Source organism: Juglans regia, chromosome 3, assembly GCF_001411555.2.
Source record: "Juglans regia cultivar Chandler chromosome 3, Walnut 2.0, whole genome shotgun sequence".
In the NCBI taxonomy this organism is placed as follows: Eukaryota; Viridiplantae; Streptophyta; class Magnoliopsida; order Fagales; family Juglandaceae; genus Juglans; species Juglans regia.
Window position 1 is genome coordinate 13,094,954 of NC_049903.1, and position 144,179 is coordinate 13,239,132.

At 36.2% G+C, this 144,179-nt stretch overlaps 8 protein-coding genes across 29 annotated transcripts; 3 read left to right on the top strand and 5 right to left on the bottom strand.

The window, feature by feature from the left end:
• The first annotated feature begins 2,096 nt into the window (after positions 1-2,096).
• On the top strand, positions 2,097-18,910 carry LOC108998027 (exonuclease 1). 5 transcript variants are annotated; one of them, XM_018974453.2, is made up of 15 exons: positions 2,097-2,517; positions 3,381-3,510; positions 12,155-12,278; positions 12,410-12,547; positions 12,668-12,877; positions 13,125-13,300; positions 13,391-13,463; positions 14,851-14,974; positions 15,476-15,672; positions 15,791-15,845; positions 15,935-16,284; positions 16,372-16,423; positions 17,674-17,893; positions 17,985-18,130; positions 18,433-18,910. In XM_018974453.2, exons 1-14 carry the CDS (start codon positions 2,409-2,411, stop codon positions 18,067-18,069), a joined length of 2,043 nt encoding a protein of 680 aa, XP_018829998.1. In that variant the 5' UTR covers positions 2,097-2,408; the 3' UTR covers positions 18,070-18,130; positions 18,433-18,910. The 5 variants fall into 5 exon arrangements, with proteins under 5 accessions (XP_018829998.1, XP_018829995.1, XP_018830000.1 ...); XM_018974450.2 differs by having other exon boundaries at positions 3,391-3,510; XM_018974455.2 differs by having other exon boundaries at positions 3,391-3,510; positions 16,013-16,284.
• Positions 18,911-32,516: 13,606 nt separating this feature from the next.
• On the bottom strand, positions 32,517-33,590 carry LOC108998048. The gene has a single exon (XM_018974475.2). It carries the CDS (start codon positions 33,279-33,281, stop codon positions 32,886-32,888), a length of 396 nt encoding a protein of 131 aa, XP_018830020.1. The 5' UTR covers positions 33,282-33,590; the 3' UTR covers positions 32,517-32,885.
• A 16,117-nt stretch (positions 33,591-49,707) lies between these two features.
• On the top strand, positions 49,708-56,048 carry LOC108998073 (pentatricopeptide repeat-containing protein At4g18975, chloroplastic). 9 transcript variants are annotated; one of them, XM_035688092.1, is made up of 10 exons: positions 49,721-49,881; positions 50,061-50,118; positions 50,250-50,370; positions 51,851-51,941; positions 52,033-52,134; positions 52,249-52,325; positions 52,545-52,638; positions 52,843-52,986; positions 55,086-55,298; positions 55,472-56,048. In XM_035688092.1, exons 4-10 carry the CDS (start codon positions 51,858-51,860, stop codon positions 55,670-55,672), a joined length of 915 nt encoding a protein of 304 aa, XP_035543985.1. In that variant the 5' UTR covers positions 49,721-49,881; positions 50,061-50,118; positions 50,250-50,370; positions 51,851-51,857; the 3' UTR covers positions 55,673-56,048. The 9 variants fall into 9 exon arrangements, with proteins under 9 accessions (XP_018830068.2, XP_035543982.1, XP_035543986.1 ...); XM_018974523.2 differs by lacking the exon at positions 50,061-50,118 and having other exon boundaries at positions 49,708-49,800; positions 51,800-51,941; XM_035688089.1 differs by lacking the exon at positions 50,061-50,118 and having other exon boundaries at positions 49,708-49,800.
• A 1,629-nt stretch (positions 56,049-57,677) lies between these two features.
• Positions 57,678-62,670, bottom strand: LOC108998030 (subtilisin-like protease SBT5.6). Its single transcript, XM_018974457.2, has 9 exons — positions 62,599-62,670; positions 62,261-62,453; positions 61,941-62,129; positions 61,595-61,706; positions 59,830-60,391; positions 59,484-59,581; positions 59,009-59,366; positions 58,620-58,833; positions 57,678-58,386 (listed from the first exon to the last, which is right to left on the bottom strand). Exons 1-9 carry the CDS (start codon positions 62,668-62,670, stop codon positions 57,848-57,850), a joined length of 2,337 nt encoding a protein of 778 aa, XP_018830002.2. The 3' UTR covers positions 57,678-57,847.
• Positions 62,671-64,228: 1,558 nt separating this feature from the next.
• Positions 64,229-91,748, bottom strand: LOC108998068 (alpha,alpha-trehalose-phosphate synthase [UDP-forming] 1-like). 10 transcript variants are annotated; one of them, XR_004801081.1, is made up of 20 exons: positions 91,436-91,747; positions 90,773-90,952; positions 90,221-90,614; positions 89,941-90,038; positions 89,421-89,809; positions 82,921-83,035; positions 82,641-82,742; positions 81,830-81,980; positions 79,857-79,945; positions 79,034-79,082; positions 78,350-78,450; positions 77,249-77,436; positions 76,418-76,535; positions 67,865-68,038; positions 67,666-67,788; positions 67,471-67,558; positions 67,212-67,342; positions 67,026-67,124; positions 65,128-65,797; positions 64,233-64,976 (listed from the first exon to the last, which is right to left on the bottom strand). XR_004801081.1 is itself a non-coding variant. In XM_018974507.2 (18 exons), exons 2-18 carry the CDS (start codon positions 90,603-90,605, stop codon positions 65,411-65,413), a joined length of 2,787 nt encoding a protein of 928 aa, XP_018830052.1. In that variant the 5' UTR covers positions 90,606-90,626; positions 91,436-91,747; the 3' UTR covers positions 64,987-65,410. The 10 variants fall into 10 exon arrangements, 1 of the variants encoding a protein (XP_018830052.1); XR_004801080.1 differs by having other exon boundaries at positions 90,221-90,626; XR_004801083.1 differs by having other exon boundaries at positions 90,711-90,952.
• Positions 91,749-104,006: 12,258 nt separating this feature from the next.
• On the bottom strand, positions 104,007-107,839 carry LOC108998043 (probable LRR receptor-like serine/threonine-protein kinase At3g47570). Its single transcript, XM_018974471.2, has 4 exons — positions 107,230-107,839; positions 107,059-107,130; positions 104,582-104,692; positions 104,007-104,359 (listed from the first exon to the last, which is right to left on the bottom strand). Exons 1-4 carry the CDS (start codon positions 107,837-107,839, stop codon positions 104,007-104,009), a joined length of 1,146 nt encoding a protein of 381 aa, XP_018830016.2.
• Positions 107,840-116,923: 9,084 nt separating this feature from the next.
• Positions 116,924-118,272, top strand: LOC108998028. The gene is given in 3 exon segments (XM_018974456.2): positions 116,924-117,203; positions 117,206-117,465; positions 117,590-118,272. Coding segments are annotated over 3 exon segments (648 nt in total). The 5' UTR covers positions 116,924-116,989; the 3' UTR covers positions 117,764-118,272.
• Positions 118,273-122,187: 3,915 nt separating this feature from the next.
• On the bottom strand, positions 122,188-127,170 carry LOC108998060 (probable pre-mRNA-splicing factor ATP-dependent RNA helicase DEAH5). Its single transcript, XM_018974492.2, has 2 exons — positions 123,671-127,170; positions 122,188-123,255 (listed from the first exon to the last, which is right to left on the bottom strand). The coding sequence occupies exons 1-2, from the start codon at positions 126,919-126,921 to the stop codon at positions 122,862-122,864; spliced, it is 3,645 nt and encodes a 1,214-aa protein (XP_018830037.1). The 5' UTR covers positions 126,922-127,170; the 3' UTR covers positions 122,188-122,861.
• Positions 127,171-144,179: the final 17,009 nt, after the last annotated feature.

Here is a 144,179-nt window from a genome sequence, read left to right on the forward strand (position 1 = left end):
TGATTGGTGACTCCAATAGGGCCATTATTATTTTGTCTCATTTACTTTTTGCAGATGATATGCTCCTATTCTATTAGGCAGATCGAAACTAGTTGAGGGCATTGAAGGCTTTGTTATTATGCTTTGAAGCAGCGTCAGACTTGAAAGTGAATTTCGACAAGTCAGACTTAGTGCTAGTGGGGAATGTCAATAATACTCGACAGCTAGCTAGTATACTTAGGTGTAAGGTAGCCTCTCTTCCCATTACCTATTTGGGATTGCCTTTGGGGCCTGCTATAAAGGCCTCATCTATTTGGGATTTAGTTATTAAGAAGATATGAAGAAAATTGGAAGGGTGGAATATATTGTATTTGTCGAAGGGTGGTTGGTTGACTCTCATTAAGAGTACATTTTCTAACTTATTTACCTACTTTTTGTCTTTGTTTCAATTGCTTGCCCGTATAGCTGCTTGGATTGAAAAATTGTATTGTGATTTCTTATGGAGTGGAGATAGGGGATGAATTCAAATTTCACCTGGTTAGTTAGGATAAAGTGTGTAGATCAATCTCGTCAGGTGGGTTGAGTATAAAAACTTGAGAACATTCAATCGGACCCTACTTAGAAAGTGGCTATGGAGGTATAACATGGAACGAGAAGCCCTATGGAAACTGGTGGTTGATTGCAAATATGAAAGCTTGTGGGGTGGCTGGTGCATTAAAGAGGTTAATGAGGTCAATGGTGTGTGGGTTTGGAAACACATTAAGCGTGGGTGGAGGGATTTTAATAGCTATTCTAAATTAGTGTTGGAGGGTCCCAAATTAAGTTTTGGAGGGACATTTGGTGTAGGAATGAGGCCTTAAAGGATGCTTTTCCAACTGTTTTTCGAGTGGCCTGTAATCAAGAAGCTTCATTAGAGAATCTCATGCTTCGATCAGGGGACCAAATGCAGTGGAATGTCAATTTTAGTAGAGCGGTGCAAGATTGAAAAGTAAACATCTTTGAGGCTTTTTTTCATGCTATTATATTCTGTGAAGTCGAATAGACAACAAGCCAATAGGCTGTGGTGGACTCTCGCAGGTAAGGGCCTTTTTTCGGTTCGATCATTCTATAAGTCCCTTACCCAAGCATCAAATACTCAGTTTCCATGGAGGATAATTCAGAGGAATAAGGCGCCTTCAAAACCGGTCTTCTTTACATGGACAACAACTTTGGAGAAGATCTTGACTACCGACAACCTGAGGAAGCGCCGAACAATTATACTATATTAGTGTTGCATATGCAAGAGATCAGCTGAGACAGTGGAATGCCTCTTGTTATATTGTGAGACAACTATAGCCTTGTGGGTTGAAGTGTTTAACCGAGCAGAGTTATCCTTTGTAATGTTTACAATTGTGGTTGATCTATTGGCTAACTGGACACTTTCAAGAGGAGTCCAACGAATCAAGGCTATGTAGAAGATGATCCCGATCTTCATTATGTGGTGTATATGGCAAGAGTGCACCAATCGGACTTTCGAAAATAAGGAGCGATCACTAGAAAAATTTAGAACTTTATTTTTCCGTACTTTATTTCTATAGGCCATAGCTTTAGATTTTAATGACATGAATTTACATGACTTTCTAGCTTCCAATACTTCAACCTAGATAGGTCTTATCTCTTCTATACTATTTTGTGTACTTAAACTTCGCCTATCTCTATTAATAATATTATCAATTATTTATCAAAAAGGAAAATGATAAACACACAATACTTTATACAACAATATTTTAAATGAGATGTATTTTTGTAAAATACCTTATAAAACTAACATTATTTTACAAAAGAGAAATGCTTTCGGGACCCAAAAAGTGTCCTGAATGAGTTTTTTTTTTTTTTACTTAGTGATTAATGAAATGTTTTTTAATGATGTTGTGAGTTTTTTTTATTTTTTTGAAAATGTTTATAATGATTAAAAAAATACATAAAAAAAAGAACAATGAAAAAGTGAAATGTGCTTTTCAAGACAACCATTCGGGACATTTTTTCGAGAAGTGTAGTGCTGCTCTTTACAAAAATACCTTTATTCTATAATATATGTTGTGAAAAGTATTGTGTTGGTCACTACTCTATCCAAAAAATAAAAATAAAATGGGGACGAAGAGAGAACAAAGGAAAGAAACGAAACAAAAACGGGCGCCAAACATGGCTGTTCTGGGATTCTTCAAATTCACCGGCTGAAATTTCCCGCCATGCCAATCTTCTCATCTCGGGGTCACAGTCGCTCGAACAGATTTGCTTTATAACTCTCTCTCAATGCTCGGGTACCGGGGGCAATTTTCTCATTAGCTAAACAAAGCACCGGTTCCCTGCTCAAACCTCGTATAGATTGGGAAGCAACATGGGGATTCAGGGGCTTTTGCCGCTACTGAAGTCGATCATGGCCCCAATCCATGTCAAGGAATTGGAGGGCTGTTCTGTTGCGGTCGACACCTATTCTTGGCTACACAAGGGCGCCTTGTCTTGCAGCAGAGAGCTCTGCAAAGGCCTACCCACCACCAGGTATATGTGCCTATATTATACATACATATACGTATATATCGTTACGGTTTCTCTTGTTTTGCTAAATTTGGGATGATGGGGTTTCGTTTATCGGGCATCTGGGATAATGGGTAATGATTTTTTCTTTGCAAGTGTCCAATTCATATATAAAATAGGCTCTTTTGCTTTAGACATTTGTGTATTGTGGACGGACCGAGTTAATTTAATCGGGATGATGGGTCTTTTTTTCTTGGGCATTTGATGCAGTTTTCAATGCCCCATACCTAAAATCATTTCTCGCACTATCTTTCTGTTCTATATGGGTTTGGAGTATGTGCCAAGGGGGTTATAGGGAAATGGGTTTTCTTATAACGGAGCATTTGGTTCAATCTTTTAGTTGTTCTTCGGTGAATTACTTAGAGGTGTAATCAATTATTGCCCTGAACACACGGTGCAAGAAGGCAAGAGGCCTATCATCATTCTCCCCCTTGGGGAGGGGAAAGGTTTATCTTAAACGGCTTTCCAGTTGCTGGAAATTGTGAGAAACTTGAATCAATCAAGGCAGCTACTTGCATTAGGCTGGAGCTGTTTGTTTTTAGAACCCGGACAATAAAAATTATATATTAAATAACAAAGGATATTGTTTTCTACAGTTTCTTGATATTCACTTAGAGGATATCATAATATGATTATTAGATTATATCTATAAATTACTTGACATTAGTTAGTGGTTAAAAAACGAACAAGGTAACAAAGTTGTGCTCCAACATCAAATCAGAGAAATTATCCAAAGTGTGGTTGGAAAGTGATTTTGTAAATTCTAATCAATAGAGGGAACTTGTCACTATAGTTTTGGATGCTTGTTGTATGTAATATGCGTGCAGCATTCTGCAGGCACATTGAATATTGCATGCATAGAGTGAATCTGCTCCGGCATTGTGGCATTAAACCTATTCTTGTATTTGATGGAGGTCTTCTGCCAATGAAGAGTGAACAAGAGAACAAGCGTGCCAGGTATGCTTAGTATCTTTTGAAGTTTCACTTCCAATTGTTTTGCTTAAGTATTCACTGCATGGTTGACTTTACTACTGGACATTACAACAAAGCCTTAACCTAATTGGTTGGGATTGGCTCATTAGTTCTTCAGTTCTTTTTGATTGCTAAGTATCCAACTCTATACCCCTTTTTTTTTTTTTTTTTATGAATAAGAATTTTTGTTGAGACAAGTGGCAAGGCAAAGCCAAGTATACAAGAAGTATACAAAAACTGAACCTAGTTACAAGTCATGAACTAGAAAAAGAAACAAGGAAATCATGGACACTATTTCCATTTAATACGATAGCTGAAGCCCATTGAAATAAGGTATTAAAGAAAAAAACGTCTAAGATAATCCACCGAACGTTTCTTATCTTCAAAACAACTGACAATTCCTCTCATCCCAAATACACCACATAAGGCATAAAGGGATCATATTCCAAACAACACCGATTTGCAAATTATCCCTTAAACCTCTCCAACAAGCGAAAAGATCCACCACCCTCCTAGGCATCACCCAAGTCATTCCACTTCTATTAAACACTTCATAGCATAACGCCCTAGTCACCGCATAATGTAATAATAAATGATCCACCGATTCACCAGCTTTCTTACATAGGAAGTGCCAATCCAAAACAATAAAGCTACGCTTTAGGAGATTGTCCAAGGTCAAGATCTTCCCTAAAGAAGTAGACTAGCCAAAGAATGCCACCTTTGAAGGCACGTTTTCCAAACACTCCTCCAAGGAAAGGAGTGTACCCCATTTGGCCTAGAAAACAACTTGTACAGAGAACGAACCGAAAACTTCTTGTTACCCTAATGCCTCCAAACCATCTTATCACTCGCATCCCGCCTAAGATGTATAGCATACAGTAAGCCAAACAATTCAGAAACAACCTCTATTTCCTAGTCATCAACGACTCTAGAAAATAGAACATTCCAATGTGGTGAATCACTAGAAGAGTCCAAAATCTTAGCCACCGAAGCATTCGGATATTGAGAAATACTAAATAGATCTGGAAAAACAATGCTAAGAACCCTATCACCACACCATGGATTATTCCAAAAAAAATTTTGGAACCATCGCCTACAACAAAAAAACTTGCTTTACAAACTCATCCCATCAATTCCTAATACACTTCCACACCCCCACACCATGAGTGACTCTAACCTCGCTAAACGAACCCCACACACACACACACACACACACACACACACACTCCCATATTTTGAGTCAATCATGGCCCTCCATAAGGATTCGCAATTCTGATGATATGTCCATAACCACTTTCCAAGTAATGCTTTATTGAAGATACTCAGTTTTCTAAACTCCAACCCACCACACGACAAGGGAGTACAAATCTTATCCCAACCGACCAAATGAAACTTAGCTTCCTCCCCTAAACTTCCCCACAAGAGTGATAGCTTCCTCCTTTTGACAAATGCAACCTCTTCCACCCCGCCAACCTTTTTTCTACCTTCTCCAACACTCCATCCCATACCGAATTGGCCTTAAAAGTGGCCACCAAAGGAAATCCAAGATATCTAATCGGCAAAGAGAAAACCTGACAATCCAAAATTCTTGCCAATCTTCTCATATTCTCACCTGGCCCATTGGAACCATTTTAAACTTACCCAAATTAACCTTAAGGTCAGACACAACCTCAAAACAAAGCAAAAATGCTCTAAAAGATTGCAAATGGCCAAGATTAACATCACAAAATAACAAAGTATCGTTAGCAAACAACAGATGAGAAACCATGGTCAAACCATCTTGATGCCTGCCCATTGTAAAACCTGATAACAACCCAGAACCAACCGCTGGAAATGAATGCCTTGTCTCAAGCCACAAAAATTGTTAAAAAACCCTTTAAGAGAACCATTCACTAAAATTGAGAAACGGACAGTCGAAACATAATGTTTGATCCATCCTCACCTCCTCCCCCAAATCCACATCTCCCCAAAAGGTAAAGCAGAAAATTCCAATTAACATGATCATAAGCTTTCTCCATATAATCAAGCTTACTCAAAATACCTGGCTCACCCAATTTCATTCTACTATCCCATGCATTCATTTGCAATTAACACAGAATCCAAAATTTGTCTCCCTTTAACGAACACATTCTAAGATTTTGATACAATCATCTCCATAACATTACTCAAATGATTGGCCAAGACTTTAGAGATGATTTTATAGAACCCATTAACTAGATTAATGGGACAAAAATCCTTTACATGAGAAGCTCTCGCCTGTTTTGGAATAAGTGCAATAAAAGTTGCATTTAGACTTTTTTCAAACTTACCAAAAGGGTACAATTCCTGAAACTCATTCATCACTTCCTCCCTTACAATGTCCCAACAATCCTGAAAAAAAAAACCATGGTTAAACCATCCGGACTGGAAGCTTTGTCTCTAAACATACCTCTAACCACAGAAAGACCTTCATCCTCTTCAAAAGGACATTCAAGCCATTGAGAACTCAAAGGATCAATGGCATCAAATGCTAAGCCATCCAGCTTAGGTCTTCAACCATGCTGCTCCCTAAGAAGCTTCTCATAGCAAAGAGAAACATGCTCATTAATGTTAGACGGATCGGAAAAAACTACACCATCAACCTCAATACACTCAATTGCATTGTTTCTCTGATGAGAGTTTGCTTCCCTATGAAAAAAGTTTGTACATTTATCCCCATCTTTTAACCAAAGAATCCTTGATTTCTTTTTTTTGATAGTCAATAAGAGATTTTATTCCAAGTAAATAGGCATAGCCCTAGTACACATGATGTATACAAGTGAGTACCCCTAAATACAAGCTAAAGAAAGACAGTACTAAAATAAAACATTACAAATATTCCCATCCCTTACAATATTCTTCACCCAAAAACTTAAAGTGCTAAACAAAAAATCCCTAAACTCCCCCATAGAACGTTCATAATCTTCAAAACACCTTCCATTTCTTTCTAGTCATAAGCACCAAAACAAACATAAGGGAATCATCCTCCACACTGCTGCACTGCCTCTACATCCTACTGAACCTTGCCAGCAAGCCAAAAAATCCACCACATGCATAGGCATCATCTAAGCAATGCCTACCCTTGCTAAAATCTCATTCCACAATATTGTTGCCACCCCACAGTGAAGAAAAAGATGGTTAACAAATTTGCCATCCTTCTTACACAAAACACCAATCAACCACAAATAAACCTCTCTTCCTCAAATTCTCCGTGGTTAATATTTTTCCAAGTGACCAACCAACAGAAGAAAGCAATCTTGCTAGGCACCTTTCCCTCCAAATACATTTCGAGGGATAGTCTTTAACTCCTTGACTAATTAATGCCTTAAAAAAGATTTGACAGTAAATCTGGAGTTATTTGTTTGCCACCACAACAGGCTATGCTCTCTATTCTGATCAATTTTCATATCATATAATGATCTTCCCAAAAAATCAGATGCCTTATAAAGAGTCATTGATTTCTGTCTCCATGAAATCTCTTCCATCAAGATCAACTTCTCGAGTTCAGTTCCAACAATTCTTTTTCTCAACACCCCATCCTCCAAAAGAATACTACCCTTGGCCTGACTCTCCAATCCTTGCAATTCCTCAATAAGAGACTCCTTATGTCTATCCACGTTCCCAAAGACTTGCTCATTCTATTCATTTAAATCCTTTTTCAAAGCCTTTAAATTTGTAACCAAAATGAAAGTAGGGGTACCAGAAAATTGATAAGAAGACCACCGTTGTTTGACCATATCTTTGAAACCATTAGTCTTAAGCCTCATATTTTCAAACTTGAAATATCTACGGCTCCCATGAATATCACCACAATCCAAAAGAATAGAAAAATGATCTGAGCAAATACGTGACAAGCACTTTTGGTACATCTCAGGAGAGTGAGACTCCCAACAAGGAGAAACCAAAAACCTGTCCAAATGGGACCAAGTCCTATTATTAGACCATGTAAAAGCACCCCCGCAAGAGGTAAATCAACAAAATCAGCCTAAAAAATGAACTCAGATAACTCTCTCATCGCTGGTGTAAAGCTAGAATCTGTCGACTTCTCACTCGAAAATCGAATGACATTAAAATCTCCACCAATACATCAAGGTACATTCCACCAACTAATTAAACTAGTGAGTTCATCCCACAACAAACTTTTACTACTGTCCACATTAGGGCCATAAATTCCAGCAAAGGCCCACTCGAAACCATCGGCTACACTTCTAAAATGACAAGCCACCGAAAATTCCCCAATACATTCCTCCAAATTTTCCACTACCCTTCTATTTCACATAACCAACACATCACCCGAAGTCCCCTTAGAAGAGAGAAAGGCCCTTACCGCATACGAACAACCCTATAAGCTTCTAATAAGACTTCTATCTACCCAATGCAACTTAGTTTCCTGCAAACAAACAATATCAACCTTCCAGAACCTTAACAAGTTCTTAATACGAAGACGTTTGTTAAGATCGTTTAGTCCCCTGAACATTTCATGATATAATCTTTGGCTTCATAAAAACAAATTAGTCCCCCTACCCTTGGATCTACTATGATCAACACTGCCATCGAATCATAATTAACAAAACATGTTAATCTCTTTAACTCCCTGTCTTGTTTTGAAGCTGATTTTGAAGCTGAAGACCAGCTCGACTCAATATCAATAAGTAAAGCCCAAAATTGCTCTTTAAAACATTCACATGAAATTCTCACACAATCTTGGATTTCTTTTACTTTCCTTAACACCCATTTTGAGGATTTGGAACCCAAATTTGAAAAGGGGCAAGGAATGTAAAGGTACTGGATCAAGCTTGTTGAGACCTTCCCTCCATTGCTGGTCCCAACATTCTGAACAATCCCTATCACCTAAAACCATCTGAAGCTCCTCCCAACACCTTCTATTCCCTGGCCCCTCCTATTCCTCCCCTACGGCTATATAGGAGAAATTCACCATTTTCTAAAATTGCTCTTCACCTTCCTCATCAGGAGACAACATCTGACACATCCATAACCACGTCCACATCCACATCCACATCCACCTCCTTGTTAAAGGCCTCCCCCTGCTCAAGGCTTCCTACCGAAAAAACCACTACTCCTTGCTCCTTACTCCTGACCACCATCATTGCTTTCAAGAAGGGACAGACCATCGCCATCAACCCTAGGCTGTAGTTGTTTAGTAGAATCACCAACAGGTGATTGATCACCATTGGTAGACCCAAACACGACCGATAGAGAGTGTATGGAGGCACCGTCACCTAAACAGGGATCGAAGACTCCCCATAAACCATGGATGGCAGTGGCCCTGACTCTCCTGCACAACAAGTCTTCCCAACCGTAGTTGGAGTGTTGATCCCGAGCTCAGACGTCACCGACAATGAGTTCTGTGTCAGATTTGTCGCGAGAGGAGCGAATGATGTATTCTGGGAGATTGACGAAAAAGAAGCTCCATGGCTCGTTAAAGAAACCACAACAGGCTTAGCCTGCCACTGTAAAGAATTATGGTTCGATTTTGAAGGCCCAACTTTGTCCTTACCTTTTGACAAAAACCCGGTTCCTTTCTATTTAAGCCACCCAAACGGGAAGGCCCATGGGCCTCAGCACCACAACCCTTCTTAAACACCTGATCGGCAACCTTAGAAAAGACTAGGCTGGCGACTTACGACGAGCACACCGGCCCTCCCTACACCGTCCACCCCACAACCATTGATGTTAGAATGAATAGCCGGAAAATGTGTTTGACGCACCAAAACATCTTTGAAAGATTTTGAGCCCCTCACCTTAGCGTTACTTTGATACAACTAGGGGTGTAAAAAAAACTGGTAAACCGGTTGAACCAGACTAAACTGGTGTGATTCGTAACCAATTCTTAAGAAGCAAAACCAGTTCTAAACCAGTCTGGAAACGGTTTTCATATTTTGAAAATTAGTTTGAACCAAATTGGACTAGTATATATATTTTTAATTTTAATTTTTTATATTATATATAAACCATTATTTATATTATATTATATTATATATATTATATGCTAAATTGCTAATTAATATAACATGAAATTTTAATCTTATTATTCATGTCTATTAATCTTATAACATAAAATTAATGTAATATTTAATATAACATAAAATTATCTTAAAAGTTTTAATATAACATTTAATTTATGATATAATACGAATTAGTCTTATATTTTTAATATAACATTTGAATTTTGACATTAACATATTAATTTTAATTTTATAACTTTTTAGCCAAAACTTACAAAATGAGAGATATGGGTCAATCATTTGCTAAATTTTGTTGGAGTATGATTTTGTTTATCCTTAAATCTGGAAAAACAAGACTGGATTGAAATCGAATAAAGCGGAAGTTTTGGTTTCGGTGGTTAATCAGTCCGGTATCGGTTTTTAAATTTTCAAAACCGGTGGATATCGGTTTGGTAGAGCCAAGCAGTTCTTAAGGATAGACACGGAAGATAGATAGGGATCCCGGTACGGTCCCCTGCCCCTGACGAAATGCAAGGTGCAAACCTCTGTCCCTGACAGAGCGCATGGAAGGTGGCCGCACTCACCAACCTGCCATAGGAACGTAGTCTAAGGAGGCCACGTCGCATGAAAGATGACAACGTGGTACCCCGTACGGAAGACAAGCACCTCTGACACGGGATACAGATGACCACCTTGCCAAGTACCATAAAAGTTGAGCACCATGTTAGAATTACGGACTTACAATCTCTCATACACTAAAATTCTCTCTAAGAGCTGGAAACTGATTTAGGCATCAGAGGTGTTTCATCTGTTCCGAGCCCCTACTTTTCTTGTGTTGTAGATGGTTGAGACCGGTGATCGGTGTGCGAAACATGTCGTCAACACGCCCCAGTAAATGAACTAACTTTCCTACTCCTCTCCGAGATTCTAATGGAGCTATCTTCCTCGATAGAGAAAATAGAACTTTTGAATCCACCAACAATCTCTTCGTGAACACCATCTTGAGACTATCGACAATAAACGTTGAAAAATTCAAATAGAACGAAAGAGAGAATTAATTCCGGCGCAGATCGCTGGAACGAGTCATTTCAGAGAGAGGAGAGAGTAAAAAAGTCCTTATTTTATGCTAGTTCCTCTAGATTGTATACTTTTTTTATTTTTTGATAAGTAAGAAACTTTATTGATTGAATGAAACTAGGCACAACCCATGTACACAAGAAGTATACAAAAGAGACACCTAATTACATTCTAGAAAGCTGAAAAGAAAGCAAGAACTCATGAACATTCCCTCCCTTTAATACAATAGCAGCAAACCATTGAATTAAAGAAAATACAAAAAAGTTCCATAATTCCCCCACAGTTCTCTCCTTGTTGAAGCACCTCTTATTACGTTCCATCCATATACACCATAATAGGCACAAAGGAACCATCCTCCACGTCGCTGCCAGTTGAGAGCAATGATGATGCCTATTCCAACATGCTAGAAGTTCCACCACACTCTTAGGCCATGACCCAAGACAACCCAGCTCTACTGAAAATACCCGCCCATAACTCCCTTGCCACCTCACAATGCAAAAAAAGGTGCTCAATCAATTCACCGTTGTTTTTACACATGTAACACCACTCCATCACGATCATCCCGCGTTTCCTTAGATTGTTAGCCGTCAAAATCTTTTCTAAAGCTGCAGTCCAAGTAAAAAATGCAACTTTAGTGGGTACGGGGACTCTCCAAATACCCTTCCAAGGAAACCAAATGGGCTGATGAGCTGCCAGCACTTTGTAGAAAGATTTAACGGAGAATTTTTTGCTCCCCAAATGTTTCCACAGCATCCTATCTCTCCCATTTCCTCCTATCTTCTTGGAATAAAGAAAGCATTCTAGATTGTATACTATTTGGAACTTTTGATTAAATCCTTGTTTGTATAGATTGTCTCTTTTGTCGTTGTGTTTCCGTTTATACAGTGACCCTACATTGTGCAATTCTTTCTAACCTAAACATTCAGCGGTCCAGTTTGGATAAGTTTTAGCTTTTTTAACCTTCGCTTGTCACATTCTTGTATGGGTTTGAATCGCAAAATTAAGCTTTTGATTTTTTTTAAAAAAACTTCTCGCACCTGACATTCCTTCCACTTCTTCTATTAAAAAGTTTCCTTTAGATGTTTCTTTGATCTGCCTCGGAAAGATATAATATGGTTGGAATGAATGACTAGAGCTTCGAAGATTGGGAACCCTCTCTAGATGAACTTAGAAATTTATTTTTCAATTTATTGTTCCTCTAGGCTATAGCTATAGATTTCAATGGACTCAGTTTTCACGGTTTCCCTGTATCTATCTCAAACTCCTAAATTGGTGTCTTCTCTTGCATATGTCATATGTACTTGGGTTATGTCTTTCTCTAAGTATTGATAAAATTTATTTTGCTTATATAACAGGTATAATATGGAGTTTCCCTGCTGTTTGACACTCTGTCTTGTTTTTTTAGTGCTTTCCTTACTAAGACCCAATGGGTTTGAACTTTTGACATCTTTTTAAGACCAGACCAGTAATACTTGACCATCTAAAGGATTGTGCTTAAGATTTTGATCACTGAATGACTGTGTCATCAAACATTGAACTAAAGAAATTTTGCTTACCTACAACTGCAGGGTGAGGAAGGAAAATCTTGCACGTGGTATTGAGCATGAGTCAGATGGAAATTCTGCAGCTGCTTATGAGTGCTACCAGAAAGCTGTTGATATTTCACCTTTGATTGCGCATGAACTAATCCAGGTAGGAAAAGGCTTTTTACAGGACCAGATAAAATTAAATTTCCTGAAGGATCAGATTGTGAATTAGATTTATTTCTACATGATGATTGTTAATGTTATCTCGCCTCCCACTGACACGGTTTCATGTGGAAGGTGTTAAAACAGGAGAATGTGTCTTATATTGTGGCTCCTTATGAGGCAGATGCCCAAATGACCTTCTTGGCCATTGGCAAACAGGTTGAAGCAGTTATTACTGAGGACTCAGATCTTATACCATTTGGTTGTCCTAGAGTGAGTTCAATAAAAGTTAATTGGCTGAATTTTTATTTCATCACAATTTCTGCTATCCTCTAGAAAAATCTTACTCTTTGCTAATTGGCTGGGATGCATGAACTTCTTTCTTAAAACCAGATCATCTTTAAGATGGACAAATTTGGGCAAGGTGTTGAATTTCGATATTCCATGCTACAGCAGAACAAGGAGCTCAGTTTTGCCGGTTTCACGAAGCAGATGCTTCTAGAGATGTGTATTCTGAGTGGATGTGACTACTTGCAGTCATTACCAGGAATGGGCCTGAAAAGGGCTCATGCATTAATCAAGAAGTTCAAAAGTTACGACAGGGTGAGTGTAGGATCAGTGCATTTGATAACTGCATTATGCAAGTGCATGTAAACTGAAGAGAAAGTAAGAAAAAAAGAAACAAAAATTTAGATATACCAAGAACTGCTTTTGTTCTGAGCAGGATGAAGTTATAGTTTTCAATTGGCTTTCAGATTCTTTCACTATCAGAAGAATTGCTTTGCATTCTGTTGGACAATTTTGAATTTATTTTTCTGAAATATTACTAATGGTGATTGGTTCAATACAGGTAATTAAACACTTGAGGTACAGCACTGTTTCTGTCCCTCCATTATATGAAGAATCATTCAAGAAAGCAATATTGACTTTCCAGCATCAACGGGTATATGATCCTGTCAATGAAGATATTGTTCATTTGTCTGACATATCTGATAACAGCAGGGATGATTTGGACTTCCTAGGCCCATATCCTTGACTTAGAGCTCAATTTGTCTAATTCTCCCCACACTGTTCTAATAATTAAAATGCTTGAGATTGTTCCTTGACATGGGACACATTAATAGCAAAACATACAGCGAAAGGCATCGCAGAAGGCAATCTTGATCCATTTACGAAAACTCCAATTCAGGTACATCCTCTCTCTCTCTCTCTCTCATGCGTGCTCCCCCTTTTCAAATGCTGTTGCTTTTGTATTTTTGTAGGATGCTTCAGTTGAACTGCTTTCTCTTGTTTACCATTTAGCCCATGTCAAAAAGGAAAAGGAAAGCTTATGCAGAAAGTCATGCAGAATACAAGAGGAAAATTTTGATTGTAAATTTTCTAATAACTATATATAGTGAGGGATATTTAATCAAACTAGTTACATATATCTATGGATCCATAAAAATGGAAACATATTGCCAATTAATCCACAGTATTTCAGACTTCAGTTGTGACAATACAGATTTTAGGATCACCAAGAAGTAAAAGAGATAATAATAAAATCCAGAAATCACACAAAATACCAAAATATAAATGGTTTGACTTGAAAAACTTACAAACACTGGTGGAGACAATGAGGAAGGAATTTTATTAACCAAAAGATGCAATACAAGATAGTAATAAAAATAACTCATACCAAAGTCCTAATCAGCCAATATCTCACTACACAAGAGAATTTTCATCAAATTAGAACTCCAATACCCTTCACGCGATATACAAAAGCACAAGATTTTTTTTTCTCTACAAGGCTTTGGCTTACAGAATACTGAAGGCCCTCTCTTACCATGTGACTTTCTATATCTTGGTATGCAGCTCTCTCTTCTCAGTTCTGTGCACATTCAATGAGTGGCTAACAGTCATTGTAAAGGAGAGGATAACAATATTCCAAAACTGAATTGAATAAAAAGTCGAACTTTTAGTTGGACTTAGCTTCTACCTGTGAAGGAAGCCAAGCCACTCACAACAATTTCAAACTTAATGACCAGGCTTACTGCTTATGGTAGTTAATTAGAATAAAAATGGAACAATTAGAATGAACAAGTCTTGTTTATGGTAGTTAATTTACTTTTCTTGCTGGTTAAATCTTTGTTTGACTAAAATCTCGGTCATTTTGACGTGAATGACTTTTTTTTTTCATACTGAAATGTTTAGATTGTTGTTATTAAGCACTTGGGTGTTATGAAACTCCTTTTTTTTATTTTCCCCTTTCAATACGAAAATTATGTTAAATATCCAATTAAGTTTCATCTCGCAGCAAATTAATTTCCTTTGTTTTAATTACAATGAAGAGTGTGTTGAACAGTTTCCCAAAATGCACTATACCTGTGGGACGACTAGTTTTATTCATGTAGCAAAGCAGAATAGTGAGACCGTGTCAAGTTAATGCAACACATTTTGATACTTCTGGCCTATTCTGAACTGCATCAGACATGAAAAATAATACTTTTGACTTCAGGGAATTGAACTAATTAATTTTGTTACCTTTTTTTTTTTCGATTTTTCTCCTCACTAATTGTTTAGATTTGAACTAACAGGGAGAGAATGTTACTGCTCCCATGGTGCTTGACAGAACTTCCCAATGTAAACAATTCAATCCTGAAAGAGCGGGTAAAAAGCTAGATTTGCCAGTTCAGAAGAATCTTTTGACCAAGTATTTCTGTATCCTTTGAAGCCTTTGTTCTCATGTTTGATTATTATTCTCTCTCTCTCTCTCTTTTTTTTTTTTTTTTAATTCATGTATCGCATTTTAAAATTTAAAATGCAGTAGTTTCTATTTGTTCATACTTCAGAGCCAAAAAGATGCTAGGAGCATCCCTTGCCATAAAGGATTGCTTTGTATCTTAGCATTTTATGTGGAACCACAATGGATGAACTTTCCAATTTCCTTTACGCATCAACGGCTGATACATCCTGCTGTCGTATATGGAAATTATCTCATTTTTGTGGTCCTATTTTATCCAACAATGATAACTGATTATTGCTTTAGGGGCTAAACAGGTATGTGCATGCCTTTGGTTTATGGCAGGAAAGTGTATGATATTATTGAGGATAGGGTCAAGTAAACTAAATAACTGTTGATAAGTTTATGGCACTGGTGACTGCCACATGTTTCCATCACATTTCATCTTTCTAGTAATATAGTTTTCTTAACACCTGGAGGCTTTGCATCCCTTGAAGCAAAGAGAAAATTCAGAGCTCCTCGGATGTCACCTAATCATCCAAGTCCAGATGATGATTCTTCTTTTATTCCCGAGGAAAATGTCATTGAGGAAGCTGCTGTATGTAAAATGGACTGCTTGCCAGAATCCCCGCTTGACTCCAAAAACACAGGGACTGCCCTTCCTGCAAACTATCTTGTGAGTGCTATGAGAGGAATTGGTGACAAATTCCAGCTGAATATTATGTGATAGTTGGTCACTGAAAGCTTCTTGGGCATTACTTTGATATCAGAATTGGTTTCTCTTTGTTTTTTAGGTAGAAGATAGTTTTGCCACTAAAATTTCAGTGCATTCAGAATCTCCAACCCATGGTAAGGTTATGGTTTCCTCTTAAGATCTACAGATTCAATTATGAGTTCATACTTGATACTCACTTCCTTGTATTTTATGAGCATAAAAGATATGAGCCCTGAGACAAGAAGTCCAGAACAAACTCTACTACAACAACCCAGGTATTCAATTCATAAACCTTGTACAGCATTGCAGAAGGAGCGTGAGTGTAAGAATGTTCCAGATGCAGTTGAGGGCAAAACAAGAACAGAGACAAGGAAGGTTGTGATAAGGAGTTCTTACTTTCAGCATAAGTCAGAAAACCAGTCAAAACCAAATAATGAGCAACAGAAGGCAAAGAATGATGGTGTTGTTGATATACACAAGAATAGCATACCTGAGGATTATTCTTTCAGAAATAACCATGTTATGGATATGGTTAGGAAAAGGAAGAGCTCCTTAAATGACTGCATTAAAAAAGTAGGTCCTCTAACTAGATTCTTTTATTAATATTTTGATAATACCTCATATAATCTTCATATGTTTTATTTGTTCAAACTGCTTCAGGAAGATGTGCAACCCAAGCACAGGCGTGGAGATGTATCCCTTACCGAAAATGGTATGTATCAATGTTAAAAGCTATTAGTTTCTGAGCTATGCTTTACTAAATTAGACATACATGATCAACATTTTTAGGCATGGATGCAAGTACTTGAGCTTATGCTTGTTGTCTTGCTATATGAAATTATCTTTCCCATTAAATAAGTTATTTGATCAATTGATCTGTTTTTAATTGTCATTTCATTCATTTTCATGGTGATGGCTTTGGAACCTTGTCATGGTCTCAAAGTACATTTATCAATGCTGAAATACACATCTATTTAGTTGAACTAAAGGCCATTTGGTATAGCGAACTCCTACATTATCTTAGTAGTCTTTTGTGTGCTGTAATCCTTACAACCCTTGGCTCTAGAAAAGGTGTAAAATGTGGGATTTCTGTTCGAAGTAATTGTTATATAGCCTAATAGTTTCCTTTCCTTGCTTGTGAATGCTTAAGTTACTATGATAGAGACATATCAACTCCTAGAATGGCAATTACCTGTCTATACAGCTAGCATAAGAAATGAGGAATGCATAGATATTTCTGGTATTAATATTGAGATCGTTAGTTTTGACAAAAGCCAAGCAAGTTAATATTGAGATCAACTAGGGTTTAAGATGGTGAATTTCTGCTAATTTCCCAGAGTGATACATGAGGTATATATATATATATATTATGCTAATGAGGCATATTTTATTTTGAAGTGAAGAATTCCATATAAGGAATTAATCACATTTGTATTTTTATTGGTTTTATGAATATGTCAATATCACTTTTGACAAAAAATCACGTTTCTCGGATTTTAGCATTCATTCATTATAAGCTGCCTTGTGTCTTATTTCTTGCTAAGATCTCCATGCATACTGCATTCATAAACTAACAGGAAGTTATTTATAATCAAGAAATATTTTTCATGTGGCCTAATTCAAAAACTTTCACAGATGTAGGTGCATGTGTGCACGAATCTGCACTAGAATTATCTCAAAAGCTAAGATGCTGTTAGAAATGGACTGTTATAAGTAGCATAATTTATCTAAGATTACTCGTATAGATTTATGCCTTTTCCATATTACCTAATGCCTGTCTGTGCCATGCTTTTAACATGTTAGAAAATATATATTGTATAGTTTGTCACTCTGTAAAACTATGCTTCTAGCCGCTTTATTACTCTGGATAACTATGGTCCTAACTTATCCAAAAAAAGAAAAACTATGTTCCTAAACTTTGCAGAACATAACATTGGATATGTTTGTTTTTCTTTACTCTAGGTCACCATGCTCCTGAACTCAGTGCAACATCTTCAGAGACAGTAGCTGAAGAAAAGTTTGGATCCAACATTTCCCATTTAAGCCGATATTCTGAAATAGCTGAGAAATCAATAGAAAGTTTTGTTTCAGTAATAACGTCATTTAGATACACGTCATCTGGTTCTCGAGCAAGTGGTCTCCGTGCTCCTCTAAAAGATGTTCGAAATACTTGTACCAATAGGTAATATACCACAACCCTGATGCTGAAGATTACTGCCCTTCTGGCTTTTACTGTAGCATTATGATCTTTAACTTGGTGTATTTCCCTGTAGGCCTGCTGCTGCTGGCATGGACTTTAGCCAATTTGAATATGTACCAAATAAGCAGAAGGCTGGCTTGGCATCACGTAGAGCCTGAATTCAGATTGTATTTAATCCTAATGGTTTTTTACTGAGATCCATCTCAGTTGCTGCAACAGGTGCTCTAAAGTCTTTTTTATTTTTTGTGAGACCAATTGGGACAATCAACTCTATTTTTCTTGAGTGATGCTAGATACAGTTGTGGATGTGCAAGTGCCGCACAATCCTTTTGAAAAAGAGTGAAATCTACTATAAAAAAATTAGGTTTTTTTTTTTTTTTTCATGTGGAACCTGTATTTACTCACTCTTTTCAAAGGAACTGCGCCGCGCTTGCGCACCAAATATCATTTCTTATTTTTCCCTGTTATCTAATATTTAATGTTTTTCTTCTCGCTTTATTTATTTCTGCCTTCTTGTGTAGAGGGTTCACTTGCCTCAAGGACATGGTTTAAATTACTTGGAGAGCTTTGGTTACACTGCCACCTACCTGATGGATGTGTTTGTCATCTTATCATATTTCCGTAAGTACAGATAGATGTGACCATTTGATGTTGTTGAGCTTTGATTTATACGAAGCTCCTTCTGATTGAAACAAACACTGATTGAACTGGATTTCTTCCCAGTTGTAATTGTTCACCCTCTACGTTTATGTGTTGAAAGTGAAGGATTTATTTTTGTTCAAAGGTCTGCTACATTCTGTACTGTCCATTTTTGCTTTAATGTGTTCATTGTAAAATTGAGTAGCAGCTACTTGGACGAATTGTCGTGGTGTCATCAAAGAAATATCTAGAGAGAGAGAGAGAGAGAGAGAGAAGAGGTATTTCATGATACATCAGTCAGTCGGATTTGGAAGCATGTTTAGGATATTTTGTGCTCAAAGGATAAGGTGGGCAGTCATAGGCCATGGAAACAAGGTTTGTCATCTCATATGTTGAGTCTTGTCTGATACGGTCTCTCTGAAATGTTCCTTTGTTTTGGCTTTTTGACATAGCTGTTTAATAGAATATTACTATTCTTTAATTCAATCTGTCACAGTCAAATAGAAGTTACATAAATATAATAAACAATAATATTATTTTTAAAAAATTGCCTAAAAAATTATAAAATAATTGTATCTAGATTATTTTTAAAAGAGAGAAATATTAGATATAATGTGTTGGATTGTGTAAGTATCGTGTATTTTTTGTTAAAAAGAGTAAAAATTATCATTAAAAATTATTTTTATTTTATATAAATCTAATATTTATTTATTTTGTTAAAAAGAGTACGCTGCGTTTAGTTTAAGAAGAGAATAAAATTGAAAAGAGAGTTGAAAATCAAAGAGAAGAGAGTTTGAAAAGCTAGAAAGAGTGCAATCCAATGGGATAAAGTAGAGGAACCCCGCGGGGAATTGCTTCTTATATATATGTATGTGTCTTATTTTCCAACACGTATGCACATGACCACTAGCTGTCTCTTTCTTAATTTCTATGGCCTATGGGTTTCTTAATTAGTTGGACTAACCATCTTTTCGGCCTATACACTTTTTTCTTCTCTCCTTTTGAGTGATAGCTACATCAACCTTAGTCAGTCAATGGATAATGTACGTGATCCCCCTCCCCCCACTACTAGGCTGGTGTAGAAAATTGAGTGACCCGGTTCGTTCTTGATACCCGACCCGACCCGACCCGACCCGAAAAGATGGTTTTAACAATTGCTCAGGTCTAATCTGTACAACCTGACGACCCGCCTTATAAAATCTGCAGATAAACCCTAACCCCCCTTCCCAGAGTTTGTCCCCACTTCTTTTTAGATTTTATCTTATCGCCTAGGCTCTCCTTGAGTTTCAAGAAACTGAGCCGAACGGCGAATCCCTATGGTGGAGCCATGAGATCGTCTTCGTAACCACCATCGACAATCCAATCGACGACCATGGCATCTTCAATAATCGTTGAAGCTCATTCCTCAACAACACAGAGAACTGAAAGCTTGAAGGCTTTCGTGAGAAGCTCATTCCTCCTATTTTATTTTCTTTAATTATTTTTCTTTAATTATTTTTCGTGAGAAGCTCAATGTCAAGAATTTTATTTTCATTTGGATATTTAATAACCGTTTGCAAAATTGAGATTAATTTATTTTTATATAATTTTAAATTAAATTAAATATTTAAATACTCAAATTTCAAATTATTAAATTTATCTTAACTCAAAACTTCTTTACACGTGAGATCCACAATCTTTTCAACTTTCTATAAATATATTTAAACTCATCTTAACATCAAAACATATCTAAACTCATTTTAGGTGGATCTCACAAAACTCGTTCCACCATCTCAACTCACTATTATTCATAAAGAATTTATCTCATTTCAACTCAACTCAACTTCCAAATGAGACCTAAGCCTTTTTCTTTTTAAATTCGGTTGGATCCATAAATAATTGTGTAATACCTAGGCCCATAACCTGGTCCAACTCGTGAAGATACCAACCCCTTTGGTGAATGACATCGTTTAGGTAAGGGATCCTTTTTCTTTTCATCTTTTTTCTCCTTCCCTTTCCTTGACGGTTGCCTCTTCAGAATCCCTCTCCTCCATTTTCTCCCTCCCTGAGTTCCACCTCCCCACGCCTCTTCAACTCGATTCTCCCTTCAAGTTTTCTCTCAACAAACTCTATCTATCCACGTCTTTCATGCTCTCGGTTCTCTCTCTCAGAGTTTCTGCCATTCGCTGCAGATCACCAATGGCTACCGCTTGAGACCCAACACCAACAAACCCAACCACCGTGATCTACCCCATGAACTTGCATCACCCACCTTAAACTAAACCAACCCCACGCACACAACCTGGTCCTCTCACACCCAAGGCCACGGCAACCACCAAGTAGCATGACCACAAACGGCCACCTGCACCCTTCAAAAACCTCTGCCAGCCCCACACGCAACGTCGTGAATCAATGTCTGCAACCACGAGAAGCATCATACGGAAGCACCACCCTTGTGAGAATAGCCAAACCGTGAGCCTAAAGCCCCGTCGTGCGCCATTGCTTTGCACCACCACTGCCAATCGAAGCCTATGTTCTACCAAACTCAAAACAGTGCAAGAAAACCCCTTCTCAAGCCCTTGGTTCCAGCCACCCTAAAACAGAGCAGCACCAGTACGACTCACCCAACCAACGAGAAATTTCCAGAAGTGGCTCAACCTCCTATTACGACTTTGCCCAGACTCACCCTCTCGGTTCCACCTTCTCCCTCTCTAGGTTAACAGCAAAAAACAACTTCCTCTCTCTCTCTCTCTGAGTGCTCTACTGCATGCTCACCACCTTCAACCTTAGCCCAGCCACCCTTTCGCCGCCCTCTACCCCTTCCTCGGTGAGTTCTCTGTCGCACAACCCCTCTTTTTCTCAATGAACATTTATCAGTTACAAATTTAAAAGTTAGCTTTTGCATTTTACGTAAAGTGCATACATGCTTTTAGAGTTGTTAAAAAAAAGTCCTTAGTTACGTTTATACCCTTAATGTTAATCCATGTCAGAGATCATATTTTGGACTTACAAAGTTTATCCTTTGCCCGTAGTATTGGACCTGATTTTAATAGGCTTGGTTGTACCTTGTTGCAGAAACTATATTTTAAGTGGGTTTGAACTCACATGGACCTTGTTTATAGGCTGGGTTTGATTTTACTGTAATTAAGAAACTGTTATATTATTTTTAAGTTGGGCTAGATTGAAAAGAGAATATTAGTACCGTGAATGCCTTAAATAGGCGGTGTTCATGAAGTCACTTTGTAGTTTAGTAGCAACGGGGCTAGAAGAATTGGAATGATAGAAATTGTTGTCATATATTGTATACTTGTGACGCTTATTGTAGATGCGCTAGTTTATTTTGTATTAGTTTATAGTATGTATTAATTATGTTTAGGTGATTATCAATTTTGATTGGCGCTATAGTGAGGACATTCAAAAAAATTGAAGAGTTAGGTAAGCAGGATTCCTATACTAGACTTTGCATAAAAAGAAAATGAATTGAGATTGATTTATGAAAATTTGCATGATATGTTTTGAAAAGAAAAGTAAAAAATAATCTCAATTATGTGTTCTGCATTACGCATGAAATCTATATAAAAGAGAAAATGTTTCTGACATGACGAGTGTAGACATGAGCAATATTTTGACATGCTGTTTTCTGAAATGTGCAAAAGAGCGCATATAAAATCTGGGAATTTTGTACATGTTATATGAAGATGTTCCGAATCTGTTTCTGACTATATGAAAATGATATGAATATGTTCAACATTTTGTTTGATATGATATGCATTTGAAAAATTTTGGCATGATTTTCTGATTTTGTTCTAATTTTGATTCTGGTTCTGATATGCTGATTCTGATCCTGTTATATGGTTGGTACCAACATCTATGATATGAGTGCACCTACTTTGGAAACAAAGTGATTTTTCTGCGTGTTTTTTCATGTGTGCACACTCAAGGCTCCAAGAATGAATAAATGAAAGTTTCAGATTCTAATACTGCCTGGTTTGGCCACCAGGGATAGTACGACCCTACCACGAGAGTTAAACATGGTATATGATATGATATGGTGATACGATATGATACGATACAATATGATATGATAAGATGAAGATGTTCAGTAGTGTTATGCCAAATAGTCTTTGAATCTGAACATTTGATTTTTGAATATGAACATGTAAAATGTCACTTTGATTTTCTGATAATAAGTTTTGAGATATGTATATTGAAACTGAAGTGTTTTGTTTCTGCATTCTAAACTCTTTGAAAATGCTCATGTTTATATACTAGTATATATTCTCTACTTACTGAGTTGTTGATAACTCACCCCTTATCTCCACAATATTTTCAGGTGTTTTGGATGTTTCAGTTGAAGTTCAAGAATGGGAAGTGTGGGTAAGGCTATGTGAACATAGTGGATTAAGTACAAAGAGGGTACTTTGGTCATTAGAGAATTTTATTCAGAAGTTTTGTTTTGCTTTGTTGACTTGATAGTTTGGAAGGTCGATATTTATTTTAAGATTTAGTGGCATTCCTAGTTAATTATTTTGGGAGCAGTTGATTTAAAACACTGAGATTTATGAGTAATTGAGAAGTTGAAGTTTATATCTGTATGGTGAGATATGATATTAAGTGATAAGAAATAACTATCCGACCCATCTGGGATCGGGGCGTTACAAATTACTACGTACAACATTGCAAAATATCACTTGGGGTTAGGGGTGTAACCGGTCCGGTCCGGTTTTGAACAAAATCTAGGACCGAACCGGTATGTACCGGTTTTGTATTTTTCAAAACCGATTACGCTCCGGTTACCCTCATAAACCGGTACTTCCTGTTTTACCCGTTTCCGGTCCTGTTCGGTCCGATTTTTCGGTTTTTTTAAAATGTAAGTTTCACAATTTGTCATTATAAATTTGTTTATAAAAAAAAAAAAACTAATTTAAAAAATATTGTTTTATACTTTTATGATAAGTTATATATTAGTATTAGTTATAAACTATATATTTAATATTAGTATTAGTTATAAATTTTTAGTGATTTAGTATTAACATTTTATGTAATAATTTATAAATTATAATAAGAAATCATTTCATATATAATTATATATAAAACTTTCACATAAAAAATTATAATTATACATAATATATAAAACTTATATATATTAATATATATATATATATAATATTTTGTATAAAACTTATATATACAATAATATAAATATTATATATATATATATTTTTTATCAACCGGTCCGGTCCGGTCTGAAAAATCTTAAAACCGGAACCGGACCTGAATCGGCCGGTTTTCACATTCTAAGAACCGGTCTCGGACCGGACCGGTTCAAAACAGGTAAAACCGGTCCGGTCCAGTCTGGACTGGTTTTCCGATTTTTCGGTTTCAACTTACACCCCTACTTGGGGTGATTATATTACTATTTTTCTCTTTTTTATTTAACACAAATTAAGATCAGAGGATGTTTCATAACATGTTTTTTGTTTTCCTCTAATTTACTAATCTCACAATCCGGCCGGCCTCATTAATTCTCTCTTTTGTTACGAGAAATGGATGACATATATACCAATTAAACTACAAATCGACTGATAAATAACTTTCATCATTTATAAAACAAAATTATATATATATATATATATATATATATCCTCAAATGCACTAATTTATAATGGATTATATCAACATCATTGATCTCTATTATATATGGTATTTAAATATTATAAAGCTAATTGCAGGTTTTGAAAAGCTAACCTAAAACTTACATGCAGTACTGCAAGAATAGGAAGAGAGTTTTATCTACAGTCTACGTACTAAGCTAAAGGGTATAATATCATATATTAAATTTTGCTAATTTCTGGTGCACATTAAAAAACCCATCTTAATTAATTAGTTTCAACAAAGTGTATTATTTCTCCTATATAATATAGTTTTTGGGTAAGGACTAGATCAAATTATACACTGCATATACAATAGAAATTCCTAGACAAGGATATATATATATATATATATATATATGGTGATATATATATATATATATATAGTGATATCTAAAACTTTTGTTTTTCAAGTTCCACAACTTCAAATATTGGAAAGAACAAACTTTAAAATTAAAAGAAAAAATCTTACGTACAGTACTTCATATTTTAAATGGTTTCATATATAATTCAATCAATTAAATATTAGCTACTAATTGAATTATGACATACTAGCATGTCATGTGATTGAGCAATAAATAACCTTAAGATGAATAAAAGCATCATTAGTTTTCATTAAAAAAAGTAATGAAAGACTACAAACAGATAGAGTAGTATATATAATCCTTAAGATTTTAAAATTTATACCAACTGCAAACCACATATGACTTTTGAATTTTGAAATGAAAATTTCTATTTATCATCTTATCATTCCTTATTTGGAATAAAATGATTGGAATAGAAGTAAAAGTTGAGAAATAGTCTTTCATTCATTTTTTTTTTTTTTTTGAAAAGAAATAAGAATTTCATTAAAATAATCAGGTAATACAAGACTTATCTGACTGAATCACAGACATAAAATCCAAATGACAATCCTCAATCCATACAGACTCATTTTCTAAACTTATACCAATTAGGATGATGATTAATAGAATGATGACTATAATTTTTGTTTTGAAATACCTCACCCAAATTCAGTCACTTACCAGTGGGAATTAGCCATTGACTTGACTTAATTTCATGCCACATGATTTTCTAAATATTTTTTAGGCAGATTAACATTAGGAGGCATCGGCCTAATACCCTAATAAGAACAACAACAATCCCTAATTGAAAGAAACATGACATTTTATTGACTTCTAATTAAGTGAAAACAATAAATAGATTTCTAATAATTTGATATATCAGGAAATGATCGATCGAAATGATCATTAAAAGGTTTGTAAATAACATTTCTCCCATAATTAACATGTGACGATCTAATTAATATCCATGCAAGAATTTGGGAGATTCAAAACAAATTGATCAATTATTTTTCCTTTTTACGGGCCAAAGTTATGCTAGCTTCATCCTGTTTTTTGGACATGAAGATTTAGATACTTAATTTCAGGTCTAATTCGCTGAAGTTTTAGCAAGTTAATTATATTAGGATGTAATGTCCTAATTCTCTAATGAGAACAACAACAATCCGTAATTGATCAAAAAAATTATACTTGTTAGACTTCTAATCAAGTAAGTGAAAACAATGAATAGTTTTCTAATAATTCGACGTCATGACATATAAGGAAATCATCGATAAAAGGTTTATTAATAACATTTCTTCCATATGCGCGTGAAGATATTCTAATTAACTTGATCCAAGCTAGAACACGGGAGATACAAGACATTAATTGATTAATTTTTGTCCTTGCTTAGGGGCCAAAGTTATGTTTCATCCTGTTTTTTGGACATTAAGATTTAAATACTTGCATGTGTCAATTTTTTTTCTTGGGTGGGTATAGAGCTAGGTAGATGCTCTTCCAAATAAACCTAATTAACTATTTTAATCACTTTTAGTGCCCAGAAAATCTGGTGTCAATATTTAGAGAACCAAAGGATCCAAAAATAATTTGATTATTGAATGATGATTTCTGGGCCAAACTCATTTGATTGAGCTTAATTATTCTATCCATACTCATTACAGTATATCTAGAGATTGTACTTGCTGTCTTAAACAAATAAAATTGATTACGTTTGGATGTTGAGACGAGTTGAATTGAGTTGTGAATAGTAATATTTTGTAGGTCTTATTGAGATGTGTTTAACTTTTTTAAGTTGAGATGAGTTTAACTTTTTAGATTGAAATATATAAAGTAGGTTGAGATGATCAATTTAACTTTTTTTGTAAAATTGAAAAAAGTAGTTAGTCATATCAATGATTGGTTTGAGATAAGTTAAGTTTGGTTAACGGCCAAACACAACCCAACAAAGTTAAAATGTTAGTCACTTCTATTGATCTTCTACGCTATCAAGTATCAACAACATCAAAGCCAATTTCACAAATAATAAACTAAATCAAATATAAAATAATATTACTGATCTTTATTTTGAATTTATGGACATATATAACCAGTTATAATGTGATACAGTTTTGAAAGAGAAAAAAAAAAAAAAAGAGAGCATATAATTGTGATTAAAACCCATGTCAATTATAGGATGATCAGTTTCTATCAGTATTATCCATTAGTGAAAAAATAATATATAATACTGTTTGCATCATTATTATTAATAATTAACCCTAAAACAATAGCCAAAAGCCCAAAACAACATCTTTCACTTTGTTTGTCTACGGCCTCTCGCTTGCACACAAATTATAAACACAGAAACAGGCGCCATTAAAGTTCATCCGGTCGAAGATCAGACCAAAAGCTCCAACACTGCAAGACCTCAGTGGCACATTATTCTTCATGCGAATCATGCAAGAAGGAGAAGAGAATCTGAGGGTAATAATAAAAGCTGCGCGCAGTATTCACACATTGATCATAAAAAAACCAAACAAAAACCTTAAAAGTCAAAAATTAAATCAATCACATATGTACAATAATAAATCATAAAAAGTGAATCCATTAAAATCAAAATTCATTTCTGGCCTTATCCCAGGTTTTCTTCCGTTACAATGAATGATAATCGGCCTAAGCAAACATAAGCATGAGGATATTTAATTCCTTTCCACTTTTATTTTCTTTCTTCTGAAAAAAGAGAAAAAAAAGATGAAGAACGTCAGCCTAGGCCATAGACTCATATTGCAGTAGTACTAGTCATGTTTCCAGAAAGCCAGTCATCCTTAGAATCGAGTTCCGAACTTGACTTAAATCCCGGCCCTTGAGGGTCCGCCCGTTGCCGGTGCAAACCGAGTGCGCCATTTTTCGTACGACTCGACGCCCTCATGTGATGACGTGGGGCGGTACCATTTCCTCGCCATAGCCTTCCTCTTCAAGGTCATCGCTAACCGCGTGGCGGAATATATTTCTATCGGGGACATTGACGGGGAGCGAGTAATTGCCCATTCTTTTCTCAAGCTTGCTGTTCTTGGACTTGATGTTCTGATGCCCCATTTCTTGGTGTTGTTTGAGCGAGTGGCGTTGTTGAGGCGGCGGCGGCGGTCTTGTTCAGCAAAAATAACGTCGGATTCTTGGAGTTCTTCGAGGTACTTAGCCATAGGGAGGTAGAAGAGAAAACAAACGAAAATGAGAAAGAAAATGGGGGAGGAAGGTGTTCAATTTATAAAGAGAAGTCGTACTTTCTACACTATTTGGCTGTTTGTGTCGTGAGATGGCGTCAGCACAAGGTTGGAATTGAGTGCGGTCCCAGCTTTCTCTCTCTCTCTCTGGAATTTATTAGGGTAATATTTGAGAGTTCATGTTTGAGTACTGTTTCCATCTAACTTATTAAGACAGCTCTTTTTCTTATGGTTCACGAATTGTGCTTTTTGTTTTTGTTTTATTTATGAGTGTTGCTTGTTTGGCTTATACATTGACTTGTATGGCAAAATCGGCTCAACTTATAATTGAGTTGTGTATTTGTATTGAGTTATGATCTCTACGCCGCAATATTATTCGGGAAAAAATCAAGATAATATCTTTATAAAAAAATCTTTTTTATCAGTCACTATTAATTATCACCTCACATCTCATATTCTATAAAAAAATATTTTTATATCTTATAAAAAACACTCGTAAATATTATAAAAAAGTTATAAATGTGAAGTGTGAGAGTTAATAGTAGTTGATATCATTTATTTATCTCTATTCGTTCTCGCTCATTTAACGTAAACGTACATGCATGCATACATTTTTATTGATCCTAAGTTATCTACACGTATAAATTTCATGTATATATATATTTGTTCCATAAAATGGTTTTTCCGACCACGATCATGAATCTTAAAAAAATAGAAAGATCTATAAAATTCTCAAAGAAATTTGGAAGAAATTAATGATTTGGTAATGTTAGGGAAACTACTGAAAAGAGTTAGTCATTGCTTGGGGGTCACACAATGAGGTTAAGGGCAGGTTTGGGACCTCAAATAAAACACAAAATTCTCATCTCATCTCATCTCATCATTACACATTTTTCAAATTCTCATACAAAATATAATAAATAATTCAACTTTTTAAAATCCCAATACACCTTTTTCAAATTCCAAAACAATAATAATATTAAAACTTAATATTTTAAACTTCAAAACAAAACACAAAATTCTCATCTCACTCCCAAACCTACCCTAAATGTGTAATGGTGCCATCATTAATTTCGTTCTAGGGAAAAGAAATGTTACACTTGGGGTGATTATATTACTATTTTTTTTTCTTTTTTATTTAGGGTGGCTCTACGGCCATAGCTTCCAGCTACTGTTAATTTTAGGATTTTTTTTTCTTTTATATATGTATTTTTTAATATTTTTTAATATTGTTTTAAAAAATAAAAAAATCATATTATTATTAAAAAATACATCTTTAATTACTAAATAAAAAAATATTAAAAAAAATGGGCCCAGCGGAAAGTGTATCATTATGATATCCTTTTTATTTAACACCTCATTCTCGATCTCTTTTGTTACGTGAAATGGATGACATACCAATTAAACTACAAATCGACTAATAAATAACTTTCATCGTTTATAAAACAAAATTATATTATATATATATATATATATATATATATATATATCCTCAAATGCACTAATTTATAATGGATTATATCAACATCATTGATCTCTATTATATATGGTATTTAAATATTATAAAGCTAATTGCAGATTTTGAAAAGCCAACCTAAAACTTACATGCAGTACTGCAAGAATAGGAAGAGAGTTTTATCTACAGTCTACGTACTAAGCTAAAGGGTATAATATCATATATTAAATTTTGCTAATTTCTGGTGCACATTATAAAACCCATCTTAATTAGTTTCAACAAAGTGTATTATTTCTCCTATATAATATAGTTTTTGGGTAAGGACTAGATCAAATTATACACTGCATATATAATAGAAATTCCTAGACAAGGATATATATATATATATATATATATATAGTGATATATATCTAAAAATTTTGTTTTTCAAGTTCCACAACTTCAATTGGAAAGAACAAACTTTAAAATTAAAAGAAAAAATCTTACGTACACTTCATATTTTAAATGGCTTCATATATAATTCAATCAATTAAATATTAGCTACTAATTGAATTATGACATGCTAGCATGTCATCATGTGATTGAGCAATAAACCTTAAGATGAATAAAAGCATCATTAGTTTTCATTAAACAAAGTAATTAAAGACTACAAACAGATAGAGTAGTATATATAATCCTTAAGATTTTAAAATTTATACCAACTGCAAACCACATTTAAAAAAAAAAAAAAAAAAAAGAGCGATCAATCACTTGTACAATAGTGACCCCCTCCCAATTTATTAAATAATCTCACTTATGGCATAGGAAAACCGAATAAACAAATGAAAAGAATCTTACAACCCAATCCCCATAACACCACTAACCTCAAAAATATAAAAACCAACGAAAACCAAGGAGCCTCCCAGCCTATAAGCGAATGTAAGGCAGACCCTACCTCTCCAACCGTATAAATCCCTTCAGCTCCTTAGGAAGCAAATCAAAAACCTCATACCCGCGACTGTCCCCTGCCTCACCACATCTTGCCAAAAAATCGGCAACCATATTACCTTCTCTAAATTGATGAGAGATAGAGAAAGAGATGCCATTAGCTACATCAGTAAATTCCTCCAAAAAATCCCACAAATACTAAAGTGTACAATGTTTGGCTCGTACCCACTCGACCACAATTTTTGAGTCACATTCAATCTCAACTTGCGTCAAACCCAACGTTGTGCACAGTTTTACTCCTGTCAATGCCCTCAACTCGGCTTCAGAATTAGTTCCATGACCAAACTGCTTTGAATAAGTAGCTAAAAACTTACCCTCACATTCACATATTACTCCCCCTCCACCTATTCTCCCCGGATTCCCTCTACAGCTACAAACCACATATTCATGTGCATGTGAGCTTAAATAGATTAGTAATTACATCCTATGACTTTTGAATTTTGAAATGAAAATTTCTATTTATCATTTTCGCAATCATTAACATCTTATCATTCCTTATTTGGAATAGAAGTAAAAGTTGAGAAATAGTCTTTCATTCATTTGATAACAATTAGGATGATGATTAATAGAATGATGACTATCATTTTTGTTTTGAAATACCTCACCCAAATTCAGTCCCTTACCAATGGGAATTAGACATTGACTTACTTAATTTCATGCCATGATTTTCTAAATATTTTTTTAGGTAGATTAACATTAGGAGGCATCAGCCTAATACCCTAATGAGAACAACAACAATCCCTAATTGAAAGAAACATGACATTTTATTGACTTCTAATTAACTGAAAACAATAAATAGATTTCTAATAATTTGACATTCAGGAAATGATCGATCGAAATGATCGTCAAAAGGTTTATAAATAACATTTCTCCCATAATTTACACGTGACGATCTAATTAAAATATCCATGCAAGAATTTGGGAGATTAAAAACAAACTGATCAATTATTGTCCTTCTTAGGGGCCAAAGTTATGCTAGCTTCATCCTGTTTTTTGGACATTAAGATTTAGATACTTAATTTCAGGCCTAATTCGCTGAAGTTTTAGCAAGTTAATTATATTAGGATGTAATGTCCTAATTCTCTAATGAGAACAACAACAATCCGTAATTGATCAAAAAAATTATACTTGTTAGACTTCTAATCAAGTAAGTGAAAACAATGAATAGTTTTCTAATAATTCGACGTCATGACATATAAGGAAATGATCGATAAAAGGTTTATTAATAACATTTCTTCCATATGCGCGTGAAGATATTCTAATTAACTTGATCCAAGCTAGAACACGGGAGATACAAGACATTAATTGATTAATTTTTGTCCTTGCTTAGGGGCCAAAGTTATGTTTCATCCTGTTTTTTGGACATTAAGATTTAAATACTTGCATGTGTCAATTTTTTTTCTTGGGTGGGTATAGAGCTAGGTAGATGCTCTTCCAAATAAACCTAATTAACTATTTTAATCACTTTTAGTGCCTAGAAAATCTGGTGTCAATATTTAGAGAACCAAAGGATCCGAAAATAATTTGATTATTGAATGATGATTTCTGGGCCAAACTCATTTGATTGAGCTTAATTATTCTATCCATACTCATTACAGTATATCTAGAGATTGTACTTGCTGTCTTAAACAAATAAAGTTGGCTACGTTTAGATGTTGAGACGAGTTGAATTGAGTTGTGAATAGTAATATTTTGTAGGTCTCATTGAGATGTGTTTAAATGTTTTAAGTTTATATGGGTTTAACTTTCTAGGTTGAAATATATGAAGTAGGGTGAGATAATTAATTTAACTTTTTTTTGTAAAATTGAAAAGGTAGCGAGTCACATCAATGACTGGTTTGAGATGAGTTAAGTTTGGTTAACGGCCAAACACAACCCAACAAAGTTAAAATGTTAGTCACTTCTATTGATCTTCTACACTATCAAGTATCAACAGCATTAAAGCCAATTTCACAAACAATAAACTAAATCATATATAAAATAATACTACTGATCTTTATTTTGAATTTATGCACATATCCAGTTATAATGTGATACAGTTTTGAAAGAGAAAAAAAAAAGAGAGCATATAATTGTGATTAAAACCCATGTCAATTATAGGATGATCAGTTTCTATCAGTATTATCCATTAGGGAAAAAATAATATATAATACTGTTTGCATTATTATTATTATTATTATTATTATTAATTAACCCTAAAACAATAGCCAAAAGCCCAAAACAACATCTTTCATGACTTTGTTTGTCTACGGCCTCTCGCTTGCACACAAATTATAAACACAGAAACAGGCGCCGTTAAAGTTCATCCTGTCGAAGATTAGACAAAAAGCTCCAACACTGCAAGACCTCAGTGGCGCATTATTCTTCATGCGAATCATGAAGGAGAAGAGAATCCGAGGGTAAGAGTATATATAAGCCATGCGCGCAGTATTCACATATTCATAAAAAAAACCAAACAAAAACCTTAAAAGTTAGAAAATTAAATCAATCACATATGTACATGAATAATAAATCATAAAAAAAAAAACAATCATTAGTGAATTCATAAAATCAGATTCATTTCTGGTCTTCTCCCAGGTTTTCTTCCGTTACAATGAATGCTAATCCTAAGCAAACATAAGATGAGTATATTTTCCTTTCCACTTTTATTTTCTTTCTTCTGTAAAAAAGAGAAAAAAGATGAAGAACAGCCTCGGCCAGAGACTCATATTGCAGTAGTACTGGTCATGTTTCCAGAAAGCCAGTCATCCTTAGAATCGAGTTCCGAACTTGACTTAAATCCCGGCCCTTGAGGGTCCGCCCGTTGCCGGTGCAAACCGAGTACGCCATTTTTCCGGCTGCTCGACGCCCTGTGATGACGTGGGGCGGTACCATTTCGTCGCCATAGCCTTCCTCTTCAAGGTCATCGCGAACCGCGTGGCGGAATATATTTCTATCGGGGACATTGACGGGGAGCGAGTAATTGCCCATTATTTTCTCAAGCTTGCTGTTCTTGGACTTGATGTTCTGATGCCCCATTTCTTGGTTGTTTGAGCGAGTGTCGTTGTTGAGGCGGCGGCGGTGGTCTTGTTCGGCAAAAATAACGTCGGATTCTTGGAGTTCTTCGAGGTTCTTGGCCATAGGGAGATAGAAGAGAAAACAAACGAGAATGAGAAAGAAAATGGGGGACGAAGGTGTTCATTACTTCATTTTATAGAGAGAATCGAAGTCGTACTTTGTACACTTTTTGGCTGTTTGTGACATTGTGTTGTGAGATGGCGTCAGAGCGAGGCAGGCAGTCGTTGAGTGCGGTCCCAGCTCTCTCTCTCTGGAACTTATCAGGGTAATAGTCTAGAGTTCATGTTTGAGTACTGTTTCCATCTAACTTTTCCTTATAGTCTTCTACGAAAGACAGCTCTTCTTCTTCTTATGGTTCACGAATTGTGTTTTTATTCTTATTTTATTTATGATTGTTGCTTGTTTGGCTCATACATTGACTTGGCAAAATCGGCTCAACTTATAATTGAGTTGTGTATTTGTATTGAGTTTTGATCTCTACACGTACCGCAATAATATTATACGGAAAAAAACGAGATAATATCTCTATTCTAATTTCTCTTATATTATTTCGTAAGAGGAATTTTATGCATCAGTTATTAATCATTTTTATCTCACATTTATAATTTTTTTTATAGAGTGTATGAGTATATTTTATAGGGTGTGAAAATATTTTTTATAGGTAATAGAGTTGTTTTTCATAAGGTATTAAGTTTTAACCAATAATAAATAGTATCTGATGAGAAGAATTTTTCTTAACGTAAACGTATATGTATGCATGATTTTTATTGATCCTAAGTTATCTACTCGTATAAATTTCATGTATATATTTGATCCATAAAATGGTTTGTCTGACCACGATGATGAATCTTAAAAAAATAGAAGATCGATAAAATTCTCAAAGAAATTTGGAAGAAATTAATGATTTGGTAATGTTAGTGAAACTACTGAAAAGAGTTAGTCATTGCTTGGGGGGCACACAATGGGGCCGGTTAAATGTGTAATGGTGTCATCATTAATTTCTTTCTAGGGAAAAGAAATGTTGACACTTCTTGCTTTATCATCGTATATTTAGTATTAGTACTACCGCATCATATCACATGGTTTTCAATTCTAACCTCGGAATGATTGTTTTCCCACGAATGCATGCGCACAAACAGACAGTAATTAAGAAGCTTTAATGACAAACGAGAAAATTATGGGATGTCCAAGCTGGCAACAAAAGAATTAGTTTACAGAAGAAAAAGCCTTAAATACACAGATAGATATATAGCTAATTATTTCCAATTTACTTATCCCTTCTAAACACTAAATTAATATTACTTCCCATATATGTCAAATTTAATTTATCATCCTTCCAAAACCAATGAATTATCTAAGATAAAACACTCAAAAGACTTTGTTTTAATGGGCAAGACTCAAAAATCCATTAGGGCATGGTTAGTAATAATCCACGTTGGAGGAGGTGGTGGGTCCGCAAGGAATGAATTCAACGCAAAAAGCCACTTGTCATCCGACACGTGGATGGACAGCCTCTCGTACGTAGGTATAAGGGGAAAGCAACGTACGTACGTAATAATAATGCTAGTTAGCTTGGTTGCGCGCAGTCGAAACGTGTTTTTACGTGTAAGACTCTGTAGTGTATAAGGCAGTAGGAGGAGTAGGGGGATTTCTTTTGTTTGTTCTTTCTTTGAAGCATAAATACATTATTTTTGGGGGTACAGTATAATTATTAATTATTTAGGGAAAGAAGGTTTAAAAAGTCTTCTAGAGGGATAAGTGTATCCGTCGTGTTAACTCTTTAGGAAGCAAGCAAACAAAGACATACAAGTCAAGGGATCGAGAGGAAAGCTTTTTTTTTTTTTTTTTTTTGAGTTTTAGAAGAAAAAAAAATATATAAAGAGTTGTGCATGGAGGGAAGTGTGTATTTTACATAATATTTTATTTTATGTAAAATATTTTTTGTTTTGGCTAAAGATAAACACACACTTGGTTGGAATGGTAAAAAGTGGGGTCAAGTTATAATTAAAGAAAGTGTTGGGGTCATGATTGGTTTTAACTATTTCTTCTTCTTCTTTTTTTTTTTTTTTTTTTCTTCTTCTAGCTAGCTTCTATATCTTTTGGTCCAAATTATATGCATGTTCATTACTGACGGTAATTAAGAAATTAGATCAATTCAACGTACAGCTAGCTGAATTGAAAGTTCTGTACAAATTATTTATTTTCATTAAAAGAATTTATAAGTTTTGAACTAAAAATTAATGACTGAAATGTTGAAGTCAAATCACAGTAAAAATCACTTATTACCGCTAAATTTAAATCGCCTGAAATAAATTTTAACTGTAAATACATTTGTTTTTTTTTGGTAGTGAATGTATACAAGTCATGCATAATATATAATATATATGGAAGAACACGAAATTAACGAATAGAGACTCAAAACTCAAGACTAATTAGTGGTTTATAACTACTAGCGGGAATAATATCGCAGAGATCACCGTTTAAGCGATCGAGCTTGAGGTCTTTTGTTGTTGTTTTTATTTGTGCAGATATTTTACACAAAAAAAAAGCTTTTAAATTGATGGATCAGTTTAACATGATATGCCAGATTCATTTTATAATAAAAAGAACATTATAATATGATATATCATGTACTTAGACTACATCAGTTTCTAATTTTTTTTTATATTATTTTGTTTTGTGATTTGGAAAATTTGAATTATTTTTTATATTTAATTTGTTTGGGAGATTTGGAAAAGTTGTAATGATTAAATGAGATGAGATGAAATAGTTTGTGCCTTAATCATTATCCTTTCATGAAGTATCAAATGCATGAATTGCATATATACAAAACGGATGTAAATGAAGCAAAGAAATTAACTCACGGAAAGAGATACGTACGCGTAGGGGAAGAGGGAGATCGATGGTGGTCCACCTGAAAACCCTACACATAAAATTGTTAGGGCTATATCCTTGAATGCGCGCGCATATATAAGGTACTTGATCGACGTACCCACGCACATACCCTTTTCATTGAAAACAATTGCGCCTATAAATATAAATTCTAAAATGTTTTGGATCAGGAGTACTTACTGCAGCTTACTTATAAGCTAGGGTTGGTTCTCGGCCAGCAGTACTTTTTTGTTCTCTTTTTACATGCTAGCTCTAGCTATATATATGCATATATATATATATATATATATAATATATATGTATGAAGATGAAGATATTTATTAGCAATTTGCAATAATTAGGACGGGGATAATGACTTCAACCTCATCTCATATTGATCATCACATCGTACGGCTCATCTATTTAATTTGATGATTGATCTGTACTGTTATATAACATAGATATGATTGTGATTTGTCACTCATCATGTCTTGGTTTCCAAGATTAGACAAACAGTCACGTAAGTTAGGTTGAATGGTTGAATATTAGAGGTTTAAAGTTGGGCATGCAGAAGCACCCTCAAAATGGTATTGCATTCATATGGAATGAAAGATCAAAAAGCAACCGGCCGCCTGTTTTTTTTTTTTTTTGTCCATATTCTCAGGATGTTAGCTTGCCTTAGAGCTAGATGATCTGGGCCGGAAAGCCATGCAAACTCTGCAGATAACGTTATTCTTTTCTTAGAGCTTTGGTTAACGAGGTATATATACAAAAAAGGTTTGGTTTGGTGTAAGAAATAAGGTTAATCTTGCTGTAGATGAGGATATTCTCTAAGAAACGTATGATTGAAGCATGCAATTATGAGATGAATATTATGATCGAATGTCAAAGCGTAATAAGGCTGATTTAAAATCTATCTGTTTTGTGTGGTTAATGATCAAGATGCTTAATTAATGAGGCATGCATGCATTCGTTGTCTACAGATGTTCAATCAACATTAATAACTTTTCCATTGCTTGATGTGCATAGTTAGATTCATTTCAAGACATTGCCCTCAGAAGATTTGTAATAGTAATTCTTGTAAAAAACCATCAAGAACTTTTACATGACATTAATAATGGATAAGTAATGCTACTCATTACCTTTTTATTCATTATCATCTTCTTATCTCATGATGTGACATTCAATGATTGAAAATATATTTATTATGTTTCATTTATTTACCAATTATTTGATGCCACATCAAAGGATGCTGAGAAGACGATTAAAATGATAGTGAATAACATTTCTCACAATTACGTTCCATTGAATCCCTTTGGTTTTTTCCTCTCTAAGACGCTAGGTCTGAGTAGAGGTTTTTTCCTCTGCCATAGTGCAATTTTCTTTGGATTCTCAATTGTTATCTGGTGATTACAGTGCTATGGCAGACGATCTTGATGGTTTGTATCAGAGGTTCTCTCTGACTGAACAGGAGGAGGACGAAGTGGTGGTGGAATCCTGCGAGTTGGAAGATATTTTCTTGTGTCAAGGAAAGGGTTTGGTGATGTCTCTTTTTACTGAAAAACATTACAATCGTGAATCGTTCAAACTAACTATGAAGCAAGCATGGAGGCCGGTGAGTGGGGTACGAGTTTGTGATCTCAAAGTGAATCTTTTCTTTGTTGAATTTGATGATATACGTGATAAGGAAAGGGTGTTGAGGGAGGGCCCTTGGTCCTTTGATAAGCATTTAGTGTTGGTCCAAGAGGTTGATGGAAGTAAACAGGTGAATCAAATACAGATCCGGGAAGCTACTTTCTAGGTAAGGATTCATGATCTGCCTCTGAGGGATCAAAATGTACGTGTTGGGGCCTGTATTGGTAAGAAATTAGGAAGGGTAGAAGTGGTGGATTTGGAAACAGTTGCGTTGACTTAGGGGGAATTTCTTACTTATGTGATTGTCTGGGCCATGGGGATAAGGAGTGTGAGTTGCGGAAGAATGGTGCCTAGGTTGACATGGAAGAGTCTCTACCGTATGGTGCTTGGTTAAGGGCTTCTAGTTATGGTGATCTTTTTCGAGATGGCTGTTCCTGGGAAAAATGAGATAATTTTCGTACTGGTAGACGTGATGCTCCAGCAGATGTTTTAGACTCGGGGGGAATTCCGATGATTGGAAAAGTGGATGTAACAGTTTCGACTTATGCGGCGAAAACTAAGGAGTTGGAGATAAATGTCCCTAACTGTTTTGCAATTTTGACTGAAAATGTGGGAGCGGTTGTAGGAGGAGACAAGTAGTCAGGAACCGTTGCAGAAGAGGTTCAAATGGAAAAAGATAATTCTACTGCGGAAATTATTATCCTGACAGTTATAACAGCAACTGGGCCCTTTCAAGTAGTTGGGCCAATTCAAGCTGATCAAGTTGATGGGCCAATTCAGGTTGATCAAGTTGAGGGACCATCTTAGGTTACTCAAGTAGATGGGCCGGTACAGGTTGTCCAAGTGAAAGGGCTAGCTTAAGTCGCTCAAGTAGATGGGCCAGATCATGGTGTTCGCGTGGATGGGCCAATTAAAGAGGATGGTTCTCTACAAGGGACATGAAGTTTTTGACTGGGTGCGGTAGGGAAAGAAAAACCCGATGGGTATTCAGGCAAAAAATGAAAATGACTTTCTTTTATTTCTTCACCATCCAATTCTGAATATGATGGTTTACAGCTGTTTTTTCCTCCCAAAAAGAGAAAGGCTCTGCGCATCGATGGAGGAAGAGATGGTAGACTCAGCAAGCGTGGCACCTCAGCGGGGGGAAGTATGACTGAAGGCTCTCAGAGTGCTATCATGGAATTGGCGATGGCTGTTGAACAGCATTGCCGCAATCAATGAAAATTATAAGTTGGAATGTCCATGAGCTTGGGAACCCATAGGGCATTTGAACCTTCTGTGATCTGGTGAAGAGGGAAGTTCCTGATATCCTGTTCTTACATGAGACACGTCTTAAGGCACATGAATTTGAGGTATGCAAGTTTAAATTAGATTTTGTGAACTATTTAGTAGTTGATTGTCGTGGGAGGAAGGGGGACTTGCGTTGCTGTGGGGAAGGGATATTTATTTATCGGTGCTTAATTATTCACATTGCCATATTGATGCTTTGGTTGAAGATGATCCAGATAAAGGGTCTTGGTTTTTCACTGGTATTTACAATTTTCCTGAAGTGAGCCAATGGTCTAGAACTCCGGATTTGTTACGACAATTGGGTAGATATAATGGTGAGGCGTGAATGGTGATTGGGAATTTTAATGAAGTTATGCATCATAATGAAAAATGGGGTGAGAGGCCTAGACCGAATATGCAAATCGTAGCTTTTAGGGATGTGGTTAATGACTGTTGTTTAAGGGACATGGGGTTTATGGGTAATAAATTTACGTGGAGTAATCGAAGGGGAGGATCTCTATGTACTAGTGAGAGACTAGATAGAGTTTTGGCAAATCGACCATGGTTGGGTAAATTTCCAAATGCAAAGCAAGGGTAGAGGTTAATGTAAAATGAGGAATTTGTTTTATATCAACTTCTCAAGGCTAGATATTTCTCTAAGTCAAATTTTATGGAGTCTAGCTTGGGGCATTGTCCATCATATACGTGGAGGGAAGTTTGGGAGGCTAAGAGATGGTTGAGGGAGAGATGTATATGGAGGATTGGTGATGGGAAGACAGCAAAGTTATGGCATGATAAATGGGTTCCAGGGCATAGGTATTTGGGTCTTGAGCTCAGGGCAGAGGTGCAGCATAGAGATGATGTAGTGGCTTTTGTTATTCAAGAGGAAACTAGGGGGTGGGATCTTCACAAGCTTAGAACTCTCTTCAATCCAATGGTAGTGGTTGATATTATGAAATTCATGGTTTTTCCAGAAGGTACTGCTGATAAACTGATTTGGAGTCAAGAAATAAGTGGGCAGTATTCAGTGAAAAGTTGTTACAAGCTTATTATGTCCCAAACTGGTTTTGCTATAGCAGAGTCCTCTTTAATGGGGAGACAGAATAGATTATGGAAAGCATTGTGGAGGATGCCTGTACCTAATAAGATAAAAGTGTTTGCATGGTGGGCATGCAAGGATGGTCTTGGTACAGAAACAGGTGATCACAGTAGCTACATGCAGGTTTTGTGGGCATCCTATTGAAGATCTGTTGCATGCAGTGTTTAATTGTGGCCAGCTTCGGGATTCTTGGAATCAGGTTTTTCCTTCTTTGGCTAATGTTACCTCTATTAGTTTTTCAGATTTGGCAATGTATGTTTTTTATGGCAAGGACATTAATAAATTGGCTTTATTTTGCTGTCTTGTATGGGGTTTCTGGTATAGGCGTAATAAGTTGGAATTTGATAATGCTAGTTTAAGTCTTCGACATGTTATTTCTCATTCTTTGGGACTTTTGCAGAGTTATAAATCGGCCACTGTTAAATCCCAGACTCAAATTCGACATCATTACAGTTGGAAGCCTCCTCCTGGGTTCTTAAGCTCAACACTGATGGTGCTATGTTTTCAGATCTTCATAAGGTAGGTGTTGGGGTTATTTTACGAGATTCAGAGGGGAAAGTTGTTATGGCTGCTTCTAAAATTGAAGTAGAGGTGGAAGAACCATAAGCTGTTGAGTTACTTGATGTCTTTAGAGGAATGTAATTGTGTTCTACTATGGGCATCTTGCATATTGAGATAGAGAGTGACTGTTTGCTGTTAGTTCAATCTTTGCAGCAAAATAATATGTTGAATTCCATGCTTGGTAATCTGTTTACTGAAGTTCAAAGATTGAGTAGTTGCTTCACAAGTTGTTCTTTTATTCATGTGTATAGAGAGGGTAATGGGGTAGCTCATCAGTTTACTAGAAATGCTTGGAGAGTTGAGAATATTGAAATGTGGTGGGATTGTATTCCAGACTTTCTTTCTGAAACCTTATGGTTTGATAAATGTTTGTAATTTTTTTTTTTATCTCGAATGAAGATGTTTGTTTCTATAAAAAAAAAAAAGATAAAATGAAATATATTATTTAAAACTTTGAATAAAATGATGAGTAATGATATCTGCATTATATATATATATATATTTTATAATTTTGTATAAAATAGAAGACACTTGTTCAAAATTTGAAACTCGAATAAGATGGAAAACATAATATTCAATTTTTTTTAATGAAGGAGTATGACGTTGGCCAGAATAGAAATTATTATGATGGCTAGCTAAGAAACAAAAAGTAGGGATTTAGATTGAGAAAGATGCAAAAAGAGAGAAACTCTTAGATAAACTTGGAGATTAGATTTTATTGATAAAAGTCCAAAAGTCCCTTTCAATTTCTGATGCTCACAAGCCGGGCTTAAATAGCTAAAGAAGTCTGAGCGACCGCACAAGTAAAAAATAAAATAACTCTCCAAAATCTGGCCCTACATCATAAATAAAAATCATCTCTCAAAACGGAAAGCAAAATATCACCATAAAAAGAAAATAATAACTTAAATTGACTATTTAGAGGGAAAATGGCTAATTTCACTGTTGAACAAGGACAACCAAGCGCAGCATAGTGACCAGGACGTACACGCTGAAAAGAGATTTCTGCATTAGGATAATATGTGCGATTCCGATATCCGTAGTCAAAGTAATGGCCAAAATACTGACATGTGCACTATATTGCCTCAATTTTCAGGATCTTCACATTTTTCTGCCATATTTGTGTCGATTTGCCTTCTCAAAGTAGTCCAGCTCCATCAACGTCAAATTTGTACTGTCAACGTATTTAGATCTATATCCCTCTACATCAGAGTACTACTGTATTGAATAATTGTAAGATAGATTACAAGATAGTTACACGAATATGATTATTCATCAAATGATTTTAGTTGGATCTTAGCTTTGTTTTGATCCTGAAGTGTACTTAATTTATTCAATTTGTGGGAAAAAAAAAAAGGAAAAAAAGAGCTGGCAAGGGCATATGATGGAGGCCCATTATAGGTAAACTTAAAACCCTATTAAAAGTTGTTCATCTTTGTTCCCTAAATATCAGTGGCTCAATTCTTCCGTCCTGAATCATAATTGAAACTAGAAAAGTAAAATAGAAGAAGGTTCTTGTACGATTTACCAGCTCACTTTTCCAAATTGTAGCTTTCACACACTAACAAACTCGAAATGAAAATTGAGGCTTTGCTACTTTCCAAGCCAAAAACTCAACATGGGTTTTCCTTTTTCTAGTAGACAATGTATGTTTTCCTCCTTTATTTACAGAAGTTATTGCAAGCATTAACGCTTATACAATTTGTTTTGTTTAAAACTATTATTTTCCTCATTCATCTAACGGTTCAAGAGTTGTTGGTCGAAGGTCTAGTCCTAAGTTTGTGGCATCCAAGTCATTCATGAATAATAGTAGTTTTTTGGTGTTTGGCTCTATAATGGAAACATCTTCAAATCAAGAAAATTCCTCAAATCAAGCAAAAGAAAGAGGAAGCAGATTCTCAACCTCAAATCAAGGATGTAACGGACAATAAATTACTTGTTGATACTCTATTGCAGCTAGCCTTAACTCTAGGATTCTTACTTAAAATAGCTTCTGTAAATTTGTATTTATTCAAATACTAACAATTGTAAGTGTGTGTTGAATATTTTTGAAATACAGCAGTAATACAATTAAGTACAATATCTTGTAATTTTCAAACTTTATCATGGTATCAAGAGAGCTATCCTCCCACGAGAATGAGCTCAGGATTATTGATTCAGGAGCTTCCCACAACATCACGAGTGACTTGGCAAATTTATCAGTTCATTCTAAATATGATGACACCAATGAAGTTGTCATAGGTGACGATTTAGGTTTGCATGTCTCATATATTGGTTCATTGATTCTCAACTCACCCACATGCATTTTCCATTTAAATGACACTCTTTGTGTTCCTAATATCCGCAAAAATCTTATTTCAATTCATCATTTTACATCACAAAATAATGTTCTTCTTGAATTTCACCCTTTATTTTTCCTTATTAAGGATCTGACCACTGGGGTGGTTCTACTCAAAGGTGCATGTGAAAGTGGTGTCTACATACTCCCAGAATCATTGGTGAAATCTTCTCTGAAAATGGTTGCAAATGTGCATGAACAAACCTCCATCGATGGGTGGCACAAACGTCTTCGACATCCGTCTCAAAAAATCGTTCATCATCTTGTTAAAAATTTCTCCCTTCTAATAATACAAGAACGAAATAGTTTTCATCTTTGTACTTCTTGTTCTATCAATAAAGTGCACAAACAACCATTTCGGTCCAATAGTCTTCAAAGTCATGCACCACTTAATTTAATTTACACTGATGTTTGGGGCCCATCAAATACTATTGGTATTGACGGATCACGATACTATTTGATTTTGGTTGATCACTTCACAAAATACATTTGGTTTTATCCTATGAAAACAAAATTTGGGGTTAGTGCGATATTTTTACAATTTAAACATCTTGTTGAAAATCGATTTCAATCCAAAATAAAAAATATTTACTCAGATAATGATGGTCAATTTGTTGTCTTAAAAAAATATTTTTTCACCCATGGAATAAGCCATTACACCACAACAAAATGGTGTATCTGAGTGTCGTCATTGTCATTTGGTAGAAACGGGACTTACTCTTTTAACTGATGCATCTCTATCATTGTCATATTGGCCTCATGCATTTTCCATAGCAACCTACCTTATAAACCGACAGCCTACACCTCTTCTCAATAACAAATCTCCATTTGAGGTCTTATTTAATCAGTCACCCAACTATCTCAAACTTAAGAAATTCGGGTGCCTATGTTATCCTTACACCAAGCCTTACAACACAAATAAGGTCCAACCCAAAGCCACCCCGTGCCTCTTTGTGGGCTACTCTCCAAACCAGAATGTGTATAAGTGTTTTGATCCAAAAGCTCACAGACTTTATCTCTCTCGACACGTCTTGTTCGACGAAGGGCAAACCTCATCTTCCTTACATTCGTCCGAAACAGAGCTCCATTTGAATCCTGCTCCGTCTGCGACAATTGCCCCACCCATCAATGTGTCTCTTCTGCCGGAACCACCACCAGCGACAACGGGAGGCAACACTAATTTTCCATCACCTTCAGGTAACCCCTCATTCTCCACTCTTTATAATTTTCGAGATGTACCTATTTCACTTGTTTGCCCTAACTCTTCTCAATCGGATGAGCATGTCACCTCTCACTCAGATTCACACACCACTCAAGCCACACAAACCACAACCGTGCATGTTGAGTCTTCATTAGCCCCAAATCTTGAAACCCAACACCGAACTCACACAATGACTACTCGGTTCATGAACAATATCCACAAACCCAAATAGTTCAATTCTGTGACAAAACATCCTCTCTCACCAACCATTGAACCTACCTGTGTGGGACAAGCACTCTGTGAATCTCATAGGAGACAAGCTATGTCAGATGAACTCACTACCCTCATGCGGCATGGAACAAGGGAACTTGTTTCCCCACCTCAAAATTGTAATCCAGTGGGGTGTAAGTGGGTATTTTGTGTGAAACGAAAATTAGATAGGACGGTAGATTGCTTTAAAGCGAAGCTTGTTGCAAAAGGATTTAATCAACGTGAGGGGCTAGACTACAGAGAAATATTTAGCCCAATGGTAAAACCTGCTACTATTATGATTGTTTTGACAATAGCTGTAATACAGGGTCCTTGCGACAATTAGATGTAAACAATGCCTTCTTGCATGGTGAGTTAACTGAGACAGTTTACATGGTCCAACCATCGGGTTTTAACGTGTTACCAAACCAAATCATGTGTGCAAGTTAAGGAAGCTCATCTATGGTATCAAACTGGCCCCAAGAGCATGGTATTCAGCTTTTAAATTAGCAATTATTGGCCTTGGATCTCATAATTCAAAATAGAATTCATCTCTTTTTATCTATAGTCAGAATTCTATTATCTGCTATTTATTAGTCTACGTGGATGATTTGGTGCTTACTGACAATGATACACACTTTGTGGCTAAGGCCTTGTTTGTTTTGGAAAAACATCTCATCTCATCTCATCATTACAATTTTTTCAACTTCCAATACAAAATAAAATAAACAATTCAACTTTTTCAAATCCTAAAATAAAAATAATATTAAAAAATATATTCTAATAATATTTTATTCAACTTTTTAACTTTAATTTCATCTCATCTCATCTCATCTCCGAAAACAAACGAGGCCTAAGATAATTGCACAACTTGGTACTCGGTTTTCATTAAAGGACATGGGGCAGCTGCATTTTTTTCTTGGGAATGGAAGTTATTTCAATAAATATGAAATTTTTTTTGTCTCAACATAAGTACATCCGAGACCTACTGTCCAAAACTCATATGGCTGGAGCTAAAGATGTGTCAACTCCACTATCAACCAGCACACCTCTCAAGTTAGTTGATGGAACATCCGCTACTGACAGTACCGAGTTCAGAAGTGTCATAGTTGCTCTTCAATGCCTATCCCTCACTCGCCCAAATATATCCTTCTTAGTGAATAAACTTCCATAGTTTATGCACAAACCAACAGTGACCCATTGGATAGCTACCAAGCGACTTATTTGCTATCTGAAGCAGACCATTTTGCATGGTCTTCATATCAGGAAAAAAAAAAATCATGTTTTGAACTCACCACCTATTCTGATGCGGATTGGCCGGGCAACTATGATGATCAGAACTCAACTTCAGCATATATATGTTTTCTTGGTGTAAATCTCATCTCTTGGAGTTCAAAGAAGCAAAGGGCTATAGCACTTTCATCCACCGAAGCCGAATATAGAGCCCTTGCAAATGCCGCCTCTGAAACATCGTGGCTTCTATCCTTATTCAAAGAACTCGACCTACCACTAAGAGAAACACCCAAGCTGCTATGTGATAATTTGGGGGCCACACATCTCAACTTCAATCCAGTGCAACACTCTCGAATGAAACATATTCAGATCAATCTTCATTTTGTTCGTGATATGGTTCAACGGAGAATTCTAAATGTCCATCATGTTAATACACAAGACCAGCGTTGATCTTCTCAGCAAAACTCTTTCACACTCAAGAACTGAAATCTAAGGAACAAGATTGGCTTGGCCGATGACAGCTCCATCTTGCAGGGGTGTATAATGGAAACATCCTCAAATCAAGAAAATTCCTCAAATTAAGCAAAAGAAAGAGGAAGCATATTCTCAGCCTCAATTCATGGATGTAATGGACAATAAATTACTTGTTGATACTCTGTAATAGCTAGCCTTAACTCTAGGATTCTTACTTAAAATAGCTTCTGTAAATTTGTATTTATTCAAGTACCAACAATTGTAAGTGTGTGCTGAATATTTTCAAAATACAGAAGTAATACAATTCAGTACAATATCTTGTAATTTTTAAACTTCATCAAGCTCCTCGTCCGTTTTGGTAGGTCTTAGTCATAGAAGACATTTCCAGCTAAAACTGAGTTCTAGGTGACTTCAATACTCTTGTATTTGATTGGGCATAGGATGCCTTGACCTTGGTCCATGTTTTTTTTAATGAGACTCTTGTATGTTTTGATGCACTTAGCTTTGAGTTAGAAGAATATGAAGAATGGTATCATGTAGAGAGACACCACTAAAGTGGCCAAAATGTAGGGGAGAAAAATTATACAGGAATAGTACACAGATATGTAACAAAGAAAAAAGAGAGATGAAAAGGAAGAAAGAAAGTGGCCAGTTTTGTATGTGTAATTTTAACAAACAATTGAGCTTCTTCTATGGCTATCAATATTTTGTTTCTTGATCTTCTATAGCTATTGTTTCTTTTCTCTTCATCTACATCACCCTTTCCGCTCATTGCAATTGGTGACTTTATCTTTGGCTATTTCCCCATTATTCGTTAACAAGTCTAACGTTAAACTTTAAAACCGATTGTTTTAGAGTGATGAAAATTTTGTTAAAAATATAATACAAATAAATAAATCTAAACACTGTCCATGTTTGTTCCTACAGATCAATAGCCCAATTCTAATAGCCCAAATCATAACTAACACTAGGAAAAATAGAAATTATTCTGACGGCTAACTAAGCAACGAAAACTAGGTATTGAGATTGAGAAAGATGCAAACAGAGAGAAATTTTGAGATAAACTTGGAGATTAGGATTTACTGATAAAAGCCCAAAAGTCCATTTCTGAAACCCACAAGTCGAGCTTAAATAGTTAAAGAAGTTTAGGAGACCACACAATTACGAAATATAATAAGTATCTAGTCAAAACCTTACCCCGCATCAGAAATAAAAATTATCTCTCAAAATCGAAAGCAAAATATCACCATAAAAAGAAAAAAATAATTTAAATTGATGATTCAGTGGAGAAAATGGCTGATTTCAAGGTCAAGATAGGGACCACCAAGCGTAGCATGCTTAGCACAACGTGTGCACCGAAAGAACTTTCAAAATTGGGTTTATATGCACGATTTCGATACATATAGTTAAAGTTATGACCAAAATACTGACATGTGCGTAATATTGCATCAAGTCCTAGGATCTTCACTTTTTTTTTGCCATATTTGTGTCGATTTGCCTTCTCGAGTTAGTCCATGCCATCAATGTCGAATCTGTTAACTTAGCATATTAGTGGCCCAATTCTTTCAGCCCAAATCATAATTGAAACGAAAAAGTTAAATAAAAAAAGGTTCTTTTACGCCTTAAGGTATACTAGGTTGCTCTTCCAAATTGCAACTTTCACACACTCTTAACAACTCGCAATGGAAACTGTTCCTCTTTCATTTACAGAAGTTATTTGAAACACTTGTACATTTTATTTTGTTTAAAATCTCTTCTTTTACTCATTCATGAATCGGTTCAAGAGCTGCTGGTCAAAGGTCTAGTCCAGAGTTCGTGGCGTTTGGGTCGTTCATGAATAGTAGCAATTTTTGGGTATTTGGCTCCTCCTTGTCCCTTCAGGTAGGTCGTAGGCATAAAAGAGTTTCTTAGTTGTTATTGAGTTCTTAGTGACTTTCAATGCTCTGTGTAGTTAATTGGGTATAAAAAACCTTGACCTTCATCCATTCTTTTTTTACTTGTATGTTTTGATGCACTTAGCTTTGACTTTTGAGCTAGAAAAATAAGAAGGGTATGCAAAGAGACAATACTAGAGGGCCCAAGTTGTAGGAGGAGAAAATGTATGCAGGAATTGTACACATATGTGCAACAAAGAAAGAAGTGAAATGGAAAGTAAAATATCACCATAAAAAAATAACTTAAATCGACCATTCATAGGGAAAAATGGCTGATTCGAGAACAAGGGAGCACCAAGCATAGCATGGTCACGATGTGTGTGCTGAAAAGAGCTTTCTGAATTAACGTCATATGTGTGATTTCGATACCTGTAACCAAAATTATGACCAAAATACTTGCGCAAGCACAATATCGCCTCAATTTCTATCATCACATTTTCCTTTTATATTTACGTTGATTTACCTTCTCGAAGTAGTCCATTGTCATAAATGTCGAATCTGTCAACTAAGCATCTTTAGATACGTATCCCCCTGCATCATAGTACTACTCTATTAAACGATTGTAAACTAAGTTATAATATCGTTACTCAGATATGATTATTCTTCAAATAATTTTAGTTGCCTAGTTGGATCTTGGCTTGGTTTTTTTTTTTTTTTTTGAAATAACCTCTTTCATTCATAACCTTTGCTAAAACAAAGTTAACAAGCAGTTAATAATGTCCTCAATGTCCACTATACAGTCTCTGACATTAAGAGCATCCTTCCCTAGCTTATGGGCAACCAAGTTGCCTTCACAATGTGTGATTACAAAAACATTGTTCCAATCTGTCAATTGTTGCTTGGATATCTGATATGATCATACCAAAGTTGCTTTCATCATTCTTCTTCTGTTATATAGCATCGACTACAATTTTGGAGTCACCTTCTAAAATCACCTTCTTCATTCCTAGTTCAAGTCCAAGGTTGATTGCCTTTAATGAAGCTGTTGCCTCTGATAGAAGTGGATTTGGAAATGCATCTTCTTTCTTTCTCAAGGTTGCCAAAAAATTCCATTCATCTCTAACTGTTGCTCCTATTCCTATTTTACAATTTTTGTTATCTACAGCCACATCACAATTTATCTTACAAAAACCTTTAGGTGGACTAACCCATATGACCCTCCTATCTATTGCTGCAATCTGATTATTCTCTTCTAACCTTGTTGTTGCACATTCTGTCATCAGTTCACTTACTCTATGCATGACTTTCTTAGGATCAATCTTGGATTGGTTTTGATCGTGAAGTGCACTTTATTAAATTTGTGGAGAAAAAAAGAGTGGGTTGAAGAGCATGTGACGGAGGTAAACTTAAAATCGAATCAAACGTTGTCCATGTTTGTTCCTTACATATCAGTGGGCCAGTGGCCCAATTCTTTCAGCCCAAACCATAATTGAAACTAGAAAGTTAAGGTGTACCAGCTCGCTCTTCCCAAGCCGAAATCTTAACTTGTGTTTTTCTTTTTCTGGTACAATTTGTTTGGTTTAACTTTATACTTCACTCCCCCTTATCCTTTTTTATTAGCGGTTAAATAAATCCAATAAATCCAGCCCATTGGCGTAGGCCCAATTACCTCACAAAATTCTTAATCTTTTTGTTTTGTTTTTTTTACTCTCCCCCTTTTCTTCCCACACTTACCTCTGCGCAGCACCCCCGCTGCCCTCCGGACTAGGCCGCCGCCGGTGAGTACTTCGCCCCCTCTGTCTCTTTTTCTCTCGCCACCTCTGTGTTTCCCGTCGCCGATTGCAACACCACCCATGCCGGTAAGTCCTCCACCCGTATCTCTCGTGCGCTCATTCTCTCTCTCTGCACCGCCGCGTGGCAGCGGCCCCCCTCCACACGCCGCTGGTGCTCCTCGCATGTTAGGTTTTGGTTTCTCTCCCTCCTTCCGTCTCTCGCTTTATCTCACTTGGTCTCACTTTCTCTCCCCCTCCGTGAGTAGGCCTCCCCTCCCCACGCCGTCCCATTCATTCGCCGTCGCCGCCTTGCCTCGCCGGCATGTCTCTCTCTCTCTCTCTCTCACCGAATTCTCTTGCTCCCTCTTTCTCTCCGTTTTCTCTGTTTAGTTTCTCTCACCCCGTAAAATCCCCTCTTGGTTTCTCTCTCTCATTTCGTTCTCTTTCCGTTGTAGGATAAACCGTTTGACCAGTGGAGGCCACCAGAGCTAGCAGCACCGCCTCAGACCACCACGAATCATCTCAAGGCGGCGTCGCGTCGCTCTTGAATTCGACTGACTACTGCTCTGAGACTGGGTAAGATACTTGAGCTTTAACCTCGTAACCACATCTCAATTTTGATTGGTACCAACTCGAAATTTGGGTTATCTCTATTTGTATATTGGAATTTGTAGATTTAGTGATTTCGTGTTGGTTGATATTGGAGGGACTCTGCTTGTAATGTCATGGATAGAGGAGGGGAAGGATATAAAATTGTAGGTTGGTGTTTTGATGCGTCGGAAATATGTTTGTAAATGGTAATGTGTGTTGTGGTGAAATTTAAGCAAATCCATGGAAGTTGGGTTAATCTATTGATTAGCGTGGATATTGTACTTGGTCAATGCTTTTTTTAACAAGGCTCTTGTCTGTTTTAATGCACTTAGCTTTGAGTTAGAAGAATACGAAGAAGGGTATGTAGAGGCTACACTAGAGGGGCCAAATCGTAGGGTGAAAAAAAGTATGCAGGAATAGTACACGGATGTCTAACAAATAAAAAAACAAGAGAAATGAAAAGGAAGAAAGAAAGTGGTCAGTTTTGTATGTGGAATTTTAACAAACAATTAAGCTGCTTCTATGGCTGTCGGTATTTTGTTTCTTATTCTTCTATGGCTGTTGTTTCTCTTCTCTTCATCTACATCACTCTTTCTGCTCATTGCAGTTGGTGACTTTTTTGGCTATTTTCCCCATTATCCGTTATAGGGTCTAACTTTAACGTTTAAAGCTGGCTGTTTGAGTGATGAAAATTTTGTTAAGAATATAATACAAATTAAAAATCTAACTCTTCCTATTAGCTTAATCTTTAAGGACAAGTTGTGATTTCACATGGTATCAGAGCAGAAGTCCTGAGTTCAAACCTTGACTCTACACTCTACTCCATTTAATTAAATATTTCACGTATTGGGCTCTCCCATTGAGGGTGAGTGCTAATAATATAATACAAATAAATAAGTCTACCTATTTCCATTGGTTTAAGCTTTTGAGACAAATGGTGATTTTACAAATTTTGCCTTCCGATTAACTAGTTTACACTTCACTTTCATCTCTATAAAGACTATCTTCTTTCTTCCATTTTCTTTTTATTTTATTGCTTACCATTATCCTGAAAATAATTCTCAATGGTTTTGGATGTCTGGTGGTGCTTCATTTAGAATTCATTATTGAGATATAACTTTGGACTTCAATGATTGCCTTGGTTATTTGGGGAAAGTGACAACTATTGCTTATCTTTTCTTTTAAGAAAGCTGATTGTGTTGATTTATAAACGGCTTTTGATTTCCATTTATTGTTTTTTCTTGTGATTAAAACTCAAGTCTTTGTGATGTATCAGACCATATTGTCGATTGAGTTGATTCCCTTTATCATTGCTTGGTTAAGCGATTTCCTTTTACATGTTTTTGTTGTCTCACTGTGGTATTTTAAAAGTTCCATTGTTTTTTTTAACATGTTGGAACTACCTATAAATCAGAAGTTCGGGAAAGGATTTATTTTCTAAGCATGTTTCGTTTGTGGGTTGAAGTTGCTTGATGTTGGAGAAGAGCAGGAACATGATGAATGCCTGTGGTGTAAATTCATTTTGTTGCCAGTTCTCCTCCTTAGGAATAAGTCAGGTGAATAGTTGGGTTCCAAAGTTATTTTATTTTGTCATGCCTATTTGTTATCCATGCTTAATCATCTGGATTTCTTTCGTGGCCTCATTAGGTTGAGAAAGCTGAGGTGGAACTGTTGCTGAGGTCCAGACTCTCAAAGTGCACGATTTCCTTCCTTCAAAATGCAACAAGGTCTACTATCTTCACTGCAAAGGCAAGCAAGAACAATTAAGTTCATCTTTTTAATTTTCCCTAAGATTTGGGTTTGTTTGAATTAGTGTTCATTTATATATTTGTTCGCATTCCAAATTTCCCCTTTAACATGTAGGCACTGAATGTTCCCCATGTGAAATGCTCACTCAATCATGGTGGAGAACTGCTAGCTAATTCCAAAGCTGTTGGGAAGTATGCCACTTATCTTTTTGCCATTTTCAGGAACCTTTTGTCAATATCTAATATAGCAGTTCCCCAAATTTTTTCAGCCATTTTCTTTGTTGTGTGGATGTTTGGTTGTGCTTTACCACTCAATGAAATGTCATTCTAGTTCTTTGGGGGATAGTCATGACAGATATTGTTATTTTCCAGATTTTCACAATTACTCCGGATTTCTTCCTTGGAATACAGGAAAACAATAAAGCATGGAAAGAGAGAGCACCACTTGTGGAAGACAAGAGATTGGGCTGGGTCTGGGCAGAAGGCACTTGGTCTTGTTAGAACTGTATGTTAATTGACCATTTCCTGGTGTTTCACATTGCTGTTTTTCTCATTCATTTTTTTTTTTTTTTGTAAACCTTAGGAACACATACTATTAGGTTTTAAAGTACTATTCTGAAGAATCTTCAAGTATTTGAAGTAGAAATAAAGGTGCTAGGTTCTGTCTGTAATTTCTTTAATTTTTCATATTTTTATTTTGATATTGAAGCTTTATGGACTTCCTAAAGAGAAAGAAGCTGTTTATGGAGCATTAGATAAATGGATTGCGTGGGAGACAGAATTCCCACTGGTTGCAGCAGCTAAGGCTTTACGAATCTTGAGGAAGAGGAATCAATGGAAGCTTGTAATTCAAGTATCATACTTGCGCACTTTGTTCTTTCTTCCTTATTGTGGGTTATCCATGATTGCATGCTGCAACCTTTATGAACTCTGTTCCACATCACAATTGTAGATGAATGATATTCCATTAGTTGAATGTGCCAGCCACTGAAATTGATTTTATGATATATATATATATATATATGGTGTAAGATTTACTAAGTTGTACATTTTAGACTGGCTCAATGTGAGACCTCAATGAGCCTGACTCCTGGAGTCATCTTAGTTTGTGTACAACCATAAATAGCAGACCTCATTGATAGCAAAAATTAGGCTTGCTTGATGTCGTAACATGCCAGGATGGCCTGACCTTCTTCTTCTCTCTCTCTCTCTCTCTCTCTCTCTTCTGTTTAGTCTTTGGTAAATTAAGTCTTATTAGGTTCTTTATTTGAAATCTCTGTTTAGTTTTGTTTTTATAATATTTTTTATGGTATAACAATTTTAGAATAAACTTCGATACTTATTTGGGTTTCTATGTTTGGCTAGAAAAGGTGAACTGAATCTTGTTGCTATAATTCAAGAGGTAGGCCTTACTCTATAATAGTTAAATTTAAGATAATTATCTGCATGTTACTTGTAAAAAAAAAAAAAGATAATTATCTGCAGGTGTTTCAATGAAAACTTGAAACCTCTCCCTTTCTCTCTCTTAGATGAACATAACGTGAAATTCTGTGCTGAGTGGAGCCGTCTTATGTCAACTTATCGTAATATATTCTCGTATCTTCTTTATCTTTTCGTTCCCCTTTATATTTTTTGTTCTGTGAGAACACATTAGGTCAAATAACATATTCTTTAAAGGAAAATTGGGTTCTTTGGAAGGGGCATGCTTAATCCCACTTGATTGCCAAGCAATATATCTCATTCTATAACTTGTAATTAGGTGTTAGGTGATTGCAGTTGTATACTTCGCTATGCCTATTTACCAGTTTCATTAAAGTTTTATATTACTTATATATATATATATATAAATCTCATTCTGTAGGCTGTGGAAACTTAAGGCACCCAGTGCTTGGGTTAAGTGTTCTGCCCTTTCTTTTGGGGACTTCATCTTGGGCTCTAAAATTTATAGTTTTTGTAACGACTCAAGAAAAGCTCAAGCAATATCTAAAAATTGAAATTATAGTTCAAAATGACCAGCTAATGTTACAATTGGCACCTCATGAAGTCATTAAAAATTGCAAGAACTTTTCTCTTTTAGTCAATGTGGGATCCTATTTTCCATGCATATATACTCAATCTAGGATATTACAAATTTTGCTAGTAGTGATGGTGGTAATGGGAATATACCTAAATTAAAGGCCTTTAATTTTGTACCGGATCTAATTCACTGACTGAAACCTGAAGCTTAAGCTGAAGTGGTTTGTTTGATATGGCATGAGTTACACAGTTCACTGGTTGTTGAATGGGTTGATGGTGAATGTTATGAGTTTTGCATTAATTTGCCATGCAGCTTCTAACTGCAAAATCAAGCTGTGAATCTCAAACATGGTCGAAGACTAGAGGAAAATTATAAAGAAAAGAAAACGGAACATTGTGGCCGTTGTCTGCTGTCAGAAGTACAATGTCTTTCAGATGAGATAATAATTAAGGCCTACCTGACATTCATCCTGTGTATGGGTGATGCTCTTTGTTTTTAGCTAAATGCAGGACTTACAAATGGTTTTTGTACCAAAAAGGTATGTCTGCCCCCTGAAAATGAAGAGTGGAGGGTTAGGTTGCAGGTTCAATCCTGTTCAGGTGAATGCGCTCACTTGCCTATTAGTAAAAGGAAGCTGGCTCCAGACTCAAAATATTGTATTATAAATATAACAAGTTATTAATAAAATATTCATAACAAGTTTGTATGTTCCTGAATAACCGACCCTACATTGCTAAAACATAAGGAAAACAATGAAAATTTTGGTTAGATCTGTGATTTATAATTTTATACGTACCTGCATAAGAAGACAAATCGATTGACTATATGCTCTTATCGCTAATTTTCTGTACAATCATCACAGTAGACTAAGTTATATTAGTTATGTGATATTTTCCAGCTTCTATTCTAATTAATGTTCCTTGGTAATGTTTCAGCTGGCCAAGTGGATGTTGAGCAAAGGTCAAGGAGCAACAATGGGAACATATGACACCCTTCTACTGGCATTTGATATGGATCAGAGAGTAGATGAGGCTGAATCATTGTGGAACATGATTTTGCATGTACATACACGTTCTATCTCAAAGCAATTGTTTTCTAGGATGATCTCTTTGTATGATCATCACAGCATGCAAGATAAGATAATAGAGGTATAAGGATTGCCATCTTATTTGCTTTCTTACACTTGGCTTACATTCTATGCAAGAAACTGCTTCTTCTGTTTCCTTGCTGTTTTTATACTTGATGTTTTTGAAAAGTGTTGAAGATACTTAAGAAGGTCATGACGCTACTAAAGTATCCATTTTCTTTATGAAACATTCAGATTTTTGCAGACATGGAGGAGTTGAGTGTAAAACCAGATCAAGATACTGTCAGAAGAGTGGCACATGCCTTTGAGAAACTCAGTCAAGAAGATAAGAAGAAATTGGTTCTCAAAAGATACAAATCTAAATGGAAGTATATCCACTTCAAAGGGGAAAGGGTCAGAGTGAGAACGGATGTGTGGGATGAAGATGAGGCATGAGTCTATTGAAGCGGAACCTTTCGGGATTAAGGCCCACATCATTGGCTTTCCGTGTTAAACCTTGCTAATTAGAGGAGCACCATTCAAGATTTTATGGATCTTGCAGCTAGGCCGGTAACATCCGCTTGAACTTTCCTTTAGGGTCCAAAGTGACGACTTACGGGTGGACTTTTGTCTGCATCCAAATCTGGAGTGACCTGTTGATGGAGATATGTACAGATAAATGGCAAGATCCACTGTAATAACAAACAAAGGATAGTTTTGCTGTTGTAACATAGAAGGATTTCATATTTGTCTGTTTCCATAGGATTAATGTCTTGTAACCTTAATCAATTTGAAGCAGAGAAGATCCAATTTTATTGGATTTTTTGGGGAATTAAATACCTTTCTCTGCATGCAGCGACAATGCAGGAACAGTTCTGAGGAGATGGATATGTGGTAGTGAACGAGGAAGAGGAATTGCAGATGGCAGTTAGATTTCTCTAGAGGTGAAAAAAAAAAAACAGGTAAACTGGACCGAACCCACCGTCAGGTACCAGATTTGGTCCGGTACCAGATTTGGTTCGGTCCGGTATTGGTTTCTTTTTTTTCAAAACCGGTCAAAATTGGTTCGGTTCCAGTTATCATTTTTTCTAATATCGGATCGGACAGGTTCATATATATAATATTTAATTTTTTATATTGTATAAAATAAATTTTATATGATTTTTTATATTATATCACAATTGATAATCATCCACGCATTGCATTTTATATATATATATATATATATTAATTATGTGCTCACATAAAATACTAGAGACAGGCTAGATAATAATGTTGATGTGTAAGTTGGTACAAAATTGGAAAATAAAATATAATTAACATGACAGAATGAAATTATATAATCATAAAAAATAGCATTCATCCGCGGTAATGGCTGAGAAGGATTTCGACAATTGATAGGACATGTAGTCTTCACAAAAATGGCTTATTATGCAAAGGAGGTTGTATAAAGTAAAATTAAGCTCTTTTTTTTTCATTTTTTTTCTTTTAAATTTTTATTTTATTTTATTTCAAACTCTTGAGTAACTATGAATGATGTACAACAAGTAAACTTAAGTCGTGTTTGAATAAAATTAGATCATATTTCACTCCTAAAGTTTAACCATGCATGTACGTACAAATTCAATTTGTTTACTAAACCTTATCAATCACAACAGTTTTTAAGGGATTTTCTATATATCGATGGGTCATAGAAAACATGCTTCAGTATTACTGGTGCTGATTTTTCAAGTCAATGGATATCTTCATGTCCACTGTCTGCTTAATTAAACAGCCTACTTAATTAATCAGTGCATGACCTTTCAAATGTAATGACTTGACCATCAACGTACGTCATGACTTTTTTTTCATTTTAGATTAGATCGATAATCCCAATTCACATTATTAGCAGATGTCCTCTCAATCGTGAATCCACTTTTTTTTTAAATCATCTAATAAAGGGGTCTTACATTTGTAAATTGAGTATGAACGCTATAATATATACTAACAAATACAATCTATTAATAATCCACCTTGATGACCTCTAATAAATGAGCTTGGAAGACCATAATACTCGGATCTCATCTTCGTCAATGATCCATGCAACCACGAAGTCAATCCCTAACATGTCATCACAAATTGGTCAATAAAGGAACGATAAAGGAGAATACACTGAAGAAGAGCATTGAGAGCTCATCGAGGAAAGTATACTTCTAAGCTTGTCGGCTGTTTCACGAATAAATTCACTTGTTGTGAGCAGACATCTCTCCTGAAATTGAAGGCACGATTTTCATGCTTGAAGAATTCATATTACGTTCAAGTATTTTACAGTGCAGCATTTGAATGTTCATTCATCCATGAAAGGAAACAAATCAATGATGATCACGTACGTTGTGCATCCACCCAAAATGATGATCACTAATTTCATTATTAGCTCGCTTCGAAGAAGCGAAAAAAAAAAAAAAACATAAAAAAAGCCCAATGTCATGTTTTTAATCCTAGAAAATTTAAAACGGCCAAGCCTTAACACTTGGCCGAGAACTGTAGTACTTGAAGTATATATGAATAATTGCCTTATTTCTTCTATCTGCATCCCTATAATCTTGGAACTGTATAAAGCACAAAGGAACATAAATCACCATGAAATTATAACTATGCTAAAGATACTGCCATTGGACTTCTCACAACATGGAGTCCGTCGGTCCAAGTATACCACCCAAAAGAATACTCATCCTTGTTAAGCGTGCTTAGCATCTCGCTTCTTACATTAACTGTGATGGTGAAGCTCTTCTTCTGGCCAACATGATCAAAGAACAAAATACTTGGGGAGGCCCTTATGGAGAATCCCAATGGCGGTCTTGCAGTAAAGAAGTATACGCTCTTACTTCCACCAACGTTTGTGACTGTTCTTGTAACGGTCACGGCGCCATCGAGATTGGGGATTGCTAGGGACGGGTAGTTGAGGTTCATTGCGGCTAGTGGCGATTTGGGACACTTGAATTTTGGATAAATTTTGCTGATTGACCCAAAGGTGCAGAGGTAGTGAAGGTAATCGGAGTGCGAGGCATTGTACACTAGGCCAGGGTCTGCTGCTTTTGTGGGGCTGAAGTGGCCGGAGCCATATGCAAAGGGAGTAGCATGATTGCCGGAGTGATCGCTCAATGGCAATCCTACGTTGTTCGTCAACTTGGCTGCAAAGGCAGAAATGTTGAACTTTAGAATATGTTGCATGGCCATGGCAAGCAAAGACATGGTATTAACATCACAACGTTTGAAAGTACTAGAATACTTATATCTAGAGCTTAATACACAAGGGAGAAACTAAAATACTTCCTACCTCCAATAGATCTTAAAGGGTATCACTTCCACTTTACTTAACTCGATATGTATGAAAGGAGTGTAGTAAAAAAATATTCACAAGTACCTGTGGTCATAAGGGCTGATCTTATTGCAGCGCTGCTCCAAGTAGGGTGGATGGCTTTGAGAAGTGCAGCTGCACCAGTCACATGAGGGCATGCCATTGAAGTCCCAGACAAAATATTGTACTTGACAATTCGTTTATCTTCTGCCAACTTTGTAGGAGCATCGCCCTCGCTCCATGCTGCCAGTATATTCAGTCCTGGAGCTGTGATGTCAGGCTGTAAAGTAAACCAAACAAACAATTGAAAGTAAAATTAATCAAATGTTCAAAGCCGTAACATATGGATTATGGAGTTTAGTTTTGTTGAATTCGTGTGGCTAGAAAAAAGATTAAAAAGAAAACTCGTATCATAAATGCGTGAAAATAGACCTGCATGCAGAAAGTTTAATTACCTTGAGAATATTAAGGTCAATGACATTTGGACCTCTACTAGTGAAGGCAGCCATGAATGGTGCTGGCTTGGTATGCAGCACTGTCCTTCCTGGTATGATGATCGCCTTTGGATTCTCTGTAGAGTTGATGTATCCAAGGATTCTAACTGCATCATTATAAGCCACTGCAGAGGCAGGAAGCACGTGAGCATCACATGGTAACTCGCCGCCGGCAGCCTGAATGTTTCCAAGGATAAGACCAGCACCACCAGCCCTCTTCACTTCGAAGCCTTTTCCAACTCTTGTCCCAAGACCTCTCATGCACAACACTATCTTTCCCTTGGCCTTCTCAGGTGAAAGAGAGTCGGGGAGGCATTGTCTGCAGCAATGATTAGTCCAAATCATTAAGCAAGTCAAATTAGCCAAAGTCTTTGTTTTGATCACTGAAAGCAAGAGTCAAATTAGAGAGAGAGAGAGAGAGAGAGAGAGAAATTACCCTAGAGCGTCTTTGGTCATGTTTGGATTAGCAATATCTGCTGCGTATACTAATGGGTACAACTTGTTGTCCAGCTTAGATGGAGCCACAGCTTGCCCCTAGTAATTAGTCAACAAAAAGTGAAACAAACCAAGGCAAGGTTCATGATCAATATTTCAAGAGTAAAAACAAAAACCAAGGCAGCTTAGATGGATCATCACCGTTGGATGTTTGATTTGCAATTTGGTAGTACAGTTTTGTTAATTGTTCTCCTTAATTTATACAGAAAAATTTCTCAAAAATGCTAATTCTAACTAAATTCAAAAGAGACGTGTAAACTATTTTGTAACATTTTCCAACTCTTTACCTCAATTCTCAGACCATTTCCCAACACAACAGGAGAGACAAACTCGCGGTCCACGCTACTAGCACCAACGGTGATGATCCATGGAGCAATGTTTGATAAAGTTGAAGGTGTAGGGCCCGAGTTCCCAGCACTACATGAAACTACTATGTTTCTCTTCGTGGCATGGAGGGCTCCAATTGCAATGTAATCATCCGTATAGTTAACAGGTTTATCAGTCCCAATGGAAATGCTTAGAACATTGACACCATCACCAATGGCATCGTCCATGGCCGCTAACATGTCTACCTCATAGCATGTGTTCCCGTCTGCTTTCGAGTGGCCTGGTACTGGCCAACAGGCTTTGTATATGGCGAGGCGGACGAGTGGTGCTCCGCCAGAGGCAGTGCCAAGAGCGAAGCCTCCAATGGCCGAGGCATTGGGGACCATTCGGCCTCCAACTGTTGAGGCAGTGTGTGTCCCGTGGCCATCTTTGTCGCGGGCTGACCGGTAATCCTCGGTGGTGTTTAGAGGGCCGGAGTATATCTCATAAGCCTTGAGATAGTACCGAGCTCCAATGAGTTTCCTAGGAAAATGCCAAAAGTGAAATGAATTTCAATTATATATATATATAATACACAATCACGATAGAACTCATCCCACAAAAGTGCTTGTGAAGGAGAGGGTGCCTTTCTCAATATAAAGCCACTAGCTGGATTGCTACTAGTCGATGTGGAACAATCCCTCCCCCTCCCTCCCCGGGGGGCCCTTGCCATGGACCCATACCCACCTCGGGGGACCCTTGCTAGGAGGACCCAGCATACTCACCGGCACATCATTTGGCTCTGATACCAATCAAGTTAGAATTCATCTCACAAAAGCGCTTGTAAAGAAAGGGTGCCTTTCTCAATACTAGCAGGATCGCTAGTACTAGTCGATGTGGGACAATCCATATATATATATATATATATATATAAATTGTCGAAGCCCCTCTCCCTCTCTCTGATCTGATCTGTCTCTCAAAGTGCTTCAAAGTGATGACATGATGATCCTCTTATGGGGGGAGGCTACGGATGCCTGGTGCAGCATTGACGTTAAGAAAATTCAACCAAAGTTAATTTTTACACATTTTTTATTTTGAAGATGGTATAACCACTAATCCTTTCTTCTTCAGTGCATGTTCTTTTCTAAGCTCCTCCTTAATTTATTTAAGAAATGGAAATAATTCGGAGAAACTCCATTAGAGTACTGCACGTAGACAATAAACGAAAGGACTGCAGGCAACATATATCCAGCTTTCACCAAATAACATCTCCTTGTCGCCATAATTAATATTACGTACCTCTCATAATTAAACATCTCCTCTTATAATTTGATATATTATATTAAATAATATTAATTTATAAATTTATTTTTATAAAATTCCTTATTTTCCATCTTTGAATCTCATGTTAATTAAACGACACGGTACAGAACACATATGTTAACGCATGCAGGCTGCATGCCGTGATGATCTGAACACGTTGTATGTCTTGGAAAATGCCCCATGATACAAACGCCAATTAACAATCTAATAATTAAGCAAATGTACATGATGATGATGATGATTAGCTAACCCTCTGAAAGAGACATGTAAGTGTAGAATAAGGGACTTTGATTCAGAAGAAATAATTCCGTATATGAGTAGGGCAAGGAAGAGTCATTTTTCACAATTATTAAGACTGGAAAACAGCCATTGATCAACAAAAAGCAGCATGCATGCAGTAGAGATCAGATTAAGCAAGCTCACCTATTACAATGGGATGAGTTAAAGGCAACACCAGTCTGACAGATTCCCTTCCATGATTTTGGTATGGGGCCCATCCCTTCATCACTGAAACTCTTTGATTCTGGCCACACTCCTGAATCAAATCACTACTCATCATGCATGCAGATCACATGTAGTGCATATTTGCCCTCATCTACATGCAATTATAACATCATACAGTAGTACCTACTGGTATCTATGTATGTATAGTTGCTAAATTACAAATTAGATGAGAGTACGTTATACGTACAATCACATGCATGTCATAACAATCAATATTGGGCCAAAATTACTAGCTATATGATCAAATTTGTATCGAAATTGTTACCACTATCCAGGACCCCAACTATGACATCTTGTCCATATCTGGCCTTGGACAATACGTGATCTCCTGATCCCTTCCACCACGACTGCTTTCTTTCTCCCTCTTCTAATCCTACGAACTCCCATGACCTTGTCGTGTGCAAAGAATACTTTTTTGGGTCGCTCCGGGAAACCGATACCACTTCTTCCAAATCTGTTCAAAACCATGCATTGTTTTAATACTACAAATATATATATATATATATATATATATATATATATTGAGAGATAGAGAGAGAGAGAGTACTGAAAACAAATCAGCGTGTGATGGTTTTGGTAATTTACCGGATAGCTTTGTGGCTTCTTCGGGTGTGAGCACTGCTGCGAAGCCATTGATGCTGTGCTTGTAGCTGTAAAGGAGAGAAGCTCTGGCTTCTTCCTCAGTGTTTTTCACAGAGAGCAGATATGAATGATGAGTTTCTTCAATCTCATGCAATGCTTTTTCTCCACTGTGGTCTCCAAAGTACACTATGTAAACCTGTGGAGGCCCAAAAACAAAAAACACATGAGAAACGGAAAAAAAATATGGTGTAATGACAAAACTTTGATCTGTAGAATAAACCTTAATCATGAGAAAATGATGAAAACACGAATACATGAAATTCTTAAGAAGAGAGAAAAACCTGTTTTTGTACACATGAGGCTAGGAAAGGGAGGAGGAGGAGGAGGATGATAGAGATAATGGAGAATCTCATGATTGGAACTAAAGTCTAAAATGCTAATGACGACGTAGTGTACCGTTCGGAGGATCATAACGGGATATTTATATCAGTTTAGTGAGTCTTAAGGAAGCAGTACTAGTAATATCCAAATCAAAAAGGGTCCCATTTTTGTAGATCAGGGACCTGGATATATGCTAACTATCCCCGATTTATAGTAGTTGTAGATGAAGTACGTCTCTAACACTGATTTTTTTATTTTATTTTTTATTAATTTTTTAATAAATGTGTGGGGTACAACGTACTGAGTAGAAAGAACTCGATATATAAAAATAAATTAAATCTGATCTATATCTCGGCCTATAGCCAACTGTTAGCCTGATCTTATGAATTCTGCACGATCCAACTTGAGGAGTAATTGATCACTTTCCTCGAGTTTTTTGTATTCGATTTGTTTTGATTTTCCATGATCTGAATGGAAAGATATTCCTAAATTTAATTTAAATAAAAGGAAATTAAAGAATCCAGATTTTGATAAATAATTATAATAATTTCCATTCATTAATTATTTTCCATCTGAAGTAATTTTTCAAATTTAGTTTCCGGATATCGTTAATTAATAAACGACGTACGTACAGACTTTCATGGTCTCACGCTTTCTTTTGCTCAATGATTTGAATCCGTTACAAATTAATAATTAAGACTATGTACGTATATATATACATCAGTTTCTAACGATAGAATTTGACACCATTACGTTTATATATATATATATATATATATATATATGTATGTATGTATATATGTATGTATGTATGTAACGACTCAGTCTAATAACTTTAATATCAGAATATTTATAAAGATAGAGTTGCAGAACAAGACTTAATCCAAGAAGGCGTACAATGGCCTACATCATGTACATAGATTTAATTATGATTTTTATGGCACATATTTTAAAAATTTTAAATAAATACTTCTGCACACTCTCATTTATGATTTTAATATTTTAATTCAAAACGAGTACTCTATTTATTATAAGAAATATTTGTGTTTAGATGTTTGAAATTGAAAATTTAAAATTCAAAAATTTAAAATTGAAAACTTTTTGTGTTTAAATAGTGCTTAAATGTTGAGATAAGATGAGATGGTTTCAAAAGTTTATGAAGCCAAACCAAACCTTATTCTCTATATAAGACTATATATAACGATTGTTTTATGTTATAGGTCAAACAATAAACCACACATAGTAAATTCATTTTAGGTTGCATTTGGATGTTGAGTTGAGTTGAATTCTTTATGAATAGTAGTGAGTTGAGATGGTAGAGTGAGTCTTGTGAGATCCACCTAAGATGAGTTTAAATGTATTTGAATGTTAAGATAAGTTTAGATGCATTTATAAATTAAAAAATGTTATAGGTCCCACGTGTAAAAAATTGTTGAATTGAAAAAGATTATAAGTCCCACATATAAAGAGGTTTTGAGTTGAAATGAATTCAATAATTTGAGAGTTGAGTATTTAAATATTAAATTTAACTTAAAATTAGACTGGGTTGAACTCAAATTGAGTTTAAACTGTAAATATTAAATGGATATTATTACATAATAGAGTAGAGTAGAGTAGAGTGCATAGATGACGTGGAATGGAGTTTTTTTTTAACCTCTCAAGTGGAGGTCTAAATCCAATGGTATGGCCTCAAAAGGACCACCAAATCCAATTCCAAAGGCATGCGGAAGGGAATATTATTCAAGCAAAGATAATAAATATAACTCCTTTCATTCTTTGTGTATGCGCTAATAAGCTAAGTCAAAAAAATTGCCTACTTTGTGCCAATCTATGCCATATTTTGTTGTTGACATTTGTGCCAATTCAACTTATCCCCAAACGATCTCTCTCGGCTTCTGGTACCCCCCCATATTCTTAGCATTTGCCTTTCCGCCAAAAGGCATGAGCGGAGCCTCTCGTTTTATCTAATTACCCACACTTCTTAGCATCCATCACTTCACTTGCTTGTCAACAATCTTCATTTCCAAGTTTGTTTGTCTGTTCTTTAAAGGACCATCTTTCCAGCTATATAGCTTTCATCAGCAATGACATGCAGTAAGATCTTCTTATTTTGCAGACTCAATCTTTAGGTACATGCCCTATAGATGGATATAGGGGAAAGGACGAGAATGTCTTGGTGCACCAGAACAACAACATGGTCTGTTTCAGTACAGTCAAACCTGGTGGGGTGCTCTCTGAATACCAACTCTACTTATTTTGATCTCCAAGACCCAAAAAAAGGGGGGGTTCGATGTTTAGGCACAGAATGTTCTCTATGCATGGAAAGTGGTGACCAAGCCTGGCTTGCAGCCATAGAAAGAAAAAAAAAATGATCATTTGAATACATGTTAAATTTATTTATCACAACAATTTGATTGAAGAAAGTTGTAAATCAGAATCTAATGTCCTATTGGGGTCAATGTTACAAAGTAAGCATTGGAAGATCTTACCTGTAACCTCTCTTCTTTTCTTGTTTCTTGTGTTGTATGAAAAATATCGTCTGAATATTTCTTGTATCAATGTAATTTGTTCAAGCTCATCCTGATGCTCCTATACTTAGTAAAACTTGAACTTATGTGGACCAAGAAAAAATATATAGCCGCTTGGACACCGTAGACGAAGAGATTGATATATGCACATGTATGAGGAAATCAGGCAACCACCACAACATAACCATGCCCAAGCATCTCAACCTTCAGATTCACAGCAATAATTGCTGTCGGCACAATGTGATCAGCTAGATGGACACTGCACCAGTTCCTTTAGGAGAGTCACAACATCATCGGCTGATCCAAGGAGATAACGAGCATTTGATCTCTTTCGCCCAACAGCGCAAGAGAAGTAATTGTCACCTTTGAGATCAAGTACTGAAGAACCCTCACGCATTGACTTTCTATCTTGCATTATAGGCTGCAAAACAATCTCATTTCCGTGACTGATTGCTCTCTTTTCTAAAGTAGACATTGAACGCTGTTTCTTGAGGCGAGACGACTTGGATGCACTTTTACTGGCTGGAATCTTTGGCACAGATGCCCTGACAAGGTTGGTTAGCATGCCTCTTGCTGCAGGTGGCGATTCAGAAGGAAGCTCAGGCTCAAAAAATGTATAAACATCTTCATCCTGAAGCAGAAAACTCAGATGTGATATTTTGGATTTGCATATTACATTTCATTGCAAATACAAATATTTTTGTATCTTTACAATGTTACTATTACTATGAACAAGATTCAATAGAACAAGTCAGCCTTTAGCCACAAAGGATGGTTTACAAGAGACAACAGTTTATAAAAATGTCATATGCTCGGATTAACAGCTACGTATTATGAATTTACAATGCTATAAACAACCAAGGAATCATGATTAACCTTATAAATATAGGAACCCCAACAGGTTATGAGAGTTGTAGCTACTGGGAATAAAAGGATCTGTCAACTTTCTCCCAAGTAAGCCAGATATCAATTTAATGGTACACCATTATGGGTAAATGTATTGCACAAGCTGCAGATGCTTCAAGGCTTACTGTGACCCAGAAAGAAACTCATTTATAATTCCTCATCACCAGAGGAAGAGAAGATAACTCTATCAATTGACAAGATTGTGTAAAATGGCACAGAATTCTGTGGTGTTACTAAAATATCAAAAATATAATTGTCTAACAAATTTAGCTTCCATGTCAACTAAATTACAGTTGATGAATCATCACATACGTCAAGTGCGTTCCCATTATCAACTTTTCTTTCTTCATTTTTTTTTATCTTTTTCCTTTCACATTTTTTATAATTAAGTGGTCTAGCTTTAGAGCCAAAATCACTAACTTGCCCAAATTCATCTGAAATTCTATGAAACCAAATAGAAGCATCATACATCCAGTCAATCTGAATCATATTGGTATTTAAATGCTCTAACTAATATATTATAATAATGTAGTTAAAAATACTGAAAATATAAGCCATATTACACATTATCTAAATGCTTATTGAATCCATGACATCACCCTCCAGACCATGCTTATGAGGAGATTCTATTTTGTTAAGAAACAAATTGGCTTTGCTAGAATGCACTTTGTACCCATTACATCTTTTAAGAAAAAGTTTTACTTCATCTTTAAAACTGGCACTCATTGTGAAACCACAGCTATGCAGCCCAAGTTGGGACAAAATAAAAACAAAAATGATCTGGTTACTAGCATATTTCAGACTTCTTTTGATATAAAACACATTATAATATAAGTAACTCCAACTGGAATGAAGGTCCAGCAAAATACAATTACTCTTCTCCAAATAAATATATTCCAATAAAACAATATTTTGCAGTAACAGGAAAGCTGCTCGAGTTAATATCGACAAACCTTTGTTAGAAAGTCCCCAACACACAGGACATAATCAATGGGTGACTTCATGCCTTTATATCGAACTATTTCTCCTAAGATACGATCAATAGCTGCACCCTATATGCATATGGAATATTATGATTAACCTGTAATATCATAGACATGGAACATTCATGAAAGACCAGCATATCAAAATGCATGTACCTTCGTAACACCAACTGCTCGGACCTCAACAGACCGGCTGCCTTGGACAACATCAACTGATGCATTAGAGATGGGACCTGTCCAAAGATGCTGCAACATATCCCTTGCTTGAATCCTTCCGAACTCAACATCTAATGTTTTAGTTACACATACAAATATTGATCAATGTACGAACAAAACCATACAGCATAATTTAAAACAACTTAAAAAAAATAAACTAATTGAAGAAGAAGAAAATATCGATTAAATTGCCTGGTACCTGAGTACTTGTAGTTCCATACAAGGGAAGTTTCTCGAAGCTCAAAATGAGATCGAGGTGTTCTTTCAGTAAAATACTCAAAAACATGCTGATAACATACACAATCATCAGAAGTCATAGGGTTTAAAGCAAAAAAAATCTCATTTAATATTCTACGTAAAAAAAACAAAAGAAAAATGTAATTAATCTACGAACTTTTACACTCTCAACCCAATCCATGTATAAATTTTCAGGCATTGTTGTCATCCATTCTCCCATCGTAGGACGCAAAAATATACCATTTTCTGCTGCCAACCACATGTTGTATTCATTGAAGTTCTACACAAGAAGTTATTAGTCCATAACCATAATTTTGAAGAGAAAAAGATTGTGTAATTGGAGAAAAATGCCATACATCATCCAAGATAGTTCTGTCACTTCCGCTAAGGACAACAATTGTTGTCTTTGGGTCATCACAAAGCTTCTTTAAAGGCTCCTTTATATATGGGTGCAGTTTAAGCTCGATTTCTTTTAATTGACCATTTCTCCCAAGAGCATCCACTGATTCAGTTAAGGTAGAATTGAATCCCTGAGATGTGGAAATAACAGTGATTAGGATCTGCCTATTATATCTATTACAGAATAATAGATTGTACACTGTAGTCACTGTAGTGGAGTGAAAAATGCAGTGCAAGGTTACTAAACACAAACAGATTGCACACTGAAAAGGTTACCAAGTACATTAGGGCATTAACACAGGAAGAGGACCACATAAATGTGCCATCCTCCCTTTTCCCTCTTTGAAGAACCAAAAACCATCGATCCTGTTTAGTAACTGGTTTTAAAATGATTAAAAAAAAGCTGGTTTCTTAATTAATAGATATTTGGGCAACGAAGTTTATTAAACACATTTAGAAACCCAAAACAATGCAGTAGCAAATGTTTTCAGAAACAGAAAACATACACCTCTGAAAACACGGAGGAAACAAGCAGAGAACAATAAGCACACAGTAACTAACCCAGGCTTCGAATCCTCCTGACTCACCTATTTCCATATTTTTCTTATTTTATCCTTCCTTCCAGAGCACCTCACTTCTTCTTTCTTATTCATCTCTTCTCATTGCCACCCCAAGCTCTTCCTACTCATTCCTCCTTCCTCTTACATGTCTCTAGCTCTCTAGAAACTCCATTATCTCTTACCAATTGAAACCTCAATAACCACTAACCCTCCAGCTTTGATCTCAAACCCACACTGTCTGAACCTCTTTTGACCTAGGGTCTCCCAAACAATACAACCCTAGGCTCTATCGCTGCTGTGGTATTGTCTCTCACTACAAAAGCACCAACACTTGGTTCAAAAACCCCACTCTAACCCTTCACATAGCAACAACAAGAGCAGCTTAGATGGGCAGTACTCAGAAAACCAATGAAAATGGAATTGACCCATTGGATGGTGATCCGCAAAACACTGATCCAATGGGGACTGTACAAGGGTAAGGTTGAAGAGCAGATCTTCACTTTTTGCAGGGTCAAGGGTGGCAGCTGGCAATCTTTAGTGTTCATTGATTCAATGTAGAGTGCTAAGTCCTCTCTTTCCCAAGTGATAACTATGATTTTCTTGCATATAGAAAACATTTCAGATAGTAAGAATCACTGTGCTTGGAGTGATTCCATATGTTTACATGCACCTTGGTTGCGGTGGTTCCAATGGGTAATAGTCAGCCACTATGGTGACCCCATCTCTAGCTCTACATGAAAGGCACGCCCGATCAATTTCCCTTTCTGTGTACTCAAAATCCCACCCACACGGTTTACAGGTCCTTTTAGTTCCCTCACCCAATCACAGAAGCCGAGTATGCTCTTCTATTGGGATAGAAGCAAGAAGACTAATCTTTCAGAGTGTAGCCTAGTGGTCAAAGGGTGGGCTTGGAATGAGCCTTAGACTCAGACATCCTAGGTTTAATTCCACACTAGGAGTTCCCCTAGCTTACCTCACACACGGTTCTAGTGGGTCGTTTATCTGAATTTACTCTCCAAAGGTTGATCTGAAGAGCCCTGCATTAGTGAGGTTCCACATCATAAAAAGGGGAAGAAGAGTGGAAGCCTGTATTGATAGGAATGGCGAATTAGAAACTCATCCTTCAAAGGTTTGGTGTACATTTGTCAGTGACCTTGACTTAAGTCGGGGAAAGTGAGAAAAATACTAATGCTCTATGAGCTACACAAGGCTGATTGCAACACCTCCTCAGGGACAAAAGGGAGCCAGTCCCCTGTGATCCATGGAAGTGTGTACTTATTTTGCCAAAGGAAACAAGCATGTTAGGTGCTCAACCCATTGACGTTGCCATGAATCCAAATCACTAACACTTGAAGGATATGGGAGAGTTATTTGGAGATCTTACCAGATTCACTGACTAGTTAAGCAATTAATTGCCTTACTATCTCTAGATCGCATATCTTGTATGTAATGACTGTAATGAGCCAGTTCTTGGAAGATCCTATGGTCCCACATATAGATGTTACTCCAATTGTTGGGTATATTAAGATACCTCTTTGTCTCAGATAACGGTATGGATCGAGTGGGCACAAGTGAAAGGCAATATAGATGTCAATTGTAGAGGTTTTTCAGATAGCTAATCTACTATGGATATTGTAACTTTCTAGATTGGTTTCTTGCTTCAACACTTGTTCCATTATCTTATGATAATAAGTTTTTTCTTGGCATATTTTATCAATTCATTTTTTTCATGAATGGCCCAAACATATTGATTTTGATGGTTACTTTGTTCAAAATAAGGTTCTGATATATATGCCCTCCAACTTGAAGTGGTGTTAAGGAAGCAATATGCTTGTAATAAATGATAAAAGGCACCAATATAATGAAGTATACAACGCAAGGGTCTAATGGTCAATTGTGTTGCTTGTCTGTACTATACATGATAGAATATTGAGAGGGAGTACGCATGTTTTTCTCTCACTAACAGTTTTTAATCAGGCCTTACCAAACATAAGAGAACAAAGAATAGTGTGTATGTGTGTGTATTCTTTTTTGTTTTTTGCTATATATATATATATATATTCACGGTTCACCCATGCAAATTATGTACATATAAATGTTGTTTTTTTTTTTATAAGTAAGAAGTTACATTAATTTACGTAAGAAGTTACATTAGCGGAAAAGTCATTAAAATTCCTCCCATTCAATACAATAGAAGAAGCCCAAAGCAACAAAGTGTGATAGAAAAAGGCCCTAAAGCTATCCAGAGAGTGTTCCCTATTTTCAAAACATCGGCCATTTCTTTCATTCCATGTGCACCACATTAAACATAGAGGTACCATCTTCCAAACAGCTGCAATGTGACAGTTGCCCCTAATCCCTCTCCAACATGACAATAAATCCAAGACCCTCTTGGACATCACCCATGCAATACCAAGCCTAGTGAAAATGTCATCCCATAAAGCCTCGACTACTTCGCAGTGAAGAAGTAGATGGTCTGCTGATTCGCTGCTGTGTTTGCACATAAAGCACCAATCGGTTAAGTAAAAGCCTCTCTTTTTCAGTTTATCTATAGTCAATATCTTCCCATGGGATGCCAACCAGCCAAAAAAGGCAACTTTAAAGGGTGCATTGCTCCTCCAAATGCTCTTCCAAGAAAAGGCATTGGTGGGATGAACCGTCAAAGACTTGTAATAAGAGCGGACTGAAAATTTCTTGTTCCCGGTAAGTGTCCATATTAGTCCGTCTTTCCTACCTGCTTGTACCTTCAACGCGTATAAAACATTGTAGAAATCAACAATGTCGTTCACCTCCCAGTCCTGTACAGCTCTAGAAAAACTCACTGACCAATTAATAGAATTTGCGGAGATGCTCATATTATCAGCCACAGAAGCATCCTTGTCTGACGAAATCCTATAAAGCGAGGGGAAAGCATTTTCCAAGGCCACATTACCACACCAGATATCATGCCAAAATCTGATGCGCGTGCCCCTTCCCACCTCAAATCTGAAATTACCGAGTAGAACTTCCCATCCGTTTCGAATGAATTTCCAAACACCCACCCCATAGGCCCATCTTACTGCATTAGAGCACCAATCTCCCCAAATACTCCCGAATTTAATGTCGATGATGCTTCTCCAAAGAGCGTCCCCTTCCTTATGATGCCGCCATAGCCACTTTCCAAGTAGAGCCTTGTTGTAGATTCTCAATTTTCTAATCCTCAAACCACCGCAAGACAAAGGGGTGCAACTTTATCCCATTTAATCAAATGGAATTTTTTCTCATCTTCTAGCCCTCCCCTCAAGTAGAGTCTTGTTGAAGATTCTCAATTTTCTAATCCCCAAACCACTGCAAGACAAAGGGGTGCAAACTTTATCCCATTTAATCAAATGGAATTTTTTCTCATCTTCTAGCCCTCCCCACAAGAAATCAAGGGAAGATATTTTCCAGTCTATTTGCCACCCCTGCAGGTAAAGGGAACAAAGATAAAAAATATGTTGGAAGATTAGAAAGTGTGCTCTTAATAAGCATGATTCGGCCGCCTTTAGACAAGTAAATTATATTCCAACCCACCAGTTTACATTCAATTTTCTCAACAATCTCATCCCACATTGCCTTAGATTTGTAGGGGGGCCCCCAAAGGAAGTCCCAGATACTTCATAGGCAAGAGTGACACCTTGCACCCCAAGATGGCAGCCACTTCACTTAGATTGTTAACCAAGCCAACTGGAACTAGCTCGGACTTCGATAAGTTCACTTTAAGACCTGAAACAACTTCAAAACACAGCAGGAGGGCTCTCAAGGAGCGAATCTGATCGGGGTCTGAGTCACATAGAATCAAACGTATCATCGGCGAAAAGGAGATGTGCGACTAATAAGCTTTCATGCAATGAACTACCCACCGAGAAGCCCGAGATGAAACTCCTATCCATCACCCCCTCCAACATTCTACTCAATACATCCATCACTATAATGAATAACAAAGGAGATAAAGGGTCCCCTTGTCGCAAACCCCTAGAGCTGCAAAAAAAACCTTCGGGGGTACCATTGATCAAAGTGGAGAAACTTAACGGTTGTGATGCAATGTTTTATCCACTAACACCATCTTTCCCCGAAATCGTGCCTGCCAAGAATGTACAACAAGAAATCCCAATTGACATGATCAAATGCTTTCTCCATATCCAATTTACACAAGAGACCTAGAGTGCCGCTTCTAACTCTAGACTCCAAGCATTCATTAGCAATAAGAACGGAGTCTAAAATTTGTCTTCCTTTAACAAACGCACTTTGTGACTTCGAGATGATCTTCCCCATAACTTCACGTAGTCACTTTTGATATGATCTTATAAACCCCACTCACCAAACTTATGGGCCCGAAATCATGTACCTCCACCGACCTTACCCTTTTCGGGATAAGGGCAATGAGAGTAGCATTTAGGCTTCTCTCAAATTTCATGAAAGAGTGAAATTCAAGAAAAACTTTCATAAGATCCTCTTTAATAATGTTCCAACAAATTTGGAAGAAAGCCATTGTAAAGCCATCGGGGCCCGGCGCTTTATCTTTAGCCATCTCGTTAAGCACACTAAGTACCTCATCCTCCTCAAAGGACCTCTCCAACCAAGCTGCACTTGCTTGATCCATTGAATCAAAATCTAGTCCGTTTACCTAGGGTCTCCATTGATATTGCTCCGTTAAAAGCTTGTCATAAAAATGCACAATGTGATTTTTTATCTCAACGCTGTCCGTCAAAATCCTGCCTTTCGAATGTAGGACCTCAATGACATTGTTTCTACGATGAGAATTAGCAACTCTATGGAAAAACTTTGTGCATCTGTCCCATTCCTTCAACCAAAGGGCTCGAGATTTTTGTCTCCAAGAGATCTCCTCCATAAGGGTGATTTTTTCCAGCTCATCTACTACTACCATTTTCCTTACTTTTTTATCCTCCGAAAGAGTCCCTCCTACTTCTTTCACATCAAAATGCTGCAGCTCTTGAGAGAGAGTGAATCGCTGGTCATTAATATTCCCAAAGACTTCCAGATTTCATTTCCTTAGATCATTTTTCAAAGCTTTTAGTTTCCCAGCCATTAATGAAGCTAGGGTGCCTATGAGTTGATAGGAGTTCCACTATGATCTAACTTTCTTCGAGAACCCATCAACCTTTAACCACATGTTCTCGAATTTAAAATATCTCCGTCCCCTGTGAAGACCCCCACAATCTAATAAGAGGGGGAAGTAATCGGAGCAAAGTCTGGAAAGCCTTTTTTGGCAAAGGTTGGGGAAGTGAACCTCCCAGGAGGAAGAGAAAATGAACCTGTCCAACCTAGACCAAGCCTTCCCGTTAGACCAAGTGAAATCTCCTCCCGCCAGAGGAAGATCAACCAGTTCCAACTCAAAAATAAGTGCTGAAAAATCAGCCATGGCTGAGCTGAGCCCATGTTGGAATCCCCTGATCTTTCACTCTGAAACCGAGTGACGTTGAAATCCGCCTCCAATACACCACGGGAAATCCCACCAACTACACAAACCAGCTATTTCGTCCCACATAAGTTGTCTTTTATTGTCAAATTTGGCCCGTAAACACCTAAGAACCCCCAAACGAAACCATCAACATTTGAGAAAGAGCAAGCTACCGAAAATGCACCAACGAAATCCTCAACCAAATTGACTACTCTTTTATCCCACATCACTAATATGCCCCCTGAAGCACCCTTAGAGACAAGGGTGGTCCATCCCACGTAAGGAAAATTCCATAGGCTTCTTATTAATTGCCTATCGATATACTTCAACTTAGTCTCTTGCAAACAGATCACATCTGGCTTCCATTCCCGTAATAAGTTATTTATTCTCAGGCGCTTGTTTTGATCATTCAAGCCCCGAACATTCCATGAGAGGATATTGGGCTTCATGGACTATCGAGGTTCACCCTATCATTGTGTCTTCCCCTGCTCGCGCTTCCTTCTCTTACATCATATTTAATGGAGCAAGCAAGCCTCTTGAGCTCCCTGTCTTTTTTAGCAGCAGATTTAGCAAGTTGTGGTTGACCTACTTCTATGGCAATGATGAGGGCTTTAAACTGTTCCTCATAACCTTCACATGAGATCCCAAGGTAGTGTCGAAGAACATCAACCTTTTGTAATACCCAACAGGTTGTAATCCCACCCCTGAAGGCACTGGTGGAAGCGAGCATAGAAGACTAGGAACATCTCCAGGATCCCCCAGATCCGTGTCATCTCCATACTCCTTACAAACTAGCTGTAGATCAGACCCGTGTGAAGACTCATCATCTGAGAAAGCCCCTTCAATCGATGACTCATCATCCCCTTCTTCCACAGTACACAAAATCATTAAAGGGGTCTCCAAAACATTGGAAGAAATAGGCAATCCCTGAGCCCTAATGAGAACATCTGAGAGTTGAGAAGGACCAGAAGTGTGCGAGGGGATGTCTGAACCCACATCCCAAGGTAGCCCAGTGGAGGTCAAAGCCTCCATGTAAATTTTCCTCCCATCTGAGGTCAGGGGCGAGCCCAAAAAATTAGCCAGAGGCCATCGGCCCTGTCTGTGACTTGGACGAGCACAACAACTCTTTCTAGGTCGGGGGCGAAAGCTCATTTTGTGTCGTTGGTAAGATCTCCGAGCCCAGGGTGCGATTGGCGACACAAGCCGACTCCTTTTGCCTCGGGGAGCTTTGCTTCTCTGTCGCCGTGGGTTCACCGGCGACCGTCGTCTGTGCCGCCAGTGAGACGGCGAGGTCAACCGCCGATGGGGGGAGCCTTTACAGCCCAAGCGCTGGGGCTCACGGGCTCGAGGGTGCCCTTGGCAATACAGGGGGCTTGAGGCCTAATGGGCCTGGTGGGCTCGAGGCCCACAGACTCACTTACAGCTTGTGGGCACAAAGGCCCCTTGAAGCCCATACCAAACACTCCAGCTTCCTTTCCTACTTCCATTACCAAGTTAAGTCTTGTATCCACTTTATTCATCAACACCGAAACTTCCTCAAATACACCAAACAACTGTGCTCTGATAGCCCACAAAATACCTTCCATCTCCCCCAATTTCGTACACGACGTTCCACTACCTATGCAGTGAGAATCACCTGCAACACATCGCTCCTTGCCTCTCAACTCCATGGCAAAATTGCCTCTTGCCTGTGAGGGTGCTGGTGACCTCAAAACAGAAGCAAAAGAGACACCATTTGAGGGAGAAGATTTCACTGTAACCGCACCACCCCCACGAAGGCTAGCCATCCTCTTGAGGTGGTAAGAAAAACATTCCCATCTATCCCTTCTCACTTTCAGGAATAATCAAAAAACTCCTACCATTTTGAAACTCCTCCAAACACAAAAAGCAACCCCTACTGTTTCTATGACATTGGAGTATGAGAAAACCATTGCCCACCCACAACTTTCTGAAAAACTCTTGGCACCCACTTGAAGCAAGAGCTTCCTCCACCATCCTTGCCAACCATGAAGCTGACGTCCCATTAATGAAGAGAAACAAAACCATTTTCCTGCTCCTCACAAAACTGAAGGTTTTAGACTCCACCGAAAAGCTTCCATCAACATCCATACTAAAACAGCAGCAGAGAAAGGGAGAAAAGAAACTAAAAGAGGAAGAAAAACAGAGGGTGGAAAAACAGAGAATCAACTCCGGCAAGAAGCGCGGGAGAGATTACATGCATGCATGTATGAGAGGAGAAAGGAAATGTGTACGGAGAGAAAGAGTAGAGGAGAAAGGAAATGTGTACACACACATCTATATATATGCATAAAAAAGAGGTATTCCTAATTATATACTAAGGAAACCAGTACAAGCTTGGTGTTTAGATCTTTCTATATGTGATTCAATAAATCTTCAAAAATTGATAGTTAAGTTACTATTCAAAGCACAAGAGCACATAAGCTTGAAACATCAAACTTATACAATGAAAAAAACAAATAAAATAAGAAAAACAAATAAAATAAGCTTACTAGTATTAGCAATCTATTATTGGATTTCGAGTAACAATCTACTGCATCTTTCATTGGAAGTAATGGTGGAACCTGTCTTGTCCTAAGTTGAGCTTCAACAATGGTATCATTGAGTTCACTGCATAGCAGGAGAGCTTCAGAATAAAGATAAAGCGTGAAAGAAAATTTAAGGAAGAAAGAAAACAAAGGTGCACATAGTATGTAGAAAGTTCTATTCTCATGAATGACAAAATAGGAAGCAACCCATATATCCATGTTAATCTTCATTTTCATATACAATCTTTCGAACTTACAGACAATACAATATTTTTTTTATGGGTAAAAAATATAATAGATGGCACAACATTACATACAATACAATATTAGAACCCTCCTCCCCCCCTCCTCCCTCCTTCTCTAGCTACTTCCAAATCATTTCACTTTCAGCCAATATTAATACCAGTTATTGTGGAAAAAAGTAATTACCCACACTTCATCTTTATTCTAATTCTATCACATAGTTGTGAGGCTACATAAAGATTTAAATAACAGTATCCTCTTTCCTACATCCATGTGACTTCACCCTAAACCAAGATTGCACAAGACAGATCCTAACAACTTTGTTCACCATATTGGTGAGAAATCAACATTTGAAAACAATAGTGCACACCTTCTCATCAATAGAGGACCACAGAAGGGGAAAAATTCTTTTTTTTTTGGTAACTAATCCTGTAAGACCTCAGTTGTAGCAAAAGTCGATCTAAATTACTGCCAAAGATACAAATTCATAAAATGGGCCAGTGTTAGTCCATGCAATTAGAGTAAATTGCAGCATTATGATATGATCAACACCTTACAAAGGTTGCAGCCCATTCTTGAGATGTGTGAGTTGTCACATGCTTAAAGTTATGCTGATGCCTTTTTTCTCTTTCATCCGCTGGCATATCTAAAGCATAGCTAATGGAAGATGCAACTTCAGTGATGTTCCATGGGTTTACCAAAATAGCCCCAGCTCCAAGAGACTGTGCTGCACCTGCAAACTAGGAACAAAAAAGTACGATTTGAACACAACTCAGTTCAGAAATATCTCTTACCCAAACTAGTGAATTTGATGATTTGCATTTGACAAATCAAATGCAACAGTGCTCTTTTTCTTTTTCCATCATATCCAGAAAGTCCTCAAATAAGTGAAATATCATTCCCCAAATCACATCTTGCATACTCCAAAGGGACTAATCAATGGTACAATTGTCAAATGTACCAATAAGTGCACAGGGCTGTGTTATAATAATGTTTCATCCTATTTATGGTACCGCACCCCAAATCACATCTTGTTCTTTCCAATTGTACCATACTCTAAAAGGACTAGTCAACGATACAATTGGAAAGAGCAAGAACTTCTCCCTCTCAATCAATGTGGGATCCTATTCATCACCTACACTCATTATTAGTATGAGGTATCGCAATATCACCCCCTTAAATTCCCGAAGTACTCGTTGGGCCATTCCAGCTTAGGTGGCATGTCTCAAGTTTCACACTTCAAGTTGTGATAAGCTTTGATACTATTTGTAATACCCCAAGGGAGGAACTTCTTCCTCCCAAATAATGTGGGATCCCATATTACAACTACACTCATCATTAGTATAGGGTATCACACATACAATATCATGAATCTTCCATGTGTAACATGAAAAAAATTAAAAGAAAAAGAAAAAAAGAAAGAAAATTCCATTAAGGGGCAGAAAACAAGAAGTCAAAAACAAACCCTTAAAATGAACATCCCTGACTCCACACTCCACTTTGGGGTACAATTATGATGAGGAGTCTCGACCACATGTGAGGAGTAGTATTATTAGTTTAATTGAAAAATTAAATTCATCTCTTACCGTAAGCTTAAAGTTTTGGGACAATTGCTGATTTAACAAAACCTAATAAGTAAAAAGCTTTAATTACCTCACTTAGAATGAGAACTCCTTTCTTGGAAGCTTGGCACGCAACAAACTCGTAGCTGACAAGGTTCATTCCATCCCTTAAAGATGTTACAAGTGCTACATCTAAACAAGAAAGAGTCACGAAACTCCATGAGCATTGCCTTTCATACAAAAGTGCAGAAGAAATGATACGTTAATTTCATCTCCCCTATTGATGGATCACATGCTGGGATTTCAGTTCACAAACATGCTTGAATGTTTGTCAACATGTAACAAAGGTTGTTAATGTACCACTAAGAACTAAGATATTTGTTGCCAATTTCTATAAAAATGATTGATTTATTAGGGACAAGAGAAAGAACCTTCTACTCCAAACTGGAAGGCAGGGTACATTTAAAAGATGTTAAGTAACAAGAACAAAAATACAATAAAGAACATAGGCATAAGCTAACCAGGAGATTTGATTCTTCATTTAACTAGCATGACAGTACATTTTTGTGGTAAATAACTGGTGTGTTCAATATATTGATTGGCATTTTTAGTGTTTGATTTGTTTCCTTTTACTATTTCAACAACTAAGCCATCTTAAATTTGTGGTACAGGAGCCCCTAATTTTCACCACAATTGACGGTACTTGAGGCAAATCATCAAGCAACAAAGACAATAATGATTATGAAGATTATCATTACAGCACAAAAATGAGTACCAGTAACAGCATAGAGTGCGCATAATGCATGAAAGTCAAGAGATCGATCCTGCAAGAATAGAATGCCTTATATATCTTCAGTTGCAGGAGAAAAATGCATAGTAATAGCATTGCTAAAATATTTATTGCGGTGTAAATAATAAAAAGAAAAATAAAATTGAAGCAAGAAAGAGCTTAAATGCGATAATAGTTACCTAATTTTCAGCTTCTGCATAGTCTATACATGGCCAAAAAATGCACGACTATGAAAAAGTAAATCTCTTTTATAATTTTAAATTTACCTTTACAATTAAAAATAAGATGGAAGAACACATATTTGCTACAGAAAAAACTGATATTTTATTGGTTAAGATTGAGAGTATACGGAACATGAACATGTCCTCATAGTTCTTTATTGGCGTGAACTAGTGCAAAAGTATACAGAATATACAAGATAAGAAAGTTTTGAAGTTGTTTTTTAAATAAATAAACTCATTCGCCACTTCCTAGAATTTTTTGGGATAAATGGTAATCCATAAGAGCCTCAAAGTGCGAGATTGTGTTCAAATCCCAAGACCTCCCAAATTGTGACAAATTTTCACATGCAAATCGCACATAGGTGGAATGCTGGAGGAGAAAATGGATTTATCAGTTACTATACTCCCAGCCCATATGTCCACACGCATGAGTGCACACCCTGAGAAGCATGTCTGTCTTGTGATACAAATACGAAATCAAAACTATGGAATTATCATCTTAACCGCTAAAGGAAGTTATTGTTTAGTCTCTATATGTAATTTTGTAATGTTTGATAGAAGTAAAAGTTGAAAAGGTAAAGACAAACCAGATGATGTATTGGAACTGCAGTCAGAGTTCCAAATCTTCCATTAATGCGTCCAACAATCTCATGAACCTGGCTTGTAAGCTTTTGATCTATCAAAGTAACAAGAAGGTATTGATAATGGTTTCTCCATGATGATACCATAACGATCATAATTAAATTCATGTTACTTTTATTTAAGTAACCCTGCCATGTAGTATTCATGACACTAATTCTAAGGCAAGGCTAACCATGAAAAAATGAATAGTGATGGTTAAGAACATTTTAAAGCAGTCATCCAAGACAAATTCATGTTACTGCAATATAATTTCTGCAATGAATATTAATCGAGCAACTCAGAGCATGTAAGCTGGGCAAAGTTTTACATGAAAGAAGGGGTGGCAAATATAAAGAAGGATTGTAGAATCTTAATAAATATATTTTGAATTTGATACAAGCATTAAGTACCTTTTCTTTTGATACAAGATAGGCGATTGGACTCAGAAGTGATCAAACTTAGCTTCCGATAAAGCTGGACTTTGTTTGAAATCCTCCAAGGGTAGAAAGATATATGGTAGAGGTATAGAGGGTTGCATAATTAAAATATATTCAGGTAGACAACCATGAGTAATTAAAGTTAGGGCTCTCTTAAGTTGAATAGAAATGAGTACACAAGTAACCAACCCCAAGTATCTAAAAACTAAGGCTGTGAATGGAATGGAGTGGAAAATCATGGTTTATTTAACCAACATCAAGTATTTCAAATAAAGGTCATGCTAGGTTGAGAAAACATGTAGATGTGTACTTATAAATACAGGAGTATAGATAAAGAAGTAATCCTCCAACATCTGCTTTACTGAGGATTTTCATCTCCCACCCTCTTCCCTTCTCCCATTCTGGTTAAATTCTGTTGTCATCACTTATAACTTATAATATCACAATCATGGTAAAACGCTTAGTATAACTTCTTTTTAACAAGTTTTAGTCTTATTATATATCAATAGACTGATAGTCGTGTCCCAAAGTCATTTGACGTCAGACCTGAGCAGTTTTTATGTCAATCATGTCACTAAACTCACTTCCCCTCTCTCACATTTGAGTGAAGACCAGAATAATTTACCAGAAACCTTTCAGGATACAACACTATTCTTTTGTAGAGTGCACTTAAAGTTCACAGACTATGTCCTATACTTATTACATTTTCAAGTGGCGCTTATCGACATTCGTGCCCAAACACCTAAACAGATGCAGCTTTACATGGACTTTCCAATCATTTGGACACGCTACTTGTATGGTGCATATTCAAAGATCTACTTTTTAGTCGATTACATTATTTGCCCCTTTTGCATTTTTTTCCAAACTCTGGTAATTTCTAATTGCATTACTAGATAACCCATGTCCGCATCTATAGAGTAGAAACAATATGACATAACAAATTGCAACACAAAGAAAAATGGAAACTCCATTGATGTTAAAGATTGTGATGATAGAGTGAAAAATTCGATAATAAAATCACACGAAAATACAACAGGCAGAGGATTTAAAGCATTTTTTTTACCAAGTAAAACTACTTAATTATAGTGATAACTTAACAGCATACAACAAATTGAAGTTAATATACTTATCTATTTTTCATATTGTGATTATCAATACACAGAATTTGGGATATTTTACAATAGGATATTATGAGAAATAGCAGCATCTTTTCATAAGAAGTATTTTGATATTTTTGAGAAAAATTTAGGTGTGTTTGTGAAAGTGGTGGGACAAATTGAAATGATGTTACAAAAAAATTGTGATTTTAGTGTTGGTGGAAGTGATGAGGTCTGCTTAAATACAAAGTCTCATACAACTTTAGGTACCTAAATCAACACTTTAACAATGATCCATCCACCAACCTAACTTAATTCCTACTGTGTATTTATGACTCAAATAGAGCAGACAACATTCAAGTTATATGAATTTAAATGCAGGGAACATGTAAAGAAGGAAAATACACTCTGGAACATCTGTCCTTGTTGGCACTGCGATCTGCAACAAAACTACTCGATCACGCCAGTGTGGATTTTCTTCAAGAAACTTTTCAAAAGCCAAAATCTTTTGGGGAATTCCTTTAATCATATCGAGACGATCAACCCCCAACATTACCTATCCATCAAAGAATAACAACAAGAAGAGATAACAAACTGATTGCAGTAAGTCTATCGAACAAGTCTGAAAATTCAGGAATGAAGACCCGGACTCAAATTTAAGCAAGAATAGAACCGCTATGACCATGAGTATCACGACCAACAGCAAATGTGACCACCCAGACCAGTGGTCAAATAGTAACAACATTATGGTGCCTAGATCTATTGAAGAAGAGAGTAATTTAATATTTGGAGTCTTCGATCTAAATATAAAATATAAGAGAGAATATTCCCATATAAAACAAGATCTAGAGAATCAAAAAGGTATCTTGTGGTGAAGACTTAATAGTTTTTATCACAAGAAAGGAAGACAAATTCTTAGCTTGAATAGTCAAAAATCAAACTTTTTATCTAATGCCTTCAGTATGATTTGTTAATGAGAAAAAAAAAAGTTAAAAAGAATATTAAAACTAGCAAAATTGCTATTAAGTCACACAAGGAAAAGGTGTGTAATAAAGGCAGAACTTTACAATTATTTTCATAAAAAGTATACACAAGAGTTTAGACATACTGAATCACTTCTAATTGCACTTTACTCATTAAAAAAATTGCACTTTACTCGAAAATAAATAAGATAAGTGATATGATGCTTCAAAAAATTGAAAAAATTAGCTCTTGCCTTTCGGCCAGCAAATCTTTGTTTCAGTTCTTTCATGTGATCCTTAACTTGAGGCAGTTCGAGAGCTCGAATAAATCGTTCAGAATCTATCCCAATAGGAAACTGTTGTCAAGAAGACAAAAACTTAGGCATTATAAGGAATAATTCAAGAGGATTTGATACAGATAATCATATTTGATGCTGAAAAAGCTATGTAATATGAAGAATGAAACACAGATTTTGCACACAGATTTTGCAGGACACATAAAACAAAGAAAGAGAATGTTCAGCTAATATGTACCGCAGCTACACGTGTAAGCTTTCCTTGATCCTCTACTCCTTCAGGTGTACCCTCAAGCCCAAGAATGCGAGTGCAGGCACTTACAAAATGCCTTGCATAGTCATACGTGTGGAAACTGGAAGGTAAAAGATTCATCAATTAAAACATTATCAGACCTTAGAACTTGAGATAAAACTTTCTAACCAAATAATTGATTTCACGATGAAATAGCAAGGGCATTTAGATTGTAAATGTAATTACCACATAACATATAACTAATATAGTTATCACAAAAAACAGATTGTAAAAACTATAGCCAGAGGTCACATCAGAAGTTGGTTTTATTTTTCTAAAAACTTAAGCACTAAGAAAAGGTTGCCTGTAGCGTAATTTTAGATTACAGTATGTGATGATACAACATGCTATGTAATTCCCTCCATGCTTGGGAAGAAATGGTCCCAAATACTCTAACCCCTAGAGAAATATAGAAAAACACATTAACATATATTAATTATCTATATGAGCACAGATGGTGTATTCTTTGAAGAATGAACTTGATATAAAAGGGCTAGAAATGCTTGTTACCCTGATATTTTTTTTTTTGATAAGTAATCGATAATATTATAAATAGAGATAGGCAAAAACCCAAGTACACAAGAAGGATACAAGAGATAACACCTATCTAGGTCAACGAAAGGGAAGCTAAAAAGTCATGTACATTCAGGCCATTAAAATCTATAGCAATGGCCCATAACATTAAAGTACGGAAAAGAAAAGCTCTAAGTTCCCCCGGCGACCGCTCCTTGTTTTCAAAAGTCCGATCATTGCGCTCTTGCCAAATACACCACATGATACAGATCGGGATCATTTTCCACACCTCCTTAATTTGTTGAACGCCTCTCGGGAGTGTCCAACTGGCCAACAGATCAACCACAGTTTCTGGCATCACGAAAGGTAACTCTACTCGACTGAAAACTTCCACCCACAAGGCTCTCGTTATCTCGCAATGTAACAATAGATGATCCACTGTCTCACCTGATCTCTTACACAAGCAACACCAGTCTAATATAACTAACCGTCTCTTCCTCAGGTTGTCAATGGTCAGAATCTTCCCCCATGCTGCTGTCCATGTAAAGAAAACCGCTTTCGGAGGCGCCTTATTTCTCCAAAGTCTCTTCCATGGGAACTGAATGGTTGTGGTGTGGGAGAGGGACTTGTAGAAGGATCTAACAGAGAAGATGCCCTTACCCGTCGGGATCCACCATAAGCTGTCAGCTTGCTGTCTATTCGGCTTCACAGAATATATGAGGCTGAAAAAGGCTTCAAAAATGTCTACTTCCCAATCTTGTGCCGCTCTACTAAATGTTACGTTCCACTGCACATGATCCCCTGATATACTTATGAGGTCCTCAATGGATGCTTCCTGGTTGCGAGCCACGCGGAAAACAGCTGGAAATGCCTCCTTTAGGGCCTCACTCCCGCACCAAGTGTCCTCCCAAAACTTAATACGGGATCCCCTCCCCAACACCAATTTAGAAAGAGTAATAAAGTCCCCCCACCCTCGCCTAATGTGTTTCCATATCCCCACTCCACTTGCCCCAATTACCTCTTTTGTGCACCAGCCCCCCCCATAAGCTTCCATGTTTATAATCAATCACCAGTTTCCATAGAGCTCCGGTTTCCAAATTATACCGCCATAACTACTTCCCAAGCAAAGCCCGATTGAATGTTCTCAAATTCTTTATGCCCAACCCACCTGACGAGATTGGTCTACACACCTTGTCCCAACTAACTAAATGAAATTTGAATTCATCCCCTATCCCACTCCATAGGAAATCACGATACAGTTTCTCAATCCGAGCCGCTACTCTGACAGGCAAATGAAACAAAGATAGAAAGTACGTAGGTAAGTTAGAAAGGGTACTCTTTATGAGAGTAACCCGGCCACCTTTCGACAAATACAATCTCTTCCATCCTGCCAATTTTATTTCTATCTTTTCAATAACAGAATCCCAAATGGATGAGGCCTTAGCAGCAGCCCCCAAAGGTAATCCCAAATAGGTAATGGGAAGAGAAGCTATCTTACACCCAAGAACGCTAGCTAACTGCCTAGTATTGCTCACATTCCCCACTGGTACTAACTCTGACTTGTCAAAATTAATTTTCAGACCTGATGCTGCTTCAAAGCAAAATAACAGAGCCTTCAATGTCCTCAACTGGTTGTAATCAGCATCACAAAATAAAAGGGTGTCATCTGCAAATAGTAAGTGAGACAAAGAAATAGTACCCCTATTGGGGTCACCAATCGGAAAACCAGCCACCAACCCATGCGTGACCACCGCCGATATCATCCTACTCAATGCCTCCATAACAATAACAAAAAGGAGTGGGGACAAAGGATCTCCTTGTCTGAGACCTCGAGAGCTACTAAAGAAGCCAGTCGGACAGCCATTTATCAAGATTGAAAATTTGGCCGTAGAGATACACCACCTGATCCACCTACACCATCTCACCCCAAAGCCACATCTACCCAGCACATACAAAAGGAAATCCCAGTTTACATGGTCATATGCCTTCTCCATATCTAATTTGCACAGAATCCCGGTAGATCCAGCCTTCAATCTGCTATCTAGTCCCTCATTTGCTATAAGAATTGAATCCAAGATTTGTCGCCCCTTAACAAAAGCATTTTGTGTTTTCATGATAATCTTCCCCATAACCGCCCCCAATCTGTTAGCCAGAACCTTTGAAATAATTTTATACACTCCATTCACCAGGCTGATGGGTCGAAAATCCTTAATCTCCACCGCCCCCATCTTCTTAGGGATCAACACAATAAAAGTGGCATTTATGCTTTTCTCGAACTTCCCAACCAATGAAACTTCCTGAAACACATTCATTAAATCAACTTTGACCACTTCCCAACAAGAGTGGAAAAAGCCCATCGAGAAACCATCTGGACCGGGAGCTTTATCTTTGACCATACTTCTTACTACCTCATACACTTCCTCTTCTTCAAAGGGCCTCTCTAACCACGCCGCTTCTTGAGGCTCGATCGTATCAAAACCAAGGCCATCCACCTTTGGCCTCCATCCCTCTCTTTCTGTAAATAGTTGTTCATAGAAATGCACCACATGTTCACTAATCACAGGGGCCTCCTTACACACCATATCATTTATATTCAGCATTTCAATGGTATTAGTTCTTCTATGGGAGTTGGCAACTCTATGGAAGAACTTAGTACTTCTATCCCCTTCTTTCAGCCACAATGCTCTCGACTTCTGGCGCCAAGAAATCTCTTCTAATGATAGTACTCTCTCTAATTCTGAAACCAACTCAGTCTTCCTCAATATTTTCTGCGGTGCTAGAGCTCTAACTTCCAGTATACACTCAAGCTGTTGTAATTCATCCACCATGCATTTCTTACGCTCCCCTAAATCTCCAAAGGAGTGTATGTTCCAATGCTTTAGGTCATTTTTCAAAACTTTCAGTTTACTGGCTAAAATGAAAGAGGGGTTACCATTAAACTGATAAGAAGTCCACCATTGCCTCACCTTATCCACAAAACCTTCACTTTTCAGCCACATGTTTTCAAACTTAAAATAACGGCGCCCACTTCGAATGCCCCCGCAATCCAATAAGATAGGAAAATGATCTGAGCAGAGACGAGACATTCTCTTTTGGCACACCTCCGGATAGTGTTCCTCCTAGTCTGATGAGATAAGAAATCTGTCCAGCCTGGACCATGTCTGATTATTCGACCAAGTAAAAGCACCTCCCGAGAGAGGTATATCCAACAAGTTTAACTCAAAAATACAATCAGAGAACTCTAACATTGCAGGTCGCATCCTACTCTCACCCGACCGTTCACTTGTTGATCTAATGACATTAAAATCCCCTCCTATACACCACGGAAGTTCCCACCAACTGTGTAGCCCAGCAAGCTCCTCCCATAAAAACCTTCTGTCATTGTCCACATTTGGACCATAAACCCCAGCAAAGGCCCACACAAAATTATCTACCACATTCTTAAAAGAGCATGCCACTGTATATTCCCCCACAAACTCCTCCATTTTGTCAACAACTCTTCTGTCCCACATTACTAAAATACCTCCTGAAGCCCCGTTTGACGCAAGATACACCCAATCTGCATAAGTACAACCCCAAACACTTCGAACTAGTCTTCTAGAAATAGTTTTCAATTTAGTTTCTTGCAAACATACTATGTCCGCCCTCCATTCTCTCAGCAGATTTTTTATTTGAAGCCTCTTATTTGCCTCATTTAGCCCCCGGACGTTCCAAGATATGATTTTTGGCTTCATAAAGGAGAAGCAGGCCCCTTCCCTTTTAATCTTTCTCGGCTTGAATTTCCTTCATAATTTAATGACCAAGTAAGGCGCTTGAGCTCCCGCTGTTTTTTCGACCCTGATTTCTTGGCTTGCGAGTGGCCCGCTTCAATGGCAGTAAGTAGTGCAAAAAACTGCTCTTCATAACCCACACAGTCCATACCTATCAAATGTTGTAATTCTTTCACCTTTTTTAGCATCCAATCCGGAGTGGTTGATTCATTAGGAAGTAAACGTTTCAATGGGATAGGCTCCCCAACACTATAAGCCCACTGTGTAGAATGTATCTCCCTCTTTTCTTCCTCCCCAAATAAATTTCTCCCCTCCCATTCAACCACAGCGTCACTAGATGGGAATTGGGTCTCAGGGACTAGGCTCCCAAGGAGCTCAACGTTCACCATCTCCAAGCCTATCCCCTCTGCCCCGAGAACTCTACCTTCAGTACTGTCATCTTGCATTATAAGCTCTATGTGGTCCTCGGGATGGGTCTGAAGCTCCGGCAAGGAGGAGGAGCCTTCCCCTAGGTTCCTCGGCACTGTCTGGCTGTGTAGGACTTCAGCAACTACGCACGGTGGCTGATTTACGCCCCGCGTGAAACCTGGTAACCCTCCCGTCGCAGGACCAAGATGGGCCTCCAGGTTCGAAACCTCTGCCTGTTGCAGAGGAGACGCCGGCGAAACAAAGGTGTCGCCGTGTACGCCGTTGGCTGAGAGAGACCCAGTTTCACCGTGTACGGTGGCAGAGGGTTGAGAGATACCCATTTTCACCGTAGGTTGTAACACAACGATAGTGTCTCCGTGTTCGCCGGCATCATCTGCCGATGGTGTCACCACCGCCGGCACCATCACCGTGTTCGCCGGAGCCATCTGGTTCCGGGAGAAATTGTATGTTCCATTTCCAGGTGCAACCACAGGATGAGAGAAAGTTCTTTCTTTTGCCTCTCACTTGTGACTCGCCAGAATCCTAGATTCCCAACATTCTTAACTTCTAGGGTAAATTCCTTTGTATTCAATGCTTCTTAGGGCAATGTTTAACAATTCCCAACTCCACAACTAGAATCATCTTCCAACAAGGTGGAACTTAATTTAGCAGGATGGAGGACATTAATGAGGAAAACAAGCTATGCAATATGGTCACCAAAAAATGCTCCAAAATGGATCATGGCATCTACTGAGCTTCTTCAAGGAGCATAATGCATTTCATGTTCTAGTCAGGTTCCCTACCAATGCTACGCATCATACTTTATCAACTTTCCAATGAAAAACCAGCAACGATTAGCACAACATGATGTCATTTTTTTTTTTATCAGTGATTAGCACAACATGATGTCATTCAGTCTGTCCATAAAGTTCTTACAACCAAAGAAAGCCTGCTCACAACATGATTACCTGGAACAAATCTAGTTAAAGACACATCTAGGTACTTTGATGTTTGTTTCACATGTAACATATTTCCAATTTCATCATACTTCCCACAAAGGAAACCCCAGGCACATATCTTTAAATGTGATGCTAAAACAAACTTACAGGACTTTCAATGATTTATTCGTAATTTTTTTCTTTCATGATCACATACCCAAAATTTCTTTTCATAAGCACTTGCCCAAAAACAAATTGAGGAAATCAGCACAATCTACAAACAGTGAATAGCTTGGCATTTGTTTCTTATTCAACTACTACAGAAGTTTATGAATCCCCCAATATTTTAAGGAGCAGTAGAAATATCAGTCACTATCATGGCGTCACAGGCAGTAAATAAGTGCTTTTCATAATATAGTAATTCTAATGTAAAATAAAATCTGAAAAAAAAAAAAAAGAGGGAAGGAGAGACAGACAGACAGCATCTAATGCCAGGACTTCCAAACAAGTGTTCGACAGATGGGATGTTTCTCATTAAATGAACATTCTTCTTTTGATAGGTAATCAAAGAAAAGGTGTAGATAATTTTCCAGCACTTTGGCAGACATAAAAAAAGACACAGGATAAGACCACAACCGGAGTTACCGCAAGCCCAAAGTCTATGACTAATGTCAATTGACACTTGAAGGCCTTCCTAGGCACAAGAACTATGAGTTCCATTCAACTACCAGTCCAATCCTAAGGAATGTGATGAAGCAAAAATAAAAATAAAGAATCCTGCATGCCCAAATTATATGCAGCCAAATAAATATCTTACCCAACTAAATCAGCAACAAGAACAGATCTCAACAGCTCTGATCGAGAAGGCAGTGTCCTATGTATTTCAGAGGAGGGAAAGGGAGTATGAAGAAACCAACCAACTTTCATGTTGTTGTTATATTCTTTTAGACATTTTGGAAGAAACATTAGGTGATAATCATGGCACCAAACAACATCTCCCTCCTCATAATGTTGGTTCACCACTTCAGCAAACATTTGGTTTGCCTTCTTATATGCATCAAATTGAGATTGGAAACTACGGGTGGTCGCAAGGCGGTCTTCCTGTGGAAGCCCAAGATAATGAAAAAGAGGCCATAAGATGTTGTTACAATAACCATTGTAATATTGATGAACCATCGCCTCATCAAGAAATACTGGGATGCACCTCTGCAGGCAATAAAGCAAAGTTAGGAGAAGGGAAAACCTGTTCATGATTTATGTTATCGAAGACTATACATGATATTTTATTAGTTCTTAAGTTGTATGGAAACTTCAACATGTAACCAAGATTTGCTAACCTTTTGAGCTAAGGCATGAGTAAGTGTTCTTCGTCCAACATCATCGGGTACATTTACACCAGCCCAACCAATCCATCTGGCATCAAACTCCTTCAGTCCTTCAAAATAATTTCAAGGCTTCAGTTAGACTTCACTCAGTGAAGATAAAAAAATATGCTTTTAGAATAATTTGTGAGGGAGGAAAAAAGTAATATCATCATCATTGTTAGCCCTGCAAGCTGATGAATAGAAAAAATAGTACATATAAGTATGATATAACTAGATTTAACCAATTACTTACCCAAAAGGGCACTGACTAACCCCCCAACACTCATCTCAAGTTGCCACAAGCCCTCGCCCCTTCTGGTAGCAGAGACCGGCAACCTATTGGCTACCACCAATAAACGTTGTTTAGGAGGCCGAACATCTTGCTTTTGACATCCATCTGCAAAAGCTCTTGCAGCTGCAACCCCTTCCAATAGCTCTTCCTCATTAGGTAGACCCGAATGATCACCCTCAGCTGAACATGGGTCATTGGCAGGGAGCTCTGCCTCTTTGTTAACATCTGTTGCCTCTGCACTAGGATGGGAAAACCGGCTAGATTTTCTTAGCTCTCTTTCCCTCAGAAGCCTTTCCAATCTAGTTCTGGGTGTCATGGGACTGGAGTCATACTTGTTCCCTCGCATAACTATGTTCTGCAAGAAAAACTTCAATTTGCAAATTTCCAATGTCATGGCTAAATGTACATATTACGTACGTTCAAATGGAAGATTGACTCCAGGACTACGAACTTTTCCAACAAATTGTTAGGACTCAATATATTGAGCATGCTTTAACCACTCGAATTCTTCACCTTCACAAAGTGACATGGACCAAACCAAGAGATCGCGCATATACATTCAGATGGTGATTTGCTCTTCTAGTTCATATACTCCCACATATCTTCCATGCTTAACCACTTGAAGCAAGAGGACTAACACCCACTATTTTTCCAGCAATGGTACGCGCTAATCACATTCTTTGTTTGGTTTTCCTAAGAGATAAAAAAAAAAATGTCTTACGCATGTATTTAACCTTTTCAACCAAGTAAAAACCTCATTCACAGCAGGGGGAAGCTGTAACAATCCATATATAATTTTATAAACCACCGAATACAGTAATGGAGCTACAAAAAATAGCAAAGTACTTCAATTCAATACAAGAAATGGAAAATAACACATTTCTTGATGCAAGAAATGGCAAAGAACTTTGTTCAACCTTGAGCGTGATTATAAACATCTGGGCTTTACATTTAAACAGCCAGTTGAAATATTCAAGAATATATCAAGGGTAAACATTCAAGAACAATTGAAATGGCTTGTAATCTCTACGAACCAAGAAAACACCACACCCCAAAAGCCAAAGACAAACACAACATCAAGAACCCATTCCACAACGGTGCACATAAACAAGAATGGCCGGAAAGAAGTAAAGAAATCAAAGAAACAAAAAGAAAGCCGGTAAGGGTTGTTCTCACCGGATTATCCTGCACAATGCGGATCTCTTGAGAAGATTCCTCGTTCACGGTGCATCAACAAAATGTGACACTGACCCTGCTTTTGTAAAGCTCACACATTGAAAGCGCAAAGCTAGCCTGGCCATATGGAGACGAGCGAGCAAGTTGGCCAACCGATATTTTAGGCTGTGGTCACGAAATTTGGAGAAAAATCTCCTATTCAGAATATATATGAATATATGCAGCGACGACGATGATTATCAGGATATAGACTTTCGGTGGGTGGACAGAGCTTTTGTTTCTGGCCATGCAAACTGAAACCCAAAAAATAAATAATGCAAATCCCAAAGATTTGTTCCTTAAATAGCGAAACCAGGTAACCATGCCAACACTTGAATATGGAGAACCCACCAAAATATATTATGTACACAATCTACCTACCATCTTCAATTTTGAAACCCTAAAAAAGTACAATTATAATTACCAACTTTGAATTTTTACGCAAATTGAGTGTAACAATTTTGTTTGACCGAATTTGATCGAGTGATATTATCAATTATGCCTAAATTTGTGTAAAATACCCGTATTGATGCCGGGTTTTTAATATAAGAAATAATATTTATAGTCATGTAGTATGTAAGCTCTGCATACTCTTTTTAAAAAAAGTGAATAAATATGATACTGACATAAAAAAATAATTTTTTAATGATTGACCTTACTCTTTTTTAAAATGAGTGTACAGCACTTGCATAATTCATGACTATATATAACATTACTGTTTTAATATAGGTTCATAAGGGCATGTTTGGACAGTATCTCAAAATTTTGTGCATGATAATAAAATGATTTGAATGAAATGTTTTATTAGGTTTTGATAAAGGAAAGAGAAAAAATTAAATAAAAATATAATAAAGTTAAAATATTATTTAAATATAATTTTTTAACATTATTTTTATTTTGAAATTCGTAAAAGTTATATTAATTTTTGTGTTTAACTCCAAGGGATTGGCCCAAGTGGTGATGATCTTGGTTTTGGAGTATCATTCAATTCAAGGTCCAAAGTTCAACATCTCATGAGTGTAAATACCTTCTGGTGAAAAGTCAACGATTTGATCAATTTCATGCAGAGAAACTTTCGAAAGTGCAGTGCATGAGACCAGGGTTTACTCTGTAGAGGTAGGTCTAAAGGGTCATGCCTTGGAGAGGTTCCCCGACATAAAAAATAAGAAATAAAAAAAAAATGTGTTTTGTTTTGAATTTTATAAAAATCGTATTGAGTTTTTTAATAATGATTAAGTAATGATTGGATGAAAAATTTAAAAATTTAAAATTGAAAAGTATTTTATATTTCAGTGATATTTAGAAAAATAAAATTATGATAGGTTTTGAGAATTATTTATATCTCGAAACAAAAGTGAATTTCTTTACAAAGACTAAATAAGCTAGGGGTGCTACCCGCCCTCTACGGGGCGGGAACACCCCTTTCTCGCACCCCATCCCTTATGGGGCGAGGAGTGGGATTTTCACCCCTGTCATTTGCCCTAGGGATGCGGGGGCAGGGTACCCCGCCCCGCCCTGGTGGGCGGGGTGCAAGACGGATTTCCAATCCGCCTCGCCTCCTTCTATTTTAAAAAAAAAATACTACATTTTATTTAATTTAAAAAATATTTCTAAGTGTAAAAGTAATTAAAAATACATTTTTAGACCCAAATTATAAATTTAAATTTTATAAATATGACTATAATTTAAAAATTATGTAATTTTTAAATTTGCTAGTGCATATTTTGTATAAATTATAGTGTATTAATTTTTAAACTATGTAATTTTTAAATTTGACGATGCATATTTTGTGAACAAATTTGACAAATTGTAATATATATTTATATATAAATAATTTGTAAAATGTAAATATATATTTATGTTTATATATATAATATATATACATATAAATATAAGCGGGAGTAGGGGCAGGGCGGGGTTGGGCCCTCCCCGCCACCCGCCCCTCTAGGAGTCCTAGATGTGGGGCGGGGGGCCCCTCCCCCGCATGGGTAGAGTAGGGTTGTCAATCCCGCCATGCAGGGGCGGAGCGGAAGCGAGGCGGGGCCCACTGCCCACCCCTAAAATAAGCAACAAGAAAAGAAAAATGATAAGTTTCCTTTTACTAGATAAATATAAATTCTGCATATTAAATGTTAAAAAATTATATTATAATAATATTTTATTTAATTTTTAATAAAATATCTCATCTTCTCTCAAGTGAACCGTGTATCCAAGCAATGACAAAAAGTAAATCCTAATGGGACTAATATCAAGCTTATAAATTAATTTACACTTGAACTCCAATTCTTTTTTTTTTTTTAATCATTAAAAGGAATACTGAATCCTGATTGATACTTGAAGAATCTATTTATCATCTTTTTTTATATTATTATTTCATCATCTCATAATGTGATATTAAATATTAATATCAAATCATGAAATGATGAGAATCGAAATTATCATTATCTAGTATTACTCACTCAAATGAGTATATCTATTTATCATTTTTTTATTATTATCTCATTATATGATATTAAATAATATATTTATCGATAAAATATAATAAATAATTTTCATACAGTCACGTCACAATTCATATAATAATATAAATAAATCTGGGTTTGCCACAGCATGGCTTGCTTGCTTCTGTATCGCCATTAATCGAGCCAGTAGTCTGAAAACGAAGCTTACCTGCTTTCACGCGATTTAGGTAGCTAGGCATGCAACAGTACCGTAACGATTTTGACGTTCATGAAATGAAGACGCCGTGAAAGTGAGACATCTTATAATTTAGGGTCATCGTCATCCCCTTTTCATCGATCTTCACCTCTATAAATATATATATATATATATAATATAATAATTTATACCATTTTTAAATAAATAAATTTTGTGCATATCTTATAAAAAAAAAGTAGTCAATACTTACAAAAAAATAGAAAAATTTATTATTTTTTAATAAAATCCATATTTTTATAAAGAATTTATACAAGACTTATACGTCTATTATAGGTTGCATTACTAAAAATCTATTTATTATTTTTTTATTTATTATTTTTTCATTATTTCATGTTATGATATTAGATAACGAGAAGAAAAAAATCTAAGTTACCATCAAAGAAAGTACGTATAGTACGTACTGCATGCCTTTTGTTTTTATTTCGGAATTAAATAATATTAATTATAGCAAGATTTTTTCTTTTAAGCAATAAAAATCTGAAATATATGTGATCGAGTGTTTGAAAGTCATGAGAAGTAGTTCCTGTCCTTCTCTATATAATATATATATATATATATATATATGTCCATGACCATGACAATTTGGGCGTATGTATAATATAATATATATGTGGTTTTAGAGGTTAGTAACAAAATAAAAATAGATTTAAGTAAATAAAACAAGTTCCATCCATTTGGGAGCAAACCAGATAAGATGTGACCCTTTCACATGGACCACAATCTGAATTACTTTTTTCATCACAGAATATATATATATATATATATATATATAATATATTGCCCCTCACAATATAATATATATTCTTAATTAATCAATTACATTGTATTGTTAAAAATAAGTATCCAATAAATTAATTAGTTGGTCTAATTACATATGTGACGCGTGCATATATATCAGCAATTTCCATTATTAATGAATCAACATATATAATTTCAATGGAATTTAGAAGGACCATTTTGATATATATATATATATATATATATACGTGTGTGTGTGTGTGTGTGTGTGTTATTTTCAAGGCCCAAAAAAGAAAAGTCCAAGGACCGTGTGGATTATAACAGTGATCAGGAACAAAACAATATTATACGTAAAATCGGAGAGTATGGCCATGGCTGCGAATTTGGAAAGTTTGGACAGTGAGAAACAAAACAATAACTTACTTAGGATTGGATAGCAAGATGAAATTTTTTAATTTTGGATGAAAGTTTAAAATATTATTTTGTAATATTATTATTATTTTGAGATTTAAAAAAAATTAAATTGAAATTTAAAAAAGTTAAATTGTTTATTATATTTTATATAAAAATATAAAAAAATAAAAAAATTATACTAATAAAATAAAATAAATTAAAAATTTAATCTCTCATTCTACTTGCCAAAAATACAATTTTGTGACTGAGATGCTAGCTAGCTAGCTAACTAACTAAGCCAGACAGTTTGTGTGCGGTTGCCAACAGGCTGGTGTGTCGTCCATGGCTCGTTTCAAGGACTAGGGACGCACTTTGTCCATAGTGCAATTTGTTTTTGAAAAACTTTGAAAAGTGTGTTTTGTTTAAACTTTTAAGTGCGCTTCTTTTTCAAATTTAAAAATTAAAAAAAAAAAATTGCATTAGGGGGCAGGGAGGAGAGTAGTATTGTCTCAATATTTGACTGGATTTTGTATACGAATGTTCGTTTCGTTGATATATGTTTGTATATATAAAATAAATTAAAATATGTTTAATTTTTTTATGAGAAATTAAAAAAAGTGGTGGACTCTATCAATAATCGGTTTGTTGTTATAATAATGGAAAAATTATTTTATTTATATGTTTTACTAATAAATAACAAATATTATGAGGAAATTCCCCCAATACATTTAAAAATTAATTTTCTACATTTTTCTCCCCAAATTTATTTAATTCAAATTTTCTACAAATATTAAATATTATCAATTATGAAGACAACATTCTCATTTAAATATATTAAATGGAAATTTTTTACATATTATTTAATAAGTACTCAAAATAATTATAATGATGGATTAAACCGTTAAATAAATTAAAGTAATTTTTTTTTTCCAGTCCAAGTTTATCATCTTAAATTATATTTCCTCAACGTCATTTTCATAACTCGATTTATTTTAAGTTTCATACTCTCGTAACCTTTGGCTACATTTGAATGTTGAGATGATCTCAAAGAATTTATGAATAATAGTAAATAGTAAAGAAAAAATAGTGAACTATTTATAAATAGTAATAAACTGTTTGTAAATAATAATAAAATATATTATTTTACTTACTAAACACAGTATTAGTCTCAATCCCCATCTACCGAGATAACGAGCAGATTCTTTTGCCCATTATTTTGGAGATCATGGATAAATATTGTAAAGAAAAAAAAAACTCTTTTATATGAAAATAATAATCTCTCGAAGTCACTTTCCAAATCGCTTTTACGTATTAAAAGAGTCAAAGTCAAATATGAGACATTTTCAAAAGGATTAAGTCCTTGCTTGGATTCAGAAAATATTTTGTCTCATCTCATATCATCTCTATAACTTTCTTAAATTTTTACACAAAATATAATAAATAATTCAACTTTTTTCAAATCTCAATTGAACTTGTTGATACTGAAAAAATACACAACATGCTGAAAGGAGAGAAGAATCTTTTCTGACCCACTGGGCCAACTGAGCCTCGATCGCATGTTGCTTGGAGAAGAAAATCTCATTGGTGCACTCCTTTCACGGGAGGAATAAGAAGAGGAAGAAGATGAAGTAGACTCCTTGAAGAAGAAGATCCCTCTATTTATCTGACTGCACCCCCCAATACCTCATGACCCCTTGGCAGCCCCTCCCCTACCTCCTGACCCCCTGACCCCTTACAACCCTCCCCTACCTCCTGAGCCCTTGACAATTTGCATGCTCCCATGTCCCCATAAACACTTGCACGTTCTCACCTTCTGACACTTGCATGTTTTCCCCTTTATCCCTAATGTTGGCCTGGTGGGTTGGGCCCAATTATGGGCTATGGCATTTTATCCCCCCCAACAGAAGCCCACGATTCTTAAGGACAACTTGTTATAACAAAAATTCTTGATAATTTTCAAGATAAAATATACCACAAAAGTCGTCAACAAGAAAACAAAATAATCCAATTGTGTTAAGTAATAAATGTCACCTGGGGTGAGTTTAGGTGGGGTGTATTCGACCGCGTATGATACGAGCTTGGAGCTCAAATGTGACGGGAGATCAGCTCGATTGCGTATGGTGTGAGCGTGAAGCTCGGATGTTTGTCGTTATTTGTAAAGTGTATGTTCGTTGGATGCCTTTGTTTTGTTGTTAGTGTTGGAGTTTGTATGAAGCAACCCACAAAAAGCGATCGGAGGGCCTATCGACCCCCTGGGTTCACTTTAGGCGGTTGCTGAGCCCATCGCCTCATTCTCGAAGGTAACCCGCGCTAGACGGTTGTGGAGCTCAGATGCCTGTTAACTCCAAAGGCTCGTTGCCGAAGGTAACCAGCTGGTATCGGTTATGCATCATGATGAGTCTAGAGACTTGGCTTGTAGCACCAAGGTAGGCAAGTTGAGGGACTTGTGCTCGACTGGATATAAAGGGAGAGAGCTTAGGAGGCTCTGGCCCTTAGCTGATGTATCGTAGACAGCCAAGGGACTGGACTTATGGTGCATGAAGGTCGGCAAGTCAAGGGACTTGCATCCGATTGGTTGTAAAGGGGAAAGCTTGAGAGGCTTTGGCCCTTAACCAATGCATCGCGACCATGCATTGCAAGAAAGTCAGCGAATCAAGTGACTTGTGTCCGATTGGTTGTGAAGGGGCAGAGCTCGGGAGGCCCTGGTCCTTAGCCAATTCATCGTGGCCAGCCGAGAGACTGGGCTTGTGGTGCAAGAAGGTCGGCAAGCAAGGGATTTGTGTCCTACTAGTTGTGAAGGGGAAAGCTAGAGAGGCTTTGGCATTTAGCCAATGCATCGCGACCATGCATTGTACAAAAAAGGTCGGCTAGTCAAGTGGCTCATGTCCGATTGGCTCGGGAGGCCCTGACCCTTAGCCAATGCATCGTGGCCAACCGAGGGACTGGGCTTGTTTGTGCAAGGTGCTTGTCCGTGTTGAGTTACTCTGCTGGAGCGCGACGAAGGTTAGAGATGTATCACTGTTGGGGCTTGACTAAAATAGTCTGGATGTGCCTACTAGGGAAAGTCTATGCACGCCCATTGAGGGAGTCTGTCGGGTGATCCCGCTAGGAGAGTCTGCCGAGTGAGCCCACTGGGGAGTCAGCCTAGGAGGGCCTGCTGGGGAACAGTGAAGAGCCCTGTGCCAAGGAGTAGAACAGAGGAGTAGAGCAGAGCAGCTCAACAGAATAGCAATGCAGAGCATAGGAGCAGAGTAGAGGAGCACAACAGAGCAGCGCAAAGCAGCATAGCATAGGATCAGAGCCAAGGAGCAGAACAGAGCAGCGCAGCAGAGGAGAGCCTTGTAAGTGGGCATTGTTTGAGGCCAACCCATGGCGTCTAAGTCTCATGCAAGTGGAGATTGTTCGGGCCAAACCCATGGCATCCAAGTCTCATGCAAGTGGAGACTGTCCGGGCCCAACCAATGGTGTCCGAGTCCCATGGAGGTGGAGATTGTCCGAGTCCAATGGAAGTGGAGACCTCAGTGCAACTATGTCAAGTGTGTTCGACTCTCGTGCGACTGGTCTGGTCCAAGCCCATGCACGCTCATTGGCTGAGTCCCGGGTGCCGACCATGGCGAGTGGTCTGGACCATGAAGTCGAGAGCCTTGCTGGGTTGGTGATCCGAGGGAAGTTCTCATGTGAGAGGTGTCTAGACGGTGGGAGCCTGGTCTGTGAGTGCTGTTCGAGTGGTGGGTGAGTGGTGTCCGAGCTGTAGGGGTCGAGCTATTGGGCTGCCGAGCTAATGCTTCCTGAGCAGGTGTTTCCCGAACTAGTGCATGGCCTCCGGGCAGATGGGCCTTGTGCTAGTGAGCAACTGCCGAGGAGGTGACCACCTGGCCGTGGCAGATAGTGCTGGCTGCCCTTGTGGCGGTCGACCATCCCCTATGCGGTCGTCCTTTGGTCGTGGGTTCGTGACCATCCCGGGTGCACAGGTGGAAATGAAGGTGGTTAGCAGACCACCTGGTGGCCGCCGTTGTTCCCGTCAGGCAACGACGGTCTTGGGTTGTGAGGCCTTTAGACTATGCAAGACCATGGTCTGTGGTCCTCTCGTTGGAGCTGCTTCATCGGTAGGGGCAGCCGGTGATGCATTGGCGGAGACAGACGATGCCGGCGAACCACATGGTTGGCACCGGCGGCCTCTCCTGTTGCGTCAAGGCTGGGCCGTGCCATGATCTTCGTGTGCACGGGGCATACTAATCACGACCCATGATAGGGGCCATGGTTGTGTGGTTGGAATCTGCCCGCGGGTCAACTGGGCTCGGTGCATGGTGGACCTCGCTGTGCACTACGAGTGCACAGTGGTTGTGCATGCATGCATGGCACTGTGCACGCAGGGCGCAGTGCTTGCATGTTACTAAGCACTTAAGTGCACTGTATTCACCTGCTAGGGTTTGGGCAGCGTAACTTTTTGCATAGTTCATTAGAGTGAACTGAGTTCAGTGGTGAAGAGCTCGGTTACTCACCTGGGCGAAAAAAGATTTACTTGCCTATTTCTCCAGTAACAAATTTTTTTTCGTAAATGTAAAAATTCAAAAAGCTAATAATACTCATATGGGAGGATGTCATATGCTCGTCAGGTAATTATTCAGCATGCCAAAAAATCGCTATTCTCTCATCTCTGGTTTAGAAAGTGAAACGAATCCCACAGACTGCGCCAATGTTTATGCTAAAAAAATCGCACATGTTGGAATGAGAGAAATAGTCATTCTCAGCCCACTGAGTCGATTGGGCCTCGATCGTGTGTTGCTTGGCGCCCCCGGCAATGTTTTGGTGCGGCTGTACAGTGACAGTGCGTACGTTTAGGGAAGATAAGTATAGGGAAAATCAAGAGATCAAGAGAGACACACAAGATTTACGTGATTCGGCACTAGTCCTACGTCCACGAGCGTTTGGAGAGAAGAGTTTCTACTATAAAATATTTGTTTACAATTACTCATGGTCCCTCACATCTCACTATATAAAAAAAATTGAAGATCCTCTTATTAGAGAAGAAAATCTTACTGATACACTCCTTTCACGGGAGGAAAAATAAGAGGAAGAAGATGAAGTCGACTTCTTAAAGAATAAGGAGATCCCACTATTTATTTGACTGCACCTCCCCTGCCCCAATACCTCCTTACCCCCTGACAGCCCCTTCCCTTCCTCTGACCCCTTGACAACCCCTAGCCTTAAATTTCTAACAACCTCACGACCTTTGGCTTTGTGCAACTGTGTCATGCGTTCCATTACACACATAATTGTTGTATACGTGGTACAGTTAGTTCTGATATCATTAATAATGTTTTAAGAAAATTCAACGTTTCAAGGAAAATTAAGGCCTCGTTTGTTTTTAGAAAACATCGCATCTCATCTAATCATTACAATTTTCTCAACTTCCAATACAAAATAAAATAAATAATTTAATTTTTTCAAATCTTAAAATAAAAATAATATTAAAAAATATATTTTAACAATACTTTATTTAATTTTTTAACTTTAATTTTATCTCATCTCATTTCTAAAAACAAACAAGCCAGCCACGCATGCTCTGTTCGAGCCACACTACTTGATATAATGCAAGTTTGATAAACTCCCGCCCGCCATAAACATCCGCACCTACATATCTTGATATATATATATATATATATATATATATATATATATTTATATACTTTCTTGTGAGTGCTGACCGACTCTGTATTATTTTGTGGGTTTCGAGTTGGTTGGTTGGTTTCTACTCTCTACTGTGGTGTTTGTGGTTTCAGTTGATGATCAATTTTATATATATGAGGGGGCATGCAGGGACGAGCTAGCTACGGCAAAATCTGGCATGCATATGACATGATATATAATAGAAAGTGATATCTGCTTTAATTGACGGGTCATCTTCAACCATGCCAACCAAATCATGGCAAGAAGTGAATTAACTTGTATAGAGTACTAAAATCTCATATATTAATTAATAGGGACTACTATCTGGTCAAGATTTTTGTGTTTCTGAAAGTAATCTACGATTTTGATAGAATTTCATGTTAATTAGCTTGCTATATAGTCTTTCCAATTCATTCAGTCTGATTCGGTTCAGTTTATAGTCGTGATTCAGTATTTGAATTGTCCAATTTATTTCTATATTAGACTGCTACTATAATGTGTAATTACATTGTTATTATACTAGCATCTAACTTATTTCTATACTTCGATTATGTATGGTAGTAATATTATAATGTTTACTATTTATATTATAGTATTAGTAAATTATTTTATAATAATTAGCATATATTAGTATAGTATTGAATTTAACTATAGTCTATATAAGTTCTAGGCTTTTTATATAAGTATATATGATCAAATGTGCAAAAATATATTTATATAAAAAAATATATATTATAATATATTATATCAAAATTTTATTTGTTGCATATATATATATATATATATATATATATATAGACATGAAAATTAGTAATCAAACTGACAAAGACAATTAAAAGAAAGCAAACTATGAAATGAGAAATTTTTGTGAAAAATATGGATTGTCTTCGGTAGCCCCATACAGAAGAAAAAGTAAAGATAAATATTTCGGAAAATCAAAATATATTACAAGACCAATTACAAAAAGAGAAAAAATTATGAACCAACAAAATTTTATAAGAGAAGAAACAAATATTACAAGAATAACAAGAAAGATTAAAGCAAAGTAAAATGCTAGAAATATGGAAAAACAGGTCATTACAAAACAGAATGCAAAGTTAAAAAATATAAGATAAATCAATTACAAATGCTTTTGGAAGAAAAAGAAAAAACTTGGATTGATATGAATAATGCATATTAATGGTAGTTTCACTATATTTTTGGTGTTGTTTTCTATATAAATTCAACATCTAACATCAGCTTCATATAGTACATAACCTTTTTATATATCTAGTGGACGCTTGTTGCAAAACTTACCCTATACTTCATAAGAGTCTGTATAACTTCATGGGTGGAACTCCGTTAAGGCCTTGTTTGGCAACCAAGTATTTTTTAACATTTCTTAACTTTTCTCGTAACTTCATTTTCAAACATTATTCCAACATAAAAAAGTAACTTCATTTTCAAACATTATTCCAACATAAAAAAATTTTCTATTTAAAAATTTTAACTTTTTATATAATCATTACCTAATCATTATTCAAACAAAAAAGATTAATATAACTTTTATAAACTCTAAAACAAAAAATAATCTTAAAGAGTTATATTCAAACAATGCTAACTTTATTAATCCATCCTCACAAACTTTAATACAATACATATATTTTAAAAAATACTTTTATTCAAAACTTTCTTCATTCTTTCTCAAAACCTAATCTCAAACATATTTTCGAAATCCTCAAATATTACCAAACACTTTTGCTAACCAAACATGGCCTTAACTTTTGAAACTTATAGGAAAAATTTATTGAGGTATTTCTATAAAAGAAAATTTTGTATAAATTTACTTTTGCCCTTGGTTTTATCTTTTAATTTTGCCCCCAACCCTCCAAAGTTCAGTTGTCTTGAACTAAAGTCCTTCTCCGTAAAACAAACGACCATATGAACTAATTAAATCCCCGTATGAACTTTTAGCCTTTTGTGATTTCCTAACAACGCTAGGAAATCACAAAATGGAGGGTATAATACCAGGAGTGTTAGATCTATAAAGAAATTCATTTATCTGGTTTAAGGTGATATGTCATATTTATTTTATAATACACAAATATTTTATAATATAACATATTATATAAACTATTTCATTTTATAAAATTTGATATTTTTTATAGGATTTCTTTTATAAATCAAGCATTTTTCATAATAAAAAAACTCGGTAACAAAAAAAATGATCCAAACTAGTTTATCAAAGACTATATAAATGTGTAGGAGTGCATTGGGAAAAATCCCTCGCTATTATAAGACCATGCTAAGAGCTAGTTTGGGAACACATGAATTCTCAAACATTTTCATATATTTCCTCTCAAACATCACTCAAATGTAAAACACTTTTTAATTTTTAATTTTTAACTTTTTCATCTAATCATTACCTAATCATTACAATTTTCAAAAACTTCCAAACAAAATACAAAAGGAAATACTGTTTTTTCAAATTTCAAAACAATAATAATATTTAAAAAATATTTTAATTTTATATTATTTTTGTTCAAATTTTTTTCTCCCTTCCCAACATCTTAACTCAGACCATTTAATTATTATTTATAAACAATTTTACTACTATTTAGAGATATTTTGAAATATGTGAGTGTTGTTCTAATTTTACCACGTGACACGTTTCACCATCGACAATGACGATTTCAGGTGAACAACTACGATGGAGAAGTTTGTAAAACAACTGCACTAGATCTACGATTTGCCGATGAGGTAATATTGCTTCTTTTGTATATTTTGATCTAATTTGTCTAGCACCTAGACATACGAGAAATAGGTGATACGATACATTCAAAACATTAATTGACAGAAGTTGTAGTTTGGGGATAAAATGACAATTTGGATAGTTCCACGATAATATTGCAAAAGAACTAATACTATAAGGTGTAAATTGTAATTTTGTCTAAAAACAATGAAGCATAACGCCTAAATCCCAAACATAAGAGGCACAAACATGAGGGAGTTGTAATCAAACTTGACACTCAACTTAGCTTCTTCTACCATCTAGTACAAACTTTAATTTGACCTTATTCAGTGTTGCTGAAACATTTTTTATGTAAATTCTTTGTGTAGGTGACTCTGCACAACAATCCAAAGCCAATCTCATAACTGAAGATATGCAGTCCTCCATGGCAGTATGTTCTTTTTCATTTCTCAACAAATTGGCATCAACAATATTGAGTATTGAAGTGAGCAGTGATTCATCTACCCAATGTTTCAAGGTCATTTCTCCAATAAACATGCCATCCGTAGGCCTCTTTCTTGTGAAAGTTTCCATTAGTAGAATGCCATAACTATACACATCGCCTCTTGTAGAAACAACTCCTTCTAATCCATACTCTGTGGATAACATTCTAACTCATCATATATACTTTCTTATTTTATAATAGTGAACAAACAAATTTGAAAAAAAACTACTTGTAGATCAAACTAAAAAAAAGATATATATATATATATATATATATATATATATATTGCTCCAAACTCAAAAGACATTTAATTGCATGTGAACAAGTAGAAGGATGAACATGCAATTTGAAATGGAAAAGTTTGAAAATTTACCTGGTGCCATGTACCTGAAAGTAGCAAGAGTCATGGTCTGCATCAGAGAGTCCCTATCATCTAAGAGTTTAGCCATACCAAAATCGGCAACATGTGCAACCATTTCTTCATCTAATAAGACATTGCTAGGTTTCAGATCACAATGAATAATTGTTGTTGAATAACCATGATGAAGGTATTCTAATGCTGATGCGATATCAATCATTATATTTAGCCTTTGTAAGATATTTAGATAGTGATATTGAGAGTGCAACCATTTCTCTAAGTTTCCATTAGGCATGTATTCCAATACTAGGGCTTTGAAGTCAATATTGCTGCAAATGCTGATGATTTTGACAAGATTTCGGTGACGAATATTTCGTAGAACCTCACACTCTACATCAAAACTTTTAAATGCCCCTTTAACTTGCAAGTTCATAATTTTTATTGCAATATCCATCCCATCTGAAAGTGTTCCTTGGTATACCGACCCAAAACTCCTTTCACCAAGTAAATTATTAGAGCTGAATCTATTCGTTGCTTGTACAAGTTGTTGGTGAGAAATTCTTCTCCATGTAACTAGAGGGCACAAGTCTGCTTGAGCAGGAGATTTTGGATTCCTCTTTTTCCATCTTTTCCAAGCAAATGCAGGGGTCACTGCAAGCATTATAAAACCAATTGCTGGCAATACATACCTTAGCATATGTGGCCATGTTGTCTTATTTTTGCGAGGATCACCTTCTTTACATGGGGGAACTTTCAATCGCGCTGCACCACAAAGTGCATTGTTTGACATAAATGATGCAGCTGAGAAGTTTAGAAATAGTCCTCTTGTAGGAATTTCTCCTTGTAGTTTATTGAATGAGAGATTTAGATATTTGAGGTAATAGAGTCCTTCTAAGGATTTGGGAATCTCTCCAGATAATTTGTTATCGGAAAGATCCAAGAACTCTAAACTTACCAATTCACCAAAAGATATAGGAATAGAGCCTTCTAGTTGATTTATTGCCAAGGAGAGATTTGTCAAATCTTTGAGAGCACCAATTGTTTTGGGGATATTACCTAATAGTTGATTTCTTGACAAATTCAATATCCTCAAGACCTTCATTTTCTCAATCTCAGATGAAAGAGAGCCACTGAAAGAATTGGATGAGAAGTCAACCTCCAAGAGATCTGTAAGCCTCCACAAGCTCAATAGAATCACAGAAGTTAATTGATTGAAGGCTAAGTAGAGAGCTCTTAGCGAAGTCATATTATCTATGCATCTAGGAATGTGTCCAGATAGATCATTACCAACTAAAAATAATTCGAACAAGCTCCTTAGATAACATAGTTCTGGTGGTATGGTTCCTTTTAGTCTTCTATTACCATCAAGGCCCAAACTTTGAAGCATGCGCAAATTTCCTATTGTGGTTGGAACAAGTCCTCTCAATTCGTTGCTGGATAAGTTCAACATGGTCAAACCACTTAAATTCCCGATCTCTATTGGAATGCTACCCTTAAGTTTGCAATTATCTAGGTGAAGTGTTTGAAGAGAACGAGAGAAGTTTCCAATGGTCTTGGGAAGGAAGCCATTCAAGTGATTTTTGCTCAAAGCTAAATAAACGAGATTTATACAATTGGACAAATAGGAGAAAATACTCAATTCTGGAGATTCAACTGTCAAATCATTGAATTGTAGGTCGAGGACCTGGAGGAATCTTAAATCTCCTAGCGATTTTGGAATTAAGCCTGAGAATGAGTTCCAAGATAAGTCTACGAGAGAGAGCTGTGAAGCATTAGAGATGGAGTTGGGAATTGTTCCATGGAAGTGATTTCCCCCAAGCATAAGTAGTTGAAGATTTGGAAGGAAGAGACCCATATTTGATGGAAGATGGCCTGATAGGTTATTTACCCCCATTCCAATCGATCTTATTGTTGAGATATTGAAGATCCCAAATGGAATTGTGCCAAAAAAAATCATTGACTCCAATTTCAAAAGCCTCTAGATTTTGCAGATTACCAATTTGATTTGGTATTAAACCTGTCACAATATGAATGGTCATTTGTATTTTCTATTCAAGATGATAAAGAAGATATAATGAACCTAGAATACTCAATAGCAGTAAGAAAATAACCATGACCTCAAATATCATGCATGGGGCTGGGCTGGCACATTTCAGGTTGAATTCTGGCTCCTCTCCCAGTTCAAATTATACCATGGAGGTGTCACAAATAGCTATGATTGTTTCTGGGTCCTCTTACGATTTTGTTACTAGACTTGTTGAAATCTTCTAGTTTCAATATATTTTGAACAAAGTATTTTGTACTTCAAATTGAAATTAATTAATTGTTCAATCAGAGATGATCATAGACATGTATACTAAATCAATAATGGTATTGATGTAATTGACTCATATAAGACTATATAAGCATACCTTCAAAGTTCGATCAAAAAACATGTCTACTAAATCAATAGCCTTTTCTATGTAAATTGTTTCAAATAAGACTAAGAATACCTTCAAAGTTGTTGTAGCTAAGGTATAACTCCATAAGCATGGTTAAGTTTCCTATTTCTGGGGGTAGTCTTCCTGTAAATTTATTAGTCAATAAATATAGAATTTGCTAATGTTTGTATTTGAACAAAAATGATAACTATATATTGGAGGTTGATAGCCGACTAAACATACCTTCAAAGTTGTTGTCATCAAGGTATAGCTCTGTAAGCATAGTTAAATTTTCTATTTTCGGGAGTTCACCTGACAATTGATTACGATAAATAGAAAGATACTGTAGATTGGGAAGATGATCAAACATATATGTAGATAGTCCACCATATAGCATATTGTTGCCAAGTTCAATGATTTGTAGTGAAGATATGCTGAAGAAAATGGAGGATATCGGTCCTGAAAGCTTGTTTGCTCCAAGATAAATTTCTTGCAAGGAAGATAGCTTGAAGATAGAGGAAGGTATGGTGCCTGAAAGTTGATTGTATCCAAGAGCAATAACTTGCAATGAAGATATGTTAGATAGAGATGGTGGAATAGTACCTATGAAATTGTTTTCATTAAGATACAATTTTCTAAGTTTAGTTAGCGATCCCATCTGTGATGGAATTGCTCCATTGAATTCATTGTATCCAAAGTCAAAGAATTTCAACCGAGTAAGATGAGACAACTCAATTGGGATTGAGCCATGAAAACTATTGTTTGCGATGCTTAGGCTCACAAGAAATGAAAGGTTTCCGATATGCAGAGGAATGGTACCTACAAGGCCCATGAAAGAAAGGTTTAAGACCATGACTCGGTTATGCCTAGAACCACAGATGACACCTACCCAATTGCAAATGGAAGTATTAGTACTGGACCAATTTTTTGTCAAGTGATTTTGGGGATCAAAAGAAATATGAGCTTTCAAGGCAAGAAGAGCAGATTGATCCGTGGTAATATTGGGAGTTGCTGCCAAGGCAATGCTAAACCTGCACACAAAATAAAGCATCAGGAAACTTGTTGGGGCAGCCATGTGAAGTGTATGCCGGTTTAGGCACTCAAATTGAGGATTAACAAGAGAGACTGATGTATAAAAGAGATTGCAGCTAAAGAGGGAGGGAGGGAGAGGGTGGTTTGCGCGTTGTTGTCATCATTGACTTGTGCGGTAAAATTAATGTGGAAAGACCGCCAACTCATGCTGCATGCGTTGAAGTCAAGGCTAGCTAGTGACCACATTAAAAAAAAGTGAAGCAAATAAGTTTCAAAGATATAATAGTATAACCCAAAATAATGTAAGCCATCACTTTGAATCTTTGACAAAATTGCATCAGAGTGCAAATAATAAAACAGGGAAGAACTCAATGAAAAGCAACACTCAATATCATGACAAGCACATAAAGAGACAAACATATAACAAGATAAGCATAATACTCCATCCTTATGTGTCCTTTGGAAATTAGAACACAAAACAAAATAATACTCGATCTCTAATCTCATCATCTAACATAAGCCCTTGACTAGAGAAAAGAGAGACTTGGAAAAGTAGTTGAACTTAATGCATTCAACTGTCCGTTGGGAATATGAATATGAATATGAATATCCAGTTTCAGGGGTGCCAAAAGAGAGAACCTTTCCTTCCTTCAAGCAGAATTCTAGTTATATGAATATCAATATATAAATACTCGAAGAAACTTATTTGTAAGCAAACTCAATGTTGCTTAACGTTGTCTGGGTAGATAGCATATAATATAAATATATATATATATATATATATATATATTTATGGAAAATGCTAAATTTACTTAATAAAAATTTGTAAAAAATTTATTTATCCACATGTCAGTTATTGATACGTTGAAAATCATGAAATTTAAAATTTAAAATTTGAATTTCAAAAGAAATTAACTAATAGAATGCGTTTTATAAGTAAAATTGTAAGACTATGTATGTATCATTAACATTGACTTATGAAGTTGTACCTAAATGAATACACACATATATATACCCTTTAAATCTGCTTAGAAAAAAAAAAATATACCCTTTAAATCAAAATGAGTTTCATATCTAAGGGGTTGTTGGGATGTTGAGATGGTTTCATCTCATCCTATTTCATGTCATCATATCTAAACACCATTCAAATATACAGTTTTTAATTTCAAATTTTTAATTTTTTTTATCTAATTATTACTTAATCATTAAAATTTTTTTAAATTTCTAAACAAAATATAAAAAATAATTCAACTTTTTTAAATCTCAAAACAAAAATAATATTAAAAAATAATAGTATAACAATATTATAACTTTATAATATTTTTATTCAATTTTTTCTTTCTTATTTCTCAAAATTCTATAAAATATCATAATTTAAATAATTTTACTATTATTTATAAATTTCTCTTATTTTCGTTAGTTCATACCGTGTAGTTAGCGTTTTTTTTTTTTTTTTTGAAAAGGTGTTAATGTACTTTAGTTGGGAAAAAGACAAGCTGACTTTTTATAATGTGACTATTTAGTATTTAATAGAGTGCTACTTTTTTCAAAGTAACGTATCAAAAAAATTGAAGGCATAATAATAGAAATTCCCAAAGGTGAAGACGTGATCATTATGTTGAGTTCCGAAGCATTTGTACAAATGAAAAGATTTAGGGTGTTTATCAATTGTAATGCAAGTTTTTCAAGTAAATCTAATTATCTCTTCAACGAGTTAAGAGTATTTGATTGGTTTGAATATTTGTTACAATCTTAATTGCCATCCAATTTTCACGAAAATAGACTCATTATCTTAAAAATGCATCGTAGCTTTTTGATCTTGTAATTTCTTAACAAAATTTAAGTTCATTGAATCTAGGTGGCCCTTTCCTAGAATAACTACCTTTATCCACTGAGAACCTTACTGGGCTTGAGTTTTTATATCTAGATGATTGCAAAATCCTAATGCATCTCCCAATTAACAACATTCTTTAGTTGCAACATTTATCCGATCTTTGTATTGGTAGTTGTACAAATCTTGTAAAGAATGTGAGAGATAATAGAAAATCCGTTCTGCTTATTGAGTATACAATAATGGAAGACGAGATATCATCGAGTGAAGAACAACTCAAGGAATTGGTGCCTCCAACGAATTCAAGCAATGCGGTGAGCAGTGCATTATGAGTGTTAAATCGATAGAATTGTTTCCAATCATAATCAAATTTCTTTCCAATATCAAGTTTCTTCACCATGTTTCATTCTTCAGCCACTTTGGATTATTTGTATATGTCGGAATCTGAAATTGTTAGCCTTCCCAAATGCATCAAAGGATTTGTTGCACTCAATCACGTCAACTTGTTAGATTGCAAGAAACTTGAAGAAATCTTAGAACTTCCACCAAATGTAAGATTAGTATATGCTAGGGAATGCACATCGTTAATAAACATTTGCATAAGCATCAAAAGTATTTGAATTCAAAGGAATCCACATCAGATCACTAGAAACAATTGAATTGCAAGGCTGTGACAAAATGCATGAGAACATTTGGAATTAGAAAGTGCCAAATTCATTACTGTGGAAGGTATGTATGTGTCTCATTCTTTCTCTCAATTCTAAGTTGCATGACTTTAAAATTGATGATGATGATGATATTAGTTTAACAGGGACATTATGATTCCATTATGTTGCCAGAAAATCAGATTCCAAAGTGGTTATGGTATTAGAAAGAACTTTTAGAAAATGAAATTGTTAAGAGGGAGGATGATGATGTCCAACTAAAGGGAAATGAAGAATGTGTAATAAATATTGAGGGGCCACATTATTTGGAGGATATAAGCAGAATTGTAGTATATGTAGTTGTGTTTTTTAAGAAAGATGGTAAGTGTGAGAATTTTTATTTTAATGCTGAGGTAACTATTAACAGCTCAAATCATGTATGGTGTCGAGGAATATTATTTTAGAGGGTGATTCTCTAGAGGTTATCAATGCTATTAGTAATGCAAGAATCATGGACAAGTGCTGGTATGTTTGTGAATGAAATCAAGGAGAAGTTTAGGAGTTTCACCAAGTGGTCTGTAAACCATGTTAGAAGAGAGATTAATGTTGTTGCCCATGTTTTGGCAAAGGCAGTCGCTTCTAACCATACATGTTCTGGGTAGTGGGGTGCACGACAGAGGAACTTCAAAGATTAAGTCTGAGTTCGAGACCCAACCCCCTCCCCCCCTCTCTCTCTCTCTCTCTCTCTCTCTCTCTCTCTCACACTGAACCGGCGAACCCTAACCTTTTCTCTCTCTCATTCCCTCTCCTTCACGAACCCCCCTCTCTCGAATTGAACCCTAGCCCCACTCCCCTTTAGGAATCCCCCCCTCTCTCCTTCACAATCAATCCAAACCTATGCTTCCCTTTTGCAAGCACGCTGGCTATACAAATTCTATGAGCCATCAACAATTGGCTTTAGACATGTATCCAATTGCAAGAGTACAACTTGTAGATAATTAGGCGTATAATTTACTTGTTAAAACAACATCCTAAAGAATAAAATATGAATAGTAAAAATCGGGAATGGTTTATTTGATCTCACATAAACTCTAGAAGTAAAGAAGAGGTGGCATTTAGCAAAACTTCACCGTTCCTTTAGAGCATTGGCAATGTCTAGGGCTATGCATAAAAAGCCCAGACTCGATCAATCCGAAAGACCCGACATGAGCCCACCTGACTAAAATCGAGTTCATCGGTTCACGGGTTTAATACACCCAACATCGGTCGAAACCGATCACCCGAATGTGACATTGGGTCTGTGAATGGACCAAGTCAAGCCCTCACCTCGTTCGCTCTCCTTCCCCACCATTTCTGTCTGTCATTGTTAGGAAAGTCAGCAGAGGTAGAAGAAGACCAAGAAAGGTAGAGTAGAGTTGGATTGGCAGTGACGACAATGGCTGTCTGTGTAGTTTCAAGCTGACTAAGTCCACTTTCCTGGCCTCCCTCATGCCCAAGAAAGAGATTTCCACCGATTGCTTCATCGAGGCTCACCCAGAATACGACGAACGTGGAGTCCTCATCGCTATCTTAGGGTATTGATTTTTCCTTCATATCTCTGTTCGTACAAGTGTGGGATTTGAGTAGAATAGATGGCAAGGATCATTCTAATGGGTTTTCTTCCTCTCCACGAACTTGTTTTCTTTTCTTCCTTTTTTTTTTTTTTGAGTTAATCAAAACTAACAAATCGGTACTAATTGGATTTCTTTCTTTTTCTCATGTTATTATTATTTTCTCATCAATTTCCCCCATTATTTTCATTCTCTCTGTCTCTCTGGTGAAGAATTCGAACACTTGTTCTCTCGTCACAATCGTTCAATCAAATTCCGTCAAACACGGCTTGTTGACCAGTTTGTTTAAAACATAGCAAGGCTTGGTGATCCATGAATAAGACAGAGGCATGAGATCCAGAATGGGTCTTTTTAGTTTTTGCCCTCCAAATATCCAATATGCATGGCAGAACGAAAGATGAGAAGAAGAACGGGTTCGACCCGATCCGAAGTTTACGGGTCGGATCGGGTCACTCTTAGTCATAATTTTATGCGGGTCGGGTCGGGTCGGCCCCAAATTTGGCTCGGGCGGTTCGGTGTGCAGGCCTAGCAATGTCCTAGCCATTTGCCAATCCAAGTCCAAATTAAAAGCAAATGTGAGAAAAAACATCTGGATTGGCCTAGCTAAACTTCCCAAGTTTGACATTTATCCTACAGTATATCTTAGCTCCTCTCCATATCTGGCGAGGTACTGTACATGGACCAAAATATTATTTTATCATTTCTCTAGCTGCCGCTCACTCTTTCCCTCTGTTTTTCTCTGTCTTCATCCCCAAAACCCTCCATTTCATCTTTCTTTTCTTTCTTTCTCCCGAAACTCCCTTCTCTTATTCGCCTTTTTCTTCTTCAGCCCCATTCTTGCCGAGAGACGTCGCTCTTCCCTAACCCGCAAGTGTCCCCTTCTTTCCAGCAGTCGTCTTCGTTCTCTCAAACGAATAGTCCAGAAGGTTCTTCAATTTCATATTATTTTCAAATATTTTATCTATGTTTTTTTGTATATTTGGGGTTCTTTCTCTCTCTCTCCATCTTTGTGGTTACCTCACTTGCCCCATTTTCTTCATTTTATATTTTCGAATGAAAAGGCGATGATTTTCGTATCTTGGTTAGCATTAAATCTCATTTCTTCTTACGAGTTCTCTTCTCACGTTCCTTTCAACAAATTTTCTTTACTCTCTGAGCTTTGAAGAAGGTGGAGGTGGTAATTATTATATATATATATATATATTTGGTTTTTATGTATTTGTGATCAAATATTGTTGGCCTCCTGCTTCCATTAAATGCGCGGAAGATTGGGATTTTTATTGATTTTCACAGCTTGTTTTAGTACTCAAATAATCAAATGAATTTGGGATGATTGTGCTATTGGGTTTCTTTCTGCAAACATTACTAAACAGACAGAAAACTCTGTTGCAAGGCACGAGTTCATGAGGTCATTGTCACTTTGTTGGGTTTCTCTCACAAATGTTATGCTTCATTGTGACTTGCTATGGAAACAGACCATGAGTTATGCTTTGCATTTGTTTATTGTGCGTTTATAACTTCATCTTCCATTCATCTCAACATGTGTAGTTTTGAATTTGCTTCTTATGAATCTTTGATAATTGTTATCGAAAATACAGAAAAGTATTTATATCTGAACTTTACTTTAATATACCTTTCTATTTAATATCTATGCTCGACCAATTTATTATCCGTTTAATATTCTTCTCAATTTGCTTCCTTTGGTTGAGATACTCGTGTATTAAATACTTCTCAATCACATTTTGCAATCTGGTGAAGTTCTTATTATATTAGTATTTGTCATGCACTATGCTTTCATACAATATTCTCACATACGAGTTTTTTTGGCTGATTTGTTCTTAATAAAATCTTAGGAACTAACAAATATTTATCTCCCATGACTCTGGATATGTAAAGAAACAAAAAGAAGGTAAAAATAAAAGAACTAGTTTTTCATGGTAGCTCTATATGGAGTTCCTATGTTGGCTATGGTTTTATCCTGCTATGGGTGTTTGGTCCTCTTTCTAATCAACATTTACCTACTTCATTTTTTATATTTGTTTAATTCAAGTTGGAGTGAAACTGAGTCATCTTTCTGATTGGTCAAGCATAAAATGGTAGTTGCTATTTGGTTGTTGTTTATTGGTTGCCTTCCAATTAGTTCAATTATCTGTTATATCTATCATTTCTGGAAAATCAAAGTAGAGTATATTAAGCTATTTTGTTGGTTTGCAAGGTAATTGATATGCATTTATATTTGCTTTGCATTTGTCCTCTCACTTAACTTTTAAAAACAAATTACTTTTAAAAACCAAGGCAACTGGAGCTTGAATCTTGTGAATGTGCTGGAATTTTGTGAATTTGGACTTATATTGGGTAACTTTACTGACTCCTTGAAACTTTAATCTTTTTCAAGGATGGACACACATTTGATGATGACCCATTTTTCACCACTCTCTTACAAAGTGGAGGAGGAGGTTGTAAGAGCACCCCAACGCAACATTCTAATGTTGTGATGCAAACAACCCTCAATGACGGTGAAAAGATGCATCCTTCAAAAAAAGTTCAAAGATATGCATCTTTCACTGTAAATGAGGATAACCTCCTCGTCTCAGTTTGGCTCAACATTAACATCGATGCGATAAAGGGTACTGATCAAAAGTCCATTTAAATGTGGGAAAGAATTACCACGTTTTATTATGAATATAAAAAATGAAACATTGCCAACCGTTCTGAGGGCTCTTTGACGAATCGATAGTCTACAATTAAAAAATAGACAAATAAGTTCTGTACATATATAACATAGGTAGAGTCATTGCATCCCAGTGATGCAACCGAGCAATACAATGTATGTATCATTTTCTTTTAATCATGCAATTATGTTGAGCTTATTTATGAACTAACAAATATTCCTTCACCTTTGTAGATTGAGAAGGCAAAGATGTTGTACAAAGAGATGGTAAGGTCTAATTTCACAATGGAGCTCTGACACCAATAAAAATGGTAGCAACACATATCCACCTTTGGTAAGAAGAGAAGGCCACAAGAAAAAGATGTTGGTGAAATTACTGTTGATTTAGCTGAGGAGGACCTGGAGATTCTTGCTGAGAGACTTCCAAACAAAAAAGCTGAGAAATAAAGGGAGAGGAAGCGGAAGTTGATGGAAGGCAAAGAGGTAGAGATCAAAATTGCGTTAGCTAAAATGACCGTGGATAGAGTGACGACCATGGAAGAGTGGAGAAATGCTATGTTGAAGGTAGACCAAAAAAGCGAGAAAATATTTGAACTAAAGAATAAGAAGTTTGAACTAGAGAATAAGAAGTTTGAACTAAAGATGATGATGTTAGATCTATGTGGCATGAATGCCATGCAAAGTGGCTGCCCAGCCACATGTGGGCTGGATAAATATGTGGCTGTGTAGCAACTAAATGCTTAGACTGTGGATATTATCTTTGTATTAGAAACTGAACTGTGTTGATAATTTGTGGACTGTTTTGGTAACTTTTTTGACTCTTTTGGTATATAAAGAGGGATGTTATGGATTGTTGGTGCCGTGTGCTGGACTTGAATTTGGAATCTTGAATTTAGAGGTGTTGTCGTGTCTTGCTAATTAAGTTGGTGGATCTTGTGCTATTTTTGGGTTCCATTGTGATTTGGGCCATCTTTAGGCCATAGTCTTAGGATCTATGCTGATGGAAGCAGAGTCATGGGATGTTATGATTGTATCACAAGTCTTAGAAAATTATATGAGGTGCATCATTCATCACATGACGCAAAATGAGATCATGAATTTGTGAATCTCCACTCGACAAAGCTTTGGTTTGTTTTTTTGTTTTTTTTTAGCTAATACTAAGTAGTTGGTTTATTAAAATATATGAAGTGTATTTGTAAAATATATAAAAAAAAAAATTGTCAAATATTATTAAAATATATAATATTATATTATTATTTTCACTTTAACATAGCTAGTCCAATATGAACTCACCTAGTCAAAAGTTAATTATACAGCCAAAAGTTAACATTTTAGCTAAATTTTAGACTTTGGACATTGCCAATGCTCTTAAGCTCCAAATTATCAAACCAAGCCCTGCACACTGTTGCGCAAAAACAAGTATGGGACAATTCCAAGCTTCAAGAGAGGACGACGATGATGGTATTGATGATGGAGTGCCTGGGATCATCGATGAAGTTGCTGGTTGAAGTTTTTTCATTTCTAATTTTCTTTTTGAAAATTAATGCGGACCAGGATAAGATCGAAAAGGGTGGCCTGGTTGACCTTGATGAACTCGGCGTGGGGAAGGGGGGTTTTCAGAGAGAGAGAGAGAGAGAGAGGGGGTTGGGGAGGGGTGGTCTCGACAGATCAATGGGTTCCCCTACAGTGCGGCGCACCAAGATTGAAGATATAGCCCTTACGTGACTTTCATCTATTGGTTTCCGTTGTTATACACTTACAGGATGCCCTAGTGAGAAGTTATTCTCTTTGGCAAAAGATGCCTTCCTTATTTATGATATTATCGTTGATAGACCTGGACGGTATGAAAACGCGTATACAGCATGATTAATTACCATGCATGCCTCAAACTGAACGATACATTTTTATTTGTTTTATTTATTTATTGAATAGTGTTACTCATAAGTTTCATACTCTACACACTCATTTAAAAATATGTCATTTTATATTTTTATTCTATTTTATTTATAAACATATCTGGAATCATTTTTATTACGTAGATAAAAAAATAAAATGATATATTTTTAAATAGATATACAGAATATGGAGCTTGTGACTAGAATTTTATTTATTTATTTATTTATTTTTAAAGCAGAAGTTGTTCCTCGAAAAGCCGGTTAAGCTCCCGTTCCCATTTTAAATCCCTCTCTCAGCCGTTAGATCAGTACCAAATGCGATGGCCAAAACCGCCGCAACCTCTCGCTTCCTCCTCACCTTCCTCCTCCTCTTCCTGACGACCGCGCCAAAACCCTCGCACTCCCTCTCCTACTCACAGTACCGGACCTTCGTGTCCCTCGCCCAATCTCTCACGACACGAGTGGCCAACCTGCGTGCCTCCCGGGGAGACTTTACGGGCTCGCGTCGGGCCAAGGACATTGCCGAACAGCTCGAGGCGGTCTGGGGCTGGGGTTATGGGGGTTCACGTGGTCGGTGGGCTGGGACTACGTTAAGAACTACGCATGGAGGGAAGTTAGCTATGACGATCTGTACGGAGCCATTACGGACGCGAACGAGCTGCTGAGACGCCTGGGGGATTTGATCCGGACGGACTCGGGGGAAGATAGGGCGGATTGGGTCGGGCGGAATTACCAAAACGTCCTAGGCATCTCTAGCTCCCTCTTGAAAAGGCTTCTCAACGTGTTTCGTCAATCGGTAATTATCCTTTTTGTCTCTTTATTTTTTTGGTTGGATCTTTATTTTTTGGTAGCGTTGGAGTGATGCACTGATATATATGTGGGGTAAATGCTAAAAAAGTGATTGGTTGGTTGGAATGTAGGGGACGTTGAGGAAAGTGGTGGAGACGGTGGAGACGGAGGTGGTGGATGGAGGGTTCCTGAAGGACTGTCTGGAAGTGGGTACCAATGACTTGAAGGGTTTGCTTCAAATATTCAAGGACATGGCTTTACAATTCCATTCCTCGTCCTCCGGTAATGAGTGGCGAGATCTATGACAAACCCTCCCACCCCCATGATTTTTTTTTTTTTTTAATTTAATTGTACTTTACCAGTGAATAGTAGTTTTTAGTCAATTAAGTAGGAAATTCAAAGTTTTATAGTGGTTGTATAGAGTGAAATGTTAGCAATCAATACTACAAGGAGAAGAGATGCTTCAGTACATAAATTGAGGATTGAAAAGAGTAGAAAGTGTTGATGCTGATAGATCAATCTAACAAGAAATCTCAATCCAATCTCACATAAATGTTTCGATGTTTTTGGTTGTGCCTCAACTGCTTGAAGGAATTACAGAGTGAAATGGACATTGTATGTGTCCAGGTTTGTGCCCATCAGAGTAAAAGCTGACTTCCATACTTTTATGCAGCAGAGCTTTGTTTAGCTGCCCATTCAAGTTGGCACTTTTTTTTATCCTTTCAATTTGTTTCGGTGATGTGCATTTTTCATTTTGTTATGTTGTTAATGTCCACAAAAATGTGATTGGTGCATGTTTCACATTGTGTTTGTCCATGTCTGTGTTCTGGTTTGGAGGCCTACTGTGATGAAAAAATAGAAGAAACCAACACAACAGAAAGAATAGACTATTTTGGATTGTTATATCGTCCTCTTCCAACTATGATCTGGGCCAAATGAAGGTTGGACTGTGTGTATGTTAAAAGCATAGTCAAATGGGCAGTTCACAATACAAAGATGCAAGGGGTCTAAAATTTTCAAATCAAGCGTCCTATTCAAATTCCTAGAATTTTATCAAAATAATCTTTAAAATCAAGCATTTTATTCAAATTCTTAAAATTCCACTTTCCTGTGCAGGCCAGCTTTTATTCTTCTTTCGTTATTTTTTTCCTTTGTTTTTTGACAGGCCAGTTGCCTTGGACGTCTGTCTTTCCTCTTTTCTTCTAGTTATTTGTGGTATAATTTAGTGCTTGATTCATACCATGAGATGAACATTTTTTACCATGAGATGAACATTTTTGTATAAAGTTAGAAAGGAATATACCTGGATCATTTGTTGAACTCGGCCCAACTCCTCCATATTAGTCGACGAAGGGTAGAGGATCATTGTTCCAAAATGTGGCATTGATAGAGGTTATAATTAGGCATGGTGTTTAACCCAAATGCACATAACAAAAAAAAATTATAAAGTTAGAAAGGAACCTACTTGGATCGTTTAGTGAACTTGGCCCGACTCCTCCACATTAGTTAACGGAGGGTAGAATATCATTATTCCAAAATGTGGCATTGATAGAGATTGTAATTAGGCACAGTGCTAAAACGGCTCAAATGCATTTAAGAAAAAATATTTAAAAAGTTAGAAATGAATATACTTGGCTACCCCATGTGTATGCATATGAATTTGGATATGCATTTGGATGCATCATAAATGGTGGGTAGTACAAATTTTTTGGACCATAATATCCCTATAATACAAAAAAAAAAAAAAACATTAACTAATTGGAAATGTTGGCACAACGATATTTATAAATGACCAATGTGTATCATACCTAAGACGGTGGAATTGATGTAGAAGGCTTGAGTGGCCTTTCATTTTCCTCTTTGTTCGTCATGTTATTTCAACTGAATTCATAGAACAGAAACGCATAAATCAAATCAAGCATTAAACAAAAGAGGGAGGAGGGGTGGATGATTTTTCTCATTGATTGTACATGACACCTTCACAAATCTAAATGATGCACAGTACGATGATTAGCATGAAGGTGAATACAACAATGTGCTGAGTACACTGCAATTAACACAAAACACAAGTTTTAATGCTTTCAATAATAGTTGCAGATAAGATCTAAATGATAATTTAAAATGAGTGACAGATTGGAATAAAATGGGGTCAAAGGTTGGTAGCTTAATCCACAAATTCAACAACTTTGTGGTGCCTCTTTCACTGCAAATTCTTGCAACAAGATATATATGTGCTTAAATTAAGTCTCATGTTCATTGAAAAAGGTTTGAGAGTGGTAGCCAGTATCTCAAGTAGGAGTGTCAAATCGTGTTAACGGGTCGTGTTCATGACATGTCAAGACATGTATATTATACTATATAGGTTAACCATAACCCGATCCGTTAAGCTTATCGTGTCAAAATCTTAAACCCTAACACGACCCATTAACATAACGGGTCGAGTTGTGTCAATCCGTTTTGACCCGTTATGTAAATGGGTTGAATATATCCGAAATTAACCCGTTTGACTTAGTTAAGTTTAGCATAATTTTATATAAATTTTAAAATCACAATATTTATAAAAAATATAAAACTAACTACAAGTCAAAAATTACAATCCAAACAATAAAAATATCAAACTTAAAATTTCAACAATTTTATTTTTAGGTATAAAGGTATAATTGTAACTTTAACTTTCTTAACGGGTTATAATGAGTCAAACCGTTTTGACCCATTATCAACTCGTTAAGCAATTGTGTCTTAACGGGTCAACCCGTTTTAACCCAAATCCGTTAAGACTAAATCCTAACCCGCTTTTATCGTGTCGTATTTATGTTAGGTTAACGGATCGTGTCACATATTACCACTATTAATCTCAAGCATCAAACAAATAAAACTATGACTCAAAACCCAAACATGTCCAGCTTTTTATTCCAAAGAAAAAAAACCCACTTCTTCTATATAGAGCTACGACTCAGCCATCTACAAACAAATAAATTACATTACTTTTTATTTGAAAAAAATCCAAACATGTCCAACTTCCAGATTCCAGAGAAAAAAAAAAAAAAAACCTCAATCCTTCTATATCCTACTACTCAACCATGTACAAACAAATAAATTACATTACTTTATATTTGAGGAAAACCAAACATGTCCAGCTTCTAGATTTTAGAGAAAAAAAACTCAATCCTTCTATATAGAACTACGACTCAGCCATGTACAAACAAATAAATTATATTACTTTGTCTTTGAGAAAAACCCAAACAAAGACGGTAGAGTTGGGCCATATAAAATCTGCCATGTTCAATAAGAACTCAGCTATGCACAAAGAAACACAAACTCAGAGCCGGTGTGAGTTTTTGTGGGTGTGAACCCAAAATGCAGCCAATAATTTGTGCATTTTACTGAAATTTTTAGATAGAGAGAGATTTTCATAGAGAGAAAACCTGGGTGTGACTTTCTCTCGTCGATCAGAGTCTTCGGAGGCGCCAGACTGTGGCAGACTGTGGCAAGGCGGGCGGAGGGGTGAAGGCGTGGAAGGAGAACGTGGGGAGGGGAAAAATTCGAATGAGATGATTTTGGGGTAAAGCGATGACTAACGTGGGCTAAAACGTGTGTTTTACTAAAAGAAAAAAAATTAAAGAAAAATGTCATATCTTCGGTGTCGGGTGTTGGGGGCAATGAGTAGAACTCCTATCGATATACGTGTGGCTAGTTTGAACCTTTTATCAAACACCTTCCAGGCAATTCGAATTCCAGCACTGCCATTCCAACATTACGACCCAGTCTTTTCCTCACTACATCACTGCATTCACAACAGGAACATAACACTTTACAATTCCATTCCTCGTCCTTCGGTAATGATGGACGAGATCTATGACAAAACCACCCAACCCCATGGTTTTTTTTTTATTTTATTTTAATTTAATTGTACTTTACCAGTGAATAGTAGTTTTGAGTCAATTAAGTAGGAAATTCAAAGTTTTATAGTGGTTGTATAGAGTGAAATGTTAGCAATCAATACTACAAGGAGAAGAGATGCTTCAGTACATAAATTGAGGCTTGAAAAGAGTAGAAAGTGTTGATACTGATAGATCAATCTAACAAGATATCTCAATCCCATCTCACATTTGGTAGTCGATTATCAAGTTTTTGTCTTTAAGCTGATATCCTAAAATCTGCTATACTGTTTCAAGACTGGTTTTTTATTCCATCTCTGACATCTGTTTACTCCAAACTCAAAAAAAACTTATAACTTTTTTTATAATTTTATATTAAAACAGAATATATTTATATAAAATTAAATTTATTTTTAATTAAATTACATGATTACGTTGGTTGATTTAATTTATTTTCGTCTAGATTATGCAAAAAGGTCATGTTCTAAAATTTTTAATCTAGATTCAAAGAGCAAAATGAAAAAAGAAATAGTTGAATAACAAAACAATAGTAATGTAGGTGTAACTATATCATTACCCGTATAGTTTAATGCTGACCTATGATTCAGTGCCGGGATAGTTGAAGAGGATTATCGCTATCTATATTTCATCGAAGGATCAATGAAATGAAAAATGACTTTTTAACACCAATAAACCTGACTGAATGAATCTTTTGATGAGAAAATTGACTGAATATATGTGCAAAGCTAAAACAGATGGTCTTTTTTTCTTTTCTTCTCCTTTTGTTTGGGGGGAGAGAGAGAGAGAGAGAGAGAGAGAGAGAGAGAGAGAGAGAGAGAGAGAGAGAGATCTGCTTCACAACTTCACAAAATTTTCATTACTCACGTTCTCACTACAATTTAGATTCCCTAACTTGAAGGCTGAAGCTAGAACACAATTTTCGCAACAAACAGTAGGAAAAAGCAGAAGGATGCTTCGCATATTTCTGAAGGACCGTGGCTGCATCATCAAATACAAGAGTCTTTAATGCAGCCTATAAAAGAACACCACTCAACATCTTCCAAAAAACTCCATTAAGGCTAAAAGAAAAAACCCATGGAACTAAGAAAAATGTCAAGGTCATCAAGGATCAAATCTGTAATCTGTAAGAAAAATGTCAAGGTCATCAAAGTACGAATCTGGACGAGTAACCATTTTCAACAAGGATTCTGTCATTCTGTGCTATATAGTCCGGTAGCACATGAAAGCAAACCACAGTAAGACCAAAGGAGAAGTTGTCTCATATTTTGGGTTCAGCAAAGACAAAGTTAAGTCAGGCACTGCAAATTTCAATTAGTAAAAAGCTAATACTGCCCATCATACAAAACTCGGGAAAACCTTCCATTGCTACTGTTCATTTTAGGTTCAAGGTCACTGGGAGTCGAAATAGCCTCAAAAAATTAAACTAAACAAGGACCATATTAGCATATACAACAAGATGAACGATGATCAAAATGGGATTAAAAAACAAAACCTGAAACACATGTCAAGCACGGCGTTTACTCAGACGCCAAGAATTAGGCTCATGATATCTGTCATAAAGCGGTTCGATTCTTTCTTGTCGTTTGCGCTTGCTCATCTTTGTAGGATCTACCACTTTGAAGAATCTTGGTGCCAGTTCCACGAGCCATTTAGGATCTATAACTGTGACCTCTCGCATGTACTCTTTTGTAGTCATCACGAGCTCATTGTAGATGACCCAGTCAGGTTGTCTCTGGAAAAGAGCACTGCTAGGATGGATATAAACTGGCTGGTTCTCAACTAGGGTCCTATAGCCCTCCTGTGGGTCTTTTCTAGCAGCATGGAAAAAGAATCCAGCAGTAATTGCCTTCCTGATCTTTGTAAAATTCCTTCCTGCACTCATGACGTCCAATTTATATCTGCAGTGCAACAACAATTATCGAGTCAATTAAAAACAAGCAAGCTCTACCGCTGGTGGCATTGCTAAAGCTACAAACAATTATGTGCTTATTGCTTCATCTACAAAACCAGCAGAACATGGCAACCATATAATCATATCATTAAAAGGTACTGCAAGGATATTTGCCGCATCAAAGAATTTGGAATTCACTCATACAGCAGTTACTGCCAATTTTGTGACCCACTAAATGGATGGTATTCAAAGGGTAAGCTAAAATAAAACCATCTACAAGCAAGCAACTAATAACTCATGAAAAGCCTGATGAATTAGGGCAGCTGTGCTCGAAGAAATGAGAAGGAAGCACTAGAAGGAAAGCTAAAGGCAGGAAACAATTCTATAGCTGAGAAATAGCAAAAGAAAAAGGAAGACCGTACTTGTCCATGATGGTGAGCAGCTGTTTCCTTACATCCTGTGCCCTCCTCAAAGATCTAGACTGCACAAAGTTCTCAAAGCACCATGGCCCAGAAAAGTTATTATTTTTCCAAGCATCGTAAACCGTAAGTAACGTCAGATGGTCTCCCTCTGGCTGGAAAAACTTGGCCCTCTTCTGGTCTGCTTGGGCTTGTTTCTCCCTAGGCCTGTAGAAGATATTGCCAGTTTGAATCATTGCAATGATTGTCAAAATCTCATCACTGCATCCAAGGTCCACACTGGCCAGTAGCATCTTAGATAATGGCGGTTCAAGTGGAAACTCTGCCATTTTCCGGCCCAATTTGGTCAGAAGACCCTCCTCATCAAGAGCTCCTAGACTGTACAGCTGTTCCATAGCAGAAATGAGCGCCTGGGGTGAAGGCGGATCCATGAAATCAAAAGACAGAAGATCATTTATCCCCATAGCTTTCATATTAAGCGTAGTAAACCCAAGATTTATCCTCTGGATTTCAGGAATTGAGGTTGGGGACATCTCATTGCGGTATGCACTCTCAGTGTAGAGGCGGTAACATTTCCCAGGTCCTGTACGCCCGGCACGCCCAGCTCGTTGCTTTGCTGATGCTTGTGATATAGGAGTTATAATCAGTGAATCAAGCCCTTGTTTAGGATTATACACATTTTGCTTCGCAAACCCAGGATCGATTACGTAAAAAATCCCATCGATGGTCAAAGATGCCTCGGCAATATTGGTAGCCACAACCACTTTTCTCTTACCTGGAGGGGCAGGTTCAAATATCCTCGACTGCATTTCACTAGGAAGTGCACTATATACCGGTAGAATAATCAATTCTGGAACATTTTCACCTAGACCTTTCATCCTCTCATAAAGAGATTGGCAGGCAAAATCAATCTCCTCCTGGCCAGTCAAGAAGAGAAGGATGTCTCCTTCAGGTTCCATCAAGTGGATTTGTAGCACGGTAATTAGAGCTGCATCTAGATAATCACTTTCTGGTTGTTTGGTGTAGAGTATCTCCACAGGAAAAGTTCTACCAGGAATTGTAAATATATTACAGTTGAAGAAATACCCTGAAAACTTCTCCGCATCCAGTGTGGCAGAAGTGACAATCAAGCGAAGGTCAGGTCTCCTTTTTACTAGTTGCTTTAGTAATCCAAAAAGAACATCAGTGTGTATTGTTCTCTCATGAGCTTCGTCAAGCATAATAACAGAGTACTGAGAAAGGTTCTCATCAATCAGAATTTCCCTCAGAAGCATGCCGTCCGTCATATACTTGATGACGGTATCTGGACTGGTACAATCCTCGAATCGAATAGCATACCCAACTTCCTCCCCCAATCGACAACCAAACTCTTCAGCAACCCTCTTTGCCACAGACATGGCAGCCACCCTACGGGGCTGAGTACAACCAATTTTTCCCCTAGTTGTATATCCAGCTTCTGCAAGATATTGAGTTACCTGAGTTGTCTTACCCGAACCAGTCTCACCAATAACAACTAAGACCTGGTTGTCATGCACAGCCTGAACGAGTTCCTTCTTTAATTTGTAGATTGGCAAGCTCTGCCTTTGTTCCTGAATGGAGAGCTTTGACCTCTGCCCAAAACTGATGGATTTTCCATAAGCATCCTTCTTCCATTCAGGCATGTCATATGCCGATAAACCAACACCCCTGAGCTCCTGTGCTAGATGCCTCTCACCCATATCTGGCATTGGGTCTTCCCATGGACGATTGAGATCCTTTGGAATAGAATCGAGCATAGTTCGCTGTTGCTGTTCTCTTACTTCTCTCCGCTCCTTTATCAGCGCAGACTGAAGTGCAGCTGCACGACCCAAAGACCCTTCTGGGTTCTTGAAAATCTTAACAGGTGACATATCCATTGAATACCGGCTCTGCCCTTGCAAGAATGCGGGCTCATCCTCGTTCAGTTCAATCTCAAGCTCCTCCTCAGCACCCTCTTCTTGATATAGCACTCCATCTCCTTCCTCATCATATGTGGGATAATCGGTAACACTCAAAACACCAGAAGCAATCAATTGCTTTGCTTCCCATATTTCCGGTGAACTCATCCTCTTTAATGGTCTACGTGATGGGACTACATCTTCCTCCTCAAAAATCCTAATCCCTGAAAGACCCATCCTAGTTGCTGGCCCCTCCTTCGACCCGCTAGACGGATTCGTCCTATTCGTATCGTCCATTGAGCTCTTCTTCAACGGAAGCAAATCCTTGCCAGTATTCTGATCGACATCCCTCATCGAAAGACTCAGTTTCTGACCTGACACCGAAATCAGCTTCACATAAACTTCCTGATCCCGTTTCACCACATCCTTGGCATTAGCAATCCGCCGTGTTGCAATCTGTGAAACGTGAACCAAACCCTCCTTCCCCTTCAAATCAGTCAATTGCACGAAGCAGCCCGAGTCCATCACCCTTGAGACCCTACCCTTGTAAACCTTATACAATTCGGGCTCATCGGATTTATACTGCCCATTTGAACGATCTTTGCCTCCTCTCGGATAATCTTCATTTTCACCATTATCTCTATTATTAACCAATTCCTCATCATTTCTCCCATGCTTCTCGTGTCGATCCCTGTGCCTTTCCCTACTCCTATAATCCCTTCTACCATCCTCATCACCATCGATATCTCTGTCTCTATGCCTCTCATCTCTATCATGTCTATCCCTGCGCCTATCTCTTCTGTCTCTGTCTCTGTCTCTGTCTCTGTCTCGCTCTCCGTCTCCGTCTCGGTCTCGGTCTCGGTCTCTGTCCCTGTCCCTGTCTCTGTCTCTGTCCCTATCTCTCCTTCGAGGTCTATTTTCTTCTTCGCGTTCTTCCCAGTCTCTACGTCGCTCCCGTGCCTCCAATTCGATTTCTCTCTCGATGTCCTTAGCTCTCTTTCTATCATCCGCAATCGCCAGCGCCGAATACTTGGCCTTCGTACCATCCGAAGCGCTCTCATTCTTCGACTCCTTGTCGGAATTCTGCTTTGGAGGAAGAATTGCGTGTATTATCGTCAGAAGTGTACGGACAAAGTAATCGGGCATCTCGGCGCCGTTTTCCTTTAGTTTCGCATCGAACTCATCGACGGTCTCACAGTTGCGGCCCAATTCCGTGATGAATTCGGCGAGAACTTTGTCCCCGAACCCTAGATGCGTTTCAAGTTCCGAGCAGACCTTGGAGACGAGCGAGAAGTATTCGAGCTTCTTCAAGCCGTCGTCTTTGGAAGTGGGGGCCATTGTTAAAGATACAGAAATGACACAAATTCAATAAGAAAACGATCGAAATGTGTAAGAGTTATGGGAATTAGGGTTTATTGCGTGCTATATTTTCGGGACTCTTCTGGACAAGCAGAGGAAGACAGAATTGAAACCCTAAATTTACAGCGTCTGAACTCAGTTGAAGCGGACGACGAAAACGCATCGTTTTGGCTGTACTTCACATTTCATCGTGTGTAACCGGAAAAATTCTATTGGAAAAAGCTAGGGATCCGGAGCTCCCGCTCCAAAATTTTTTTTAGTCGAAAATATTGTTTAATAATATTGTGATTTTTTTTTTTACTTATGTTTTAATAATATTATAAATGTTTTTTAAATATTTAAAAGTAAAAAAAACCTTAAAATGGACTAGTGGGAGCCCCTGCTGTGGATGTAAACCCACACAATAATATTCATCAATTCTACGCACAATATTCAAATGTGTGATATATAAATTATGAGTAGAAGAATTCATTTAGTTTAAAAATAATAAAATAAAATAAAAATTAAAAGAAAACATAATGTATAATGTATAGAGATGATAAATAGTAAAGCTTATATAACATATGAGAATACGTTAATTATTTTGAGAGACTAAACAACGGGCATTTTGATTATTATTCTTATTTTTTATTTTTGGCATATAGCATTTTGATTACGAGTTTTCTTAATCATAATTCTTATACATTACACATCATAATTTATTTTATTTTATTTTTTTATTATTTCTAAATTATTTGAATTCTTCTACTCATCATTCATATATCATACATTTGGTAAGAAAAAAAATAAAATAAAAAATAAAAAATTATATATAATATATAATATGAGAATAATGAGTATAATTTTTCTTTAATTACCGTTAAGACAATACATGAAAAAATTCCTTCGCGGTGCTCTTCTACACCTTGCTCCTCCACTTCTGGAATGGATAAGAGGTTAACAGATTCTTACTTCTAAGCTGCGACAAGTTAATATGCAAACTTAACTTACAACTCCTGTTCCATCTAAGAGAGATGATTTATACAGTTGTAAAATATACAAAATCTGCATAATTCATTTGAAAAGAAAAATAATAAAAGACCTATTATTTTTTTATTTTTTTATGATGGATCTTACTTCTTTTTCAAAGATGTATGAGACTAATACACCATAAAGGTTGGTTTAGATATTATTTCAAAGATCATCACATCACAATATACATCATTCAAACACAAACACTTTTTAATTTCAAATTTTTAAAATTTTCATCTAATCATTACCTAATCATTACAAATTTCTCAAACTTTCAAACAAAACATAAAAAACAATTCAACTTTTTCAATTCTCAAAATAAAAATTATATTATAACAATATTTTAAATTTATAATATTTTTATTCAACTTTTTTACTCTCATTTCTCAACACTCCATAAAATATTTTAATTCAAACAATTTCATTACTATTCACAAATCATTTCACTATCATACACAAATTTTTATCTTATTTCAACATCCAAACGAGGCATAAGACTTTATCTAATATTATTATTAATAGATCTTACCATGTATTTAGATACTAATTTAATCAGGCAGACAAAAGTAGATTTCTATCATTTGTAAGCATATCCTACATTTTCAAGATTGTAAATATTAATAGATACTAAAATCAAAAAAAGAAAATTCTGCATTCGAGGCTCTCATCCAACTTCAGAACTTCTATCTCACTATGATAAGTAACCCTTTTTTAATTATTGAAAAGCCATACAGGATGATAAAAAGAAAAAACTTTATACCTCTCATTCTTATTACTTTTCAATAGGAAATTTTGAGTTTTTTTTAGAAAAAATATAGACGGATACAAGAATAATAAAAATGTCGGACTTTAATTAATTGAATGAAAGTACAATGCTAAGTATAAGTCACATTACTCAATAAAAAAACCAAGTGAATCAAAATATATATAATATACGTGTGCGCAAGCGGGTGATACGTTTTACCCAGTTATCAACATTAAGGCTGTTCATCCAAGCTAGGTCTTTTCCTGACCCGGTCCATAACTCAGATAATCGGGTTCTAGTCCAAATTAATACCCAGGTACATCCGGGCCGGGTTTTAAACCCGAAACCTGGGTTTTTTTTCCTTGTGCATTCCATCCATAAACAGAAAGCAATTCCAAACCTTCCGCATTAGTTTAAAATTTCGAATAAACACAGAAACCTCGTACATGTTTTTGTCTTTCTACTCTCGACTTAGGTCTTTCGTTTCCTCCATTAAAACACCAATAAAAATTTATAAACAATGTTAAAAAAAAAAAAAAATCCGGATTTAATCCGAAACCCAGAATCCAGATTTTTAAAAACCCGAGTTCATCCGGGTTCCGGCCCAACCCGGATGAACAGTACTAATCAGCATCAATGAATGGAAGTGTATGGGTAAATATCATACATGCAAGTTGCAAGCATAAGGAAAGAACCGTAACACCACCGGCATCATTGCTGTAATTAAAACCTCAATATCACAAAAATCAAAGGGGAGAAAATTTCACCTTCATTTCCTACAGGTATGATCGATCTCCACCCCCTCCTTCCCTTCTCTCTGTTTGGTTATTCCATGACATCCTGGTAGAGTGATTCACCCAATTTTTAACTCTAAACCACCATTTAGGGTTTATTATTGATATAAAAAAAAATATATGCATCTCCTTCGACAATTATGCCGCTAGCCACAACAAGCTAGCTATCTTCCACTGATAAAAGGACATCATGAGCCAACAAGTACCCGAAAAACAATTTTCATCTTATAAAATAAACACAATCTCTTTCTTTCTGCCAGCAGCCCAAAATATGTAACGACCACCACAGTCCATCAGTGATGAGCCTTGGCTTGATCTTTTTGATGTGACTTTGCCTTCGCCTGGCAACAAACAGGGGAGAAATATGAATCATAATTTTCAACATAACTGCAGTATTGAATCTTATTTTTCCATTAGATATCCGTTTTTGAAGGAGAAGGATAAGAATAAGGAGAAGAGATTATAAAGGAGGGAAAAAGAAATTTAAAAAACCACAATCATTACAATATAGGTGAGAAAAGACACTTCTGGAAAACAGAATAGGTGTACTTTACAATACAGTAGGTGCAAATTGGAGTGCTGAATACCGGAAGTTTGGAGGTACCATTGCAAAACGGGTGATTGTTTGGGAGATAAATAGTGCATGGCAACAAAACTACAAAATAGCAGTGAACTTATAAAAGCACCACATGCAAAAATGAAAAGAGAGTTTGCAGCTCTGGAAAATCCGAAAGCTGTAAAAATTATTATTTTTTTATAAGTTGAAATCAGTAAGTATTATAAAGTTTTCACATTAAATACTGCTCTTTTATGGGGGCCTGGGACATTGTATCCTCTCTTGAAATGGTGCCTAAATAGGCATTATCTTAATTCTGTCAACAGAGCATTATCAAAAGAAAGTTTTATAATCCACAAAACAATCCTCAATGGACAGACCATTATTTTGTCTATCCCATCTTTTCCATCCCTTTCCCCTTAGCAACCTAAGTATCTCCACCAACTTAAACTAGCTCCATATCACAATGAATCAACACTCTGAATCTTGGATTTAATTTCAAGAGAAGTTAAAATGTGAGCACAGCTGCTCTGGCTAGCACAACTTCTAGATCCGGCGCATAATAAGGCAGAGGCCAATTGCTTTTGGTGCTTCAAGCATATAGACCTCCAAGCATGGCCCACTGAGATTTTTTATTTCTTTTTTATTTTTTTTTTATAAGTAAACGAGAGTATAAATAAGAATAGGCCAAGCCCAGGTATACAAGGTGGAATACAAGAGATAGGACCTATCTAGTTGCTAAAAAAGAAAGAAGAAAATCATGTACATTTAGGCCATTAAAATCTACAGCACTCGACCACAGAAGTAAGGTGCGGTAAAATAAAATTCTAAGATCCTCTATTGTCCGCTCCTTATCATCAAATGTCCGCTCATTACGCTCCCGCTATATGCACCACATAATACAAATAGGAACCATCTTCCACACCGCTTTGATTTGTGGAGCACCACCTGGCATTACCCAACAAGCCAATAACTCTACCACCGTAGCCGGCATGACCCAAATCAACCCTATTCGAATGAACATATCGCACCACATTGCTCTAGCTGTCTCGCAATGTAGCATAAGATGATCCATTGTCTCGCCAGCTTTTTTGCACATACAACACCATTCTAGAATAATAACCCGACGCTTTCGCAGATTATCAGTGGTCAAAATCTTACCCAGAGCCGCTGTCCAAGTAAAAAATAATGCTTTTGGAGGTGCCTTATTCCTCCACAAACATTTCCAAGGAAAATGCGTGTTTGGAAGCTTAGTAAGGGACTTATAGAAGGAGCGAACCGAAAAAACACACTTACCTGCCAGGTTCCACCACAACTTATCTTCTCTCAAATCAGACATCCTTGTAGAGTACACTCGACTAAAAAAGGCCTCGATACTGTAAGTTCCCAGTCATGTATTGCTCTACTAAAGATGACATTCCAATGGAGTTGATCCCCTAAACGAACCATGAGATCTGCCACAGAAGCCTCTTGATCACATGCTACACGAAACACGGAAGGGAATGCATCTGCTAGAGCCTCCTCCCCACGCCAAATGTCTCTCCAAAATTTTATACGAGTGCCCTCCCCAGCCAACAATTTAGAACAATTTAGTATGACGAGAAAACACCCCCCAACCACGTCGCATGTGCTTCCAAATCCCCACCCCATAGGACCCATTCCCCTCTCTAGTACACCACTCCCCTCCCATCTTACCATGTTTGCAATCAACCACTAGTTTCCATAGAGCATCTGGTTTCACATTGTATCTCCAAAGTCATTTCTCGAGTAGTGCCCGATTAAAAGTTCTCAAATTCTTTATCCCCAATCCACCAGAAGAAATTGGTCTGCATACCTTATCCCAACTGACTAGATGAAACTTGAATTCATCTCCCATCTCACTTCATAAGAAATCCCAAATTTAACATATTCTTTATAAATACAATCTCCAATATGTAGACTTGGCTCAACAAAGTGTCATCATGTAATCCAAATGCTCCACCTCCCCTATCCCTCCCCCCAAACCCACTCCTTCCCCACAAATGTACTGTCATCTGTTATCAACTACCAGGATTCATGAATCTTTCTTTTATAAGAAAGTATAAGGAGACGTTTGGATTCGAAGATGACTTGAGGTGTGTGATGTATGAATGATAAATAGAATTTCTCAAAAAATAATATTTTCAAAAAAAATCAACCAATACACTTCGATTAATCGTGAGATTCATTTTGTCTGAAAATAATGTATCTTAATAAAGTTTAATACATGCAGATCGCTCTCTAAAGGGTTGTTTGGATTGAGAGAATTTCTCAACTCATATCATCTAATCATTATAACTTTTTCAAATTCTCATATAAAATATAATAAATAATTCAACATTTTCAAAATTTCAAAACAAAAATTATATTAAAAAATTATATTCTAACAATATTTTATTTAACTTTCAACTTTTATCTTAATTCATATTATCTCAACTCACTTTCCAAACCCCCCTTAGTAGTTGCTTTAGGTGGTTTGGGCAATTTCTTACTTGGGAGTTTTTTTCTTATTGAGATTACAAGTTCCTTTATTCCTTACGTGGGTGGGGTTCAGATTACAAGTTCCTTTATTCCTATGAAGGGGTGAAGTTTTATGATTTGAGTGATAATATATTCTTAGCCAAGTTTACAGAGCAATGTAATAAAGAATGTGTATTCCGGAATGGTCCTTGGTTCTTTGACAAAAGTTTTGTACTAATGCATGACTACAGTGGGAAATTTCAAACTTAAATGATCTATATGAATTTTGCAACGTTCTGGATTAGGCTCTATGATCTTCCTTTGAATTGTATGAATGGTTTGGTCGTACGCCTATTTGGTGAATCTCTTGGAGAAGTAAAGGACATCGATTTGCCTCCTACCTGGGGTGAATTCTGTAGAGGACATTGACTTGGCGATTCTTTCTTATTATAAACACTACTTTGATGCTTGGATTTTTTTATTTCTGCAGTATATGGTCTCTTGAGGTAGGCATAGGAAGGAAGTTTGGCAATTGTTGAAGGCCATTTCAATTTCTATTGATACTCCTTGGTTGGTTTTTAGGGACTTTAATGAAAGGTGGTGAGGTTCGTTTTGAATGGTAGATGAAGGATTTTTGGGATGTCTTAGATTATTGTCATCTCAAAAGTTAAATCATAGCAGGTTCTCTATTTAATTACTTGGTCAAATAAGAGGAAATGGGAGGCATTCATACATGAAAGGCTTGACAGACTCCTTATTAATCCTGAGTTGCTGACCAGTAATGTTCCTACTTCATATTTTGTTCATAATTGTTTGGTTCTTAATACTATTGGAACTATGAGTGCCCCAAGGACAGGTAGGAAACCTTTTAGATTTGAAAATATGTGGATTGGGGCTGATGGGTGTGAAGATATAATTTTCAAATCTTGGTGTAGTAAATTTGAGAGAGGCTATTTCCCTGTGTAGTAGTAATTTACGTGTCTGGAAATATAAGCAATTTGGTCATATTAAAAAATAATTGCATGCTAAAAGGGAAAAATTGACTAGGGTACGTAGTAGCAGCTCCTCATTTAGTTTTTGTGGCGAAGAATATTAAACATGAAATTAATCTGTTATCGGAAAGGGAGGAGATAATGTGGAAACAAAGATCTCGGGCGTTATGGTTGCATTCGGGGTGGAAACAAAGATCAAAACTCAAAGTTTCCTCATTACAAAACTTCTTAACAAAGGAGTAAAAGTTTTATTGATAAGCTTCTAGACGAAGAGGGTGTTTGGAGAGAGGGGGCAGATTTAGAACAATGTACTTGATATAATGCAGTCTAAGATAACTACACCTATGAATGATGTTCTTTTGCAACCATTGTCTATTGAGGAAGTAAAGCAAGCTTTGTTTCAAATGCAACCAATGAAGGCACTTGGTCCATATGTGATGTTTCTGATTTTTTTTCCACAAGTATTGGCATATTGTTGGCATATTTTATAATAATTAACACATACTAGTATAATATTGAATTTAATTATAGTCTATATAAGTTCTAGACTTATTATATGATTATATATGATCAAATGTGTAAAAGTGTATTTACAAAAAGAATATATATATTATAATTTATTATGCTAAAAATGTATTTATCCTTGATATAAATATAGATATATATATATATATATCAAAAGTAAGTTTATATTAATAACTTAATATTAATGTTTATGTTTAAGACTAAAATTTATATGTTATATCAAATGTTATATTAATTTTATGTTATAACATTAATAGACTTAAATAATAAGACTAAAATTTCATGTTATATTAATTATCAATTTAACATATAGTATATATAATATAATATAAAAAATTATATATAATATCAAAAATTATAAATATATATACCAGTTCGGTTCGGTTTAAACCGGTTTTCAAAATATGAAAATCGGTATCGCATCGGTTTAAGACAGGTTTCCATTCTTAAGAATCTGTATCGCACTAGACTGCTTACAAACCGAACCAAATCTACCGGTTTGGTCCGGTTCAACCGGCTTTCTAGTTTTTCTTTACACCCCTATTTGGGAGTGGGAAATCCATTAATATTTGAAAAGATAGGTGAGTTTAGAGCCTCATTTTTCACAATCTTCCCAAAGATATATCTTTGGGATCCACTATTAATGAGTTGTTTTATCCCTCTTCTAGATCTTGGAATGAAACATTGATAAGAGATGCATTAATTTCCTCCCTATGTGGTTGAGCATGCAGATTGTTAAAATCCCTTTACATTCTTGGACTGTTGATCAGCTTGTTTGGAGTGGTGCTAGAAATTTCATGTATTCTATTAAGTTAAGGTATCAGTTTACTTTAGAGTTGTTTAAAACCGAAAGAAGAATTGAAATCTCACATTCACAACGTCAACATGTGTTTTGGCAGAAGCTGTGGAATTTGACACTTCCTAATAAAGTGAAGAATCTTGCTTGGAGGGCTTTAGACTAATAGTCTACCCACAAAGCTGAATTTATTGAGAATGGGTATTGTATATGATGTTATTTGTGATCGCTGTAATTGATAACATCCATCCAGCTTCTTCTTCAACGATTTCAAGATTATGAGTTTTTTAAATCTATCTCCTATGGGTATCATGGAACTATTACCGAATAAAATTGCATACCATAAAAGATGTATAATATAAATGGGTTAGTTGGTCATCCTGTAGGTTCCTCGAGTTGAAAATGATCCAATTAATAATCAAGTTAACTGAGTTTATGTTAAATTGACTCGAGTTAAATTATACTTGATCTTAATTCTATTCTTACATGTCTGATTTATATAAGGCCTGAGCCATATTAGACAAGAGATTATATTGATTTATTTTATCTACAATAAAAATTATTTTCTAACTTATTCCTATATATGCAAAACTCCGCTCGACCATTTTAATAGAGATGCTATCCCACCCCCACAGGGATGGGTGAGTTTGGTCCCCGGCCTTGTCTTGTAGGGGCAGGTGACCTCATCCAAATACAGGGTGGATAGATTGACCTATAGGTCGTTAGCCCATCTGTGGTTGTGAGCGATCAATTGCGTCGACGAAGATGTGAGTGACTGACAACGACAAAGAGTGAGAGAGAGATAAAAATAATGGCCAGAGAACCAATATTACAGAGACATAAGCGGTCAATTCTTACCTGAAGGTAGGGGTGTAAGTTGAAACCGGAAAACCGGTCCGGACCGGTTTTACCGATTTTGAACCGGTCTAGTCCGGGACCGGTTCTTAGAATGTGAAAACCGGCCGGTTCTGGTCCTGTTCCGGTTTTAGGATTTTTCGGACCAGACCGGACCGGTTGATAAAAAAAATATAAAAATAATATTTATATTATTGTATATATAAGTTTTATACAAAATATTATATATATATTAATATATATAAGTTTTATATATTATGTATAATTATCATTTTCTATGTGAAAGTTTTATATATAATTATATATATTTATATATGAAATAATTTTTTGTTATAATTTATAAATTATTACATAAAATGTTAATACTAAATCACTAAAAGTTTATAACTAATACTAATATTAAATAAATAGTTTATAACTAATACTAATATATAACTTATAATAAAAGTATAAAACAATATTTTTTAAATTAGTTTTTTTTTTTTATAAACAAATTTATAATGACAAATTGTGAAACTTACATTTAAAAAAAAACCGAAAAATCGGACCGGACCGGACCGAAAATCGGTAAAATTAGAAGTACCGGTTTAGGAGGGTAACCGGTGCGTAATCGGTTTTGAAAAATACAAAACCGGTACATACCGGTTCGGTCCTAGATTTTGTCCAAAACCGGACCGGACCGGACTGGTTACACCCCTACCTGAAGGTTGAGAGTCAAAATTGAGCAATGACGATAGGCTACAACCATGACGACGACACAGCGGCCACTGAAGCTCAAAGAGACTCATAGAGCATTAGAGAGATTCAAGAAATGTGGGAGAGGGGAGAAAATTAGGGGTATATTTATGTCACTTTCTTAACTATTAAATAAAAATAAATAAAAAAGAATAGTAAATGGGTAGTAGGAAGTAGTAAGCCTATCATTATCCTTTATGTTATACATACTTGTTCTAAACCAAATTGTTTATAGACTTTTTTTAATTTCCTAAACGACGTCATTTTGATATATATATATATATATATATATATATACACACACACATGAAATATCTACTTATATATAAAGTGTGAATGTTGAATGAACAGTATTTTCGTCTAACATTTTCATTTTCAATTTTATCCCTGCTTTTATATTTATTTTCCATTTCTGACATTGATTTCTGTTAACTTGTTTGTATTTTTACAGTATTACCCTTCTCTTTTGCCGACAACTTTTTTGTCTTTATCCCTAATTTGTTTTCATTTATTGCTGTTTTTACGTTTTTATCCTTCGGTTTGTTTCCAATTTTCTATTCTTCTTCCTTTGAATTTGTTTGCCGACTTACTTTAGTCTAATATTTTTATTTTCAATTTTGCCATTCTTTGTATTCTTAAATTACAACTTATGTTTCTCATTTTGCTTCACCGCCTAAATATTATTGTCTTTTTACTTTTACGATCTTATCTCTTCTATAGACTGAAACCGACTCAAATATTATTATCTGTTTGTGCTCTTGCTTTTTTTTTTAAAAACAAAAATCTCCGTGTGTTTCAAATTGCTTCTTCTCCTGAATCTCGACAATGCTAGGTATGCTTCCTATTCTTTCTTCTCTCAGTGTTGCAGAGTGAATTTCTTATGCTATAATCACATCATACGCATATACATAATAGCAAAAAAAATCCAAACAAAATAAAAACCATATTTGCATATTCGCATCTGATCAAGTGGATTAGTACTTCATAGAAAATAACCCTAACAAAAGCAAACAAATCTATATGGATATACATCACACCAAAAAAAACCCAATCACAGTGAATAAAATCTTTCGATTTTTATAACTTCAATAGGGAAAGTTCTGATTTGCTCGCAGTTTAGGAGAGAGGGAGAGAAGCAATGAACCGATGTACTGACAACATAAAAAAAAAAAACCCAAATAGCCTGAAAAAAAAAACCCAAACCGAACATCAATAGGTAACGTTACTTGGAGAAAATCGAAACCCTTTCAAAACCATAATAGAAAGTGAATCAAAAGGGTCTTACCTTCAAGGATTGCCCTTAGGAAAGATGTGAACAAAACCTTGGATTCAAACTTGGAAATAAGCTGAAAATGGGTAAAGACAAGAGAGCATCATTCGGCTAGAAAGGAAGGATACCATTTCCTCTCTTGCTTGTGGGTCGCATGACTTGGAGAAGGGGAGATGAAGCTTTGATCTCTTAAGGATGAAAATAGAGGAGAAAGGAAGGAGACGAAGGTGGAGGCTTAGAGGAGAAGAAAACTTTTTCTTCTTTGCTTGAGGAGGCCAACAGGTGAAAAGGGATTAAGTCACTTTTAAACCTTTGGTCAATCTTGCTTCATAAGTTAAGAAGTATGAACGGTGTGGATCTACCCACCTCAAGATATTTTTCCTACCAACCAATCTAATGGTGGAGGAAGCTTGGCCATTTCTTGTATCGAATTTTGAAACGTCGCTGCAGCATTAATTTGTATTGAAGAGGGAAACAGAAACATGCATGAGTCATTGACTTACATTTGATAGAATAGAAATAATAACATGACAACAATAAAAATGTGCATATAAAATAATTCAACTTTGAATAATATATATATATCTATAGTGAATATATAAGTGTCGATGGATGTGAACAGTAAAATTGTCGTCCTCCGTGCATTTCATCTGTTTTTTGGGTGTTTTTATTTTTCTATCCTTTTATGTTTTCCTTTTGTATATGTTTATATATGGATAGTTTGGTCTTTTTACTGTGTGGTGTCAGGGGGCTACATGTTTTGCATTTTTTTTTTTGTTTCTGAATTTTTGTTTGCCTCTCTTTCTGCGTGTTTTGACATTTCTATCATTTTTTGTTTTATGCTTTTGTATTTGTTTACATAGGGATAATTTGATCTTTTTCTTTTGTTGGTGTCAGGGGCTACATGTTTACTTTTTTTTTTTTTTTCCTCTTCCACCTTTTCATTTGGCTTCTATCTTCTCTCTCTTTCTTTTATCTTCTGTTCTTCGCCTTTTCTTCGTCTCTCTCTTTCTTCTTTCTTCTTCCGTTTTCTGTCGGTTTGTTTATTGGCCGTTTATTTTCGTCTTCTTCCTTCTCAATGTTTTGATTTCTATGGTTTCTCTTCAGATTTGTTCTCTGTAAGGTTGGGTTTTTTTTTCGCCGTTTTCGTTCGGGTTGTTTTGTGGGTTTTTTTCCCTCCTGCCGTTGTTTCACATTTTTTGTTGCATTTTTCCGTTTTCGTTAGGGTTTTTTTGTGGGTTTTTTTTCCCTCCTGCTGTTGGTTCACAATTTTGGTTGCATTTTTAGTATGATTTGAGTTTGCATGTTTTTTTTTGCATTTTTTGTCAAATTTTTTTTTCCCACGGTCTCTTCAGGTTTGTTCATTGGAAGGTTGGTTCTTTTTTTTTTTTTTTTTTTTTTTCGTCCAGGTTGTTTGGTAGCATTTTTGATAAAAAATTGTATTTTCCCCCCCCGTGCTATTGGTTTGCATTTTTGTTCTCTACAACGTTGGGGTTGTTCTGGGCTTTTTTGGATTTTTTTCCCCCTCGTGCTGTTGTTTTGTTTGCTCCTACTGTTGGTTCACGTTTTTTGTGGCATTTATTGCATTATCTGGGTTTGTATATTTTTTTTTTGCATTTTTTGCCAAACTTTTTTTTCATCGTCTCTTCGGTTTTGTTCTCTACATGGTTGGAATTTTTGTTCTTTGTTTTCATCCGGGTTGTTTGGTCGTATTTTTTGGTAAAACATTGTGTGTATATGTGTGTGTGTGTGTTTTTTTTTTTGCAGCTGCTTCACGTGAGTCCCTATATTTCTCGTGCGGTTTCTTCCTTTGTATGTTTGCTTGTGTTTTTTATAATCCAGTGTTGGGTATTCTGTATATTGTGGGTCTGGATACTCTCGATTTTTGCCATTTTTTGCTAAAAACAATATTTTTTCATGTTGTTTTTTTTTTATGCTTTTAAGTATTTGTTGGTCTTCGGAGTCTTGCATTTTTTGAGTTTTGGGTTGTGTATTTTTTTGGATCTTTTTGAGAATGTATATTTCTTTCATGGATTTTCATGAGTTTTTTTTGTGTTTATGGGTTTGCATGTTGCGAATTTTTTGTATTTTTCTTTTCCACCTGCCTTTATTTTAAGGTATTTTGTTTATAACAAAGATTGTGGGTTTGGATGCTCTCAGTTTTTGGTATTTTTTGCTAAAAAAAGTTCCTTTTCGTGTTGTGTTTTTTATGCTTTTGAATGTTTATTTGGTATGTTTGTTTGAGTTTGTTTTTTCTTGGTTTTCTGTATTTTTTTTGTGAGAAGATCAATTTCTTGTGTCCTTTGTATTTTTTTCAACTTAGTTATGGTTTTTTATATAATTTTTTTTATAATTCAATATTGTGAGGTTTGTATTTGGCTGTGTTATTATCTGTGATCTATAAATTCGTAAGAAAATATAATTTTTCTTATGATCCAGCTCTGTATCTTTTTTCTTGTAATGTGATGTAGGTTTTTGTTGTTGGTTCTGTGATTTGCACATGCAATTTTATATTTGCAGTTTTTGTTGGTTAATGAGGCCCCATCTATATGGTAGAGTAATCCTCACTTGAATTGTCATATTGCAGTTTGTGTTACTTTTCACAAAAGGCAATCGGGTTTTGGATGGAGTTTTGCAGTCATTCGATGTGAATGGCTCTTTGTGATTTGCATGCTGTTTAGTTGTTGTTTTATGTGAATATGTAAATTGGTCAGTTATGTTACATTACTTTGTGGTGTGATCTTGTTTGTGCTAAAAAAAAGAATCTTTTTTATTTTTTATTTTTTTTTTCGGATTAGTTAGTTGTGGTTTTTTTATATAGTTTTTTTTTTATGATATAACATTGTAAATTTTGTATTTGGTTGTATCATTATCTGTGATCTATAGATTTGTAAGAAAATATGATTTTCCTTATGATCTGGTGTTGTATTTTTTTTCATAATGTGATGTTCGTTTTTGTTTTTGATTTTGTGATTTACATATGCATAATGATCACATTTACATAATGCTTGGTTCTGTGATTTATATAATGTTTTGTTTCTGTGACCAAACATTATGTTTTGGTTTTGTCAACCAAACATTATGTTTTGGTTATGTGATTTACATTTACATAATGATCCAGTTTTTGTTTTTGGTTATGTGATCAAATTTGTTTAAATTTGTTATGTAGAGTTTGAGTTGTGTGGAGTTTATTTTTCAGGTACGATGCAGTGTTGTGTTTTTTCGTTTATATAGAGATGGTTTGGTCTTTTTAGAGGGGCTATAGGTTTTGCTCTTTTTTTTGGTTCTGCCTTTTTATTTGCCTCATTTTTTTGGTGTTTTGACTTTTCTATACTTTTATATTTTACTTTTGTGTCTGTTTACATAGGGATGGTTTGGTCTTTTTTAATGGGACCTCATCGATATGGCAGGGTAATCCTCTCATAGATGGCCATATTGCAGTTTGTAGTACTTTCCACAGAAGGCAAAGGAGTTCGGGTGGAGTTTTGCAACCATTCGATGTGAATGATTCCTTGCAGCTATGGAATACTTTTATTTAGTATTGTTGTGATTTGCACGCTATTTGCTTGTTGTTTTGTGTGAATATGTGAATTGGTCAGGCCTGTTACATTGGTTTGTGCTGTGATTCTGTTTGTTCTAGAAAACATATTTTTTGGTTTTTTTTTTTCAAATTAGTCATGGCTTTTTTATATAATCTTTTTTATAATACAATATTTTAGAGTTTGTATTTGGTTGTATTATTATCTGTAATCTATAGATTTCTAAGAAAATATAATTTTTCTTATGATCCAGTGTTGTATTTTTTTTTTTCATAATATATTGTTGGTTTTTATTTTTGGTTCTATGATTTACACATGTAATTTTGTATTTGCATTTCTGTTGTGAAGTTGGTTTTTGTTGGTATAATCTGTTTTTTCTGTTCTTATAGTTCAGTTTTTTTTCATGTGTGGTGTTCAACAAACAGGTATTTCTATTTATTTTCTATTAACAGTGCAAGATTTGGGTTTATGTCTTCGTTTGTATGTTTTTTTGTATGTTCAAGATTTGATATGAAATATATGTTTTATGGTGAATAAAAAAGTGGCGATAGAGGTGAACAGTAAGATTGTCGTCCTCCATGCATTACATCCGTTTTTTGGGTGTTTGTCTTTTCTATCATTTTATGTTTTTCTTTTATGTCCGTTTACACAGGGATGGTTTGATATTTTTACTATGCCAATGTCAGGGGGCTGCAGGTTTTGCTTCTCTTTTTTTTTTTTTTTTTTTCTTTCCTTCTTTTTATTTGCCTTCCATGTTCTCTCTCTTTCATCAGCTTTCTCTCGGTTCAGTATTGGCTGTTTATTCTTTTCCTCTTGCCTTTATTTTTGCTTTAGTATAGAAGATAAAACTTGTAAATTATTGTCTTATTGTCTTCTTTTGATGTTATGGTGACTAAGTGGTTTGGATTTTTTTATTTCAGGTTGGTATCTCTTGACTTTCTCAATTTGGGCATTGATTTGGCCTTTCTAGCAAATTTATGTTCAGTGTTTAATATTGATTTATTTTTGGCAGGAAGTTTCTAACAGTAGCATTGACAATGGAGTTTTATTTTAAGGTTTTTCTTTCACAAATTTTTTGTTTTGTAGTTATTTCTCATTTTTTTAAATTTCATTATAATACGTGATTATTAATTTATTTATAGTTTTAGGAGTGATCAAGAGTTTGAAATTTGTCAACAAATACAATTTTTTTGGCCATTTTTTGCTGTGCAGCTAATTTTTTATGGTATAGATAGAATTTTTTGTTAACTTTTTTTTTTCCAGGTATGATGTGGTGTTCTATTTTTTTTATTTTATAATGCGGCGTTTTTTTTTATTTTTATTCTGTAATTCTTTGCTGTTTTTATTGTTGTAAGGGTTTTTTTTTTTGCTATATCATTTGTAGTTGTGTTATTGTTTTTTGCTTTCTTTGATTTGTATGTTATGATTGTTGTGTGGTTCTTACAATGAAATAAAGAATAACATGTCATTTTGTTTGTTGAAATAAAAAAGAAATTTAGATGATGAGGGCTTTCATAAGATGAGGAAATTTTTTAGCATGATTGTCTGCAGTGATAATCTTCAAATAAAAGAACAAATTGTTATGGTCTTATTCCATCATCTGATGAAAATCCTCCTTATTTATATTATTTATACTGGGATTAACAGCTTGATAAGTCAGATAATATGCAATGTGTTCATCATCTGCAACTCTCTCCACACGTCGGCAAGAAGAATCTAGGATTTTATTTTTCGTTTTCATGTTATGATTTGTGTTGGCTGTGTTGGGTAATTTGTTCTGTGTTGTTGGATCTTTTGCAGTGTTTCGTATCGAGGGAGGGAAGCTGTTATTAGGCTATGATGATGGTGTTATAATGCAGGTTAATTCACAAGTGTTAATGAGGCCCCATCGATATGGCGGGATAATCCTCACCTAGATGGCCATATTGTAATTTGTGGTACTTTCCACAAAAGACAATCGGGGTTCAGGTAGGGTTTTATAGCCATCCGATATAAATGGGTCATTGCTTACGTATGCTGTCATTATTTTCACTATTTTGAGCCTGATTTATTTATACTATTTTGAGCCTGATTTATTTATACATTCAATATAAATGGACTGGATGGGAATGCTCTTATTGAGCATTGTTGTGATTTACATGTGAATTGGTTAGTTTTGTTGCGTTGCTTTGTGTTGTGATTCTGTTTGTTCTAAAAAAAAGAATTTAGATGATGAGGGTTTTCATTAGATGATGGAGTCTTTTAACATAATTTTCTCCAGCAATTACCTTCAAATGAAAAAAGAAATTGTTATATTCTTATTCCATCATTTGATGAAAATCCTCCGTATTTATATTCTTTATATTAGGATAAACAGTTTGGTGAAAATCCTCTTATTATTGTTTTCTTTGAATTTTATATTTATTAACTATAAGATGCTGTTATGTAAATATGAAAGTGATGTAAGTATGAAACTATCAAAATTGTGATATCAAAGATTTAATCTATACCACATATTTTTTTCCTATATATTTTGTTCTGCTTTAAAGTGCAACAATATTGGTTGTGTTGCACAATTTGTTGTTTTGTTTGCGGCAAAAACCAAATATGTATGAATAAACTTACATAACTGATTAATTTTTGTCATAATAAAGTAGAATAAAAGATGTTTTAGTTTATTTTCCAAAATTTATTGGTCTAACTTGCCCTTGTTATATTTTATTTTTCTGATTGTTTAGGCAAATTCTTTTTTCATAAAAAATTAATGGTTTTATAGTTTAAAAATATTATTGCATTGTTTCCAAAAAAATAAAATATTTATTGTGAACATAAATTTATAAATATCGAGGACATTCTTCTTTCTTTTAAAAAAATTAAGTCTGCAAATTAAAAGATCGTTTATAAATTATGGTGAAAACAAACCGTAATTATTTTATCCAAGATTATTTTATTTATTTATTTT

What these genes read in the sequence shown, in the direction of transcription:
- LOC108998073 (XM_018974523.2), top strand. Translation starts at nt 51,858, where the DNA reads ATGTTGGAGAAGAGCAGGAACATGATGAATGCCTGTGGTGTAAATTCA. An exon ending in CACTTGGTCTTGTTAGAACT is followed by an intron (nt 52,639 to 52,842) that starts GTATGTTAATTG and finishes TTGATATTGAAG; the next exon opens with CTTTATGGACTTCCTAAAGA. An exon ending in TGCAAGATAAGATAATAGAG is followed by an intron (nt 55,299 to 55,471) that starts GTATAAGGATTG and finishes TGAAACATTCAG; the next exon opens with ATTTTTGCAGACATGGAGGA.
- LOC108998027 (XM_018974450.2), top strand. Translation starts at nt 2,357, where the DNA reads ATGGGGATTCAGGGGCTTTTGCCGCTACTGAAGTCGATCATGGCCCCA. An exon ending in AGTTCAAAAGTTACGACAGG is followed by an intron (nt 12,878 to 13,124) that starts GTGAGTGTAGGA and finishes GGTTCAATACAG; the next exon opens with GTAATTAAACACTTGAGGTA. An exon ending in TCTTTTGACCAAGTATTTCT is followed by an intron (nt 14,975 to 15,475) that starts GTATCCTTTGAA and finishes TAACACCTGGAG; the next exon opens with GCTTTGCATCCCTTGAAGCA.
- LOC108998048 (XM_018974475.2), bottom strand. Translation starts at nt 33,281, where the DNA reads ATGGCCAAGAACCTCGAAGAACTCCAAGAATCCGACGTTATTTTTGCC.
- LOC108998030 (XM_018974457.2), bottom strand. Translation starts at nt 62,670, where the DNA reads ATGAGATTCTCCATTATCTCTATCATCCTCCTCCTCCTCCTCCCTTTC. An exon ending in CCTCATGTGTACAAAAACAG is followed by an intron (nt 62,454 to 62,598) that starts GTTTTTCTCTCT and finishes GGGCCTCCACAG; the next exon opens with GTTTACATAGTGTACTTTGG. An exon ending in AGAAGCCACAAAGCTATCCG is followed by an intron (nt 62,130 to 62,260) that starts GTAAATTACCAA and finishes GGTTTTGAACAG; the next exon opens with ATTTGGAAGAAGTGGTATCG.
- LOC108998068 (XM_018974507.2), bottom strand. Translation starts at nt 90,605, where the DNA reads ATGCGAGGGAACAAGTATGACTCCAGTCCCATGACACCCAGAACTAGA. An exon ending in AGCTTACACGTGTAGCTGCG is followed by an intron (nt 82,743 to 82,920) that starts GTACATATTAGC and finishes TCTTGACAACAG; the next exon opens with TTTCCTATTGGGATAGATTC. An exon ending in ATGGAACTACAAGTACTCAG is followed by an intron (nt 67,343 to 67,470) that starts GTACCAGGCAAT and finishes CTAAAACATTAG; the next exon opens with ATGTTGAGTTCGGAAGGATT.
- LOC108998043 (XM_018974471.2), bottom strand. Translation starts at nt 107,839, where the DNA reads ATGGTCTTAAACCTTTCTTTCATGGGCCTTGTAGGTACCATTCCTCTG. An exon ending in TAGCTACAACAACTTTGAAG is followed by an intron (nt 104,693 to 107,058) that starts GTATTCTTAGTC and finishes ATGTCTTATTAG; the next exon opens with ATGAAGAAATGGTTGCACAT. An exon ending in TTTCAGGTACATGGCACCAG is followed by an intron (nt 104,360 to 104,581) that starts GTAAATTTTCAA and finishes TGTTATCCACAG; the next exon opens with AGTATGGATTAGAAGGAGTT.
- LOC108998060 (XM_018974492.2), bottom strand. Translation starts at nt 126,921, where the DNA reads ATGGCCCCCACTTCCAAAGACGACGGCTTGAAGAAGCTCGAATACTTC. An exon ending in CTGCTCACCATCATGGACAA is followed by an intron (nt 123,256 to 123,670) that starts GTACGGTCTTCC and finishes GTTGCACTGCAG; the next exon opens with ATATAAATTGGACGTCATGA.